This window comes from Apteryx mantelli, chromosome Z (assembly GCF_036417845.1).
Source record: "Apteryx mantelli isolate bAptMan1 chromosome Z, bAptMan1.hap1, whole genome shotgun sequence".
Classification (NCBI taxonomy): Eukaryota; Metazoa; Chordata; class Aves; order Apterygiformes; family Apterygidae; genus Apteryx; species Apteryx mantelli.
Genome location: NC_090020.1, coordinates 10566998 through 10709292, shown reverse-complemented (window position 1 = coordinate 10709292; position 142295 = coordinate 10566998). Strand labels below are relative to the sequence as shown.

The 142295-nt window shown below is 47.7% G+C and overlaps 2 protein-coding genes and 1 long non-coding RNA gene across 5 annotated transcripts; all 3 read right to left on the bottom strand.

Moving 5' to 3' along the window:
- Window positions 1–16928: 16928 nt before the first annotated feature.
- LOC136995407 (uncharacterized) lies at window positions 16929–21313 on the bottom strand. 3 transcript variants are annotated; one of them, XR_010886995.1, is made up of 2 exons: window positions 19714–21313; window positions 16929–18058 (listed from the first exon to the last, which is right to left on the bottom strand). XR_010886995.1 is itself a non-coding variant. In XM_067316295.1 (2 exons), exons 1-2 carry the CDS (start codon window positions 19058–19060, stop codon window positions 17964–17966), a joined length of 966 nt encoding a protein of 321 aa, XP_067172396.1. In that variant the 5' UTR covers window positions 19061–19119; the 3' UTR covers window positions 16929–17963. The 3 variants fall into 3 exon arrangements, 2 of the variants coding, with proteins under 2 accessions (XP_067172396.1, XP_067172397.1); XM_067316295.1 differs by lacking the exon at window positions 19714–21313 and adding an exon at window positions 18190–19119; XM_067316296.1 differs by lacking the exon at window positions 19714–21313 and adding an exon at window positions 18190–19119 and having other exon boundaries at window positions 16929–17282.
- A 5384-nt stretch (window positions 21314–26697) lies between these two features.
- Window positions 26698–28944, bottom strand: LOC136995376 (uncharacterized). Its single transcript, XR_010886949.1, has 2 exons — window positions 28615–28944; window positions 26698–26959 (listed from the first exon to the last, which is right to left on the bottom strand). It is a non-coding gene; the product is annotated as an uncharacterized lncRNA (long non-coding RNA).
- A 38534-nt stretch (window positions 28945–67478) lies between these two features.
- On the bottom strand, window positions 67479–119927 carry LOC136995367 (neuronal acetylcholine receptor subunit alpha-7-like). The gene is made up of 12 exons (XM_067315994.1): window positions 119849–119927; window positions 117385–117469; window positions 115751–115787; window positions 114865–114996; window positions 99070–99114; window positions 97963–98072; window positions 95255–95334; window positions 92995–93162; window positions 90461–90655; window positions 89064–89150; window positions 74371–74480; window positions 67479–68000 (listed from the first exon to the last, which is right to left on the bottom strand). Exons 1-12 carry the CDS (start codon window positions 119925–119927, stop codon window positions 67479–67481), a joined length of 1650 nt encoding a protein of 549 aa, XP_067172095.1.
- Window positions 119928–142295: the final 22368 nt, after the last annotated feature.

The following is a 142295-nucleotide window of genomic DNA, read 5'->3' as shown; positions in this document are numbered from 1 at the left end:
GGAGGTGGCATGTGCCCTGCAGGGCATGCGTGGCACAGTGCGCTTCTCCAACAGCGCTGTACTTCTGGAGAGGCCAGCCTGGGCCCGCTGGCTGGCCAGAAGATGCCCAAGTTGCCTTGCTGCACACCAAAGATGATGTCGATGAGCAGGGTGCTCCTGGAGGCGTTTGCCAGCTGGAGCTTGCAGGTGCAGGAGGAGGGCAGCACCACGAGCTGGCAGTGGTGGGATGGAGGCAAAAGGCGCCAGGCTTTTTGCACGACTTGCTGGAACCAGCGTGCGGTTTTCTGCACGTTGAGGTAGGAGAGGGTGCAGAGGGTGCGTAGGAGGCAGGGGCCCTGCTTTGTGGCCAGCTGTGCCTGGGGCTGGTGCAGGAAGCACAGCACGTCGCCCAGCACCCGCTGCCTGGGGCACATGCACTGCAGCTCCACGCGGACGCGGCCGTGCTGCGGGGCGCCGGCCATCTCCAGGTGGAAGGCATGCCCGGGTGGTGGCCTCAGGGGCACCAGCAGGCTGTAGCTGTTGTTGTGCTGGCAAGGGCTCCAGCCTGCACAGGCCCTGCCCACGTGGATGCCTGGTGCCAGGCGTGGGAAGAAAGACTGGCGGGTGAGCACTTGGCAGGCCACGAACAGCTCGCCCACCAGCTCCTCCACCACCTTCCGGGTGTTGGCCGAGTCCTGCGCCGGCCACTGGAGGTGCTGCTGCAGAAACCTGCCCGGATGCCCGCATTGCTCTGCGCGGTCCTCCTTCTCCTCCTCTTGCTTGCTGCGGGAGGTGCTCGGCTGGCTCCTGCTCTCCGACTGCCCGTGGCGCTTCCTGGCCAGCCAGCGGTGCCCCAAGAGCAGCACAAGGGCTCCCGCAGGCTGCCACAGCTGCCACCAGGCGCAGGCAGCAAAGACGCGCTCCTCCTTGCTGACGTTGCTCTGCTGCTGCGCGAGGTGCTCACCCTCTTCCTGCAGCCGAGAGCCATCTCGTGCCTCAGGTGCTGCACGCGCCGCTGCACCCGCTCCTGCGTGCCCAGATCCACCTGGTCACTGACCTGGAGCGGGCGCTGGACGATGCCCAGCACAGCCAGGACGAGGACAAGACACACAGCCATGGCCTGTAGGAGATGGGAGATGGGAGAGTGAGCGGGGCTGGCTGCGAGAGAGCAGGCAGCTTGGCAGCAGGAGCCGGCAGCACTTGCGCGAGCAGCTGCCAAGGCGGCCCCGTGGCCGGCCCAAGGCGCTCCTGTGCACAGCTCGGCCCTTGCGGCCGGGCGGGCGGGCGTGCGAGGAAGCCGCGGGGCTGGCGCTGGTGGCCCGGCCCTCGTGCAGCCCAGCCTCGCCCCCCGCGCCACTCACCTTGCCGAGGCTGCTGCAGCCGGCGCTGTCCCAGGCTGCACTGCCGTGGGGGCGGCCGCGCTGCGGGACCAGCGCCTGCGGGCGCCGCGGTGACAGCCCCCTGCCTTTGTGACTCGTGCTCTGTGCTGTGGCGGGGGCGCTGGCAGCCCCTGTGCAGGGCCAGCGGCCAGCCCTGGCCGTCGTCGCCAGCCCTGTGGCGCTGCCGCACACCTGCCCTGGGCAGCCGCAGCCGCAGCCCCGGCCCCGGCCCCACATGGCACCACAGGACCCCACAAGGCACCCCAAGCCCGCGCAGCAGCAGCGCACAGTGCCCCGGGCTGCCCTTGCCAGGGTGGCAGAAGCAGCCCGGAGCCCTCAGCCCTGGCAAGAGAAAAACAGGAGCTGCCCAAGCATGTCCTCGCCTGAGCAAGGGAAGGTCAATCGTTGCCGAGCCAGGCGGCTGGGCTCCAAAATGTCTTCCAAGCACCAAGGAGGAGCCTTTGGCCAGGGGCAACGTAAAGACAGGCCCGCTTACCCTTGCTAGCACGGAGGGGTTCCTTTGGAGCCTTTTGCTAGGAGCACCTAAGCCAAGAGCAAGAGGCTGACGGAGTCAGCGCTTCTTGCGTGTTTGCAAAAGAGCAGGAGCTGTGCTTTGGCGTTTCTGTTGCCCTCCCAGCAGTTTTCTTTTCCTTTCTCTTGCCAAGCAGCTTCTCTGCCCATGACATGAGGGCTAGGGAGAACTCAGAGGACGGCGCTGATGCCAGGCTGGCACCTAACTCCACTCTTGGTACTGCATTTTCAGCCACAGCCCCTATTGCCAGCTGTGGGTGTCCTTTCACAAGCTGACAGTTCAGGGAGAGAAATCCCTCTGAGGATCCAAAGGCTTTCTTTCTGATTTTGGAGGTGTCCGTTGCTGAGAGGGTAGCTGAACACGACAGCTCCTGGCAAAGGAGCCAAGTGGTGTGGCAGACTGTGGTGCTTTTGGAGCCTCTGGAGAACACTTTGCGGCTTTGATCCCTGCAGTGTGTGGGGAAGAAGTCTCTGCTCTGCAAGCACAAGCCTCTCCTCCCTCCCTCGCCCAGCTCTGTGCAGACAGCGAGTGCAAGGTGAGCATTAGGGGCCTCTTCTACTACAGCTTCACTCATCCCGCCTTGAAGGGCTTCCTGCCTCTTCCAGTGTGCCGGGCCTGACATCTTCAGCACAGAGACACTCCATTCTGCTAGAAGCCAGAGCTGATTGATGTGCTCCTGATGCCACCTCCTGGGCAGGTGGTGGAAGAGCATGAGTTCCGCTCCGGGCTGTCCTAAGCACCAGGTGCCTAAGGGGAGCGTCATGCACTTGCTCTCGCCTCCTTCTTGCATGCCTTCTTTCCTGACCTGTGACTTTCTTTGGCTTTCATCATCCTGGCTGCTGTCGTTTCTCTCTGTCAGCCTCTTTCTCCTCCTGAGAAGGCTTCCGCAGGCTTTGCCAACTGCTCTGCTCCCTCTAGTCTCATCCCGGGCCATTGTGCTCAGCAGCAAAACATCCAGCAAGCCTGCTATGCTGTCTTCCAGTGCATCTTCTTCGTCCACCCCGCTTCCCGTGCCTCTGCATCCAAACCTGAGGCTCTGGCATTTTATCCTGCTTGCCTCGTTGTTTCTTTGGTAAAGCAGTGGTCTTCTCTTTTGTTTCCCAAGCTCTGCCTGCTCCTGCCTTTGCTGCTTCATGTGCTGAGACTGCCAGTGCCTCAGGCCCTTACTGTGTATTCTGTCTTCAGTGTCGGACCTTCTTGAGATCGCTACTTCCTAAGGTCTCCCGAGGTCTCTACAGAATCGTTATCCTCAACGTGCCTCAAAGAAAGCATTTTCTTTCTCTCCCCTTTCCAGACGGATTGAGAGTCTGCCCCCTCGCAGCACATGAGGGAATCACTGACTTTCGCAGGGTGCTTCCACTGTGGATGGAACGTGGTGCTGGAAAGTGCCTCAGAGCCTGTCCGAATGGTTATGCTTTTTGGCTTGTTTGGATTGCTCAGCGTGGGCAAAGAGAGCGAGCGTGCTGCTGCCTTTTGGCTTTCCTGAGCTTAGGCCTGTGCAAGAAGGGCCTTCTGCAGCGGGAAGAACTAAATGGAAAGACTGTTCAGAAAGTCGCCTTTTGTCAGACGGAGCTTTATTTTCTCCACGAGGTAAAGCTAGGTCTTGCCTTGGGAAGGACAGGGGAGTCACAAGCAAGTTCAGTGGGGCTTGGGGCAACCTGGGGAAGGCAAGCTAAACTTGTGGCTTCCCCACACCACAGCATTGCTGCGGCTGGCAGGCCCCCGTGGCACTCATCTAGTCCAAGTCCCTGCCGAAAGGAGGGCCAGCTGCAGCAGGTTGCTCGGGGCCATGTGCAGTCGGGTTTTGAATCTCTCCAAGGAAGGAGACTCCACAGCCACCCTGAGCAAGCTGCTCAGGTGTTCCACCACCCTCGCAGCAAAGCATGTTGTCTCTTCTTTGTTATGCTTCAACGGAACTGGCTCCATTTCAGTGGGTGCCTGGCGCCACTTGTCCTTCTGCTGGGCACCACTGCGAAGAGTCTAGCTCCCTCTTCCTTCCTGCCCCCCCATCAGGTATTTAGATGCAGGCATACAGTCCCTTCCTGAACCCAGGAACACTTCTTCTGCCGGTTGAGCAGGGAAAGCTCTCTGAGCCTCTGCTGCTATGAGAGACACGGCAGGCCCTTGAAGATGTGGGCCCTGCGCTGCCCTTCCTGCAGTCAGTGCATGTCTCTGTTGCGCTGGGGAGCCCAGCACCGCACACGGCAGCGCAGATGGGGCCTGGCCAGTGCTGAGCAGAGGGCAAGGATGCCCTTGCTCGACCTGCTGACTACGCTGCTCTTCATGCATGAGGAGCTCCTGTTGGCCTTGCTAGCTGCAAGGGCACCTTGCTGGCTCCCAGTCAACCTGTGCAGCAGGAGCAGAGAAGGCCCTCCTTGTTGCGGGGCAAGAGCATAAACACACCAGGCACCAGCAAGGGAAATGGGCAAAGAAAGACGACAAGCAATGGAGGCATGTGTCCAGCAGGCAGCGATGCAGGCATGCGGGGATCTCAGAGAGATGCTGCCGCAGATGCAGGAGCATCCAGAGGTGTATCTCCAGCTGTTTCAAGTGGAAGGGGGAAAGCAGCGATGCGTGGAGGAGAGAGGCGAGGCGGTGCAGACGCTGGAGGTGGCATGTGCCCTGCAGGGCATGCGTGGCACAGTGCGCTTCTCCAACAGCGCTGTACTTCTGGAGAGGCCAGCCTGGGCCCGCTGGCTGGCCAGAAGATGCCCAAGTTGCCTTGCTGCACACCAAAGATGATGTCGATGAGCAGGGTGCTCCTGGAGGCGTTTGCCAGCTGGAGCTTGCAGGTGCAGGAGGAGGGCAGCACCACGAGCTGGCAGTGGTGGGATGGAGGCAAAAGGCGCCAGGCTTTTTGCACGACTTGCTGGAACCAGCGTGCGGTTTTCTGCACGTTGAGGTAGGAGAGGGTGCAGAGGGTGCGTAGGAGGCAGGGGCCCTGCTTTGTGGCCAGCTGTGCCTGGGGCTGGTGCAGGAAGCACAGCACGTCGCCCAGCACCCGCTGCCTGGGGCACATGCACTGCAGCTCCACGCGGACGCGGCCGTGCTGCGGGGCGCCGGCCATCTCCAGGTGGAAGGCATGCCCGGGTGGTGGCCTCAGGGGCACCAGCAGGCTGTAGCTGTTGTTGTGCTGGCAAGGGCTCCAGCCTGCACAGGCCCTGCCCACGTGGATGCCTGGTGCCAGGCGTGGGAAGAAAGACTGGCGGGTGAGCACTTGGCAGGCCACGAACAGCTCGCCCACCAGCTCCTCCACCACCTTCCGGGTGTTGGCCGAGTCCTGCGCCGGCCACTGGAGGTGCTGCTGCAGAAACCTGCCCGGATGCCCGCATTGCTCTGCGCGGTCCTCCTTCTCCTCCTCTTGCTTGCTGCGGGAGGTGCTCGGCTGGCTCCTGCTCTCCGACTGCCCGTGGCGCTTCCTGGCCAGCCAGCGGTGCCCCAAGAGCAGCACAAGGGCTCCCGCAGGCTGCCAGAGCTGCCACCAGGCGCAGGCAGCAAAGACGCGCTCCTCCTTGCTGACGTTGCTCTGCTGCTGCGCGAGGTGCTCACCCTCTTCCTGCAGCCGAGAGCCATCTCGTGCCTCAGGTGCTGCACGCGCCGCTGCACCCGCTCCTGCGTGCCCAGATCCACCTGGTCACTGACCTGGAGCGGGCGCTGGACGATGCCCAGCACAGCCAGGACGAGGACAAGACACACAGCCATGGCCTGTAGGAGATGGGAGATGGGAGAGTGAGCGGGGCTGGCTGCGAGAGAGCAGGCAGCTTGGCAGCAGGAGCCGGCAGCACTTGCGCGAGCAGCTGCCAAGGCGGCCCCGTGGCCGGCCCAAGGCGCTGCTGTGCACAGCTCGGCCCTTGCGGCCGGGCGGGCGGGCGGGCGTGCGAGGAAGCCGCGGGGCTGGCGCTGGTGGCCCGGCCCTCGTGCAGCCCAGCCTCGCCCCCCGCGCCACTCACCTTGCCGAGGCTGCTGCAGCCGGCGCTGGCCCAGGCTGCACTGCCGTGGGGGCGGCCGCGCTGCGGGACCAGCGCCTGCGGGCGCCGCGGTGACAGCCCTCTGCCTTTGTGACTCGTGCTCTGTGCTGTGGCGGGGGCGCTGGCAGCCCCTGTGCAGGGCCAGCGGCCAGCCCTGGCCGTCGTCGCCAGCCCTGTGGCGCTGCCGCACACCTGCCCTGGGCAGCCGCAGCCGCAGCCCCGGCCCCGGCCCCACACGGCACCACAGGGCCCCACAAGGCACCCCAAGCCCGCGCAGCAGCAGCGCACAGTGCCCCGGGCTGCCCTTGCCAGGGTGGCAGAAGCAGCCCAGAGCCCTCAGCCCTGGCAAGAGAAAAACAGGAGCTGCCCAAGCATGTCCTCGCCTGAGCAAGGGAAGGTCAATCGTTGCCGAGCCAGGCGGCTGGGCTCCAAAATGTCTTCCAAGCACCAAGGAGGAGCCTTTGGCCAGGGGCAACGTAAAGACAGGCCCGCTTACCCTTGCTAGCACGGAGGGGTTCCTTTGGAGCCTTTTGCTAGGAGCACCTAAGCCAAGAGCAAGAGGCTGACGGAGTCAGCGCTTCTTGCGTGTTTGCAAAAGAGCAGGAGCTGTGCTTTGGCGTTTCTGTTGCCCTCCCAGCAGTTTTCTTTTCCTTTCTCTTGCCAAGCAGCTTCTCTGCCCATGACATGAGGGCTAGGGAGAACTCAGAGGACGGCGCTGATGCCAGGCTGGCACCTAACTCCACTCTTGGTACTGCATTTTCAGCCACAGCCCCTATTGCCAGCTGTGGGTGTCCTTTCACAAGCTGACAGTTCAGGGAGAGAAATCCCTCTGAGGATCCAAAGGCTTTCTTTCTGATTTTGGAGGTGTCCGTTGCTGAGAGGGTAGCTGAACACGACAGCTCCTGGCAAAGGAGCCAAGTGGTGTGGCAGACTGTGGTGCTTTTGGAGCCTCTGGAGAACACTTTGCGGCTTTGATCCCTGCAGTGTGTGGGGAAGAAGTCTCTGCTCTGCAAGCACAAGCCTCTCCTCCCTCCCTCGCCCAGCTCTGTGCAGACAGCGAGTGCAAGGTGAGCATTAGGGGCCTCTTCTACTACAGCTTCACTCATCCCGCCTTGAAGGGCTTCCTGCCTCTTCCAGTGTGCCGGGCCTGACATCTTCAGCACAGAGACACTCCATTCTGCTAGAAGCCAGAGCTGATTGATGTGCTCCTGATGCCACCTCCTGGGCAGGTGGTGGAAGAGCATGAGTTCCGCTCCGGGCTGTCCTAAGCACCAGGTGCCTAAGGGGAGCGTCATGCACTTGCTCTCGCCTCCTTCTTGCATGCCTTCTTTCCTGACCTGTGACTTTCTTTGGCTTTCATCATCCTGGCTGCTGTCGTTTCTCTCTGTCAGCCTCTTTCTCCTCCTGAGAAGGCTTCCGCAGGCTTTGCCAACTGCTCTGCTCCCTCTAGTCTCATCCCGGGCCATTGTGCTCAGCAGCAAAACATCCAGCAAGCCTGCTATGCTGTCTTCCAGTGCATCTTCTTCGTCCACCCCGCTTCCCGTGCCTCTGCATCCAAACCTGAGGCTCTGGCATTTTATCCTGCTTGCCTCGTTGTTTCTTTGGTAAAGCAGTGGTCTTCTCTTTTGTTTCCCAAGCTCTGCCTGCTCCTGCCTTTGCTGCTTCATGTGCTGAGACTGCCAGTGCCTCAGGCCCTTACTGTGTATTCTGTCTTCAGTGTCGGACCTTCTTGAGATCGCTACTTCCTAAGGTCTCCCGAGGTCTCTACAGAATCGTTATCCTCAACGTGCCTCAAAGAAAGCATTTTCTTTCTCTCCCCTTTCCAGACGGATTGAGAGTCTGCCCCCTCGCAGCACATGAGGGAATCACTGACTTTCGCAGGGTGCTTCCACTGTGGATGGAACGTGGTGCTGGAAAGTGCCTCAGAGCCTGTCCGAATGGTTATGCTTTTTGGCTTGTTTGGATTGCTCAGCGTGGGCAAAGAGAGCGAGCGTGCTGCTGCCTTTTGGCTTTCCTGAGCTTAGGCCTGTGCAAGAAGGGCCTTCTGCAGCGGGAAGAACTAAATGGAAAGACTGTTCAGAAAGTCGCCTTTTGTCAGACGGAGCTTTATTTTCTCCACGAGGTAAAGCTAGGTCTTGCCTTGGGAAGGACAGGGGAGTCACAAGCAAGTTCAGTGGGGCTTGGGGCAACCTGGGGAAGGCAAGCTAAACTTGTGGCTTCCCCACACCACAGCATTGCTGCGGCTGGCAGGCCCCCGTGGCACTCATCTAGTCCAAGTCCCTGCCGAAAGGAGGGCCAGCTGCAGCAGGTTGCTCGGGGCCATGTGCAGTCGGGTTTTGAATCTCTCCAAGGAAGGAGACTCCACAGCCACCCTGAGCAAGCTGCTCAGGTGTTCCACCACCCTCGCAGCAAAGCATGTTGTCTCTTCTTTGTTATGCTTCAACGGAACTGGCTCCATTTCAGTGGGTGCCTGGCGCCACTTGTCCTTCTGCTGGGCACCACTGCGAAGAGTCTAGCTCCCTCTTCCTTCCTGCCCCCCCATCAGGTATTTAGATGCAGGCATACAGTCCCTTCCTGAACCCAGGAACACTTCTTCTGCCGGTTGAGCAGGGAAAGCTCTCTGAGCCTCTGCTGCTATGAGAGACACGGCAGGCCCTTGAAGATGTGGGCCCTGCGCTGCCCTTCCTGCAGTCAGTGCATGTCTCTGTTGCGCTGGGGAGCCCAGCACCGCACACGGCAGCGCAGATGGGGCCTGGCCAGTGCTGAGCAGAGGGCAAGGATGCCCTTGCTCGACCTGCTGACTACGCTGCTCTTCATGCATGAGGAGCTCCTGTTGGCCTTGCTAGCTGCAAGGGCACCTTGCTGGCTCCCAGTCAACCTGTGCAGCAGGAGCAGAGAAGGCCCTCCTTGTTGCGGGGCAAGAGCATAAACACACCAGGCACCAGCAAGGGAAATGGGCAAAGAAAGACGACAAGCAATGGAGGCATGTGTCCAGCAGGCAGCGATGCAGGCATGCGGGGATCTCAGAGAGATGCTGCCGCAGATGCAGGAGCATCCAGAGGTGTATCTCCAGCTGTTTCAAGTGGAAGGGGGAAAGCAGCGATGCGTGGAGGAGAGAGGCGAGGCGGTGCAGACGCTGGAGGTGGCATGTGCCCTGCAGGGCATGCGTGGCACAGTGCGCTTCTCCAACAGCGCTGTACTTCTGGAGAGGCCAGCCTGGGCCCGCTGGCTGGCCAGAAGATGCCCAAGTTGCCTTGCTGCACGCCAAAGATGATGTCGATGAGCAGGGTGCTCCCGGAGGCGTTTGCCAGCTGGAGCTTGCAGGTGCAGGAGGAGGGCAGCACCACGAGCTGGCAGTGGTGGGATGGAGGCAAAAGGCGCCAGGCTTTTTGCACGACTTGCTGGAACCAGCGTGCGGTTTTCTGCACGTTGAGGTAGGAGAGGGTGCAGAGGGTGCGTAGGAGGCAGGGGCCCTGCTTTGTGGCCAGCTGTGCCTGGGGCTGGTGCAGGGAGCACAGCACGTCGCCCAGCACCCGCTGCCTGGGGCACATGCACTGCAGCTCCACGCGGACTCGGCCGTGCTGCGGGGCGCCGGCCACCTCCAGGTGGAAGGCATGCCCGGGTGGTGGCCTCAGGGGCACCAGCAGGCTGTAGCTGTTGTTGTGCTGGCAAGGGCTCCAGCCTGCACAGGCCCTGCCCACGTGGATGCCTGGTGCCAGGCGTGGGAAGAAAGACTGGCGGGTGAGCACTTGGCAGGCCACGAACAGCTCGCCCACCAGCTCCTCCACCACCTTCCGGGTGTTGGCCGAGTCCTGCGCCGGCCACTGGAGGTGCTGCTGCAGAAACCTGCCCGGATGCCCGCATTGCTCTGTGCGGTCCTCCTTCTCCTCCTCTTGCTTGCTGCGGGAGGTGCTCGGCTGGCTCCTGCTCTCCGACTGCCCGTGGCGCTTCCTGGCCAGCCAGCGGTGCCCCAAGAGCAGCACAAGGGCTCCCGCAGGCTGCCACAGCTGCCACCAGGCGCAGGCAGCAAAGACGCGCTCCTCCTTGCTGACGTTGCTCTGCTGCTGCGCGAGGTGCTCACCCTCTTCCTGCAGCCGAGAGCCATCTCGTGCCTCAGGTGCTGCACGCGCCGCTGCACCCGCTCCTGCGTGCCCAGATCCACCTGGTCACTGACCTGGAGCGGGCGCTGGACGATGCCCAGCACAGCCAGGACGAGGACAAGACACACAGCCATGGCCTGTAGGAGATGGGAGATGGGAGAGTGAGCGGGGCTGGCTGCGAGAGAGCAGGCAGCTTGGCAGCAGGAGCCGGCAGCACTTGCGCGAGCAGCTGCCAAGGCGGCCCCGTGGCCGGCCCAAGGCGCTGCTGTGCACAGCTCGGCCCTTGCGGCCGGGCGGGCGGGCGGGCGTGCGAGGAAGCCGCGGGGCTGGCGCTGGTGGCCCGGCCCTCGTGCAGCCCAGCCTCGCCCCCCGCGCCACTCACCTGGCCGAGGCTGCTGCAGCCGGCGCTGTCCCAGGCTGCACTGCCGTGGGGGCGGCCGCGCTGTGGGACCAGCGCCTGCGGGCGCCGCGGTGACAGCCCTCTGCCTTTGTGACTCGTGCTCTGTGCTGTGGCGGGGGCGCTGGCAGCCCCTGTGCAGGGCCAGCGGCCAGCCCTGGCCGTCGTCGCCAGCCCTGTGGCGCTGCCGCACACCTGCCCTGGGCAGCCGCAGCCGCAGCCCCGGCCCCGGCCCCACACGGCACCACAGGGCCCCACAAGGCACCCCAAGCCCGCGCAGCAGCAGCGCACAGTGCCCCGGGCTGCCCTTGCCAGGGTGGCAGAAGCAGCCCGGAGCCCTCAGCCCTGGCAAGAGAAAAACAGGAGCTGCCCAAGCATGTCCTCGCCTGAGCAAGGGAAGGTCAATCGTTGCCGAGCCAGGCGGCTGGGCTCCAAAATGTCTTCCAAGCACCAAGGAGGAGCCTTTGGCCAGGGGCAACGTAAAGACAGGCCCGCTTACCCTTGCTAGCACGGAGGGGTTCCTTTGGAGCCTTTTGCTAGGAGCACCTAAGCCAAGAGCAAGAGGCTGACGGAGTCAGCGCTTCTTGCGTGTTTGCAAAAGAGCAGGAGCTGTGCTTTGGCGTTTCTGTTGCCCTCCCAGCAGTTTTCTTTTCCTTTCTCTTGCCAAGCAGCTTCTCTGCCCATGACATGAGGGCTAGGGAGAACTCAGAGGACGGCGCTGATGCCAGGCTGGCACCTAACTCCACTCTTGGTACTGCATTTTCAGCCACAGCCCCTATTGCCAGCTGTGGGTGTCCTTTCACAAGCTGACAGTTCAGGGAGAGAAATCCCTCTGAGGATCCAAAGGCTTTCTTTCTGATTTTGGAGGTGTCCGTTGCTGAGAGGGTAGCTGAACACGACAGCTCCTGGCAAAGGAGCCAAGTGGTGTGGCAGACTGTGGTGCTTTTGGAGCCTCTGGAGAACACTTTGCGGCTTTGATCCCTGCAGTGTGTGGGGAAGAAGTCTCTGCTCTGCAAGCACAAGCCTCTCCTCCCTCCCTCGCCCAGCTCTGTGCAGACAGCGAGTGCAAGGTGAGCATTAGGGGCCTCTTCTACTACAGCTTCACTCATCCCGCCTTGAAGGGCTTCCTGCCTCTTCCAGTGTGCCGGGCCTGACATCTTCAGCACAGAGACACTCCATTCTGCTAGAAGCCAGAGCTGATTGATGTGCTCCTGATGCCACCTCCTGGGCAGGTGGTGGAAGAGCATGAGTTCCGCTCCGGGCTGTCCTAAGCACCAGGTGCCTAAGGGGAGCGTCATGCACTTGCTCTCGCCTCCTTCTTGCATGCCTTCTTTCCTGACCTGTGACTTTCTTTGGCTTTCATCATCCTGGCTGCTGTCGTTTCTCTCTGTCAGCCTCTTTCTCCTCCTGAGAAGGCTTCCGCAGGCTTTGCCAACTGCTCTGCTCCCTCTAGTCTCATCCCGGGCCATTGTGCTCAGCAGCAAAACATCCAGCAAGCCTGCTATGCTGTCTTCCAGTGCATCTTCTTCGTCCACCCCGCTTCCCGTGCCTCTGCATCCAAACCTGAGGCTCTGGCATTTTATCCTGCTTGCCTCGTTGTTTCTTTGGTAAAGCAGTGGTCTTCTCTTTTGTTTCCCAAGCTCTGCCTGCTCCTGCCTTTGCTGCTTCATGTGCTGAGACTGCCAGTGCCTCAGGCCCTTACTGTGTATTCTGTCTTCAGTGTCGGACCTTCTTGAGATCGCTACTTCCTAAGGTCTCCCGAGGTCTCTACAGAATCGTTATCCTCAACGTGCCTCAAAGAAAGCATTTTCTTTCTCTCCCCTTTCCAGACGGATTGAGAGTCTGCCCCCTCGCAGCACATGAGGGAATCACTGACTTTCGCAGGGTGCTTCCACTGTGGATGGAACGTGGTGCTGGAAAGTGCCTCAGAGCCTGTCCGAATGGTTATGCTTTTTGGCTTGTTTGGATTGCTCAGCGTGGGCAAAGAGAGCGAGCGTGCTGCTGCCTTTTGGCTTTCCTGAGCTTAGGCCTGTGCAAGAAGGGCCTTCTGCAGCGGGAAGAACTAAATGGAAAGACTGTTCAGAAAGTCGCCTTTTGTCAGACGGAGCTTTATTTTCTCCACGAGGTAAAGCTAGGTCTTGCCTTGGGAAGGACAGGGGAGTCACAAGCAAGTTCAGTGGGGCTTGGGGCAACCTGGGGAAGGCAAGCTAAACTTGTGGCTTCCCCACACCACAGCATTGCTGCGGCTGGCAGGCCCCCGTGGCACTCATCTAGTCCAAGTCCCTGCCGAAAGGAGGGCCAGCTGCAGCAGGTTGCTCGGGGCCATGTGCAGTCGGGTTTTGAATCTCTCCAAGGAAGGAGACTCCACAGCCACCCTGAGCAAGCTGCTCAGGTGTTCCACCACCCTCGCAGCAAAGCATGTTGTCTCTTCTTTGTTATGCTTCAACGGAACTGGCTCCATTTCAGTGGGTGCCTGGCGCCACTTGTCCTTCTGCTGGGCACCACTGCGAAGAGTCTAGCTCCCTCTTCCTTCCTGCCCCCCCATCAGGTATTTAGATGCAGGCATACAGTCCCTTCCTGAACCCAGGAACACTTCTTCTGCCGGTTGAGCAGGGAAAGCTCTCTGAGCCTCTGCTGCTATGAGAGACACGGCAGGCCCTTGAAGATGTGGGCCCTGCGCTGCCCTTCCTGCAGTCAGTGCATGTCTCTGTTGCGCTGGGGAGCCCAGCACCGCACACGGCAGCGCAGATGGGGCCTGGCCAGTGCTGAGCAGAGGGCAAGGATGCCCTTGCTCGACCTGCTGACTACGCTGCTCTTCATGCATGAGGAGCTCCTGTTGGCCTTGCTAGCTGCAAGGGCACCTTGCTGGCTCCCAGTCAACCTGTGCAGCAGGAGCAGAGAAGGCCCTCCTTGTTGCGGGGCAAGAGCATAAACACACCAGGCACCAGCAAGGGAAATGGGCAAAGAAAGACGACAAGCAATGGAGGCATGTGTCCAGCAGGCAGCGATGCAGGCATGCGGGGATCTCAGAGAGATGCTGCCGCAGATGCAGGAGCATCCAGAGGTGTATCTCCAGCTGTTTCAAGTGGAAGGGGGAAAGCAGCGATGCGTGGAGGAGAGAGGCGAGGCGGTGCAGACGCTGGAGGTGGCATGTGCCCTGCAGGGCATGCGTGGCACAGTGCGCTTCTCCAACAGCGCTGTACTTCTGGAGAGGCCAGCCTGGGCCCGCTGGCTGGCCAGAAGATGCCCAAGTTGCCTTGCTGCACGCCAAAGATGATGTCGATGAGCAGGGTGCTCCCGGAGGCGTTTGCCAGCTGGAGCTTGCAGGTGCAGGAGGAGGGCAGCACCACGAGCTGGCAGTGGTGGGATGGAGGCAAATGGCGCCAGGCTTTTTGCACGACTTGCTGGAACCAGCGTGCGGTTTTCTGCACGTTGAGGTAGGAGAGGGTGCAGAGGGTGCGTAGGAGGCAGGGGCCCTGCTTTGTGGCCAGCTGTGCCTGGGGCTGGTGCAGGAAGCACAGCACGTCGCCCAGCACCCGCTGCCTGGGGCACATGCACTGCAGCTCCACGCGGACTCGGCCGTGCTGCGGGGCGCCGGCCACCTCCAGGTGGAAGGCATGCCCGGGTGGTGGCCTCAGGGGCACCAGCAGGCTGTAGCTGTTGTTGTGCTGGCAAGGGCTCCAGCCTGCACAGGCCCTGCCCACGTGGATGCCTGGTGCCAGGCGTGGGAAGAAAGACTGGCGGGTGAGCACTTGGCAGGCCACGAACAGCTCGCCCACCAGCTCCTCCACCACCTTCCGGGTGTTGGCCGAGTCCTGCGCCGGCCACTGGAGGTGCTGCTGCAGAAACCTGCCCGGATGCCCGCATTGCTCTGCGCGGTCCTCCTTCTCCTCCTCTTGCTTGCTGCGGGAGGTGCTCGGCTGGCTCCTGCTCTCCGACTGCCCGTGGCGCTTCCTGGCCAGCCAGCGGTGCCCCAAGAGCAGCACAAGGGCTCCCGCAGGCTGCCACAGCTGCCACCAGGCGCAGGCAGCAAAGACGCGCTCCTCCTTGCTGACGTTGCTCTGCTGCTGCGCGAGGTGCTCACCCTCTTCCTGCAGCCGAGAGCCATCTCGTGCCTCAGGTGCTGCACGCGCCGCTGCACCCGCTCCTGCGTGCCCAGATCCACCTGGTCACTGACCTGGAGCGGGCGCTGGACGATGCCCAGCACAGCCAGGACGAGGACAAGACACACAGCCATGGCCTGTAGGAGATGGGAGATGGGAGAGTGAGCGGGGCTGGCTGCGAGAGAGCAGGCAGCTTGGCAGCAGGAGCCGGCAGCACTTGCGCGAGCAGCTGCCAAGGCGGCCCCGTGGCCGGCCCAAGGCGCTGCTGTGCACAGCTCGGCCCTTGCGGCCGGGCGGGCGGGCGGGCGTGCGAGGAAGCCGCGGGGCTGGCGCTGGTGGCCCGGCCCTCGTGCAGCCCAGCCTCGCCCCCCGCGCCACTCACCTGGCCGAGGCTGCTGCAGCCGGCGCTGGCCCAGGCTGCACTGCCGTGGGGGCGGCCGCGCTGCGGGACCAGCGCCTGCGGGCGCCGCGGTGACAGCCCTCTGCCTTTGTGACTCGTGCTCTGTGCTGTGTCGGGGGCGCTGGCAGCCCCTGTGCAGGGCCAGCGGCCAGCCCTGGCCGTCGTCGCCAGCCCTGTGGCGCTGCCGCACACCTGCCCTGGGCAGCCGCAGCCGCAGCCCCGGCCCCGGCCCCACACGGCACCACAGGGCCCCACAAGGCGCCCCAAGCCCGCGCAGCAGCAGCGCACAGTGCCCCGGGCTGCCCTTGCCAGGGTGGCAGAAGCAGCCCGGAGCCCTCAGCCCTGGCAAGAGAAAAACAGGAGCTGCCCAAGCATGTCCTCGCCTGAGCAAGGGAAGGTCAATCGTTGCCGAGCCAGGCGGCTGGGCTCCAAAATGTCTTCCAAGCACCAAGGAGGAGCCTTTGGCCAGGGGCAACGTAAAGACAGGCCCGCTTACCCTTGCTAGCACGGAGGGGTTCCTTTGGAGCCTTTTGCTAGGAGCACCTAAGCCAAGAGCAAGAGGCTGACGGAGTCAGCGCTTCTTGCGTGTTTGCAAAAGAGCAGGAGCTGTGCTTTGGCGTTTCTGTTGCCCTCCCAGCAGTTTTCTTTTCCTTTCTCTTGCCAAGCAGCTTCTCTGCCCATGACATGAGGGCTAGGGAGAACTCAGAGGACGGCGCTGATGCCAGGCTGGCACCTAACTCCACTCTTGGTACTGCATTTTCAGCCACAGCCCCTATTGCCAGCTGTGGGTGTCCTTTCACAAGCTGACAGTTCAGGGAGAGAAATCCCTCTGAGGATCCAAAGGCTTTCTTTCTGATTTTGGAGGTGTCCGTTGCTGAGAGGGTAGCTGAACACGACAGCTCCTGGCAAAGGAGCCAAGTGGTGTGGCAGACTGTGGTGCTTTTGGAGCCTCTGGAGAACACTTTGCGGCTTTGATCCCTGCAGTGTGTGGGGAAGAAGTCTCTGCTCTGCAAGCACAAGCCTCTCCTCCCTCCCTCGCCCAGCTCTGTGCAGACAGCGAGTGCAAGGTGAGCATTAGGGGCCTCTTCTACTACAGCTTCACTCATCCCGCCTTGAAGGGCTTCCTTTTCCTGCCTCTTCCAGTGTGCCGGGCCTGACATCTTCAGCACAGAGACACTCCATTCTGCTAGAAGCCAGAGCTGATTGATGTGCTCCTGATGCCACCTCCTGGGCAGGTGGTGGAAGAGCATGAGTTCCGCTCCGGGCTGTCCTAAGCACCAGGTGCCTAAGGGGAGCATCATGCACTTGCTCTCGCCTCCTTCTTGCATGCCTTCTTCCCAACCTGTGTCTTTCTTTGGCCAGAGGCTGCTTTGCTGCTTCATGTGGTCAGACTGCCAATGCCTCAGGCCCATAGTGTGTATTTTCTCTTCATCTTCAGACTTTCTTTAAATCCCTGCCTCATAAGGGTCAGCGTTAAAATTGCACTTTGGAATTATGCAACTGGGAAAATAATCCTACTCCAGCAAAGACCTAAATATATACAGAATTTTTAGCACCTACCTATTCTATTAACTTCAGTATGAATATTTCTCTGCATAGTAGGTGTTTGAATTACTTTTGGTCTAAGTCCCCAAGGGATGAATACCTTGCTTTATCTTTCAGTGTCAAGTTAGTAAAGAATTCTTTCTCCTCTCTGTGGATAGTGTTTCCTACTTACACAACACAATGTGTTTAATCCAAGGATAATTTCTTTTGTTAACATGTAGAACATTCTATGAAAAATGCAGAAGGGCTAAAGTAGAGTTAAAATACAGAAAAGAATAGGGGAACATGAAGATATTATTTTTACTGTGTAGAGAACTGTGTTAAATTAGTTTTGTTTTAACAGCAACTTTTCTTTTCTTGCATTTCCATTTTGACTTGCTTTCTATTTCTAAAGTTTAACAAAGTTTAAACTTTAACCAAGTTCTATTTCTAAAGTTTAACCTGCCTGTTACCGTTCTCGTTCTTACCGAGGAGGCACGGGGCCTTCTCCCCAGGCCCCGGACCATCACCACACAGACACCAATATGAGGAGTGGCAAAATGGCGTTTAATGAAGCGTGTCCTGCTCTTTTATAATGCTGTAAAGCCCCGCCTTCTTCTCCGGCAGCAGTGCTCCGCCCGTTACAACCTTCCCATGTTCCGCCCCGCAGTGCCTCCCTGCTCATCCTTTTTCCTCCACATCTCCCCCTCTCCCATCAACGTTGTTTCGTTATATCGAGCGGGACGCAACAAAACACGTGGAAGTGCAGCGTGTCTCGACGGGACCGCCATCGGGTGGTTCCTTGCATTAGTAGCTTCGTGAGCGGAGCTGTGTGCTGCCTCCCCTTCTTCTGCTTCTTAACGCAGGCGGTGTCCTTGTCTTCGTCGGTTCAGGGAAAACCTTAAAGGCATAGGCGGGATTGCTCATTTCCAACAGACTATATTCCCCCCCCCCAAAGCCCAGCCATTCCTCCAGAATTTCTCCTTCTTGTTGTCGAGCAATCCAGACGCGGCCCGCTACTTTCAGCAAGGCTGTCTTAACACAGCTCAGTACTATACACAGGCATAAGGCTATAACTATGAGGATTAACAAAATGTGCAAGCCTTCAGCGAGCAGTCCTGTTAGCCACTGTGGTAGATTGCCAAACAGGTTAGTTAGCCATTCGTCTAATGGCGTTTAATGTGGGCTGCGTGCAAGCTTACATACAGGTGCACTTCGTTTCCACCCCTAGGCTGCGCGTCACACCGCGTGATCTTCCGCTACGCCTAGTCTACCGCTTCTCATGCAAATATCCTGTCTAGAACCTCTTTTTTCTGTACTATTAATTGATATACTCTATGCTCATGTCTATCAAGCAGTTAAGCCGTACATGCCGTAAGCAATAATTCAGAATTAGCAAGCCGCAGCATATCGCTATTACTACTGTGAGTGCTATCAAGCCTAGTGTTATAAGCCATTTCTAATCAAACCATGACAAGATCCACGCCCCTGTGTTGACTTGTTCCCCGTCAGGAAAGTCTCTGTCGGCCCCGCCTCGGGGTTGAACGGGATGCAGTAGTGAGCTGCTCTGTGCGCCTGTGCTCATCTCCTCCAGTATGACTCTGCGGTCCCCGGAATCATGAAGCCGGCGATAAACATCAATGCAGCCATGCAGCAGCATCCCGTCTGGCGTCGCCCTGTTCAGGATGGAATCTCACCAAGAATGATTAGTTACACCCCAGACCCTCCCGTACGTGCATTTAGGTCAGGTTTTATGCATTTCATTGGAACCCATCTTATCTGCTCCTCCCGTTTTACCGCAGCATACCCTCTTCCCTGTGATATCCACAAGAGAAGCAACGCTGTGGTCCCTTTCTCATCTGGTCCACCGCCGTGACAAGAGCCTGCGCTGCTGCTGTTCCCTGATTCTGTTTTTGCAGTACCGTGCGGATGACAACCGAAAGTGGTGTTCCTTTAGGGATCGTTTTCAGGATGTCCTGAGTCATGGCGTCACTCTGCTGCCAGAGGCACTCCATCATGACCGGACCCTGGGCCTCAGGGGGCAAGTCTGACTCTGCAATGGCCCGCTGGAGCCTGTCACAGAATTCAGTGAAGCTCTCTGCGTGTGTCTGTTTTATCTTTGTCCAGGGTGGCTCTACCTTTACTAGCTTCCCGAGTTCTTCATACACGGCCTTTGGGTCGATGGGCGTCCATTCTATGAGACCTCCGGGCGCCAGGCGTACCGGCAGCGCCGATGGCGTTTCAGGGGGTGCCGTGAGTTTAAGACCCCGTAATGTCACCGCCCCCGCTGATAGTTGCCAATCTGGCAGGTATAACTCGGCTCGGGGCTTTTCGCCACTGGAACCGTCCTGGGATCGTGTGTCGGCCAGTCGCTGCAGCATCCGCTGTTGTTTTTGTACTTCTCTCTCCAGCCTCCGCATGAGCCGCAGCGCCTGCTCTAGTCCTATCTCCACATCCTCCTCCACCTCCTCCGCTCTCACGCCTCCCTCACACTCCCCCCCCCGATAGACTTCTTGAAACCGCCTTGTAAGGCTGTCCATCTCATCCTCGCTCACCCGTTCCCTCCCACTGGCTCGTCTCGTACTATCGAAGGTGACTCTCCTCCGCCCTCTTTCTCTGTCCCCGGCGCCATCTTTGGCCGCTGACTCGCCCTGATTCCAGCTCTTATCAGGTACCATGAGTGCCCCGGGGAGCCACTCATTCGGTGTTCGTATTCTCCCTCGCTCATTCTCTCGCTCATTCTCTCATTCTCTCGCTCATTCTCTCGCTCATTCCCTCGCTCATTCTCTCGCTCATTCTCCCCCCTTTCTCCTTCCCCCTCGGGCTCACTGGGCGCGACGGGGCAAGGTTGTCCTGCTCTGTCTGCCTGTCGCAACTCGTCCCAGGGGTAGTGTGGTGGAGGGGCACGCGAAGCCTCTTCTCCCAACCCGGCTGGCATCACCAAACCTCCGTCCCGTTGTTCCTCCCCTTGCTCTTCGACCCGCTCCTCTCCCCCCTCTGGCGCCGTCTCCTCCGCCGCTCCCTCTATCTCCGTCGACCCCACGCGTATCCCACTCCCTCTAAGTGCCTCTCTAGCCGCCTTCCACGTCTCCCGTTCCTCCCTCGCTCTCCGCAGGAGCATTCTTATCAGCCCCCACGCCTTTAACTCCCTCGCGGATCCCCCGTTCATCGGGAACTCCGCCAGCGCTGCTGTGCATTGCAGCCACAGTTCCTCCCGCAGAATCTCCATAGGAGAAGTAATCACTCCCTCCTTCACGAGCCTCTCTACACACGCTCGTATCGCGCTCGCCTTCAGCGGCGCCCGCCATTCCTTGGCGCAGGCCATCACTACCTTACATATGGCCTCCATGGTTCCGGATCCGGATCCCTTCCTCACGCTCCCGGCGCCTACGCCGGCCGAGCCGCCTCCTCGGAATCACGTCGGGGTCACCACTTGTTACCGTTCTCGTTCTTACCGAGGAGGCACGGGGCCTTCTCCCCAGGCCCCGGACCATCACCACACAGACACCAATATGAGGAGTGGCAAAATGGCGTTTAATGAAGCGTGTCCTGCTCTTTTATAATGCTGTAAAGCCCCGCCTTCTTCTCCGGCAGCAGTGCTCCGCCCGTTACAACCTTCCCATGTTCCGCCCCGCAGTGCCTCCCTGCTCATCCTTTTTCCTCCACATCTCCCCCTCTCCCATCAACGTTGTTTCGTTATATCGAGCGGGACGCAACAAAACACGTGGAAGTGCAGCGTGTCTCGACGGGACCGCCATCGGGTGGTTCCTTGCATTAGTAGCTTCGTGAGCGGAGCTGTGTGCTGCCTCCCCTTCTTCCGCTTCTTAACGCAGGCGGTGTCCTTGTCTTCGTCGGTTCAGGGAAAACCTTAAAGGCATAGGCGGGATTGCTCATTTCCAACAGACTATATTCCCCCCCCCCAAAGCCCAGCCATTCCTCCAGAATTTCTCCTTCTTGTTGTCGAGCAATCCAGACGCGGCCCGCTACTTTCAGCAAGGCTGTCTTAACACAGCTCAGTACTATACACAGGCATAAGGCTATAACTATGAGGATTAACAAAATGTGCAAGCCTTCAGCGAGCAGTCCTGTTAGCCACTGTGGTAGATTGCCAAACAGGTTAGTTAGCCATTCGTCTAATGGCGTTTATTGTGGGCTGCGTGCAAGCTTACATACAGGTGCACTTCGTTTCCACCCCTAGGCTGCGCGTCACACCGCGTGATCTTCCGCTACGCCTAGTCTACCGCTTCTCATGCAAATATCCTGTCTAGAACCTCTTTTTTCTGTACTATTAATTGATATACTCTATGCTCATGTCTATCAAGCAGTTAAGCCGTACATGCCGTAAGCAATAATTCAGAATTAGCAAGCCGCAGCATATCGCTATTACTACTGTGAGTGCTATCAAGCCTAGTGTTATAAGCCATTTCTAATCAAACCATGACAAGATCCACGCCCCTGTGTTGACTTGTTCCCCGTCAGGAAAGTCTCTGTCGGCCCCGCCTCGGGGTTGAACGGGATGCAGTAGTGAGCTGCTCTGTGCGCCTGTGCTCATCTCCTCCAGTATGACTCTGCGGTCCCCGGAATCATGAAGCCGGCGATAAGCATCAATGCAGCCATGCAGCAGCATCCCGTCTGGCGTCGCCCTGTTCAGGATGGAATCTCACCAAGAATGATTAGTTACACCCCAGACCCTCCCGTACGTGCATTTAGGTCAGGTTTTATGCATTTCATTGGAACCCATCTTATCTGCTCCTCCCGTTTTACCGCAGCATACCCTCTTCCCTGTGATATCCACAAGAGAAGCAACGCTGTGGTCCCTTTCTCATCTGGTCCACCGCCGTGACAAGAGCCTGCGCTGCTGCTGTTCCCTGATTCTGTTTTTGCAGTACCGTGCGGATGACAACCGAAAGTGGTGTTCCTTTAGGGATCGTTTTCAGGATGTCCTGAGTCATGGCGTCACTCTGCTGCCAGAGGCACTCCATCATGACTGGACCCTGGGCCTCAGGGGGCAAGTCTGACTCTGCAATGGCCCGCTGGAGCCTGTCACAGAATTCAGTGAAGCTCTCTGCGTGTGTCTGTTTTATCTTTGTCCAGGGTGGCTCTACCTTTACTAGCTTCCCGAGTTCTTCATACACGGCCTTTGGGTCGATGGGCGTCCATTCTATGAGACCTCCGGGCGCCAGGCGTACCGGCAGCGCCGATGGCGTTTCAGGGGGTGCCGTGAGTTTAAGACCCCGTAATGTCACCGCCCCCACTGATAGTTGCCAATCTGGCAGGTATAACTCGGCTCGGGGCTTTTCGCCACTGGAACCGTCCTGGGATCGTGTGTCGGCCAGTCGCTGCAGCATCCGCTGTTGTTTTTGTACTTCTCTCTCCAGCCTCCGCATGAGCCGCAGCGCCTGCTCTAGTCCTATCTCCACATCCTCCTCCACCTCCTCCGCTCTCACGCCTCCCTCACACTCCCCCCCCCGATAGACTTCTTGAAACCGCCTTGTAAGGCTGTCCATCTCATCCTCGCTCACCCGTTCCCTCCCACTGGCTCGTCTCGTACTATCGAAGGTGACTCTCCTCCGCCCTCTTTCTCTGTCCCCGGCGCCATCTTTGGCCGCTGACTCGCCCTGATTCCAGCTCTTATCAGGTACCATGAGTGCCCCGGGGAGCCACTCATTCGGTGTTCGTATTCTCCCTCGCTCATTCTCTCGCTCATTCTCTCATTCTCTCGCTCATTCTCTCGCTCATTCCCTCGCTCATTCTCTCGCTCATTCTCCCCCCTTTCTCCTTCCCCCTCGGGCTCACTGGGCGCGACGGGGCAAGGTTGTCCTGCTCTGTCTGCCTGTCGCAACTCGTCCCAGGGGTAGTGTGGTGGAGGGGCACGCGAAGCCTCTTCTCCCAACCCGGCTGGCATCACCAAACCTCCGTCCCGTTGTTCCTCCCCTTGCTCTTCGACCCGCTCCTCTCCCCCCTCTGGCGCCGTCTCCTCCGCCGCTCCCTCTATCTCCGTCGACCCCACGCGTATCCCACTCCCTCTAAGTGCCTCTCTAGCCGCCTTCCACGTCTCCCGTTCCTCCCTCGCTCTCCGCAGGAGCATTCTTATCAGCCCCCACGCCTTTAACTCCCTCGCGGATCCCCCGTTCATCGGGAACTCCGCCAGCGCTGCTGTGCATTGCAGCCACAGTTCCTCCCGCAGAATCTCCATAGGAGAAGTAATCACTCCCTCCTTCACGAGCCTCTCTACACACGCTCGTATCGCGCTCGCCTTCAGCGGCGCCCGCCATTCCTTGGCGCAGGCCATCACTACCTTACATATGGCCTCCATGGTTCCGGATCCGGATCCCTTCCTCACGCTCCCGGCGCCTACGCCGGCCGAGCCGCCTCCTCGGAATCACGTCGGGGTCACCACTTGTTACCGTTCTCGTTCTTACCGAGGAGGCACGGGGCCTTCTCCCCAGGCCCCGGACCATCACCACACAGACACCAATATGAGGAGTGGCAAAATGGCGTTTAATGAAGCGTGTCCTGCTCTTTTATAATGCTGTAAAGCCCCGCCTTCTTCTCCGGCAGCAGTGCTCCGCCCGTTACAACCTTCCCATGTTCCGCCCCGCAGTGCCTCCCTGCTCATCCTTTTTCCTCCACATCTCCCCCTCTCCCATCAACGTTGTTTCGTTATATCGAGCGGGACGCAACAAAACACGTGGAAGTGCAGCGTGTCTCGACGGGACCGCCATCGGGTGGTTCCTTGCATTAGTAGCTTCGTGAGCGGAGCTGTGTGCTGCCTCCCCTTCTTCCGCTTCTTAACGCAGGCGGTGTCCTTGTCTTCGTCGGTTCAGGGAAAACCTTAAAGGCATAGGCGGGATTGCTCATTTCCAACAGACTATATTCCCCCCCCCCAAAGCCCAGCCATTCCTCCAGAATTTCTCCTTCTTGTTGTCGAGCAATCCAGACGCGGCCCGCTACTTTCAGCCAGGCTGTCTTAACACAGCTCAGTACTATACACAGGCATAAGGCTATAACTATGAGGATTAACAAAATGTGCAAGCCTTCAGCGAGCAGTCCTGTTAGCCACTGTGGTAGATTGCCAAACAGGTTAGTTAGCCATTCGTCTAATGGCGTTTATTGTGGGCTGCGTGCAAGCTTACATACAGGTGCACTTCGTTTCCACCCCTAGGCTGCGCGTCACACCGCATGATCTTCCGCTACGCCTAGTCTACCGCTTCTCATGCAAATATCCTGTCTAGAACCTCTTTTTTCTGTACTATTAATTGATATACTCTATGCTCATGTCTATCAAGCAGTTAAGCCGTACATGCCGTAAGCAATAATTCAGAATTAGCAAGCCGCAGCATATCGCTATTACTACTGTGAGTGCTATCAAGCCTAGTGTTATAAGCCATTTCTAATCAAACCATGACAAGATCCACGCCCCTGTGTTGACTTGTTCCCCGTCAGGAAAGTCTCTGTCGGCCCCGCCTCGGGGTTGAACGGGATGCAGTAGTGAGCTGCTCTGTGCGCCTGTGCTCATCTCCTCCAGTATGACTCTGCGGTCCCCGGAATCATGAAGCCGGCGATAAGCATCAATGCAGCCATGCAGCAGCATCCCGTCTGGCGTCGCCCTGTTCAGGATGGAATCTCACCAAGAATGATTAGTTACACCCCAGACCCTCCCGTACGTGCATTTAGGTCAGGTTTTATGCATTTCATTGGAACCCATCTTATCTGCTCCTCCCGTTTTACCGCAGCATACCCTCTTCCCTGTGATATCCACAAGAGAAGCAACGCTGTGGTCCCTTTCTCATCTGGTCCACCGCCGTGACAAGAGCCTGCGCTGCTGCTGTTCCCTGATTCTGTTTTTGCAGTACCGTGCGGATGACAACCGAAAGTGGTGTTCCTTTAGGGATCGTTTTCAGGATGTCCTGAGTCATGGCGTCACTCTGCTGCCAGAGGCACTCCATCATGACTGGACCCTGGGCCTCAGGGGGCAAGTCTGACTCTGCAATGGCCCGCTGGAGCCTGTCACAGAATTCAGTGAAGCTCTCTGCGTGTGTCTGTTTTATCTTTGTCCAGGGTGGCTCTACCTTTACTAGCTTCCCGAGTTCTTCATACACGGCCTTTGGGTCGATGGGCGTCCATTCTATGAGACCTCCGGGCGCCAGGCGTACCGGCAGCGCCGATGGCGTTTCAGGGGGTGCCGTGAGTTTAAGACCCCGTAATGTCACCGCCCCCACTGATAGTTGCCAATCTGGCAGGTATAACTCGGCTCGGGGCTTTTCGCCACTGGAACCGTCCTGGGATCGTGTGTCGGCCAGTCGCTGCAGCATCCGCTGTTGTTTTTGTACTTCTCTCTCCAGCCTCCGCATGAGCCGCAGCGCCTGCTCTAGTCCTATCTCCACATCCTCCTCCACCTCCTCCGCTCTCACGCCTCCCTCACACTCCCCCCCCCGATAGACTTCTTGAAACCGCCTTGTAAGGCTGTCCATCTCATCCTCGCTCACCCGTTCCCTCCCACTGGCTCGTCTCGTACTATCGAAGGTGACTCTCCTCCGCCCTCTTTCTCTGTCCCCGGCGCCATCTTTGGCCGCTGACTCGCCCTGATTCCAGCTCTTATCAGGTACCATGAGTGCCCCGGGGAGCCACTCATTCGGTGTTCGTATTCTCCCTCGCTCATTCTCTCGCTCATTCTCTCATTCTCTCGCTCATTCTCTCGCTCATTCCCTCGCTCATTCTCTCGCTCATTCTCCCCCCTTTCTCCTTCCCCCTCGGGCTCACTGGGCGCGACGGGGCAAGGTTGTCCTGCTCTGTCTGCCTGTCGCAACTCGTCCCAGGGGTAGTGTGGTGGAGGGGCACGCGAAGCCTCTTCTCCCAACCCGGCTGGCATCACCAAACCTCCGTCCCGTTGTTCCTCCCCTTGCTCTTCGACCCGCTCCTCTCCCCCCTCTGGCGCCGTCTCCTCCGCCGCTCCCTCTATCTCCGTCGACCCCACGCGTATCCCACTCCGTCTAAGTGCCTCTCTAGCCGCCTTCCACGTCTCCCGTTCCTCCCTCGCTCTCCGCAGGAGCATTCTTATCAGCCCCCACGCCTTTAACTCCCTCGCGGATCCCCCGTTCATCGGGAACTCCGCCAGCGCTGCTGTGCATTGCAGCCACAGTTCCTCCCGCAGAATCTCCATAGGAGAAGTAATCACTCCCTCCTTCACGAGCCTCTCTACACACGCTCGTATCGCGCTCGCCTTCAGCGGCGCCCGCCATTCCTTGGCGCAGGCCATCACTACCTTACATATGGCCTCCATGGTTCCGGATCCGGATCCCTTCCTCACGCTCCCGGCGCCTACGCCGGCCGAGCCGCCTCCTCGGAATCACGTCGGGGTCACCACTTGTTACCGTTCTCGTTCTTACCGAGGAGGCACGGGGCCTTCTCCCCAGGCCCCGGACCATCACCACACAGACACCAATATGAGGAGTGGCAAAATGGCGTTTAATGAAGCGTGTCCTGCTCTTTTATAATGCTGTAAAGCCCCGCCTTCTTCTCCGGCAGCAGTGCTCCGCCCGTTACAACCTTCCCATGTTCCGCCCCGCAGTGCCTCCCTGCTCATCCTTTTTCCTCCACATCTCCCCCTCTCCCATCAACGTTGTTTCGTTATATCGAGCGGGACGCAACAAAACACGTGGAAGTGCAGCGTGTCTCGACGGGACCGCCATCGGGTGGTTCCTTGCATTAGTAGCTTCGTGAGCGGAGCTGTGTGCTGCCTCCCCTTCTTCCGCTTCTTAACGCAGGCGGTGTCCTTGTCTTCGTCGGTTCAGGGAAAACCTTAAAGGCATAGGCGGGATTGCTCATTTCCAACAGACTATATTCCCCCCCCCCAAAGCCCAGCCATTCCTCCAGAATTTCTCCTTCTTGTTGTCGAGCAATCCAGACGCGGCCCGCTACTTTCAGCCAGGCTGTCTTAACACAGCTCAGTACTATACACAGGCATAAGGCTATAACTATGAGGATTAACAAAATGTGCAAGCCTTCAGCGAGCAGTCCTGTTAGCCACTGTGGTAGATTGCCAAACAGGTTAGTTAGCCATTCGTCTAATGGCGTTTAATGTGGGCTGCGTGCAAGCTTACATACAGGTGCACTTCGTTTCCACCCCTAGGCTGCGCGTCACACCGCGTGATCTTCCGCTACGCCTAGTCTACCGCTTCTCATGCAAATATCCTGTCTAGAACCTCTTTTTTCTGTACTATTAATTGATATACTCTATGCTCATGTCTATCAAGCAGTTAAGCCGTACATGCCGTAAGCAATAATTCAGAATTAGCAAGCCGCAGCATATCGCTATTACTACTGTGAGTGCTATCAAGCCTAGTGTTATAAGCCATTTCTAATCAAACCATGACAAGATCCACGCCCCTGTGTTGACTTGTTCCCCGTCAGGAAAGTCTCTGTCGGCCCCGCCTCGGGGTTGAACGGGATGCAGTAGTGAGCTGCTCTGTGCGCCTGTGCTCATCTCCTCCAGTATGACTCTGCGGTCCCCGGAATCATGAAGCCGGCGATAAACATCAATGCAGCCATGCAGCAGCATCCCGTCTGGCGTCGCCCTGTTCAGGATGGAATCTCACCAAGAATGATTAGTTACACCCCAGACCCTCCCGTACGTGCATTTAGGTCAGGTTTTATGCATTTCATTGGAACCCATCTTATCTGCTCCTCCCGTTTTACCGCAGCATACCCTCTTCCCTGTGATATCCACAAGAGAAGCAACGCTGTGGTCCCTTTCTCATCTGGTCCACCGCCGTGACAAGAGCCTGCGCTGCTGCTGTTCCCTGATTCTGTTTTTGCAGTACCGTGCGGATGACAACCGAAAGTGGTGTTCCTTTAGGGATCGTTTTCAGGATGTCCTGAGTCATGGCGTCACTCTGCTGCCAGAGGCACTCCATCATGACTGGACCCTGGGCCTCAGGGGGCAAGTCTGACTCTGCAATGGCCCGCTGGAGCCTGTCACAGAATTCAGTGAAGCTCTCTGCGTGTGTCTGTTTTATCTTTGTCCAGGGTGGCTCTACCTTTACTAGCTTCCCGAGTTCTTCATACACGGCCTTTGGGTCGATGGGCGTCCATTCTATGAGACCTCCGGGCGCCAGGCGTACCGGCAGCGCCGATGGCGTTTCAGGGGGTGCCGTGAGTTTAAGACCCCGTAATGTCACCGCCCCCACTGATAGTTGCCAATCTGGCAGGTATAACTCGGCTCGGGGCTTTTCGCCACTGGAACCGTCCTGGGATCGTGTGTCGGCCAGTCGCTGCAGCATCCGCTGTTGTTTTTGTACTTCTCTCTCCAGCCTCCGCATGAGCCGCAGCGCCTGCTCTAGTCCTATCTCCACATCCTCCTCCACCTCCTCCGCTCTCACGCCTCCCTCACACTCCCCCCCCCGATAGACTTCTTGAAACCGCCTTGTAAGGCTGTCCATCTCATCCTCGCTCACCCGTTCCCTCCCACTGGCTCGTCTCGTACTATCGAAGGTGACTCTCCTCCGCCCTCTTTCTCTGTCCCCGGCGCCATCTTTGGCCGCTGACTCGCCCTGATTCCAGCTCTTATCAGGTACCATGAGTGCCCCGGGGAGCCACTCATTCGGTGTTCGTATTCTCCCTCGCTCATTCTCTCGCTCATTCTCTCATTCTCTCGCTCATTCTCTCGCTCATTCCCTCGCTCATTCTCTCGCTCATTCTCCCCCCTTTCTCCTTCCCCCTCGGGCTCACTGGGCGCGACGGGGCAAGGTTGTCCTGCTCTGTCTGCCTGTCGCAACTCGTCCCAGGGGTAGTGTGGTGGAGGGGCACGCGAAGCCTCTTCTCCCAACCCGGCTGGCATCACCAAACCTCCGTCCCGTTGTTCCTCCCCTTGCTCTTCGACCCGCTCCTCTCCCCCCTCTGGTGCCGTCTCCTCCGCCGCTCCCTCTATCTCCGTCGACCCCACGCGTATCCCACTCCGTCTAAGTGCCTCTCTAGCCGCCTTCCACGTCTCCCGTTCCTCCCTCGCTCTCCGCAGGAGCATTCTTATCAGCCCCCACGCCTTTAACTCCCTCGCGGATCCCCCGTTCATCGGGAACTCCGCCAGCGCTGCTGTGCATTGCAGCCACAGTTCCTCCCGCAGAATCTCCATAGGAGAAGTAATCACTCCCTCCTTCACGAGCCTCTCTACACACGCTCGTATCGCGCTCGCCTTCAGCGGCGCCTGCCATTCCTTGGCGCAGGCCATCACTACCTTACATATGGCCTCCATGGTTCCGGATCCGGATCCCTTCCTCACGCTCCCGGCGCCTACGCCGGCCGAGCCGCCTCCTCGGAATCACGTCGGGGTCACCACTTGTTACCGTTCTCGTTCTTACCGAGGAGGCACGGGGCCTTCTCCCCAGGCCCCGGACCATCACCACACAGACACCAATATGAGGAGTGGCAAAATGGCGTTTAATGAAGCGTGTCCTGCTCTTTTATAATGCTGTAAAGCCCCGCCTTCTTCTCCGGCAGCAGTGCTCCGCCCGTTACAACCTTCCCATGTTCCGCCCCGCAGTGCCTCCCTGCTCATCCTTTTTCCTCCACACCTGCCTTTAAACCTCTTTTTATAATACTGACTTTTATTTCACATTGAAAAAGTTTTGCAGATTTGTAATTGCTTTGGCGATTGGAATCGCTTTGGAGATTCTGATGCTGATTATGATTAAAACTTCAGTTTCTACATCACATCTGACTTACCAAATCCACACTACTTTCCTGAGGTATCATGTGGTATTGTTCCTTGAATGTGTCCTGGTCTCATCATTTTCATCTGTCTTTATTAAAAGGACATGGAGGTCTTTCTGATTCTGCTGATCCATGTTACTGCGAACCTTTTTTATATATTTTAAATTACAAACAGAGGAAACATAAAGAATGAGGAAAGAGAAAGAATTCTTAGTTCTTTAAATAAATGAAAAATAAAAGTATCTGTTACAGGAAATGTTATACTGACAATTAGAGAAAGAATTCAGCAAGAATGCTTAGAAAGTATGGTTAGCAGTGCAAGAATCCAGGAGTTAAACAGGTTTATTTCTAAGCAATTCCCTTTATCCTCTTTCTGTGAGTTTACTTAGAGATGCATTTGACTTATTTTAAACATAGATTTGCTTTTCTGACTTTGTGTTACTTCAAAGGTTTCTTTGAACTTCGCCAGTTTATTTTTGGAAAGAAATAAGCACATGAAATTTCAAACTAAATGAAAAATTGTGAATATGTTATGAAATTTTCTACTTTTAGTTAAGATGGAAAATCCCTTCTCAACTAAAACTCTTACTGCATGTAGCACTCATTTATAGTTACCATAATTAATCACTGTTTGCTTGCATTACTCAGCAGGGAGGAAATTTCGAAATTATCTCAGGTGATACAAGGGTGCATTCAAGTTACTATAATCAGTTTCACTGTAACCAGATCTGGCCTAGAAGACTGAGTGATGAGATCTGTGGCTTTCAAACCGTTCCAGTAGTTCTTTTTGAATTTAATTCGACACAGTATAAAAAAAGACATGAACTGCCAGCTCACGAGAAATATTAACAACCTCAAGAACCTTTATTTCTTCCTCTTAAAGTGTTTTTCTACAACTCTGAACGTGTAGATATTTTCCACCACTGTGTTTAATGATGATGATGAACTGCTGACAGTTCATCTTCAGGAGAGCTGGACTTAGTTTGAAGAGTGTGGAACAAACAGGACCCGCTGTGCTGAGGACCTGCAAGGGTCATCTCGTCCAGGCCCCTACTCACAGCAGGGGCCTCTCCAACTGGTTGCTCCAAACACCATCTGGTTTCTCCAGACCTTGTGCAGTCAATATTGTTACACATATATAATAAAGGATATGTCCTAAATATGTGTTCATCGCAGAAGAAGATGGAAGGAGATTGTCCTCAGTCAGTGTTATAATAGCGCAAGACTCTCACCTCATAATATAAGGCCTATATTAGGTGATTTGAAGAGTATTTCATCACTTTAAATTCATACTACTTATTTTTAAAATGTGTCACTTACATCTTACTTTTTAATATCACAATATCAAATACATTTGTAACAATAACATGGGATTAACAGAAAGTGTTAGTCTTTCATACATAATCTCTAAAGCCCTCAGTTCATGAGGTAAAAATTTTCTTAACTTTATGCATACTTGTTAACATACTTGTTAAACTCCTGGAAAAAAATGGGAGTAGTCCTGTAGTTGTTTTTAAATATATATTGAATGTCCTTTCTGGATCTGTGCTCTAGTTTGTGTTCCCTGTGCACCTGCAAAGGTTGCCCTGTTCCTAGCCATAAACAGGGGAAACATTGTAATTACCTCATAATTTATATCAGCTAGGTGTAACAATTAGCCAAATGTGATATTTTAGTATCTGCTTTTGTGGACTCCCTCCAAGAAGCTAAAGAAGACTTTGCTGTCTGAATCCTTGGCTATTTTAAGGTTTCAGAACCCGTGTAGTTTCTTGAAGATGCAGAACTTCATCTCCCCAGCTCATCTGTGTTTATCATGTGGGCTGAAAGGGGAAGCAGAGACTCGGTCAAGACAGGAGCCCTTACAAGCCCCGATATTATGTAGATCAGCCAAAGAAGGGTCAGCACCTCTGACCAGATTTCCCCTACCCCAAGAACCAAGCCTCTAATTTGGACACTGAGGACATGGTCCCTCACCTTGCCTGTCGGGTACTCATCCCTCTGCCCCTTGAAGAGTCCACCTTTACTTATTGGAGCAGCGCCTTCATGCCACTGAAGATGCGCAAAACGGGGGAGAGGCGAACCAGAATCTGGCTTAGTTCTTATGGGAATGAGCAGGAACTGCTGGAGCGCTGAACAAAGTGAGGGAAGAGCAATGGGCACAAGTGACAGAGCAGCCAACCGGAAATTCAAATCTTTGCCGGTGACGTTGTGTGCCTGGAGAAACCAAAGCATGAAGATCAAAGACTTCACCTCACTGTGTGCATCAGTGCTGATTAAAAACGCAGATGATGGCCATTGGAAACAAAAGTCTCAGAGCGTTACTTGCTTCTCAGGAAAATGTCTTGGAGAGTGAAGAACTCATCAACACACTGCAGGAAGCAAAGGCGGGAAACATGCTTGCAGTTCCCTGCAAGACACCAGAAGAAATGACTGGCATAAATCTGTGCAGGATGTTGTAGAAAGATTTTTGGTTTTATGCTTCACCTGGATAGAATTACTTCTACAGATTAATTTAAGTAGCATCCAGCTTTTGAAAATCTGGATTAATACTGAAATAGCCTAAACTAGAATAAAACTGTTTTAAAAAAATGAAACGAATTACTCACGAGTCTTCCCATGGTGTATTTTATTAGTGTTTTCAAGCCATTTTAATATTCAAGGTTTAAAAAACTTTGTTCCAGTGGTTGTTATTGAAATCAGTATTTGTCAGTACCTGCAGAAGCTTGTAATAGGCAGCAGGACAACTTCACCTTGGACCAGAGAAAAGAATAATTGTCTAGAGCCTGTTAGAAAATGAAAACTTTCTGTATTGTCATTCTATCATCTAACTTGCAATTTTACATTATTTATTTATCTCTATTAATGGCAATGTTTACTCTGTGGCCCCATTTGGCTTAGTAAGTATTATGCTTGCCATGCTTGTTCGCAATCAGCTGCATTTTATTGGTCAAACAGGGCTTTTGTCAAAATAAGGGTAAATGTGAAACTATTGTGATACTCATCATATACAGCTGTATTCTTTTTGTTGTAAAATTCTTACAATGACCTACATCTTAACAGACCAAGGTCTGCATTGTAAAATACATCATCCCAACTATGAAAGAAAGACATCTTGTATGTGGTCTCCACGTAACTAAGGGAGCCCTAAAGAATTAAGTACCTTTCTCTCTCTCAGAAAATCACTTATACAGTTATTTGCATACAGCTGTGAGCAGACTTCTCCATGGAAAGCATTTCTCAGCTGGTATAACCTGGCATAATTCAACTGACATTTGCATTCCTAAAATCCTTGAGAACTTAGGCTGCCCCTCTGCTGTGACAAAAACCTTGAGATCTCCGCACCACTCAGAAAACAAAGATTACAAGTTGTTTTGCTTGAATAACAGTCATCAATTAACTATTTTCCAAACATTCCGAACATACTGTACGCTTTCCTTTTTTCTAGTCAGAATTCTTAATCCAAGAGTCAGACTCAGTTTTCATGATCTTCTGGGATAGTGTCTGTGTAATGTACTCCCTTTTCTTGGGAGTAAAGTCACAAAATGCTGCACAGTTCTTCTAGGGTTTAGGTTTATATTTTTATTCTGTGTTAAAGCACACAGTATGTTAGACCAGAAGTATCTCTCAATGTTGAGCTTCCTGTCTGTGGCAAACAGAACTGCTATATAGCTCTTGAAATGGAGTAATGTCCCCTTCAGGATGAGATAGCATCTACATATCACCAAAGAGTTAAGCCCCAGAGCAGCTGTCCTTGCAACCACTGGCGCCTTGACTGAAAGAAGTTTTCTTCATTGTTGCCAGTATTGAGTTCCCGGTTGCAGAAATGCTGATCAAAAATGCTATTAAAAATGTTTTTCTTTTAGGCGCCATTACAACAAGGCTGCAAGAAGCAGAAGCAAGTGAAGAGAAAATAAAAACTGCTCATGAAAAGTACCAACCTGTTGCTACTCAAGGATCTGTCATGTACTTTGTAATTGCAAGTCTGTCAGAGAGAAGTCCCATGAATCAGTTTTCTTTGAAGTATTTTAAGTAGGCTAGTTGAATATATCTTTTAAGAAAATACCATTTTGTATTATTCATATATGTCTAATGTGCACTATATAATATTATATAGTATAATATTTATAAATTTATAATATTTATAAACTATACACTTACAGTTTAACACTCACAAACTAGAATATTGGTAGGAAAAATGTTAAAAGTATTTCTCAAAAGACGGGATTGTTATGCACCTTTTGAATTTCCACTGAAATGTAGACCAAAATTACTTTCTTTTATACCTAATGAGAGCATTCATTCTATTTGTAAATGCATTGCAAGGATTTCATAGCAATCTGTAAAGTCATAAAAACATTTATGCATTATTCCAAGTGCACATTTGATACTGAGTCTCACATTTAGGTGGCAGAGAAAGATTGCCTCATTTCCAAAGCATATGTAGATGTCGATGTCCTTTTAGGGTGAATGTACTTAAATAAATCTTAGAAAACAGGTCTGGAAGTTGAGTGCACCTCCCTGTTCCACAGCAGGGTCAGCAATGCCTAGGTGTCTCCTAACAGGCGTTTGCTTAAGCTGTTATATAAAATCTCCAGTGACAGAAATTCTGCAAGTTACTTACACCACCTATTGCAATCCCTGATTAATATTCATCACCTAATAAAATCAGGTCATTTATACTGTGAGGTGGCTGAATTTAAGCAACCAAGGATCAAGCAATATTTAACTAAACCAACTTTCTCCAAGGTCAAACAAAAACTGTGGCAGAGACAAGGTCCTTCTGCTCTGATTTTCCTGTGTTGAACCTGAGACCCAGACAGGACACAACTCTTGCTCATGTGTGGCTCTACCATAGAGGTTCATGGATCCCTGCTCTTCCACAGAGCGTTTCACAGCGTTTCACAGCGTTTCTCTCTGGTGTGGTAGCAAGTCATCCCCATCAAAACAAAAACAGACATACACAACCTTGCAGCTGTCCCCATCGTAGTAAAACAAGTTAATTTCCTTGTCATGTTGTCTTCTTAATGCTTTTCTTGCAAGAGTTTGGCATCTAATGCACTACTGCTTCTGCAGAGAGTAAGGGAGTCACTAGAGGGAATTTGTGAGGACATACACGATCTTTAGTTTAAGCTGTAATCCATCATATGAAATCAAGTGAGAACAGTGATTCTAGTCAATCTATTGACTAGACCCCAAAATGAGCCCTGAATTTTGCTATTATTAAGTTAATGAACTCATCTAAAACTCATCTCTTCTTCTTGCAGCTATTTAATAAAACTTTTGAGACTTCTGAAAAGAATGATAATTTGGAGCAGCATTTGGCAATACTGCTTAGTCAGACTCTCTATGCAACATACACCAATGTTTCTCGAGGCCTTTTTGAGTGACACAGCTCATGGATAGCTTCATGCTGTGCACTGAAATCCTGTGACAGAGAGGAGCCCTTACAGATGCAGAATGAAATTTCTTCCTCCAGGGATCTGCTGGCTTCGATCAGGCACCTTTATGGGAATAGATTCTTGTCAAAGAAAACATAAGAGATTAATATTTGAGGTTTACAGTAGTACTTGTATATAGGGGAAAGAGGGTTGTTTTCTAGATTTTAGCCTTTAAAATATTGATAGACGTGACCACAATTAATATATTTCAAGATGTGGTATCCTCTAAGGCATGAGTGATTTTAAGCTATTTGCTGTGTATTGGCCTGAGTCCAGGAAAAGTATATTCAGATTAGCACTTCAACATGTCAGTGGAGTTTAAGAAAATGTTTATAGATATGCTTAAATGGTCTCTTGAGCAGAGGTTAATTTAAGAATATGCTTAAATGCCTTTCTGAAATAGGATGCTATTCATCCTATTCCATGCTATTAATCCTATGCTATGAATAGCACAATGTTGTTTGTTTTATAGCTCTTGTATCTTGCCTACTCAAAGTCATAAGTTTCCTGAGTTTTTCTTACCTTCTTCTCATAATTTTATTTTCCTCTACTCACTAGCAACATCCTGTTAAGGCTAATGTTCCATGCCTTCAAGACACCATGTGGTTTATGTGCTATGATTTAGGAGAAGCACTCCCAGCTCTCAATGGAATTCAAAAGGACATAATTTCCACATCTGTGACCTACCAGTCAGCTGGAAGTAGCCTCACGATCCTGGGCCTTGGTTCTCATGGGGGTCTTCAGCCACCCTGATATCTGCTGGAGAGACAACACAGCCAGGCACAAACAGTCCCGGAGGTTCCTGCAGAGCATTGGTGACAACTTCTTGACACAGGTGGTGGAGGAGCCAACAAGGAGAGGTGTGCTGCTGGACCTCGTACTAACAAACAAAGAAGGACTGGTGGAAGATGTGAAGGTTGGGGGCTGCCTTGGCTGCAGTGACCATGAGATGGTGGAGTTCAGGATCCTGCGAGGAGGCAGCAGGGCACCAAGTAGGATCGCAGCCCTGGACTTCAGGAGAGCAAACTTTGGCCTCTTCAGGGACCTACTTGGAGGAATCCCATGGGTGAGGGCCCTAGAAGGAAGGAGTGTTCAAGAGAGCCGGTTAATATTCAAACATCACTTCCTCCAGGCTCAAGAGCAGTGCGTCCCTATGAGTAGGAAGTCAAGCAAAGGAGGCAGGAGACCTGCACGAATGAGCAAGGAGCTCCTGGCAAAACTCAGCCAGAAGAAGGAAGTATACAGAAAGTGGAAAGGGGGACAGGCCACTTGGGAGGAATACAGGAACGTTGTCAGATTACACAGGGATGCGACGAGGAAGGCTAAGGCCCGTTTGGAATTAAATCTGGCAAGAGATGTCAAGGACAACAAGAAGGGCTTCTTCAAACACATCAGTAGCAAGAGGAAGACTAGGGAAAATGTGGGCCCGCTGCTGAATGGGGTGGGTGCCCTGATGACGAAGGATGCAGAGAAGGCCGAGATACTGAATGCCTTCTTTGCTTCAGTCTTTACTGCTCAGGCCAGCCCTCAGGAGGCAAGAGAGAAAGTCTGGAGAAAGGAAGACTTTCCCTTGGTCAAGGAGGATCGGGTTAGAGATCATTTAAGCAAACTTGACACCCACAAATCCATGGTCCCCGATGGGATGCACCCACGAGTGCTGAGGGAGCTGGCGGACATTATTGCTAGGCCACTCTCCATCATCTTTGAAAGGTCATGGAGACCAGGAGAGGTGCCTGAGGACTGGAAGAAAGCCAATGTCACCCCAGTCTTCAAAAAGGGCAAGAAGGAGCACCCAGGGAACTAAGGCCAGTCAGCCTCACTTCCATCCCTGGAAAGGTGATGGAACAGCTCATCCCGGAGGCCATCTCTAAGCATGTGGAGGAAAAGAAGGTGATCAGGAGTAGTCAGCATGGCTTCACCAAGGGGAAATCATGCTTAACCAATCTGATAGCCTTCTATGATGGAATGACTGGCTGGGTAGATGAGGGGAGAGCAGTGGATGTTGTCTACCTTGACTTCAGCAAGGCTTTTGACACTGTCTCCCATAACATCCTCATAGGGAAGATCAGGAAGTGTGGGTTAGATGAGTGGACAGTGAGGTGGATTGAGAACTGGCTGAATGGCAGAGCTCAGAGAGTTGTGATCAGTGGTGCAGAGTCTAGCTGGAGGCCTGTAGCTAGCGGTGTCCCCCAGGGTTCAGTACTGGGTCCAGTACTGTTCAACTTCTTCATCAATGACCTGGAGGAAGGGACAGAGTGCACCCTCAGCAAGTTTGCTGATGATCCAAGACTGGGAGGAGTGGCTGCTACACCAGAGGGCTGTGCTGCCATTCAGAGGGACCTGGACAGGCTGGAGAGATGGGCAGAGAGGAACCTCATGAAGTTCAACCAAGGGAAGTGCAGGGTCCTGCACCTAGGGAGGAATAACCCCATGCACCAGTACAGGTTGGGGGTTGACCTGCTGGAAAGCAGCTCTGTGGAGAAGGACCTGGGAGTGCTGGTGGACACCAAGTTAAGCATGAGGCAGCAATGTGCCCTTGTGGCCAAGAAGGCCAATGGTGTCCTGGGGTGCATTAGGAAGAGTGTTGCCAGCAGGTCGAGGGAAGTGATCCTCCCCCTCTACTCAGCCCTGGTGAGGCCACATCTGGAGTGCTGTGTGCAGTTCTGGGCTCCCCAGTACAAGAGGGATGTGGCACTACTGGAGCAAGTGCAGCAAAGGGCTACAAAGATGATTAGGGGACTAGAACATCTCTCTTATGAGGAAAGGCTGAGAGAGCTTGGCCTGTTTAGCTTGGAGAAGAGAAGGCTGAGAGGAGATCTTATCAACATGTACAAGTATCTGAAGGGAGGGTGTCAAGATGATGGGACCAGACTCTTTTCAGTGGTGCCCAGTGACAGGACACGAGGCAACAGGCACAAACTGAAATGCAGACAGTTCCATGTGAACATGAGGAAAAACTTCTTCTCTGTGAGGGTGACAGAGCACTGGACCAGGTTGCCCAGAGAGGTGGTGGAGTCTCCTTCTCTGGAGGTATTCAGGACCTGCCTGGATGCGATCCTGTGCAATGTGCTCTAGGTGACTCTGCTTGAGCAGGGGGGTTGGACTAGATGATCTCCAGAGGTCCCTTCCAACCTCAGCGATTCTGTGATTCTGTGATTCATTAAATTAGGTAACAAGCAAAGTTAGACGTTACACTGGAAAGACTCTTTCATGACCACCAATCCACTGTTTCAAAGTGGATTTTTTTTGTGCCGATACTGCTTCATTTCATTGAATCTATTCTTGCCGCTTCAAAAGCAGCAGCTCAGCTCTGTCTGCAGGTGGTGTAGTAACAAGTATTTCTCTTTATTTTCTCCACCTGGGTGTAAGGCTCTTGCTGTACACTTTGCTGGGACAGTCTGAGCCTCCTCCTCTGCCTCAAGAGGATCAATAGGAAAAGCAAGGCGAGGGCTTCTCGCCTCCTCCCCCTTCCCGTACTTTCCTGTTCCTTCTGTTCAGCTCAGTCCCATAACAGTGTTTGTGGCCTGGACCCATGAAGCCTGTTGGAGCACGCTGTCCCCCACACAAGATTTCCGGTAGCAGAAAGCAGGAAAGGGCCTTGAATCAGATGACAATCTGGTTCATATCTCCTTTAGATGAGCAGGGAGCAAAATGAGTAAGAAAAAAACTGAAAACGTAACAAAAGCTCCCAGGGACACAAGACTGACCATGCTTCAGAAATTGTGGTGAAGAGCTATATGGAAGAAAAGGTTTGTGTCCCAGGTGCTCTAAAATGGCAAGAATTCTCTGTGAGAGGAGTCATTTCCGGGTGCTGACGTAGGCAGTGCAAACACCAGCTCCCCACCAGGCAGCTCAAGTTGGGTGGAGGGGAGGGCTGGACTAGGCTGAGGCTTCATGGCTGGTACGAAGCAGTGTGCGTCTGTAGCCTGCTTCCTGCCTGTACTTTCTGTGCAGGGACGTGATTGGGCTTTTTGCAGGTTCAAATGCTGCTAGTGCCATTTACAGTCTTTTGCTGTGAATGAGGTGGGAATTTTGAGAATACTTGGAAAGACTGGTCTGTTGCCATTTGATCATGTGTTAAGGAAATGTTCTGACTTCTAGAAGCTGACTCCAGTTTTTGCAAGTGGTCCTAGCGTAATATTAAGCTTCTTAGATTTAGTAGCTTGCAGAGAGCTCTTACTTCTGCTTGTGGTTACAGGGAGGCAGTTGCTTCTAAATATCAAAAATTTTCAGATGAGTCCCCTAGGAGACTGATATTTCTTTCATTAGTGAATTTTTATTATTTGTATCCCTATGGAAGAATAGGAGGGGTCTGATTGTGTCAGATATTGTACGAGCAGCAGTGGCCTGGAGTTGCTGCTGATGTATAGCGCACGCTTCTCTGTGCTTTTGCATATACATGCATTGCTACGTCTTTATATCTTCAGGTGGTATCTGCACTTAACAAGTTAGTAATAGAGTGTCTTGGAAAATGATTCGTAGGGAAGCCCCCAGTTGACTTTGGAACCCTGTTTCAAGACATATCTGCCTCAGCGCTGCTACTGTTTCTCTTAAACACAGGCTCTGAGCCAACAGGAGCTTTTCGGCAGTTTGCAAAAGAGCAAGGATATTCAGGACAGTATGGATTACACTGTCTCATTGCACATGCCATTTGGCTGTGCATATCTGCATAGCTGGGTAATAAATTCCTTAGGCTTATTTGAGAAAGAATTACTGTAGGCCCTTTTGAAATACCAGTCTCTTGTAGACCTATCTTTATGCTGTTAAATTATATAATACAACAAGTTGCCTGTACACAAAATCGTAGCCCCATAACAACTGACGAGATTTTACTGTTGACTTAGATGAAGCTGAGATTCAGTCTGTCTGCATAATATAACTGTAGATATTTACTTCCTACTCCAGCTCATGTGTGCTTTGTACTTCTTTATATTTGTATTAATAGTGAAAGTTTTCCAACTGTACTCCTAAGCAAACATATGACAATTAAATGCCTAACAATGCAGTGGTTTCTGGCATTTATACCAATACAGGTAAGAAGATGAGCTTATAGATTCAGTGACAATTAGCTCTTCAGAAAATTAAGTCATTTTCATTTTGGGACTAAATATGAGACTAAGAAACCTGATTTCAACACTTAAACTCAAAAATTTTGGTCAATGTTTTTTTTTAAACTAGCAAATCCCAAAGCTTCTACCATTTAAAAAGTGCCTGAATATTAAATTATACTTCAAAAGAATACTTACAAAATTTACTCTGTATTTCAGAGTGGAATCAGTTTCACCAGGGCAAGGCCAAGGATCTATTGCAGAAAAGATGATAAAGGATGCAGTAAAACTGGGAAATTGGGTATTTCTGCAAAACTGTCACCTAGCTGTTTCATGGATGTTAGCTGTGGAAGAGCTTGTAAAAAGTTTTACAGAGCCAAGTATATAATTTTCATTCTGCAGTACAATATGTTTTCAAGAAGTTGGTGCCAGATCAGAGTTGTGCTTTTGCAGGTGTTATTTATAGTATGCAATGTAGAAAAAGATGCTTTAGAATTAAGAATTTGCTATTGTTTGCTATATTGTTATGCAAACTATCACCCACACTGTAGAGGCCTTTGGCTCATTGCCGTTTTTACCTTTTTTAAGGATTTACCACTTCACGTACCTGTGGTTCTTTTATTAAAGAATGAATGGTAAGGCACTGAAAAGCTAGGAAATTTTATCCCATTTTGAAGATGAGGAACTGAAATATAGGAAGGCTTACTTCACAAATACCAAATTGTCATTTTTGCAAAATCCATTCTTCTGCCAGTACTCATTTGTCACTACTGTAGCAAGTGCTGTTTTGCCTGCTCTCACAAGCTCATCTTGCTTATACATCCAAATCTCTTTTGTTATTATGTGCATATTTTTGCACTCTCTTCAGTTTTTTTTTAACCTTCAGTGACATCTAAAAGGGATGTCAGTATTCAAGCTGTGGTGATATAGTCACGTACAAAAGGAAGATTGTTTATGCTACTTATACATACAGCCCCTATTTACCGTCTTTGTTATTCTGACTAACTGTTTCCTGATTTTAGATTTAATTCCTGTCTTCTCCCCCAGGTTTTCTCCGTTTCTTTGTATCCTTTGTTATTTCCCCTGGAGCTTGAATCAATCCAAAGTGTCATTTCAAAGTGCAATTACAATACTGCTCTTTCTCTCTTCCAGATCTCAAGCAGAGAAATTACTATATCTTACTGAAGTACTATAATCATTTAATAAAGTAAATTTCATAACAGCATGTTGCTTAAAATTTGGTTAGTTACTAAACTGAACTTAACAAGAGAGCAATAAATATCCACACTATTTGTTTTTCAGATATTTTTGTTCATGAGAACTTTTGACTCTATTTAAGTTCTATGACTTGTGAAAAATTGTCTGTCACTGTGCTTCAAAACCCTGCCAAGGTAATACATTTGGCAAATACACAACAAAAATACAAAACAAATTCATCATAGAATCTTCCAATTCAAATATTTGCAGTGTCTTATCTAATTAATATACTTTTGGATATTGATTGCATTGGATTCACACTGGATGTGTGTAATGATTTCACACTGGAATGTTTGTGTCTTTGGTTCTTTTTCCTTTTTTTGTAACGCACTATTCTAATAAAAAAAAGCTATTCTAGAGCCTATTCACCAAATACATGAACAGAATTAACTGACTGATAGCATTGCTGGCAGTGAAGACTTGAGGAATCCGAAGTCTCAACAAGTCACTACATTTCCCAGATTCTTTGTCTCCTTTATATGCTGGTACCAGTAAATACAACTATTTAGCAGCCACCAGCATCCAATCTATGGAGTGGAAGTGCATATTCCGAGGAAATGCAGAATAAACAAAGAGAATGACCTCTATCAGCCTTTGCTTTTCACAGACCAGGTACCACAGAATAAGTTGCAAAGGCGCAAAAATTACTAATAAATCCTTTTACAAATGCATCAGGCGCCAGAAACTGACGACTTAGTCCAACAGATATAAAAGGATAAAAGAAGAGATAAAGCCATGACAGGAAAAAGAAAATGGATTTTGCATTTCTGTTTATGGTGGATAAATGCTGAGCAGTTAGCACCGCAAAACCTCTTCTGCAGTTGCATGAGGTGATCTGTCTCGAACAGTAATATTGGCAGAAGTGATGTGGATAGATCACGCTGGTATACTTGACAGTCACGAGTAGCAAGGATAGATAGTGTTCACCCAAATATTGTAGAGGAAGTCAAGGATGAAATAGCTGAACCACTCACTCTTGTGTTAATGGCTCACTTTGAACTGCCTTGGTATCAGCAATTTGGTGTGTGGCAAGCGTGATTCCAATTTCTAAAAGGATTCAAGGGGAGTTTGGGAGAAATACGGGTCAATTTTTGATGCTCATACGGAGAGAATTTGAAGAAATTATTCTGAGGAATAAAATTAGTGGAAAAATGGGTAAATAGAGTCTGGTGTGGAAGAGTCATGGTGGCTTTTGTGAAGAGAAGTCAGAGGAGATCTTTGAAAGAGTCAGCAGGTGAACAAGAGCAGTTGGACTGTAATTTGAAATATTTGGCAAAGTCTTCCACTCAAGAGCTGTAAAGAAAGAAATTTTCCAGTGAGCAAGAGAGTAAGAATGTCTGCACTTGGTTGAAGGCTGGACACCAAGGGCAGAAGTAAATGGTGAGTATTCGTAGTGATGAGAGATCACTCGTAAAATCCCGTGGATCTCTTTGCTGCATTCTGTGCTGTTTAATACACCTGTAAATGTTCTGTAAAAGGGATCATCAATGAGGTAACATTACTGAAGGTATTCAGAGAACTAAAACCAAAAGCGAACTGAACCGCTGAAGAATCTCATGCAGCCCAGCGGGTAATAGAATGGCAGGCGCAAATCTGTATAGATAAATATAAAGTAATGCACATGGGAAAAAATCGTAACTTTAACTATAAAGCAGTCTGATCTTAACTGCTATTCATGAAGGAGATGTCAGTGTTGTGGCTTACATTTCTGTGAAATGTAACATTTCTTACATCTTTTATGTGGGATAATTAAATAGACTAAGAAGCTTCATCATGGAAGAGATGGCTGAGAAGGGAATAACAGGGGTTATCATGAGAAAATCAGGAGAATCATGAGAATCATAATAGAAATAGTGGAGTGCATGAAGTGAGGAATACTCTTCCCCCCAAAACGGCGTATGGACCTCACATTAAGCTAGCAGCTGGCAAATTCCAAACAAAAGGCAATGGAGGTTCTTATCTCGTAACATTATAAAGGCTAAAAGTATACATGGCTTCAAAAAGCAATTGCACAAATTCCTGCCTAAAAATGTCCATTTACAAAACCACCTCTGGTTTAAGAAATCATAAGCCACAAATCATGGGAACCTGGAAGAATATTCTGAGGAGCAAACGTGATCTCCATGGTACTGTACTCTTTCTTCACACTTATTGTGCATGCTTATCTTTGTAACCCTTATTATTTTAATCAAGATACTGGCCTCTCCTGACTGGTCACAAGTATCAGAAACTGCTGCTTAACCAGCACTCAAAAATGGGATTTTTTAATATCTAAATAAAGCAGTTAAACTGCAATACGGTGTACTCAGTCACCTTCCAGCTAATCTATTGCACATTTATAATCATTTTTGCAAGTCCATTTTTTATAATTTTTGTTGTTCTTCATTTTCATATTCATATTTCACTATTTTTTTTCATTTCCCCAAATTTCTTTGGTTATATAATCAGTGTGTTCATCTGACAAAAACTAAAGCTTCTTGTAGATTAATTTCTTCCATGTGGAAAATACAGTTTACATGCCGGTAGACTCTATCTGTTAATTTCACAGCACTGCAGCAAAAAACAGAAAGCAGATCTAAGTATATAACTAGCAGTGTGGGCTTTTTTTTTTTTTTAATTCAGGTAATTAATGAATCTCTAAAAGAACTTTGTGCAAACAGCAAGCAAGCATTCGCAGAGATGACCGCTACATTTTTTGGAGAAAATATCCTGGACAAAACATGGAGAAAAATCATTTTTGGATTTGCTTCTTTCATGCTGTCATCCAGGTATATCTGGTGGTACTGGGGTGCATAGAAGAGAAACTGAAAAGCAATTACACAAAATAGTTGTTGTGTCTGCATTACATTTTGAGGATATTTCTTTAATAAGTGTTTCAGAGCATTTTCTGCAAAGCTTATTTAGCCATTAATTTAAAAGAATCAGAACTGTATTTATTTTGTTACTACAAAGCTTCTCATCAGTTGGATTAATTATGATTTGTCAGAAAGGTCCATGCAAAACTTACCACTTGCTTGTTCCAACTTAAAGCTAACTTTTAGCATCTGTTTCATATAAATTAGAGGAATGTAAGCTTATCTCCTGCAACTTTTGTCAGTACAAACATTTCATGCATGGAAAATGTCATTCCTGTGTTTGCAAGCAGTTCAATGAGTAACTTCATATTTCAGGTTTGAGCTGACGGATTGTGAGTGAACACACGGTCACATAAGCTTCTCTAATTATTCTGTTTTCATCTTGGTTGTTGAAAGTATTGTATAAATAAGAATTTAACAAATGTGCCTTTACTGACTTTGCGGTAAGTCATCACTTATAAAAATTTCCATTAAAGCCAGCAGGATTTTTCTTGTGAAAGAATCAAATGTACTTTTACTAAGGTTCATCCTCTACTGGCATCGTATATAATCATTCTCATAGTTACAAAATTATATTTCTTCAGTGATGTAATGAAATCTCACTAAACTAAAATGCCAGTTTTAAGACAGAAAATAAATACTAAAAAACCTTGTCTTCAGCCTAAATTTTGTTCTTTCTTTCAAAACATTTCCCATTGCTTAACTCACTGTACTGAAGCCTTTAAAAGCCCAAAGCAAAAATATGTTTCCTTTCTGAATTTTTGTATGTTTTCTTAGGAAGGTTACTGCTGTCAGATTATTTATGAATGATTACTCATGAATTAAAGAATGTATTTTGAAAAAAAATGTATGATATAGATTTACAGAAATTTTTTCAACAACGATGCAAAATTATGCGAAAAATCAATTATTAAGAATCCTCAAAGATTGTCTCAGAATCCAGTCCCAGTGACCAAAATTCATAAGTTAGCTATTGATGTACAAGAGCAGGTAAAGATTTGAGGGCTCCAGAGTTCAGTTGCTGCATTTAAGCAGGTGTTGCAGTTTTCCTGGTGGTGAACTGTCAGCTTTAGCTTTATCAAGACTGAATGGGGATGTGTAATTCAGAGGAAATTTTCTGAGCACCAGTGTCTTCAGCTTCTGCACGTGAAGAGGTCATCAGATATACCACTTTCTGGCTTAGGGGACAAGGCATAATCTGTCTTCTTGTCACTATATGCTTTTAGAATTATTGCATGGAAACAAATCCACAGAACAACTTACTACATTTTACAGTAAATATTCAAGGCGAGGAAGAAGTTTGGACCTCTTGGTTGGAACATCTCCTTTGAACTTAATGACAGTGATGGTGAATTTAGACCTTTATTGTCAAGAAGGAGGGATACCTTGCGATGACCTCATGTACATAACAGGTACAGTACTGGCATGCTGGTGTCCATGATTATCTGCTTTAAAGTTAAAGGTCTAGTCTGAGCTAATCCTCTCGGATCATCAACCTCAGAACCTCAGACCTGTGCTGAACCCACTGCAGCCAGAGCAACCCACAGCCACCTCGCTTCCTTCCCCCGCTGCATTTGCTGGCAGTGAAGTGCTAGCCACATATTTGTGTGCCTCAACACTTCCTTGTCTGTAGTGGAGAAAATACTAATTTTTTTTTCCCCCATGGATGACCAAGCAGCTGTTCCATGTTCTAAGACAGAGCCAAAGTACAGATTTGCACAACGTGTTTCATCATCTTTTCACTCCAGAAAAAAATCTGTAACCACTCAGTCAAATCTGGTGCTGCAAGTCACTGAAGAAGGTTCTAATAATGCAGCAGTCACTTCTGCAAAGTTATTACATTTCCTAGCTCTTCTAAACACCTTTCCTATATTCTGCTTTAGGATTGGTAGGGTGTTACTTCCCCCAGCTATCATAGTCTTCATAACTGCCAACATTCACACCAACTTCACCCTGCTCAAAATTGCATTGCTCATCTATGAAATTCCTCTGTAACACTCACAGCTTCCACCTGTAATAGCAATGACAAGGGAAACTCGTACCTCCGGGTAACGGTAATCCCTCTCACAACATTCATGAAAACTACAGAAGGAGTCATTGCTGACTTCAAGAATATATCTTCATTTACTGTACAGTTTCTGGTGTAGCCCCATGTACTTCTGACATGGACACTGCTTTTTGTCTTACGTACCAGGGCAAAGATGGATCTATTCTTCCATTACATTAGTCCAGCTTTCTAAGTTCATATTTGTGTGCCTTTGTCAGGTGTGCCGTAGCATTAACCAGCTGCAGCCTTCTGTCTGGGAATTTTCCCAGCAGGAGTGTACAGTGCGTTTAAGGTGCTCATGGCCCAGGATGAAACCCTTCATCCCTTTTGAATTTCAGCATTTCCACTGAGAACATTTTTAACAATTTCTGAATAGTCTGAGATCGTACCTTCCCTGAATGATAATTAATGTTCATTATGATACCTCCTACGTGTTCAGAAACAGACATCTCAAAGCCTTCACCCCATTCACCCCCAATTTTTCCCACTCGAAAAGCATTGTAGAATTGATGAAATGCTTGACACTGTTTCTTCACCAACCTTCAGCGCATCTCCTGACATCTTACCTGGCCAAAGGCTGTTTTGCCTTCTTATTTTAATAAGCGTTCCTGCAAACTCTTCCATTTGCAGGAATCACCTATACCTCTTTTCAGCGTTCTTGTTCCTAATTTCTCTCTCAGCTTTCATTATTCATAATTCGTTCAAAATTATCCCTCCAGTTGTTATTAATCAATTCACCATTGGTTTGCAGAATGTTTTTTTTCTAATACAAACCTACTTTTTACACTTTCATTTTTATTCACTATGGAGCTTTGGTGAGTGTGTAAAAGGATTTTTTTCTCCCTTGTCAGTTGTACAATTCACTGCAGGCCACATTTTTAGCCACTGTTATACTTCCTTTGACATTATTTTATAAGCTTTTGTATATCACCCAGTGAGATAAAAGTTTTCAAGCTCTTCCTTAACAATGGAGAAAACAGTCAATCTTTTCACATTGCTGTTATTTATTAACTTATAAAATAGCGAATGTGCTATCAAATCCTCTCTTTGGTGCCCCCTTATGTTTCACTTGTTTATACCATCCTGATTAGCTGTAATTAATAGATTTGGGGTTGTATTATTATCTATACAGGAAACAAAAGTGGTGGTATGTGATAAGAGGAGAGTAGTGTGTGGTATAAAGGGAATAAAATATTTTATAAAGGGCATTTCTTCAAAATGGAGTTTATTATAACAGACAGAAACACAGTTGTAAAGATTACGGGCAATGCACATTTGTCTGGTGAGCCAGATCTTTTACTCTAACACGTCTCCTGGATTTCTGTTGAAGTATGAAAAGACGGTGTGCAAATCTTCTTTGCCATGTTTTATAGCTTTCTATACAATCTTGTACTTATCAGAAGCCCTGTAATTTATCTCCGGTATTCCATTGTACTGAAATTGCTTTTATCATAACAAAAATACTTTACAAGGTAGATACAGAAATATGACACTTAAGGTTCTCTGTCTGCCCAGTCTTAAATATTTTTTATTAGCTCCTTTCTGTGTACAAATGAAAAATAGGCATGTTATTCTGAACTGTTTTGCCAAGCTGAAGTTGAAAACTCCTATAAATTTGCTGAAATAAAAACAAGAGCTTTCAAGCATCTCTCCTAAGTGAAATCTTTTTTGTTCTGAAGACTGTACCTCAAAATACTCTGTCCATGAGAGTTGTAAAGAAATGTTCATCCATCAACATCTAGTAAATGGTTGTTTGCAGATGACTGATTTTAGTTTAACATCAACAATGCAAAGGTTACTTAAAAGCTGCATGGGACCAAATTCATACAATATTCCCCCAAGCTCCGGCTGCCTTTGACATTCTTTCTTATTATATTAGACATTCTTTCTTGCTGTATTAGAGAGGGTGAATGCAAGAATATTTGATTTTTCTAATGATTTTCTCTGTGCAGAATGAATTGTTGCCTCAGTTCAAATTTTAAATGCTAGCACTCTTTCTTCTTTTTCTCTCCTTTTCCTTTCAGTCTATAGCTTTCCCTTCTGAAATATAACTTAGCATTAAATAGCCAGTCACGTTACCTTGGTGTTCTGTAATCCCATCTCCTAAGATATCTTAGAGAAAAAGGACAGCGTTTGTTCTTAGGCATTGCCCAAGGATTTCAAAGATATGCTCAATCCATAAGAACATAAACTCTGTCAATCTGCTTTTACGGTAAGTGCCAGGCTCCAAAAGCAACAGCAGCCAGTCACGCCACCGGGACCAGTGGCTGGGTGGGACGGCAAGCCCAGGAGGCAGCGCGGAGCCAACTCCGACGCAGCAGACACATCCGCCCCCGAAGACAAACTCTGCAAAGCGCCTGCTTCTTCATTCACTGCAAGCCACACGAGGATTTCCTTGGCTTGGTTTTCATTCTGCTTCTAGCACTGGTCTTAAAAATAGATTAATTCTGTCAAGTTTAGGAGATGTAACGCGCTTTTAGCCTCCTGCTATTCACTTCTTCATTAGCCGTTCCTTTTTGCTTACTGCTGTGTCGCAGACGGACATTTGCACTTTGACGTAAAAGTCAGAGCACAGAAAAATACCTGTTTCAGTTTTTCTCTTTTCCCTGAAAAGTTCTCTGCTTTTAATTTGGCAAGATAAATGGAAATCCTTTTCGGCCTCTTTGACAGAGTCCTTTCAGGTACGCATACATAATTAAACTGCCATGAATGTAGTATTCGTTTTATAAGCTTTATACATCTGCCATCTATAAATCTTATATATCTACTAGTAAAAAACTAGTATTGCTGCATTGCCTTTGAAATGCTTTTCTCTATGCTCATTACCTGAGATTAGGACAAAAACGGTTAAAGAATTTTGATGATCGCACTAAGGACCAGAGGTTGAAATTACAAGTGTAAAGTGTGAGGACAATTGTTTGGTTTACATGTGCTGTTACTCTGTTTACACAGCAATTATAGCACTTGTGCATAGAGGTGGGTGAGATTAGTTGTTCGTGCAGATGGCTAATTAGGCAAAGGATATGCAGTACATTATGCATATTTACACCTGCAGCAATGACCATAGTCAAATCAGGTATGTAATTGCTTACGTATGATGTTGAAAATTCAGTATTTTCATGATTTTTACTGCTTGACATAGATACATGCTAGTACTACTTTTTACTATTTCTTACTTAACAACTAAAAGGAACAGATTATGATACATAAACACTCCCATTTCAATGTACACAACAACAAAAATCATTCTGTTCTAGGCTCTAGAGACTAGAGATTTGGAAATAATAAAATATTACTTCTTTGTGATTTCTAATGTTCAGTATTAATATGTCAATATTGTAGATGAAATTACCTGTGAAGCATGATTTACTGATAGCTGGGGTCAGAGATGTCTGCATAGTCTTAAAGAGATTTCTTTTTGCCCCATCACATTGAAAGAGGACTATAAATATTCAGAATCATGTAAATATATTTCCAAGTAAGGATGAATTTCTTTTACTTGGATGAAAATCTGAGCAGAAGAATGTATTCAGTCTCTGGTAGTATATTTGTCTACCACAAATATGAATGATTGTATATTTTCATGTGTATTTTGTGCAATGCACAGAAACGGTAAACTTCCGTTAGGGTCCACCTCATTCCATGCATGTAAGAAATATGCTAAAATTCAGTGCGAGTCTTTATATGTATTTATGGCGAAAACTCTTATTTCCCTCTCGGTGAACAGTAGTGGCAGCGTCTCTCCATTCCCACGCACAAAGCTTTCTGATCAATAGGCAGAGCTGTAAGGAGGCACTCTTGAGTTAAACTCTGCAATATTTAGTAATCTTGTATTGCAAATCTTGCATGTAGATTCTTTTAATGTCATTTTCTAAAGTATTTTCTGCATGTAGCTAAACAGATCTGACTGTTTTACCTAACTCTTTCTTCGTGTCAGGGAGTGGAGGAGGAATAAGTGAGCCCTTTCCTTTTCAGTGATAGCAAATGGTGAATTTGGCTCACCTGCACTGTGGGATTGCATTCTTCAGCTGTGGAGTCGAGAATGGGAACAAAAACCTTCATTTCAGAACACGGTGAGAATGTCTCTTCTAGCAAGCTCTCAAGGATATGGGAGTGGTATGAGACTTCACTGATAATTTTACAGAGTAACTTTCCAGATCAGAGAGGTCCTAGCTGAGCTGGTTTGCTGAAGCAAGTTAACACATCTTTAGGCTTTATGAATAGGGTACTAAAGAGATGACTGTATACTATTATGCATTCTGTTCACATCGTAGAGATCCTGCTACATTTAGCACAACTATAACAATTTACATATTCCTAAAAGGTTCGAGAATTCCCTGAATTCTCCTGCCAGTTCAATACATTCTTTAGGCTTGGCCAACTTTGGAGAGCAATGATAGCTCCAGAGTGTCAGGGCCCCACAAAACACCAGCATGATATAAACCACCCTGTTCAACAGGCAGCTGAGGTGGATCCCACTGCCTAGGGCTGAGCTGCAGTCACTGCACGTTATTGACTTTCCCTGCCTGAAAAACATGGCCAGAACATGAAAACAGGACTTCTGGATCATGAAGGTTATGGAGGGTTTGGGGAGAGCTGTGCTGCTTCCTGCCAGCAGCTCTCTGCCCGGCCCATGGCGATATCTGCTAACAGGAATGCCGGCTGCAGGGATGGCCCAGATGCTTGTGTAGCCGTCGCTGAAACACTGCTGCTTACTGCCTGGAGAGCTGGTGCCTTTTTTTTTTTTTTTTTTAGGAGTCCATGCTTTAATTGTAGCGCAGCTGTACTGGCACAACAGATAAAGCAGCAAACTGCAGTATGGGAAGACTCAAGAAGAGGGAGAGAATGAGCAGTCAGAGATGGTCGAGGTGGGAACTCTGTTGTCTGGCTTGGCTGCTGAAACCACGTCTCCTGCGCACCATTATATTATAGTCACGGTATGTAATATGTATAGCCCAATTCTTCATTTTCATCCATTTAAGTCACAAGAACACATTTTACTATGTTCAGCATATATATATTTGTGTAACAGGTATATATTTTGTTTCTATGTCTGACAGTTTGCAAGATTTTAAAGGATATATGGAAAACTTTCCTCTGACTGATGATCCGGAAATCTTTGGAATGCATGGAAAAGCCAATTTAGTATTTCAGGTTTGTGGGTTTTTTTCTTAAACACATCTCTGCTTTTTTTGTGTTAAATGAATTATACCTTGTAGCTTAGAGGGCAAATTTGATTTAGCAATCACAGTTTGTTAAGCAGAAATAACAAGGAGGAAAGGCTATGCTATTCATTATATTTAGCTTTTCCCACATGGCTGTAGCGCAGAGGATTCCAGGATGTTTTCTTTAACACATTTCCTATTAAATAGTATTTTAATTAATTGCTTACTCTTACTTATAAAGTATATGTTATATACTAACATATAAAATACACATGGTTTTGCACAAATCAATCATTTTTTGTGGGCTAATGGTCTTCTACTTTCTGACTACACAGAGGAGTACTTTAAAGGAATACTAAGAAGCTGTTCATGTCCAAGTTCTCGGTATTGTATTAGTTAAATCACATTCATTTTTCCTAGAGGGACCCCAGTAATCCTCTGAAATCTTCTTAAGCAGGTCGTTTATAGCAGCTGAACCAAAATAATAATATTATGTGCTTACCAACACGGTAAATAAGTTTGAGACTTTCAAAACAGACTTACCTATGTGCATACAGGAAGGAAAATGCTTGAGATTTTGGAGGAGAGCTGCAGTGACTTTGTTCAGTTCTTGACTGAGCCACAGATCCCCTGGGTAGGCAGGGGCAAGTCATTTGATCTCTCTTTATCTTTGCTTCCTGTTTGCAGAATGCGAATGAAATGCTTCTTTCTTCTCTTCCTATGTCTATTCAATCTGAAAGCCCTTCAGGTTGCTAGCACAATGCCAAACACATAGGAAAATGGTTCTGGGTGGTTTCTCAGGCCGCTTCTGCATGTTCAGTAATGACCACCCAGAAGTTTAAAAGTACGTGTATGCCCATATTCCCTGTCTCATTTTGGAAAACCTGACCTACACATCACACTTTTACTGCTTAGCTGCCAGTTTCTACAATATTTCTAATTCTCTGTTTCTATTCTCAAACGATTAAGCATCAAAACGTGTATCAATACCTTTTTGAAGATGGTATCAACTTCAGCTTTTAGAAGCACTTTTTGAACCTCATCAATTTACTTACATCATAGCTTTCGGTTAAGGAAAAAAGTTTCCACTTGTGTCTGTAGTATAATATTAATTATAAAAAATAGACTACTAGAGCAGTAAACTCAAGTCCTAATACAATAAAGGAGGATGTCGCACCTCCTAGAAAATAGCAAAGATAAACTACGCAATTTTTAATAAGCTTTGTTCCTCAGGGATTGAAACAAGGATTTCATAACATCCAGTACTAAGATAATTAAGTAAAAGCATTAAAATTGTAGCTCATTTCCTTATGTTTAAAGTTTTATTCAGTAATATATGTAAGGAATTTAATGGCAAATTTAGAAACATATTGAGAAGAATAAGCTTCTTTATGTAGGAAACAGTGAAAATTGTCTTTAGAATGATCTTCATAAACTATTAATATACACTCTAATCCAACTTTAAACATTTATCTTGAATTTAAATAATATTCCTGGTCTAGAATTCTATTCAGACTAATAGGTGCTGTGCAGAATTAAAAATATGTGTATATAAATTCCTCAGAACAAAATTTATGACATGTATTTATTTCTTGGAAGTTATTTTTGTACTAAATGCAGTACTTAAAATACACATTCCATGGTCACTGAAACCTCTTCCATAGTACAATAACTGTGAGCAAGTAGAAAGTTAAAGCTGAACCAAATTTTGAAGCGAGCCATTTAAATAAGACCATCATCCCTAGTACTGGAAAGTACTTTCTGTCAACAAAGAAGAAAGAAGAAAAGAAGAGACTTGCAGTGGAAAGTGTTTTAAAGAAGCCCTGTTTTTCTATTCACTCCCCGCTCTTTTCAGCATAAAGAGACAAATACTTCAATTACGACAATGCTTCAGGGGCAGCCATGATCAATAGCACAAGGATCAGGAAAAAGCAGTGATGAAATTTTTCAAGGGTTTGCTAGCACCATCTTGTCCAAAGTCCCTGATATGACATTGTTACTTATGTCGTTCTTAGTGCTATTTTTCTATATGATAGTGTTTGGTGGTTAAAAAGAGTAAAAATTGGTTCAGTCTTCAATGAACCCACTTCTAGGAAAAGTGTATTTGTGGTTATGCCAGATTTTCACAATGAAACAGTAGATATACATGTAATTATATGTTAGCAGAAGCTTTTAATGCTCATTATCTTTTTCTGTACTTCAAATGATAAAAAGGGAGAAAACCGACCATAATTGACAGCCAGCCCATGGAAGCTGTTGCATAAAGAATCTTTGGGAAGCAAATTCTCATTTGTGTTTCTGAAAATCTTCCCAAAGGTATTTTGGCCGGTGACTGTAAATCAGGCAAGAGTAATGAAAACAGCCAGATGTTTTCATTTAAACAAAATATTTTTCTACTAAACATCAGCAGCTACCACATAGCATGAACATTTGGGAGTAACAGTCCTGACCTCTAAGTAGCCATCAGTGTTTGGGACGATGATTGAAGCTATGTTATTGGAACAAATTATAGCTCTGAAAGCCCCTTTCAAAGCACCCCACTCCCACCAATGTTGTAATCAGGATATCTGGCTAGGCAGGGTGGTGGGATAACCCAGCGTGGCGGTTCCTGTTGTCCTGCTGTGCTTGGAGGCACGATGGGGAGGATGTAATCAGCAGCAGAGCACAGCTCAGCGGAGCATCAGCAGGGCGTTCAAATGTGAGTTACATTCAGTTCATTAAGCACCTGCTTTGGGGATTTCCTCAGTTTGCTTAGTCAGGGAAGTGTCCTTGTATTCAAGAATGCGGTTCTTTGGAAAAGAAAGTCAGTGAAAAATATGGTTAGCTCGGGGCTGAACCCCTTCTCTGGGGTCCAGCTGAGATCTTCCAATCTCTTCTGAGCTCCAGAAGCCATTTTTGGGTGGGCCCGCTAATTGTATGGGAAGAGAGAAGTGGGAGCTGACTCCTGGGGCCAGAGAGAAAAAAGCACATTTTATGGTACGCTGGTAAAAGCCTCAGTTCTGCATTCAAGCCAGGCGGGGAACAACAGTGCTTGCAAAACTTCTCACTGAACTCAGTGGGAGTGGATGCTGGCAAAATCGAGGAACATTTTACCCAAGTAATCCTGATTGCTGGGTGAGCACGTAAACTGCTGTGAGGTTTATGCATCTTAGATAAACTGAAGGTTAAAATTTTCTTCCAGAAAATAAATGAAAATAAGAGATAAAGGAATATGTAATTAAATCTGTTCACCGGAAAGGAATGAAATTTCCCTTAGTGCGACAAAGGATGTGTATTATTGCTACAGTACCTTGTCATGAAAATTTATTTGGTCAAGATAGATTTTTCTAATCACTTCAGATCCATCTAAAATGCTGCTCTCTTTCCCCAGGCAGGAACTTCTGTGCAGTCAATACAGAAACAAGTCAGGTACAGTCACTCTCATGTCACATATTTCTCATAAACACCTTGCCACTCTTGCCTATGGCAATACAATTATTGGCTTCACCACCATTTTGAAGGTGTTTAATTTGTTCCTGTTTTGTAATATGTTTGAAAGAGTGTAATCTTAATAGTTCAGTGCTTTCTACTTAGACTGTGATGAAGCTTTTAAGACTCCTTTAGGTACCCTTGCTCTCTCATAGATGTCTTGTATTTTTAAAGGAAATTATTTATGCCAGTTCTCTAGTTAGTAAACTATTTTCATGCTTACAGTATAACACGTAAAGCGTTAAATGCAGACTAAGAATGGCCAGGTCATCCACTGATGCAAATTGGTATAATTCCATGAGCTGGCTGACACAGGCTGAGAGGTCTGGTTTGGGGCCTTTTTGTCTAATTGTACATGATATGAGAGAGACCTCTACCTCTCAAGGGAGATTTTTCCTCCTTACAACAATATAGTTTTGGGTAGCCTCATGGGAACCAAGTCCCTACTGTATGCAGGTAGTCTGCCTGGAAAAGAACATCAAATTTTTCCTGCAAGTCCATGAGGGATATCCCAGCCCATGTTAACCTGGGCATTAATCAAATCGGGAAGCTTACAGTTTGCTAGTGAGTGGACCCTTCCTTTCTTCTTTTCAAGGCCAATAGTGACACCAGTGTCCTGAGAGCACAGATAAATGCTTTTTTATAGTAAATTAGTCATAAATCTTTCCGAAAAGTAAATAGGAAAACTGGATGTGGAACTTGCTTCAGAAAGTCTTTTCATCAAGGATGACAAAGGACAACTAGACACTAACTACTGTGCTTGGGCAGCAACAGGTTCAATAGTCTGCTTAAACTACTAAAAGTATGGCACTAAACTAGCTCATTCTGCATTGGGTGGCAGAGTTGGTGGAGGCGTCATACTCCGAAGATAATATTTGGCAAATCCTGGTTTTGAATTGCAAATAATGACCTGTGAAATTTGCTTATGCCTATTTGCCCTTCATCAAAAAGTTAATCATTTTCCCTAAAACATTATTTTAGAAATTCATACTACACCAAAATGAAAATCTGAACTGTGAGCCAGTCATTTTAACTCCTCTCTTGAAGAGAAGTCCTTTGAGTATTTGAGTATTTGTTGCTTTTAATATGACTTTCAAATATATGAAAAGTAAAACTGAATGAGGAAGATACTTTTATATTATTTTGCCATTATACACAGCTTTCTGCTACTGGCAGTCATTTGAACTCATTCTCTTGGCAGCTTCTGTGCCTGATTGCTGTGCCCAAGAGGTCCTTCACCCCGTCTCCATGAGTGCAGCAAGCTTTCAGCCTGCTGCTTGCAAACCACGCAGCTATCGCTTCATTTGTGCTTTGCAGTGACTCACTGGATGGACCAGGTTAATTTTATTAGTGTGAGCTTGCACTGGGTCCATAAGTTGCTGTTGCAAAAGCAAGATGAATGTATCTGTGCAGACCTGTAAATTGGATCCTAGCACATGTTTTGGAGGCCCAACTACTTGCAGCATTAGTTTAGATCTGTGGAAAGCAAGGGTTCTGCGGACAGTTCATAACAAGCACATCTGCATTTAGGTGCTGAAGTGTGAATGTAGACATCTGACCTGAGGGTCCCCATTTGAAATCACACTTTTGACACCCGTGAGGAAGAAAAGCAAGGACTCACCTTTCACTCAGGGTACGTTTATGCTTTGGGAGCTAGTCCTTGATCTCAAGGCTGCTTTAGCTATGCTGCTTATAAACACTAAAACCATCAAGTTTTCACTACATCTGCACAATCAGTAGTAATCACAGAGAAGATGTGCCATTAAGATTTCTTATAACTGAAAAGTACAGGTATAAACTAGCTGATATTACGAGCTTAAGAGTTTTTCACTGTGCAAGTCACTCACTTTTTTGTCCTTACTTCAGTCAGTAAGCAAAAGTAACACTTGTAGTATATTGTTTTTGCTGAGATAAGGTCTGATTCTGCCTTGAGCATAGACAGCACTGTCTCTCTTTACCTTGTATTTACCCTCTCCACTGTTGTACTATGCAGGAGCAGCCAAAAGCATCAAATCCGTGGATGTAGCACCCATCTTCCATGCAAAATCTTCAGATGCAGCAGAGAGGAGTCAGCAGCTATCGACTGCCCTTCCCTTTTCTGGAGGCCAGCAACAGCAGCCCTGAAAAGCTGGCATCTGCAGGTGGTGGGGGAATCAGAGGGGAAGGACAGTTCCTGTTTAGCCTGGCAGTCAGAGAAGACCCTGTTGGGAAGGCCAAGGAGCTTGAAATTACTTTGCTTGCTCCTCTGGGATTTCTGCTTTTGTGCTTACCTGGAACATCAGCCAGCAGCAAGAAAGATTGTTGTTAGCCTTGAAGACGCCCTGGTGACACATGCTAGACTTGCAAAGCTTTAGATCTGCCTTCAAGATCTGCAGGGACCACTTACAGTCTGGAGCCTGAGCTTTGTCTATGTCCTCCTTCTCTGAGACAGTACAGCTCAAGAGAGCCTACTCATGATTTTCATTACTTCAGCACCAGTTACTTCAGCTGGGAAAAGGACAGTCTGGACCTACAGTTTCTTGGCCATCTGACTGTTTTTTGACCATCCAGTATATGCCAATTTTTTGCAGATTTCTTAGCTGCAGTTTTCTTGTATTGTCTATCACTGAATAGAAGGCTTATTGATATTAATCAGTCTGTATCAGGTGGCTCTGGGGGCAGATGGGTCTGTCCACATCAGTACTTTACCAAGGGTCACCTTGCTAGAGTCTTTCTGAGTTACTTTCTTCATGCTAAGTACGGACATAGCAGCATACATGCCAGCCCCAAATCCTGTGCTGCAATCACAGAAGAAATATGCCCTACTTGTGCACTACCTTTCTTTGTGCATGATGTGGGAAGGGGAATCCCACACCCAGCTAAAAAAAAATTAGAGCCACCCCTGGTCTTCATTAGACTTCTGAGAATATTTCATAAACTCAGTGAAGGGGTAAGCAGGACGGCTGAATGGGAAAGCAGATTTAATCACAGCTCACCCTTTCTAGAGACATGTAGCTTCTTAATGGATTTTCCTGTCAGGAAGATTTCGCCTTTCCTCCTCAAAAAATTTGCAGACACTTGGTGATACTGGTGTCAAGCTTGGTTATGGACAAACTCTGATGTCAGCCAAGAGAGCTTATCACTGCCTCAATGGGTGCAGAGTTTTGTGAGCAAAGTGAACGACTCAGTCCAACGTTTGCTCCTAAATATTCAGTAGATGTGCCCCTGTCCTTATGATGTTCACTGCGCAGCAGATCAGGGCTCCCCTGCCAGGCACCTGCCAGCACCTTAGCTCTGCACTCAGGATAATGCGGAGCTGTGAGTGAGGTTTCCTCCAGATGCAGAGGAGAACGTCAGGAACACAACGGGGAGTTATTTGCAAGGGAGTTAACATGCTGAACCCCTGAAAAGATGTAATAAGCTATTTGCTCTCTATCCTTTGAAACTGGTGAATAGCATCACAGGATGCTGCACATAATGAACCCTGAACCCCAAGCAGGTGGTTGTGCAACTGGCCAACCCCCTACTTTTATTTTTTTATGTTTATCTGTTTGGGAATTCCATTAGATAGACTTCAGCTGTGACATCTGGAAAAATATTTCAGCTAAGAGGGACTATACAGGCTGTCTGACAGCAAACCCCCTTGTCATTCTGCCAAGAACATTTTACTAATATATGGTAGAAAATGCACAGTCACTGAACGCAAAAAGCTAGAATTGGTTTTTGATAGTCAGTCAGCGAGATAAAAGCCAGGTTCTCTTGACATGTCTGTGGGAAGGAAGCACGTGTCCAAAATTAATATCAAAAGTAATGACAAAAGTCACTATATGGTATTTTTGCATTAAAAACTGTAAAAAAATAACAAATACAGCTGTTACTGTCTGAAACTGACCATCTGCAATGCCTACTGCTTTTCTCTTCCAGCAGCCACAGAAGAAAAAAGGTGGGCGGATGTACTGCTGATTTTCTGTCTCATCCAGTTTTGGAAGCTCGGTGACTCTTTCCTCACAACCTGCATCCCCAGGAACTTTGTGGCAGACACATCTCCTGCCAAACAGGCCTCCTACTCTCTGCCCTGTGGACTCTGCAAGGTTCACAGGGGTCTTCAGTGCTATGCAGAGGCTCCTTTTCAGCCATTTCGCTCCCTAAAAACCCAGGTTTTAACTTGGCGGTCTTTGTTGCCCATGATGAAGTGAATCTGGCTGTTTCTTGCCATGACAACTCATCCTCCAGCAAATACCCCGATACCTGAAGTCAAAACTCTTTTTTACATGAAAAGCATGTTATTCTTATCCACTAGAAGCAACCTTTACAAAAAGAAGCTATGAATAAGGTGTGTGTGGTTCACTTTGATTCTGTGACTTTTTTTTTAATTTTTGAGTTTAGAGACTCTGGAAACACTCAAAAAAGCTATTGCTGTTTTTTTGGTGATGTCAGAGGAGATGGAGAAAATCTACAGTAGTTTTCTAAACCATCAAGGTCCTGCTCTGTGGGCCAATGCAACATATCCTTCTCCGAAGCTTTTAGGAAGCAGGGTAAAAGATCTTGTCCTTAGGATAGTCTTTGTAGATGTAAATATCCTGCTTTTTTTAGTTAAGGATAAGGGAATTTCATGCTGAACTTGGTCCTTCTCAGTTGTAGCTGTGGGAGTTACTTAGAGATGTGAAGGAAGCATTTGGCCCGAATTTACTGCGTAATCCCTTCTCCAAAGGTCATTGGGAATTAAAATGTAAATTTCACACAGCACAGCTGCTGAAAAGTCTGCTATTAGTTATTACCGTTATGTTGGTCAAGTTCGTTTCTGGACACTTGGTTTCAATCTGCTGGTATTCTTCAAGGGAAAGGTACTTCATAGCAAGGGCACCGTACTTCTGGGCAACGGTAAGGTGGTGCTGAAGAATGAGTCTTGTGGCACATTTGAAATGGTGCAGCCACTGCCTCCACGGCTGGAGCCCCCCAGGACTTTTCACTGCACAGATTTCTGAAATCAGGTCGTTGTCCTGATCCGTCTGGGACTCCTGGTCGTGTCCAGCACAACGTCTCAGTAGGGTGTACTGATACTTAATGGTACTTTCCTAGGCACGTTGTCTAGCCTGTTTCTGGCAGCAGCACTCTGTTTTTAACTGAAGTCACTTTAGGACAGTTAGGGAGCCCTAAGCCTCATTACAGCCCTCTTCGCTCCCGCACGCAGCACTTGCCTTTCAGCCCCTACTGAGAACCTGAAACTCTGGTAGTCGTTCTGCAGATGTTAAATCTGTTTGCACTAGAGTATGCTGGGTCATTTAATCCCAAAGCACATTCAGGTTAAGATCAGTAGCAGCAGGCATTTAGCAGAAAGTTTGGTAGGGCAGCAGTGTCTAGTGACAGTATCTTCAAAGATAGCCAAGGGACTTTGAGAGACAGGGAATTTCAAAGGTTTGGTTTGGAGCTGAGCGAGTATTTGAGATTTTGGATGCTACATAGTCCTAAGATCTTGACTTCTTCTCAGGATGCTCTCCTCCCTGCCACTGATGTAGGAACTTCTCTTTGGCCTCTTCCACTTTATTCTGCTTATTGTTATGTGCCTGTGCTACTTAAGAGTGGGCTCGCTTTTCAGCAATGAAAATTTAGCTGTTTTTTGCACATAATTATAAAGCTGGAGGCTTCCAGAACTAGCAAAAAACTTCATACCTTTTCTCTAATTTCCTAGTGAAGTCAAGGTGTTTAGGATTTAGACTGCTAAGAAAACCAAATACAGAAACGCTCTGGTCACATGCAAAGCTGATCACATTACCCATAAACATGTTTTGTATCCACAGTACTTCTCAATACATTTTGTGAGGCCTGTTAATTCATTAAGGACTATTAGTTGCAAAGCTGTGGATACAAATTTCAGCTAAGGAAACCCCTAAAATGCAGTTTAAGGTCATATTCAGATCATTACTGATCCTCTCAGAGACTTGATACCCAGCTGGAGGTCACCCAGTGCACTATGGCCATTTAGGAAGTTCTTCAGCTGGGCTGAATTTAGTCATTGACTTCTAAGTTAGGAGAATAAGATTTGGCTAGACTCTGTTAAACTTCATAAATAACATTCACAAAAATATTCTGGTTTTAGTCTTGGATCAAAAGAGGTTAGCCAAGGTCTTTCAGGATATCAAATTTCCTTTTCCCACTTGGATTTCTGACGGGTGAAAAGGAAAAAAAACAAAAAAAGACTCTATGTGGAAGCGTATTTGTTTGCCACAGAGTTACCAGGTCGTGGTGCTATGTGTCTGCATTGTTCTTTTGATGGGATACTTCTTTTTCACTGCCCCTACCTAAGGAAAATAATACTAGAAAACCAACAGCTGGGGTTTTGGATCCTCCTTCTGGTGTAGCAGACTCTTCAGAGATGTGAAGACTATTTTGTACCACTATTCTATTGAACAAAAATATTAAGAAAGAAGCCTTGGTTTTTTGCACAGAAATTAAGAGGAGCATTTTCACAGGAAAAATATGCATCTGCAGTTTTTCCTATCCCTTTCTTTTGGTTCTTCTTTCACCTTCCTTAGCTGAGACATGCAGACAGCAGTAGTCTTTGCATGCCTCACCCTTCAGAAAGAAGAGCCACCCACAACAGCCAAGTCTCCCCTCGCTGGCATGCAGCCAAGGTTGCAAGAGAGCCTTGCCTCATCTGTTTTCCTCTCCAGCAGAATCCCAGTAGTATTTGAATAAAGTATCAGCAAGCAGAGAAAGTCTGTGTAAATAACTATAATTGGTTGCATTAGACTAAGTAGCCAAAGAGAGCCTGCAAGGAGCATGATGATCATCCTAGTCAGTAAACGTTGTTGAAAGCACAACAACTGTTGTCTTTGTTTATTGCAGAGTAGCATTGGTTATAGTCATGTTTGAGAATTCTCTATCTCCATTTCTGTCGCTAAAGCTGCAGGGTTTGTTGTAATTGTGTGCAAAATGGTATGCTGCCAGAATTTCAGTACGTTTCATGCACTAATCCGAGCTAATCGTGATGCCACAGTATAATCTTTGGCTTGTTCCAGTACTATCTATTAAATACGGAGATCTAAGTGCAGGTACACTTTATATCAATTATTGTTTTAGGCTAGGAGGATGTACAAGGAGAGGGATCATTCCAGGCATGCCTGTTTACCAGACTCCTTCTTGAACAATTATGTGTGATCTCTGTCAAAGATAAGATGAAGTGCCAGATGGATTTTTGATCTGACCTGATGCACCAGTTTGGGGGTTTTAGTGATACATGAAACCAGGTTTTCCTTCCCATGGCAATATCAAGTGCTGTAACACTTGTGCAAGATACAAGGTTGGCGTAACAGAACACTGCACTGATCATAAAGTTCTGAAAAATGTCACCTGGCAAAATCGAAGTTTAGCATTTAATTCCGTCTTCCAGTGTGGGGCCATAGGTTGCCTCCAGGGAGTTGCTGTTCGATTTCCCATTCTGTTATCACAATTTTCCTACATAGGTTCTGAAAGACTAAGTTCCTATGATGAATCAGTGGTCTTGATTCTTGTCATGCGCCCTGCAGTTCGGTTGGACGCACGTGCGCATTGCACAGCATGAGGGGTACTAGCTGCCAAAGCAACGATCGCACTCTCACACCACAGCTCTCTTGGGGATCCCCTTGAAAGCACATTTTAATGTTAAACTCAAAAAATTTGTCAGTCAGTTTAGCAAACCAGTCCAGTTCAGTCAGAGTTAGATTGAGCTGCAATTATATTTGTGCTATTTTGTTTTGATTTCCCTGTGGAAATTTGAAAAGTTTACATGAAATCGGAATAACTCTAATAAAGATTATATTTTTAGAAATTTTCTTTTTCACAAAATAACCATTTAGATGGAAAATTGTAAATCAACTTTAATTATAAAACCTGTAAAATCCAGCTAAATTCTCTTTTAATTTGTGTTTAAAATGTTTTTTTTTTTTTAATTATTTTTAACCATGGACTCTAAATCCTCAAAATCATCCTCAAAAGTTACAACCTGCCAATTCATGAGCTTCATTTTAGCTGCAAAGTCATCCCAGTATATCAAGACCAAGCACACATTACCGAAGCATTAAAAATATGCCAGTTTGGACAAGAATGGTGTCTGGGTTTGGAGGTACTTTTGGCATTTATTACTGACAGAAGAAAGAGTCTTTATATCAAAAAGTAATTTATTCTAAATAAAATAAAGCTTACAATACTAATCAATAAAAAATATATTCTTAACTTCAGGATGTGTGTCTTCTTTAGACCTGGTTAAAAAACATGGAAGGCTTTTCATCAGAAATTTTAACACAAATGAAATTTAGAAAAATTCTAAACAGTCTACTTTTAGGGTTTCCTCGGCCTTTGGCTTGTTCTCTGCCTTGATGAACCTAAGTATTTCATGGTGAGCAGAAGTTTTTCTGATCTGTGACATTTTAGCCACTGTTTTCACTTTCTGATGTTCTTGTCAGCTGCCACCTCCTGCCGACAGGGTAGTGGTTCACGGGATGTTTACGGATGCAAGTCATTAGGCTTTCCAGAAGCACAGAGAAGGGTGCAGACAATTTCCAATTTTAGGATCTGTTTTCCCTGAAATGATTTGTTCTAAGCAAATAATTCGGGGACAAAACTTAATTACCACATGACGAACGCACTGAGGCTTTACGCTTTTCCTTTAACCCTGGGTTTGATGAAACTCTGCTGTGTGAAACTGAGGAAAATCTGCAGACCTTTTCCACATGAACTGTACTGGGAGGTGCACAGGGGTCTGGTCAGCAGCAAGGTGGAAAAAAAGTGGAACCCCCGAATTTATTGGATGATAAAAGAAAGTTTGTGTTAGACAGAAGTGTGTTTTTAAGTACAAATGAGTGTAAACGTGGTTTAATTTTACTGTAGTATTCAATGTAGTCCTTAGCATGGACCTATGGGCCAAGCAGAACACTTGTTTAAAAGGATGGAAACGGTATTATAGTTGCTTTGAGGACTTACTGAAAGAGGGCAGAGTTATGGTTCCATCTATGTGTATTGTAACTCTGTACTTCATAGATCTCAGAAATCTCGGCCTGAAATACCTTAGATCCTGATTTCCTGTTTTCAGAAGTTACACAAAATATTACAAGGTAACATTATTTTGGCTGGGGGTGGGGGGGAGGTTCTGAGAAAGGGTGTTATTTGTTGGCTTTTAACTGAAAAATAACTGATTCTTGCAGAAATAGCTGAATATGCATCTTTACTTTATTTTAAATTTATTTTATGCCTTGATGTATTGTGGGCAGTTAGAGGATACTGTGATTCCCAAGTGCTCCTTCCTTTCATTACGCATGTTCTATCATTGAATAAAAGTCATGGTTGTACCTTGAAATGTTCGGAGTGCAATGTTAGTAAAAGGAGAGAATGCCACAAATATGGCCTTAAATTTTACTTTGATTAGAATTCTGTGGACATGTCTTCACTGTATTATACTGTGTATACATTCATTCTTTGTCTATTGCACAACCATGCAAATTATTTTGACAAAACTGATTTTCTATATAAACAGATACTACCAAAACCATACTGCTGTATTCCTGTCCTTGGTCTGAAATTTAGATCCTGCTTTCCCTGATAAATGAATTTTTTAAAAAAGATATAATGATTGTATGAAATAACTGTGCATCCTGCAGATGCTAATCTTTGAAAGTCCTCTTTTGTGCAAAAACAGCTCTTTTTAGAGTTTACCGTGGGAATGACTGCTTGGTTTTTTTTTCTAGTATTATGTCCTCCTTGTACATTATCATTGTATTTGCATTTACCTTCATTTAAACATTGGTCTTCCCAAAGTATTTTCTTTTTGTCAGACAAGCCTATGAGATCAGTTTTGTAACTGTATTTTATTTAGGAAGTTCTTCACCAATTTTCTACATTCAACAAAAATCTGCAGGGGCAGGGTGCTGACAGCCCACGCTGAATACCTCCACACCAGAGATCTGACGTGCCTCCCGGGAAATACGGCGCTCCTCAGCAAGAGAGAGAGTACCGGGATTTTTACTAGGATGTTCACATTGCCTGCGGAGGATAAGATGGCCATGACTCTTAACGGAACGTCTGCTTAAGTGCACGGATTTTGTAAAAGACGGATGTTGTGGGTTAGTTCATTGTTGCCATTTGGCCGTTCTGATTGTTTTTGGAAACTTTCTGTCTTTTGGAATTACGCAATACCTTGACAGACGTTGTGTGACACTAACTAGTGGTGCGACAAAAGGCTGCGATTTGGTATATATGTGGGATGACGCATCAGCCTTTCCAATTGCGCTGCGGTTCTCGGGAAAGCCCTGAATGCATCGGGGCTTTATTCTGCACTGTTCTGTCTGTACAGTGGCCGTTTTTCCTCTTTCACTCCAAACTAGGTCATTCCAGAATTTTTGTGGTAACAGTGTTATTACCTTCCAAAAGGCCAAGTGACTACCAGATGTCAAAAGGATCTGCCTCGCTTTGCCAGTTGAACAAGTAACCAGAACGCAATTTCAGTCCAGTACAAGGTTTTGTGAACTGCATAGCATTAACACAATTTGAGTCTTAGGATAGCTCTATAAGAGAAGACCCATCCCTTGCTGGCATAGAAGTAAAAAATGGTAATCTGTAAATGGAATTTTTTAGTTTTACTGGACTTCATAAACTAAATATTTGATTGAGGTTATTTTTCCATTGTTGTTTTTGGACAGTTTCTGTCATCCTTCTGGTCCTAAGATTTATGCATCCCTGCTCCAGTTAAAAATACTCTCATATAATAACTGTGTTTCATGTAAAGAAACATGCTTTGCATTAGGATGTTAAGTTACTGTGACTGTATGGTTTAACATTAGCTTTTATCCTTTTATCCTGTCACTGGAGACTACTTTCAAAAATGGAGACTTTCAAGCAAAAATATTAGTGGTCCTTGAGCAAGCGTTCTAAAGGTCATATAGCATCCTGCATCACAAACTGCAGAAATAAATGGATATTTAGACATTTTCTACATCTGTTGTCCCCATAACCAAAGCAATAATTTAGAGTGAGCACTTCTGCTGCGTCCCAGGAGCGGAGCCTGCTGATCACTGACCTGAGCCCCCAGAGCAGTCCTGCAGCTCAGTTGAGAGTTTGTGTAGGGCAAACCGCTCTTGAATTGCATCCTGCACCTCAGCAAGGCCAGCTCCATGAGCAGAAGCAGCAAAATGGGCAAGGGACAGAAGCAGAGCTCCTGGCAGTTTTCTGCTGCTGGTGCAGCAAAAGCTACCTAGAGCACTAGCACACTGAGATGGGCAGCAAGGTCTCTCAGAAAAAAATACAATGAATATTCGTTATGGTGGTCTTTTACTGTTGCCACTTTGAGCTGAACTGAAGAAATAACAAGTAGCGCAGAGCACAAAAGCTATGATAAATACAAAACAGGTCACTATAGTCAGGACTACCAAGAGCTTTCGGGTGCTTTCTGGACATAGCTTCAAGTAGGAAACACTAGTGTGATGATCTGATCTCAAAGCTGTAGAGGTAAGGTTCATTATAGTGAAGTCTCTCTCTAAAGGGACCCACCACCTCCTAACGAAGAGCAATAGCGAAAAAGCTCCCACAGCTTCTCCTAAAAGAAACAGCTGCTTGGTTCTTCAGGCTGTGGAGCTACCAGCTTCACCATCACTTTTTAAATGAAAATGCTTTCCCGTAAATAATAGCTCCATGATCTGCTTCTTCCTCTCCAGGAGTGATGATGGGAGGGATCCATCAAGCAGATACGGGAAACATTAATTTTGGTACATTAGCACTGACTGGAAGAAAATCAAGCTGGAAGACAGTCAGAGAAGATAAGGTGGTGGTGTTTTCTTTTAGAAGACATTCAGAAATGTGCTGTGATACCCAGAGAGGAAAGATGCCTACCTCACATCACAGCCTTTTGTAGGTCTGTTGTGATCAGCTGGCAAAATAAAATCACACTGAGAAAGGTGTGGTTTCCACTCGCATAGTTAATGGAAAGGAGGTGCTTTTGAGAAGGGGGCTTTTCTGACATTCTCTTCCAGGGAAGTGGCATAATAGGATTATTGTTTATTAATATATAGACATTACATTACTGTATTTGTGGACAACAAAATGGTACAAATGGAGATTAAATATTGCTACGTTAAAATTTACCAAAACAAAAATATTCTTTTACACAACTCTTTTAACCAAGCCACATTGTCCAAGTTTGAAAGTGGACTATGCTAACAGAATTTAGCACAAAAAAAAACCCTACTTCAGTGCTGTTGTGTAAGCTGTGGACTCTAAATGTGAAATCTGGCCCCAGTGAAACCAGTGACAAAAATTCTACAGGCTGTGTGGAACCAAGATTTTTGCCCTAGTTACACAGAATGCATCATTATTAGTTTGGCAGCTGTGATCCAAGAGATCAGAGATGTTTCATATTAAGCAGAGCTAGAACATGACAGCAACGGTGATGCAGCAGGAGAGCTAAGGAGGCGCCATTAACAGTACGTGTGATTGCCATTTTGGAGGATGAATTTTCTTTCATTCCTCAACAGCCAATATTTCCTACATGAAAACTAAAAAGTTACATTCTGGCAAAAATACATTCTGCTAACATATTCACTGAGAAAACATTCCAGTCACTGCACTAGTAAGAGCTAACACGATGACAGTTTAGTTTGTTAAATGCAATACAGCGTCATAAGACTGCGAAGAGATATGTGTCGAACCTGAGAAGTGAGTATCAGAGCCACAAAAAATCCCCAAAACATAAAGATACTGAAAACAGTAAAGTACTGAAGAGCTTATAGCAAGCCACATAAAAATAGCTAAAGGTTCACAGATGCTTTGTAATGTATTGATACTAGTGTTAGCTTGTAACAAATATATTGTAGATTGGAATTCTTGTCTGTCTTGTCTATCTGATGGTCACAAGATCATGACATAATTACATGTAGAAGTAGTCTAAGAAATAAATAACAACACGTATACTCAACATGTGTGCTATTCAGTAATTACAGTCACAAACATCAGGAATAAATTAGCTCTTGAAACTAATTTCGGTTCCTTCTGCGTATGTTAGCACAGAAAAGTACACTTCTCTCTTTTGAGTTAAAATACCTAGCAAAATTACTGGAAACCTTGACTTTTAAATTACCTTTCTCCTTACTGTTTTCATCTTTGAAAGCCTCATGCAAAATCCTTTGAAACAGCTTCTATGAAATTTGGAGCAGACATGAGTATTGTAAATGTGCAGATGATGGCAAAAAGGGTAAATGCAACCAGGCACAATCTGTCTATAACAGCAGCTGCAAACTTCCACTCGCTGCAGATTTCCTCACCCTCATCTTGTTTTCTGAAGCGCGTTGCGATGAACTGAACCTCCTCCAGGATCTTCACGATCACTGGGAGGTGATCCACGAAAGCTTTCTTCTGAGCGAGCTCGATATCCTCTGGCGAGGGGCAAGTAACCTTTCCGCTCTTGCTACCCAGATCGTTGCTCTGGCGGCAGCGTGGGCTCTCCATGGCGTGGTAGCTGTAGACCACGTTGCCGTTGCTGGACTGGTGCCCGGGCAGGACGTTCAACTCAGCGCTGTTGACGCTCGGAGGGTGCTTGGGATAGCTGTATTTGCAAGAGAGGGGCCTCATGTTTTCCCCAGGTTTCTTCATTCGCAGAAACCAAGCGCACCAGTTCAGCAGGATGACACGGACCTGAAAGAGAGTGATCAGAATATGAATAAAGGGAGCCTTTGAGCATTTTAATGTACTGTTTCTGAAGCATTTGGTGGCTACTGTCATCAGTCCTTATGTTCAATTAGAAAGCCTGGCTGTTTGCTATGTTCTCCAACTATCTGATTTTAAGTGGAGTTTTTCAGGATCTGGGCCCTTCCCAAAAATGACATTTTTCAGACATGTTTTGAACATACAGGTGTTCCATGTCCACCCAGCTTAGAGAGCAAAGGAGATTTAAGATCTTCACTTTACAGAACAATTCTCGAACTCCCCTATTTTGCAAACAATCCTGGATCTCTGTGGTTGAGCGGAAGGCACAAAGTTGGCTGCATTCTTTTACAACCATTTCTCAGTTAATATGGAGAGAGATACTCTTAAAGATTTGGGGGGCAAATGTTTAGATTGTGCTGAATTAGACTATAGGACAGACTAACTGAAGTTTTTAGCATATACCCTCCCCGCAACCCCTGCTGTTTAAGTCTATATAAACAGCCTTGTGTTGTTTTACTTGAAAGCTGTTGCAATCCTGTTTTAATCCTTGGTGAAGAGTTCAGCCACATAACACAGCAGGCCTTCTCTCAAAACAACAGCAGCTGATCAGTTAAATTGGGCAGTTCGAAATCTGAATGTTGCTATTATCAGCTGTCGTTTCCTCATGCTCTGGTATAAAACTGCTCCGACAGTTCGCGAGAGCTTTCTAACCTGCCTATGGACGTTTGTGGGGCAAATATTTCCTATTAAGGCTGTCAGGTGAGCTAACTCAGGAGGGTACATCCAGCATTTTTTTCCCTGTGAACTGATCTTCAGATCCCTTGTCTGAACTCTGAGCCTGCCAGATTTCCCATTTTTAGTACTGATTGCTGTGGAAGGCAGACAGCAGCAAACTCAGTCAGTAAAATCTTGTAACCGTAGAGTCCTTCAAGTAGTATGTATAGAGGAACGGACATTCGCAAGGAGCTGGTGAGAGTCACTCTTGGAAGACAGGTGGCCTCTTCAATTACTGGTTCGCTCTGCTTGCAGAAAAAGCAGAACTGACCTCTGGTTTCACCCCTGTGCCCAGGACCGCCTGAAGGATGCTGCTCCTGTCGGTTTGGCCCTGTATGCCTCAGGGCCACCCCTCGTCCGTAGGGTGGTTTCAGATACAGGTGGAGTCATCTCCTGCGTTTGCACAGGGCAGATGCGCAGGTGGGCGAATTACAGCTCGCGCTTTGCGTGGCTGCTGTAATGACAAGCGTAATTTCAGAAAGGAGGAGACGCTAATTACCACAGCAGGGAGTAATAATAGTAAAACCCAAAAGCCAAGACGAGTGGAAGATGGTAATACAATTTTTAAGTTTTACAGTGAGAGTTCTTCTGGCTCGCAGCCCTGTGGGCCATTCTGCTTCACTCCCTCTAACGAATCTTTTATTCCTCACCCTGAAAAGCTATTTTCCTGAGTTTCAAATTATTCTGCTTTCATTGGTGGCTTTAAATGTTTCACTATTTCCTCCCTGGTCACCACAGACAAACACAAAACTATAATGTAGCAGGTTAAAAAATCCATCCTGGATTTAATTGAACTTCCTTAATTAAAATGTCCTCTGACTGCTTATGGACACAATGATTTCATATTATCATGGAACAATATAAAGGCTTTAATTGCTGACAATATTTCAGCAGTGTCAGTGGCAAGGGTAGAGAGAAATTCATTCTCACATAATGTGAAATTCCAAAATACTAGGCCAGGCAAACTTTATTAGAAAATGTTGATATGTCTGCCCTGGGTCTTCAAGGAGATGTAAGGGGAAAAGCTCTGTTCTGCAGAAATGTTACTTTTTCTTTCAAGATGGTGTGCTTATTCTTTGGAGAATTTACATTTATAATTTCAGATACAGACAAGCCCATTTCCTACAGACAATTAAATACATGCAAGACAACACCGCAGCTTTTCATGTGTTTGGATTAATGCCATATTTCCTAGAAAGCACAGACGTTCAGGCATCAGTCTCTTCCTGGCATGCCAATTGGTTGAGGTTGTCTAGAAACAGCCCGGGTGTGAACCCCTGCCCACCGCTTAGCCCACGGACAAGGTTGTAGCTACAGCGCTCTGTGAGGAGCACCAGCTCCCCGGCAAACCTGCACGCCCCAGCCCGACGGCATCAGCCAGCCCAGGATTATATCCAAAGGGAAGCCTGAAACTAAACAACCTGATGTAGGCACAGCAGAGAGCCGGAGGGCTTCTGCCTCTACCTTGGAGGTGCTCCCAAGGAAAGCCCACGCCTTCCCCTGGAACTCGCTCCAGCAGCCAATTCCATCAAAGGTGGAAAAACATCCCCTAACAATTAATTAGGGGTAGAGCTTTGCAATGCCTGGATGTCTGGCTCTGCCAGGGGGAGGGGTGTGTGGGGAGTGAGTAGTTCTAGGAGGATCTGCTGAGACTGGGATTGCAGAGAACAAATTTCAGGTAAGCAATTTCCTCCTCTCTGCAGATAGCCATCTTAATAGGTTCCTGTTTTTATTCAGCAAAAAGCTGTATGGATGTCTCTGAAAAAAAAGGTAAACGGGCCCGGAAAGATGCTGGCAGGAAAAAATCAATGGGGATTGTGCCATAAATCCTAATGACTGAGCAATGGCTATGACTTGCAGAGAACTTGTGTACTGACCGCTCTTGGGCTGCCAGCCTCTTCCCACACAACTGGCATTTGCCCCTTTTGTCTTGAGATCGCTCAGCCCTGCCTGCTTGCCTGTGCTACAGCTGTCACAGTATATCATCTGCACTCTCCAGTAATGCCTTCTACAGTCTTTGCTTCCTGATAGTAATTTTTTTTAAGTGTATGGCAGTTCAGCTGGCAGGCCATTGAACCTTGTTGTTCAAGGATGACGACCCCCTGCACACAACGTTTTCAGCCAAAAAATAGTGGACCTCAGCAGGTCTGTGGCAAGAACCCAGAGTACTCAGATAGGTCTTTCTTATCTGTAGTTTCTACCTTGTCATTCTTTGTCCAGATGTTGTCAAATACAGACCGTATGGGGGTTTTATTCATCAATATATTCATCATTATTCATCAATGACTTGGATGAAAGGACAGAGTGCACCCTCAGCAAGTTTGCTGACGATACAAAACCGGGAGGAGTGGCTGATACGCCAGAGGGCTGTGCTGCCATTGAGAGAGACCTGGACAGGCTGGAGAGCTGGGCAGAGAGGAACCTCATGAAGTTCAACCAAGGGAAGCGCAGGGTCCTGCACCTAGGGAGGAATAACCTCATGCACCAGTACAGGTTGGGGGTTGACCTGCTGGAAAGCAGCTCTGTGGAGAAGGACCTGGGAGTGCTGGTGGACACCAAGTTAAGCATGAGGCAGCAATGTGCCCTTGTGGCCAAGAAGGCCAATGGTATCCTGGGGTGCATCAGGAAGAGTGTTGCCAGCAGGTCAAGGGAAGTGATCCTCCCCCTCTACTCAGCCCTGGTGAGGCCACATCTGGAGTGCTGTGTCCAGTTCTGGGCTTCCCAATGTGAGAGACATGGCACTACTGGAGCAAGTCCAGCAAAGGGCTACTAAGATGAGTAAGGGACTGGAGCATCTCTCATATGAGGAAAGGCTGAGAGAGCTGGGCCTGTTCAGCCTGGAGGAGAGAAGACTGAGGGGGGATCTTATCAATGTGTACAAGTATCTGAAGGGAGGGTGTCAAGAGGATGGAGCCAGACTCTTTTCAGTGGTGCCCAGTGACAGGACAAGAGGCAATGGGCACAAACTAAAACACAGGAAGGTCTGTCTGAACATAAGGAAGAACTCTCCTGTGAGGGTGGCAGAGCGCTGGACCAGGTTGCCCAGAGAGGTTGTGGAGCCCCCTTCCGTGGAGATATTCAAAAGCCATCTGGATATGCTCATGGGCAACATGCTCTAGGTGACCCTGCTTGAGCAGGGGGGTTGAATTAGATGATCTCCAGAGGTCCATTCCAACCTCAACCATTCTGTGATTCTGTGGTTCTGAGTGAAACAGCAGCAGGTCTGTGCTGGGGGAACAAGTTCCCAGCAGCATGCTTCAATACACAGGTCTAGATACTTCCATTCATTTCTTCCCACAACCAATCCCTATTTTGCTCTACATCTAGCCAGGAATCTCTTGCCAAGTATGTTCCTACAAATTTTCTTGCCAATGGCAAAAGAAAATCCACTCTTTCTACAACTGCTCCAGAAGTGGACCGAAGTGTGTACCTCTCCCAAACATATTACGGGGAAATGGATGTTCTCCAGATCCCGTGATTGCTCAACCCTTGTTTAATTTGTTACTGCATTTTTCGCTATGGGTCCCTTGGATTCACTCATCGGGAGGGAAGTCCTCTCAGCTCTCCAGGATGTGAATGGGAGTGTGTCGGGTTGCTCCAAGTCTTGCAGGAGCTCCGGGGAGCTCCAGATGACCGATATGAAAGAAGAAAATCCTTTGTCCAATAGTTTTCAGATATGCCATTTCTGTGTTCTGAGGTTTGAGAGAGTGAGCAACAAGCCAGGTCTGATAGCTTGTTACAGAAGAGCACAGTTCTTCAGGGCTTGCTTTGTCTTGCAGAATGGATGATTCGTGTGGTAATGGGCTGGTTTCATGTGTCTGGTTAGGCCTAATGCTAAATCTGGACGTACTGTAGAAGCAGCTATAGAAGTCCTGTCTTAACATGTAACATTCAGTTGTTACAGGGCTTTGCAGAACTGTTCTCTTAGGCTTGTCCTCTTTCCCAGGAAACTTCAAAAAGAATCACGAATGATAATTTCCTCTAATGTCTCATCATCATAGTGAAGTTTCCTTAGCAAAAATATTTGACGTGGCCTCAGAGAGTATCTTGATGGGCTGGCAAGGAACAAGAATTGACTGGCAGGGTCTGTGAGCGTATTTAACAGGACACCTCAGCCCATGCCCAGACTCCTCAGAAGGCAGAAGACACAGTACAATTGCCCAAGGGGCTGTTGTGCTGCTGCATACTCTATCCATTTGGACATCTGAAGCATGTTTATCCAGACTGGTGTCCTCAAGTCTTGCTGACATAGAGGTTCGTCTAGAATTCACCTGCTGTGCTGTCTTGAAACTAAGCTGATCTTAATTTATACAGCTTTTTAAGAAGTGATTGTTAGGTATGCTTAATATCTACTGATCTATTTTTTTTAATCTGCATTGACTCTGCAACTTATTTTTAGAGAAGATAAACTAGAAATCAGTTCTGTTTCTCAAGCTGACATTGGTAGCCATGTGAAATTTCACATCACATCACGATAATTGGCCAGCATGACAAATAAAGTGAATGAGATAATAGAGGACGCTGCAAAAGCAGACTTCTTAGAAACCAGGGTGAGCAGATGACTGCGACTATTGGTATCTGCTTTAGCTTTCATTACTTTTCCTTTTGTAGCATCAATGTGTTCCCTGCTTATTCTAAAACCCATTCTTGGGAAGGTGAGAGAGAAAAAAGTATGCTTTTGTTTTTAACATGAAAATCTAAAATAAACACATTCCTCCTGAAAGCTAACTGGGGCTGGTACTGGACCTCACTGGCGTAACAGACTCTTCTGTTGTAGAGAAAAGAGGGTCCACAGACTATGGCACTGAGAAGTCATCAGATGCCAGCAGACAAAATTGTTTCTCCAGGCAGACAAGTGGATATGGTTTCAGCAGAGGGCAGATTTCCCAGCAAAGTCCAGGGGTCCCTCAGCACAGCCAGACTGAGCCCAGACTGAGCCTGACTCCATCTGCTGATGATGCAGAAAAGCAGTCAGCCACCCTGCAAGCTGCAAGAAGCACAGCTGAGTTTATATCCAGGACCCTTGGTGCCCTGCGGTGGTGGGTACTGTCTTCCAGCAACTCAGAGAGCCATTCACAGCTGGGACAGTTGCAAGAGTGGAAATGCAGACTGCCTCCAGTGTTGAATTCTGGACCTCCCGTCCTTGTTTTGGGAGATTACAGCTCTGCCAGTGACTGCAGTATGAACCTCTACAAGGCAACATGCCGGACAAACTGCCCAGCAGAGACTAGTAGGTGTTTGCTTAGTGCTTTGAAACGCCAAGTTTTATCAGCACCAGCGACTGCTGGATAAGAAATCAAGGCTGTTGCCTTTGGGGTCAGCACTTGCAAAGTGGGTGCAGAGTAAGCTGTCTCCTGGTTTAAGTTTAAAGAGAAAACCCAAATAATATATGCTGGTTTTAATGGAAACCCAAATTTAGTATATTCGTTCTTTTACGCTGGCAGCAAACACAGCAGTGTCACACATACTGTCTGTAGCTGGCACTTGGGATTAACTGAGAACAACTTCTGCCCCTCATTAGTTCACTATAAATTGTAATTTTTTTTTAGCAGGTTGTTGAATATTTACCGCCAAAGCTGCTTACCCATTTGGGCATCTTTCCTGCTTGAGGGTCATGATGGTGAAACTGTAAAACCAGCACCGTTACCACCACAGACAGACCAACGATGACCATGATGCTTGCGAAATATTGAGCTGCAATTGAAAGGAGGATTTGGTTAGGAGAGGAAAAAAAGAAAAGGCAAATAACATTCCTCAGCCAGGCCCTGAGAGCAGTCCTGTGTCACATCCAAACATCCTCTCCTCTGGCCATCCACACTATACACTGCTTGAGGCCTTTGCGGTTTTCAGTACATCTGCTCAGCCCTTTCGCCTCCACCTAGGGGAGGGCTAGAACCAGTGAAAGGCGTATTTGCTTTGCTTTTATTCCCGCTGCAGGGACGGCATGGTGCCTGTGGAGCTGACGAGGATGCTGGTCACGAGGCCCCGGTCCTGGGAGCCTCCTGGTGGTACCGGCAGCAGTGCCAAAGGCACATGCTTTGTTCGTTGGGTCACTGGACCCCTCAGCAAAGTGTGACCACGGCACCATTTCTCGCCTGTTCTCCCCATCACTGCCCACAGGGGTTAGGCATCTTCTTCAGCACCCTCCTCAGCCCTCAAGCCCACCTCCTCTGGCTCCTAGCTGTGCTTCCGCCTTACTGCTAAATCTAAGCCTGCCACGCAGGACAGAAATCGAGATCCTTGAAGCCAGAGCAGGGACCTGAAACCAGTCTAAGGCCCAGCACAGCCTCCTCATGCCGGGAGTTAGGTTGAGGCACTGGAGTGTGAAAAAGAAATGCCCACAGAGCTAGTGACGTTTGCTATGGCAAAATACTAGGGAGTGTGACAGTCAGATAACAGGGAGCAACATGGGGCAACGCGTGACACTGCCAGAGCTTATAACCTCTTCCTCTGCCCACCCCTCCCTGCCGAAGCTTGCAGGAAAAGTCAAGGATTTTAATAAGGACTCCAAGGCAAGTTCTGTGCCAGGCTCAGTTTCCTAACACCTCTTTTCGTTGCCTTAGCGGCAAAGAGCATATTCATAATAATGAGGTTCTGATGCCTTCCTGAAACCAACGCTAGAATTGCTTCAAGAGGCAGGCATAGCTTTCCACGGCCAAATGAATTATGCAGCTGGACTAGAAGAATACTCCTGAGGGCAAGGTGAATTGAAAGATCTCTGTTACACTTACTCATGAAAGAATAAAGCCAACGGTGGTGCAAAAACAGAACAAACCATGAACTCAGGTTTCAGAGAAGGTGGCTGATCTGACTCCAAAATGAGTCATATAATAGGAATACAGGCATGTTGACACCACTAGAATAATTAGTGCCATAAGTCACTAAACCCTGCAGCAAATTCTATGCATTTAGATGCCACCAATAAGACTTCCAGGCCTGAAGTGATCAATTAAAAATGGCTTTGGTTAGGATTTTTCATAGACCCTTGGAAAATTAACCTCTCAGTTGAATTTGAAAGGAACTTGGTATTACCTGACTCTTGAAAATCCCAGCCAAGGATTAGCTGAGGAATTCACATTCTTAGTTTCTTGTGCTGTAATCCCAAGAACAGAGGGCAGGAAATTGCTATGGAGGTCTGGAGTAAACAGGGAAAACAGTTCTCTCAAGCCGAGACTGGCAACTGTAGGGGACCTGTGGTGCCATAAAGAAAAATGCTATCTGTTCTTGCCTGATGGTGGGCAAGGAAGAAATGGCTGGGTGTGCATCACTTGCATTTCTATTTGGGTCCTTCTGGCCAAGGTACTGTTAAGTTTTAAGTCGGAGAGTAAGGATGGAGAACAGAGGGCATGGTGCTTCAGCTGTGTTATCAGTTTCAGGCGATAAAAAGTCACAAGTGTATCTGTGAAATGAAAACTGGCAGGTAGTCCAGCTAGGAGGAGATATGATGAGGCTGCTGCCCACTCTCCTGTGGCAAGATAGGGTGGACCTGAGAGCCACTGTTGATAAAGTAATTACTAGAGCTTCTGCCCATGGGTCTCTTGGTTCCAAAACACGGCTCTGTGCTCGCATTACGGATCCTGCGTGAGGGCAGAGCCACGGGCAGGGGTGGCTGAGACCGAGCCAGGCCTGGGATCAGTGACAGTTCACCTGTAAGGGACGGAAAACCTCCAGTCCTGAGCAGGTTCAGGAGTGAGGCAAACTGATGCTGACTCTGAAACAGTAGCTTTACCCCCTCAAATATTTCCTGGTCTTCCCTTCCATGGCTTAATCCTACATCTCCTCTTTCCCTGCAGCAGAAGAATATTCTCCTCCTGCAGCTCTCAAGAGAGCTCTGGTGGGAAAGACTCTCGTGCTGTCTCTCACACACCTCCCCAAGAGCGTGGCTTAATCCTCCTCCAGTCTGCTGGCCTGGCACCTCTGTCCCTGGCAGTCTTTAGCCCTCACCCCAGCCAGATCAAACCCATCATTTGACGAAAGCTTCAAGGGCCGCGGTCCCTTGTCACCTCCACCACCCCCTCTGCCATGACCACTGCTCTCTTATCCTCCTCCAGCAACCCTGTGAGCAGAGCTGCTGAGAGGACCAACCTGCAAGGCACGTAGGTACCACTTTCCTTGGAGCCATGGCACTGCCATCTCCACTCACCCTACTTTGGCCCCACATGATCAACCAACTCCACTCCTGGGCTTCTCTTGATATTGCCAAGCACAGCCACAGGAACAGAGATGCTGATCCATCAGATGTGGTACAGGGAACAAGCAACAGAGTAAGAACTGAGCTTCAACAGCTGCAATCCAGCCACAGGATTGTCCTCTTCCCTCCCCCCTGCCCCAGTATTTCAGAGTCCATCCTAAAGCCCACAGCACAGGTGCAATTAGGGCTTTGAGATTCCCACAAAGTCTCTCCCTTCCAAGTGTATCTGTCAGCAGCGGGCAAATGTGAACCTGATTTTACAAAGAAGCTCAGCCCATTTCATTTAAACACCTCGAGGAGAATACTCAATATCTGTCACTGAGAATGTTATTGTCTTATCTTACCCTGGAGCTCCTGGTTACCAAGATCTTTTCTAGGCTAAATGGGTCTGCGTGGAGGCTTTAATAAATGTCCCAGCCACAGGCAGTGTCAGCCCCCAGTGAAGGAGCAGCCAGCCCAGTCCAGAGTGCACCGGGAAGAGCGTGGGCCTGGGTGCTGGCTGTGAGTTGCTCTGAGGCAGAGCTGGGATGCGATTACCATGCTCTGGAAGAGAACTGCTCCCATTTTCTTCTTCTGTCCTGGACAGCTGCCACAGGGCAGGAAAAGGGACTGGGACACCAGCGTTTGGAGCCCCCGTATGCTCCTGCCTTGCATAGCGATGCTCCCCAGGGATGCGGAGGTCTGCACTGGTCGCTATTAGCTGTTCTTCATGTGACTTCAAAGCTGCATGCTGCTTTCTTCAGCAGTCATGTGTCAATGAAACAGCTGCTGCTCGTGCACAGGAGCTGATCTCTTTCAGGCATGAGGTGTCTGCTCTTTCATTGTTGATTTTCTTCCCTCTCTTTGCCAGAGGGGGCATGATGTAACACGCTACCTGGACAGCTGCTTTAACATCGGGAGCTGTCAGGCTCAGTCTCAGCACCATTAGAAGATGACCAGGTGCTGTAATCACAACAAATACTGATCTGACACAGCCACAGAGACCCAGTAAGTCTTTTTAAATGATCAGCGATGACAATAGCTATTTGTTCTTGCAGACATCCTCTGACATTAAAGAGTAAAACCTGTATCAAAAGGATGGCCTTGACTTGCAATCCAAAACTTCAGGAGTTTCCAGCACCATTTTAGGACATTCTGTGACATCACCCAGCATCAGGGAAGCACCTTAAGATTATTTTAGAAATGTTTTGGAGTGGAACTGGATTAACTTTAACTTTAAGACTAATTAATAGAACAAAGAAAATAAAACAGAAACCCTAAGAAAGGCAAGAAGATCCCAGAGTGATGCGTTGCTTTGTTAAAATTATTACTGAATACTGACAGGAAAATCAGTGTATTATCCAGATTTATTAACCCAGTTAATCATGGAAAGACAGAGCTTCCCCACTGCGGCAAGTTACAGTCCTGGTTTTATTATGAAATGGAGGAGGAGGAAGGGGAATGTCATACTCAGGTATTCACAGTGGTTGAACTGGATGCATCCCACTGGAGTCTGTGTTCCTTCTCCGCAGAAAGCGTCAGTAACTGCACCTGAAATGCTGGAGTGGTTTACAGCTGCTACTAGTCAGGTCATGTCAACCATTTGGTGTTGAATGCCTCCACTGAACTCTCAGGAAATGGGAGAAATGTCTCAAAACATGCACCAAATGAGCTGTGCACCACTGCACCTCTGGAAATGCTTCCAGTTCATAAGTTGCAGCCTGTGGAGGACTCAGGAGACCTCAGAGACCATCCCAGGGGCTTCCAGCCGTCCTGTTTCTCTCCTCCTATGGCAGAGACTGGGGCCAGTGCCAGGCAGACAGGGTCCCAGTACACAACAGCTGATGGCCCACCATTTGTGCAGAGTTTCTCAGAGACCAGGGCACCGAAAGGTGAAGGAGGGATTCCCTTCCTAGCTGATTTACCCTTGTACACAGAGAGCAAAGAAACAAGGAAAAGGATGTGGGCAGGAAAATTATGTCCATTACTGATGAGATCTGCTCTAGCTGGGCCACCATGTGTCATCCATTACCTCTCACTGATGTTAGAGAGCAAAGAGCATCGTCATGTTCCTGAACTGTGAGCTGATGCCTCATAAACAGAAAATGTCTTCAGAGAGTGAGAAATCTAAGGATTAGACTCTGTGTTTACCTTTTGGTTATGATACTTGTAGAGGGCATAGGGTCAGTGTTTTCAAGCTCTTCTCCCACACGCTTTTGAGGAGTAGAACAAGGTATTTGAGAAGAAGAACAGCTGTATTTTTTTCATAAAGAAAGTTGCAAAGCTTGAGACTTTGGGAACAGCACCATTGACCACGGAGCCCAAAACTGCAAAGAGCTGCTGAGACTGAGAATTTCCATTGCATGGAAGAAGCTGAGCAGAGGCCTGGAGTCAGCAAGCTGCCAGGCAGGAGCATCGAAGGGCGGGGGGGAAAGCACTCAGCAAAATCAAAAAGAGACAGAGAAAAATGAAAGGGCAGATGCTAGAGTGGCAGCAGCTGAAGAGATACAGGCACATGACAGAAAATGTCATAGGAGATTAATCTCGTTTTCTCCATCTAGTCAGAACCACTAATGGCTTCTGCTCTTAACTTAGAACAATCTGTAATTCTTGGAGCTGTTAAAGCACTGTGCTGCTTCCTTGTCTCAGCAATTTGCAGCCTTGTTTGCTGTATGACTGAACTGCAAGAAATCACCCCGAGCATCTGGTGCAAACATATTTATTCGCAGCTTACACCCTTCTTCTTTACTGAAATAAAATAAGCATGGTAAAGAAGAGCAAGAAGGAGACAAGGCTGTAAATATGTTAGGCTAGTAGAGCCCTGAGTAGCAAGTACTTATTGTGCATTAAGAACAGGCAAGCAGGTGAGCACAGTGAAAGAAGGGGACAGAGGGAAATGCAGTTTATATTACCTAGAGGCAACAATAACTCAGTTTTATCGCATGGCATTTGATATGTCCAGCCAAGGCATCAAGCATCGTGTGGATGTTAATATGGACTGAGGAAGTGACAGTTCCTTGTACTTATGAGTCCCAAGTTTTGTTTTTCATACACTCTGTGAACATACCATTTTTCAAGTGGTCCACACTTTCTGCAATAAAACACCTTTTAGAGCAAAATACAGGTTCTAGACCCAAAAGTGATGGTACTATTCTGAAGAGAGCTGGCAGGAAATAATGATTTGCACTGCCTTGGCGTTTACTTGGGTATGTGGGAGGAAAAAAAAAAAATCATTTGTCTTCCCCACAGGCATTCTGCACTGAGATATAGCGCATGGTAAATCCAAAATGGTCGAGCACTTCCCATGTTCAGCAGGACGCCTTGAAGTTCCGGGCCAGAAGAGTGTTTGTGGGAGAAACAAATCATCTGACTGGTTTGAGAGGTCTGAACATTTCAATTTAGGATTTGGCTTATGGGCAGAAGCATGCCTTATCTGATCTGACAAAGTACTTTGAAAGCAATACTTCCTGTGAGCACCGGCTGGGGCGGAGGGAGAGCAGCCAGCTCTCAGCTTGCTGTAGCCTTGGCCGCAAGCTGGAATCTGCCTGCTGCGGGTGCTCCTGGCTGTTTCGCTGTGTGGCTGTACTTTCTCTGCCACCTGGGGCCTGATCTGAAGGACTCGTGGTCTGCAGTGAGCTTTGGATCAAGACGAGAGGAAGAAACAGCCAGGCGAGGTTCGCTAAGTAAACATTTTAGGGTCACTTCTGCACTCTATCGCCCTTTTCTTGCAGTCATGGGACTGCTAAAGTGGAGATGCAGTCAAGGTGGATGCAGGAGGGTGGACGGGGATCCCAGAGCCCGTGTCACGCTGCGCTGGGAGGAGAGGCAAACCTGCCCTGACTAGGGCCAGGCAGGGATTTGGTGGTGTTTCTTTAAGAATAAAACATCTGAAATAGGCTGAATCATCTGAGGCTGGAAGCAACCAGGATCACAGAGCAGGAAGGAAGAGCGGAGCCCTCTGAACCTTTTCCATGCCATGCCGTGTGGCCCAAAGTGTTTTTGCCCCCGAGATGATATCGCAGGCAGCGGAATATGAGGGTGGGGAAGCAGCGCCAGCTATGCCCATAACTGCATTGCCTTGAATTTTCCAGGGCCGTTGCTTTTGGCCATACCTGACTACAACGGGCTGTGGATTGATCTGTCTTTCTGAAAAACGGGTTGATTTTTGCTAGGTAACTAAACATTACATTAGGAGCTGAATTTTTTAAGGTATTTAGTCCGTGAGTCCAACCCAGCAGCCCATCCTGAGACATTGATTCTTGAAAACATGCCTATAGCAATGCAAGATTAATGAGATCCTGGTGATTGCTTTATCAGGTACTGTTGGAAGTGCGTAAGCATGCCCACCAGCTGTATAATCTTAAGGAGGCTCTACTTAAAGGATAATTGTGAAGGGGCAGAGTTACAGTCAGGAATCTGTCTTGATCTGGGGAAGCTTCCTTCCTAGTTACTTCTTAATGCATGATTTGCTACCCTTAATTGCAAGGTTGCTTTCAAATGAATGATAGAGTTTAATGAAAGAGGTCAGGGATATGGAGTCTGCAAATAGGGAGGCACGATGCTCTTTAGAAAAGAGAATTCAGGCGTATGCCCATTGCCTAAGGAATGGATTGATCCTTTCTTCAGAGATGGTCACAAAACCATTAGCCAAAATGGACTTGATTATCCAGTACTGTTTATATGTTTCATGCTGTCTTTATCAAAATAAAAAAGCCCTTGCAGTTTATGACTGGATGTCTCAGATGTAGTTCTCAGATGAATTACATGACCCTCTAGTTTGAATGGACAGATCCAGAACTTCTACAGAAACTCTATTTCATTATGTTATTGTGTAATTTCAGTTTGGTCACTGAACTGGGATTGTTACACATCCACATGGATCTCCCTCCTCATATAATGCTCTCAGCTGGTGCACAAGTGTACTATGTATTAGGAGCAGGCTATCTCCATGGAATTGCTGGCTTTTCAAGTGAGAGACAAATCTGTCTGTAAGTTAATAGGCTTATAGAAACGTAAAGGGCAGTTGTTACCATACACCTGAGCTGTATGACACAGGCTTTAGGATTTCACCCAGTGATAGTGCAGCCAGCCCAGTAATTTCAGGTGTGTAACACGTCTGGAGTTCTGTGCATTTCTCTGTGTTTTTTCCTCATGAGATGATCTCCAGCTGTCTAGCTACACAGGCTCTTTATAAAAACTTTTTTAAAGAGAGAAATTAAAAGTAGGTCCAATCATGAGTGCAGCCAGACACACTGCCAGTGAGGCAGGATGAAGCCGTTCCCGGGGTGCGTAAGTTTAGGACACAGTTGCTGCCGTGTAATCATGGTCTGAAAGTCTGTTCAGGAGCCACAGTCCAGAGCTTTCAGTGCCAGGAGGGACCTCCAGGGCCCAGCAGTGAAGCAAGCCTTGCTCGTATAGTCAACTTGTGTTGAATTCTGGCCGAACCGTTGTGTTTGTGAATGCCATGGGACGTAAATACTCTTGATCCAAATGACTGAGCTGGTTTCTGTTGCTATGGGTGTTTAATTTTTTAAACATAAACAGAGGCATCCTTGCTCTGGTTCCTGGACTTTTCCTTTCTTCAGCATCACAGATGAGTTTGCAGAAGAGCAGCCCTTTAATTTTTGAAAGATCTCAATGCCTTGTGTGGCACATTTGCAATGCTGCTGAAAAGTGGGCTCTGGAAATATCTTGTTCCCCCAAACAGGGGGAAATTTCTGGAGAACAGGAGCAGGGGGACAAATGCAGTCACCCAGACTCCTAGCTGGAACATTTCTTGGCACAGAAAGGGCCTGGCTCACTGGGGAGGAAAAAGCTTCAGTACACATCACCCCGCAGTGTGTTGAAGCAGAAGAGTCCCAGTGTTAAAAGGCATTGAGCAACCTGCCTCTGATTTCTAGGCCAAGCTTTGCCACTTGCTCTTTACAGATGAAAAAAGTCTGCTTGTTGTTATTGTGTATTAACACAGCATCTATTGGGCTGCTTAGAAAACCGGAGTCCATCATGTGAGAAGTTGCACGTGGTGGGGGAAGAGAAAGTCCACTCCGGGCAGCTTTATGAACAGAGTACAAAGGATGTGCCAAGGAAGGGAGGGAGATATTTTGCAGACAGGTTACAACAGGAAAAAGCAGGCATCCTGCCCCACCTGCTTCCCTGTGCTTACTTAGGCTGGAAAGTGCCTCATTTATTGTAAATATTAGTCGAGGTCAAGAGAGACTAGCCTCAGTTAAGAAGAATCAAGATACCATTTCCTCATTTCTTTGCAAACAGATCAGACATGAGAAGCCGGTTCTTTTCCTCATGTTATATCAGAGCAGCTTTCCTGTGCCCCCTTAACAGAGTGACTGCAAGCAGCAGCTCTGAGAATTTCTCACGTTCTCATGGTTAAATAGTTAAAACTGAGGCCAAAAGGCAGAGAAAAGTAAGATATACAGCATGTTAGGGACCAGTGTTGTTGGACTGGCAAAAGGTGGGACTATTCATATGGGTCCAGGTGGCTGTGGATGCACGTTTAATTTTAAAAAACCCAAATCCTAACAATACAAAGCAGATTTTTCAGAGTGTATGGGTCAGAGCATCTCTGCTCCCACAGACATGAAGACGAGCAACAGTGACTTCTCCTGCAGTCCAGCAGTTGGTCTTTCTATTTCAGGATCGAATTGCTTGCATCCTTTTTAAACCGCATGCTTTAGAAGATTCATTTATTCCTGTAACCTGGTGCTAATCATGGCGATTCTCCAAGAACTGAACAAGCTGTCCAAGGGTCCACCACTTCCTCCCTAGGGATTTTCAGCTGGAATTGGATCATGCTGAAGAACTGCAATTATTACCTGCTATACCCCTTCTGGGATCGCCTGCAATATCATTGTGGGAAGATTATTCTGCGCTTCCCCATTGGAGTAGGGAAAAGGCTTTCAGAGCTCAAGGTCTGTCTATACCATACAGCCCAACAGTGAGTACTTGCTGAACAAGGGCTATTTAGATCCAGCAGCCAAATGGGCAAGCGGTCTTGCCCTGTTTGTCTGGGCTGGTGTCTGGAGTAGAGCTAGGAGTTAGGAGTAGGGATTTAAACTAAGCACGCTCTGGGACAGAGATGACAACCCACATCTAAGTGGGGCAATAGTGGAGAGGGGTGGAAGGAAAATGGTGCACGGAGGGCTGAACAAGAAAGGCCTCAGCAATGGTAGCATAGAGCGGAGGGGGCCCACCTCCAGAGTGTGTGCACAAATTCGCCCAGCCTGGGAAACAGGCAGGAGCAACTGGAGTCCTGTGTACAGTCACAAAAATTCAGCATAACTGGGATAACTGAGACGTGGAGATCACCAGACGCTCACACTGCTGGAGTCCTCTGATGGAGAGGTACAAGCCCTTCAGGGAAGACGATGTGCATTGCCCTCTACATGCAGGAGCAGCTCCTATGGTGGGTATCTATGGGACAGGTGACAGCTGGTGGAAAGCTTGTGGGCTGGGGTCAGATGAGAAGCCAGTGAGGGTGGCACTGTGGTGGGAGCCTGTTACAGACCACCTGATCACTGTGGGGAAGTGGATGGGGTCCTTTTTAGGCAATGCAGGGATACCTCTGTGTTGCAGACCCTGGTTCTCACAGGTGACCTGGACTTCCCTGTCATCTGCTGAGAGAGCAGCTGAGTGGAATGCAAGCTGTCAAGCGGATTTCTGGAGAGTGCCAGGAGTAGCTTCTGGATGGAGGAACAAGATGGGTCAACCAGAACTAGTGCACAGCTGGATCTGCTAATACTACCGAGGACGAACTGGCTGGGGACATGATAACTGGTGGCAGCCTGGGCTGTAGTGACAGTGAAATAATAGAGTTCAAGATCCTGATAGGATTGAGGGAGAAAAGCAGCAAAGTAAATACCCTGGACTTCAGGTGAGAAGATTTCACTTTTTTCAGGGATTTGCTAAGTGGGATCCCATAGGAGGCAGCTCTGAAGGCTAAAGCAGCTCAGGAAAGCTGCCAGGGCTTTAAGGACAGCAGTCTCCAGGTGCAAGAAAGATCTTTCTCGCTACTCATAGAAACAAGCAGACACATCAGGAGACCAGCATGGCTAAACAGGGAACTCATGGCAGAGCTCCAATGCGAAAAGGCAGCATATGGGGGATGGGGGTGAAAGTAGGGATAGACTGCAAAGGAGGAATTTAGGAACATTGTCTGGGCGTGCAGGACTGGTGTTAGGAAAGTTAAAGCTCAGCAGCTGAGATTGCCGAGGGACATCAAGGGCAACAAGAAGAGCTTCTACTGCTACAATAACATCAAAAAGCTCAAAAAGGAAAACATGGGCCCACTGGTGAATGGGGTGGATGATTTAGTGAGAGCAGACAGAAATAAGGCCAAGGTGCTCAGTGCTGTCTTCGTCTCATTCTTCACTGTCAAGGTCTCCCAGGTCTCTGTGCTTACAGAGTTCAAGGAGAAAGAGAACTACCAGCGGTGGATTAGGATCAAGTCAGGGATTACTTGTCAGGTCTCAACCCATACAACCCCTACAAGTCCGTGGGACCAGACAGGCTGCACCACAGGTGCTGAGAGGGCTGGCTGGTATCCTTGCAAGGCCACAGAGACTGGGGAAGATCCCTGAGAACTGGAGAAAGGCAGTTGTTGCACCCGCCTTTGGGAAAAGCCAAAGGAACAATCTGGGGACCTACAAGCAGGTCGGCCTCCCTTCGATCCCTGGGAAAATCAGGGAGCGAGTCCCTGGAGAACATTTCTGGGCACTTAAGGCAGAAGATGGGTAACTGGGAACAGTCAGCCAGGAATTATCAAGGATAAATCAGGCCTGACCAACTTGATTGTCTTCTATAATAAAATGAAAGGGGACAATGTCTTGACTGGAAATAACCCTGAGCAACCTGGTCTGACCCCATGGCTGACCCTGCCCTGAGCAGGGTTTGGGCTAGACACCTCCCCTGATCCCTTCCAACATGAGTTATCTTGTGATCCTGTGAAGCAGGAGCTCCCATTAAAGGAGGATTGCCAAGTTTCAGAGCACGCCAGCCCAGACTGCCTGGTTGCACAGTGGACCCCAGTCAAGGCTCAGTGTGCTTTTGGGCTGTAACAGGAGAGCGTCAGGTGAGAGTAGCCAGGGGTTTGCTTTAGACATCCCTTTTCTGGATAGCTCAAGTCAGTCTCCAGGGTCTAATAGACCATCCATGTATTATAATTTTTCTTTTACAGTGTTTTACAGTGTGAAGTTTGTTTAATGAACAGATGAAAGGAACAAACTGTCTTTGACCTACATGACAACTTTGATAGGTGCATTTCTAATACATTTGATATGCTCCAATTATTTCTGAATCATGAAAAAACTTGCAATAATACAGGCTGCCAAGAAGGCATATTTAATACACTAGTGGTGAGAAGAGAGTCCCTTATCTTATTCTTGGCTTTGTGATCCAAAAATGATGAAAAGGTGTGAGAGGTCCTAATACTTGAGCAGCCAACAGTCACCTGGAGAAGGGGACTTGACCCAATAGACCTCCCCACCACCCTGCTGATATTTGATGTCCACACATCTGCAATAGATTAGGTAGTAATTTGCTGAAACTTGTTATTCCAGCATGAAAATCTGTAATAATACATAACTCTTCATAGCTTTTTTTGGTCCAAATCTTTTTATCGTCTCTAGTATGTATTAGGAGGAATTGGTCTAATTAAAGCTACTGCACTGGACATAGGCAAGTGTATCCGTTTAGTAATTCCAGCTGGCTTTTGTTACATATTATGTGAAGCAAAATTATGTAAAGATCTGTCAGATGCCTTGTCTCTCCTCCCCACACAGCAAGTTTCTCTGAAACTGTAGCTGCCCCTGTAGAGTCCTAGATACATGTATGGCAGGGGCCTTGTTAGCTTTTTGGAAGCCCATCTTACTTGGGAAAAGAGTCATGCTGACTTTCAGCAAGGTGCCCAATTTATTTGGAGGCTTTCAGAAACTCTTGCTTAGGGGCATGCTGCATAGCCCTGTGAGTCACCATCCTTCCCGACTGTTAGGTCTATCTAACTCCCTGAAGTTAGATAATGAGGTTGTGCGACTAAATGTCATTTTGCTCTTTTTATGGTATGCCTCATGCTAGGCCTTAGTTACACAATGATGAAGCACACCCTCCATCGGCACCTAGATATATTGTTGAATATATATATTTTTTATTTCTACTGTCCTCTGTGTGTATCTTAGTCATGATTTGAACAAAAATATTGGCATTAGCTCAGGAGATAATATAATTTTTCAGGTCCTAGTTTTTCCTATGGTGTTCATTCTTGCTTACTCTTTAAACCAGAACAGGTTTACTTTCCTTACCCTGCTATGAGGCCAGGGAATGATGCTTTCCCCAGTTCAAGCGCAGGCCCCCTTAGTCCTGATGAAAGAGACCGTCATCCTTGGCTTTGCTCCCGCCAACATGACATGCTTATCTGTGGCTTCTCCTTAAAGAATATGCCAATGCTAATTCAGGCTCTGCACTCAGCCCCACTTGCAAGCAACACGAAGGCAGCGTACAGGCCTGTGCCTTTACTGATCACATCTTGCCGCTTGGCCTTCCCCTTCTCCCCTGTTTAGCTGTCCCAACTCTGAAGGGTTTCTGCATCCTCAGGCCAGAAGAGGTGGGGAGTCACCTGCAGCTGCTGGCAGTCCGACCTGCCTTGGTCCTTTCACTTCTCCCTATCCTTCTCAGACAGCAGTTTCAGGAATTTCATGTGGCAGAGGCTGGAGTCATTGACGTGCATCGCCAATGGGACCGCAGCCTGAGATCTCTCCTTGCTCCTGTTGTGCTGCTGTGGACTTGCAGAGCTGTGTATGTATTGCACACAGAAGTGACCTTCCCCTTCTGCAGTTTGTATCACACTGAACCTCAAAAACAACATGAAAGCAAGACCTGCATTTTCACTGTGCCTGGCAGTGTTCATAATACCCAGCCAGCATCTTTGTGGGCCAGCTTATTGGTATGACAGCCCCATAACAAGCAATCAGTCTCTCCTAATGCCTCAGTTTATCTTGTGGAACAAGAGTGAATCCCTCATCTGCCTCGTTATCTGACCCTCCAGAAAGAACAAACTAATGAAGCACATGATTAGAGCACTCTGTCTTTCCCGTATGACTTTGGGAAAATCATTTAATCCTTCACAGCTTCATTCCTTGCCTAGAAAAAGGGAAGAATGATATTTCTTCCAGCTCCTTCTCTACCCTTCCCATCCATGTCTGCTTTATCTGCTCAATCTGCAAGCTTTCTGGGGCAAACACAGTTCTTTACTGTGTGGGCATGTGTGTGTTCAGCACTTGGTATTATGGGCCTTCACCTGGAGCCTTCTGATACCACCACGGTAAAAATAAAAGTAATAATCCACCATTCTGAGTCCAGGTAAGGTCTTTTAGATGTTTCCATGACTACCTCTTAGGCTATAATAAAAAGGCTTATATGGCATAAGCTTGGATTTCTTATATTGTCTTCCAGGGTAGTTACAGTGGAAGTCACCAAGAAGATAATCTGGTCAATAGCTTTCATCAAATGTTAGAAATCACCACCACACCAGTGATGTATTTGAATTTCGACTGCAATCTCTTGAATTGCTCTTGGGGTAGACAGAAGAGAGGAGGAGGAGAACTGGCAGGGAGAGATGCATAAAAGGAGGGAAGGCAGGTCATGTGGGCAAGGAAAGAATTTTTTCCAGCCAGCAACACTGAGATTTTCAAAAGCTCTGTGTGGGACCCGCTTCATTCAAAAAGCTGCTGAAGCAACTTTACAGCCAGGCGCAACGAATCCAGAGCCAGGGCTGAGTATTATTCCAGTATTCACTCCGTGCCTGTGCCCTGAAGGTGCTGGGTCTTCAGCTTTGCCCACCTAAACCTCCAGGTTTTGTGTTAGTCCTATGTCCTCTGCACCTTGCAGTTACCAGCTTATCTGATGTTTTCAAAGCCCCTTTGCAACCCTCATGTAGGCTCTCTTCATATGCACAAACAGTGAAGGCCCAGACAAAGATTTTCTCCTGACACTGCTGAAATGCAAAACTCTATTAAAAAAAAGATTCAGTCCTCAAACCGGCTTTGCACAGCTCTTAGGAAGTATCATAGGGTGTGCACAGAGCGACAAAAGCAACCTACCTATCAGTGGGACTGAGTCAGAAGTTGCAGGCATGATCTCAGCCACGAGCAGCATGAATACAGTCAGGGACAGCAGGACAGTGATACCTGCAGGGAATGAAAATAGAGAGGAAGGATGAGGAACGTGATCTCTGCAGCTCCTCTTACGATGTCTGTGCTGATAAATATAACCTTGTCCTGATCTACAGCTAAGCCAAATGCATGGCTTTGTGCTTGTCAAGACAAATGAGAGCTTCTGTCAAGTGAGAGTATCTTTGGATGCATCTTTGGCCACTCTCTTTCCCCTTGTCTCAATTACTCCCAAAACCTTGTTCCTCTTAAAGTGATGGAGAAGTCTTTGCTGCTGAATGAAATGAAGCTTGCAGAACTTGTAAACTGTGCTGTTTTTGCAAAACTGGGCTCAAGCAAAGCCCAGCCAGTTTTTAAGAGCTTCCAGAGACTTCACAGTCACAAGTAATCTTTGGCTGTTGCTCATTGTATAATGCCCTCCGTACAGCTGCAACCTGATTTAAACGTAGCTCTTTGTTTATTTGCTCCCTCTGGAAAGGCTGTTGCAAAAACTCGCCGTTCTGGTGCTGAGAAATCACCTTCTGTTTCACAGCCTGCACGAACATTATGCCCTATTTTTTGTGTCAGCATCGCCTTTTAGCTCAAATAATTCTTTTTCTTGACTTCCCCCTCTTCTTTATAGACAGCAGTCCTATTCCGCTTAGTTCTTGTTTTGCTTCATGGAAGCCAGGCCACTCAGTTTTCCAACTGCTCTACGGACCCTCAGTGCACTTGTTCCTTTCTGAATGTCTTTGCCCTGACCAGTTTTGTGCACAATATAAAAATTAAGATCTCACCTGGGCCAGTTTTGTGTGTTTCCTGCTTTCCCCTGTCTTCTACTCTTGGAAGCACATATAATAGTAAATCACATTTAACTCTTCTTTGACTGTCACTTCTTTGCATTTACGGGGAACTCATAGCTTGGTGGTTTGGGGACTTGAGGACCTGGAAGATGAGAATCCAATGCCCAGTCACTGCTGCTCGTGACCCTTCAGAGAGCCACTCCACCTCTCCGTAACTTAGTACATCCTAGCTGGAAAATGGAGCTAATCAGCTGTGAAATGCATTGAGATGCACTAAGGAAAAGAGCGACAGGGGAGAGAGTGTTATCATTGCTGCCTGTGCCAGTGAAAAGTTTTGCCTCATCCCAGGATAAAATCAAAAGGATGATGTCAGTAGAAGTACGTAGCACAGTATGTGTGAATGTCTTACAGAAAGCTGTTACCCTGGTTTCTCCAACCAAACAAGTGCTTCAGTTGCTCCTCCAGGGAAATCTTTTTTATCAAGCACCATTTATTTCCCATTTTATGGAGAAGACTTCGAAAGGAAATGAATTTTTTAGCACTTACCTAAAGAAATCTTCTCTCCTGAATCAGCTGGCAAGAGGAAAACAAGCAATGCCAAGGCAGATATCAGAACGCATGGAATCAGCAGGTTCAAGCCATAGTAGAGTGTGCGTCGGCGCATGGTGACGGTATATGTCACATCTGGATATGGTTCTTTACAGCATTCATAATACATCTCGTTCCTCTTTCCTGGGACACCTGTAGAGAGGGGAGATCAGAGCAGTGGGGAGAGGTATCCCTGGAAAGGGGCCAAGCACATGATGGTTTATGGCACCTCTAATCACATGGTCTCTCACTGGAGCTGAAGGACCTCCAGGGACCACGTGGTCTATCCTGACCACAAACAGATCCAGCCCTACGGAGGATGTTCCTGGCACAGGCAGTAACAGCCACCTTGGTGCTTCAGTATTTTTCGCTTTAAGTCTTAAGCCAGCAATGGGGTGAGAAAAAGGAGACAAACTGAGCCCTGTCTTGACCACTGAAGCAGTTGTTCCCTCACAGAGGATCTAGTGTAGGGGTGTGAGCACGCTACAACTACCTCCAGACAGTCTAGGTTCAGACCTGAGCGGGCATCTCGTCTGACTCCTGAGGTTCAGTCTGAGGGAAATGGAAGGGATTTCTCGCCACCCCAACCTCCGTGGGGTCTCTTACTGCTCAATACTTCCAAATATCAGACCCAGGAGTGCTTTGAAGTGTCTTGTGGCAACTGAGAAGGGAGAAGAGAAACCCCTAAGGCTGTCACCAGGCAAAAGTCATTTTCTAACGCTATGGCCACAAGGATGAAAACATGGTGAACAGATTAAGGGGCAGAAGGGACAAAGTATGTCTTTTTTCCTCAGCTCGAAGTTGTTTGAAAGCTGAAATACATCACTACAGGGTTAAACCAGCTGTTGTAACTCTTAGTATGTCAGTGTCTTCAGCAACCTCTGAGGCAGCTGTGCAAGATTCCTGCTGTTCCTAATCCTGCTTCTGCATTTTCTGAGGGTTTTTTTCATGCCTTTTGAGTACTCAGAACCTGGCTTAGCCACAGAGACTCATCTGGGCCAAATAAACACGGTTCTGACCATCCCAATCCCAACAAGGAAAGATTTGCAAACAGTGGCCAAAGGATAATGCAGCAAAACATACCTTCTGCCTCCCTGCAGAAAGCAAATGGTGACAAAGGGAGGATGTCATATTCACTAGCCCATGCAGCAGATTTTCTGCAGGACAGGTGCCGCTAGTGGTTATTTTTCTGTCATTCTCTTATATAGTACTTGCTTTGTTTCATCAGGAAAAACAAATATGATATGACTTCCGTTTTCAAAAGGGGTGTCAAGTTAAGCTTAAAGTCTGTCACCTCTGAGGGTTAAGAAACATAGCTGTCCAGCACAGCTGTACTGTGGATTGGCCAAAGTGACCAGGTTGCAGAAGACCCTGCTTGGCAGGGACATCTAAGACTCTGCTTGGCAGGGACAGCAGCAGCACAGGAAATGTCAGGGGAAGTTGGAAGAGCTCAGCATCTTGTACCTTTCCTGCCACCATTGCTTACCTCCTTTTTGTTTCTGCCCACATGACAGAAGATGCTATGGCGTGTTTGTTCTGGCAGGAGCGTGGCAAAAGCTCCATAAAGGATATGGCCGTGGCTGGCTTATGGTGTTAACTATTACTATAGTTGTATGGGCTAGTTAAGGGTCAGCTCTGTCCGTGCCTTATCTGGGAGGAAGACAGATAAATCCAAAGCCAGTCTCTTCATCAGATACACAAAGCTACCGGACAGAAATAGCCACTATAAAGGAGTATGTGAAAGCCAGGACTGCTCTGAAATGGACTGATTTTAGGAGGTCTCCTTGACTACGCGTTTGGACTAGCAGATGAAAGATCCTGTCTCTGAGTTCTCTGTAGGGTGGTCTAAACTCTGTTGATTTCCATAGCATTGCTTCTGATTTAGACTTACATCAGTGAGTTCATAATAAGGCACTAGGAGCTAGCTCTGAATAACTAATTCTGGGCATAGGATCCTCTTTTTAAAAACACAGGTGTCTTCTGAAGCACAGAAGAGAACAGAGATATCTTGAGCTGCAGTTATTTGCAGGAACTGATAGACACTTTGATCATTTTCTGGGCGAGAGGAATTCATTTCTGTAAAAGCTCATTCCAATTTCGCTGAAATAGTGTTTTTAAACCCAATCAGTTTTTGGCTGATGTGCTAGAATAGATGTGACATTATGCTCAGTGTGTCTGTATGAGACACAGATCCAAATTTAGTACTGACAAACTGCTCAAACACATCAGGACCAACAGATTCCATTTACGTACAGGTTCCCCTGAGCTTCATGCTGCTGCTGCAGAACACAGTGTTTTCAGACACATTTGAATGAATGTGTTTGAAAAATTCTCTCTGATCAGTGTTTTTTTTTTTTTTTTTTTTTGCTGACTTTTACATAAGAGCGTTTAACACCTGTATTTCAAACTTCCCAATTGGATTGCTCATTTCTCTGTACTTGGGTTTTGCCTTTGAAAATTAGACTATGGAAGATTTTAGCCCGTCAATTTACCCGCTAAATCCCATTCTCCATTTGAAATGTAGTTAGAAATATCAGCCTCAAGCATCTGCAGATCAAGTAACCAGCCACTGTGGGTCCAGGAGCCAAACTTCAAATCACACTTCTGCACATCAAAAGGGAACCAGCGGACATCAATGTAACACGTGCTCTTCAAAATGCCTGTAGATAGAAATATGTGGAATCAAATGTGTGCAGGGTGCAGCCCATCAAATGGGGAGGACAGGGTAGGGGTACAGAGTACATGGGTGTCCAAGTGGTGCTGCTGGGTGTACCTGGACAGGCTTTCTAAAGGGGTTCCTCCTTAAGGCTTGCTCAATTTCTGACACGCACAAAAGCCCTGAATTAGACCTACAATCCCTTTGAACATATGTTTTTATGCTAAACCTTGCTCACTGGCGGCCTTTATCTTCTACACGCTAATCTGGGCCTTTGTTTTAACTCTGGATGTGTCTGGTTCACTCGTGGGCCTGCTGCTCTGCAGCCTTCACCTCACCTCACATGCTCACCATGCCTTGCCAAGCTCAGAGAAGAGGCAGTTCTGCTTCATCAGAAAATTATCTCAAATGCCGAGCTGACCCTACCTGTTTGGAATAACTGTTTCTGCCTGCTCCCTAAAACACCAACTAATGTGAATCCCACTTTTAAGTCATATAACTGAACAGAGTTTCGTGCTCCTCAGTAAGTGCTCAAGCTGTGCCTTTTGAAAATTAAATCTCCAAAGCAGAGAGTCCTTTGTTATTGTCTCCGTCTACTGTTGCAAAGGCTGAGGATGCCGTTCATGATCGCTTCCCTGCACAAACAGTGCTGTTCTGGGGTGGCTGGATTCCTTTGGTTTGTTCCTTTATGCTCAGGTGGGTTTCCCTCCTGCTGTCATGGCCCTTTTTGGACTGGCTACAGGGAGTCTTTTCTCCCATTTTCTCATGAATCTCGGCTCCGCTCCCTTCCTTAACAACAGACTGCTGTCCCATTCTTGTCCGTCATCTCTGCTTCTCCGCCTAGCCATATGTACTGGAGCTTGTTTCTCTAATGGACAGCAACAGTGAGTACAGCCTCCTCTTGGAGTCAAGGGAAATAAAACTTTCATGAAGCTTTGGGAACACTCTTTTCCCTTCTGCAGTATTTTCCCATGTCTCAATTATTCTAGCTGCTTCTGCGAGCTCTTGGTGCTGTTAAGTAGGCTGATTATGAACATTTTCCTTCAAAAATGGATTGGACAAATTATTTTACCAGCAGTTAAATTCTTGTAAGTAAAGATTTCCTGTGCTTTGCATAACAGATTTCCTTTACTGCTTATTCCTTAGCTTCTCTTTCCTTGGGGTCTTAAGTAAGCAGTTCTCCACCATGGAGTTTGCAGCTCACTCTGGATGCAGTCTGCATACGTGGTACCGCTTCTCCTACTCCATCGACAGAAAAGAGACTAGCAGGGCACCAGATCTGCCTAATACAGGCACCACCTGCATGATCTACCTAAACAGACCCTGGGGGCATGGAAAAGGCTCTGCCCTGGTGAATGCCAACTTTTTCATGTTGTCTTTTGCTCCCTGGAGAACAGCCTTACCCGCAGATCTGTCCCAGAGAAACCACATGAGTGCTTTAAGTCATCTCAGGGATAGGGATCACCAATGAACCTGTGGATATGCTTGGAGTCGGTCTGCCAACAGCTACCTCAAAAAGCTTGGGTGTTTCTTGTCCACCACAGCAAGCAACTGTGGGAATAGCCTGGGTGTTTGCTGGTAGGTCACACCTGCCAGGACCCTGCGAGCACTGGAGTCAGCAATATGCCTGGAAAGCAGGCGAGGACCAGAGTCTGGCCAGCTCTGGACTGGGCTCAGCCTAAGACTGCAGTACACAGAGGGCTTTGGTGGGAGAGCAGTGCTGCTCCTGTGACTCATCCTGTAGTCACAGCTCTCTTCACTCGCAAGAAAGAGCTAACCGGGTTGCACGTAAAACCTCCCCCTGTGATAATGTGCCGTGAGGGTGCACACCACCTTGCTTTAGATGGTACCTCTGCTGGGCTCTGAATGTTGGAAGCAAACTGCTCAGGAAATACATTTATTCGTTTATGAAGTGGAAATCTGCCACTAATAACGGACCTAAATCACTTCAGCAGGTCTGTCCCATAATAGATGGCTTGCAAAATTTCTACCCACAGACTGCTTCCAAATGCTTGGATTTCATTCATAAAGGAAAACTGTTTGTAATTATTCAAAGATACACATTGATTTAAAGCAAACAAACGTGTTCTGCATACCTGGAGGAATATATTGACAGGATCCAGAGTAATTCACCAGCACATTTGTGTGAAATGTTGCATCAAATCTTTCATCAGCGCTGCAACACAATGAGAACAAAACAAAACCAAGAGAGAGCCAACAGACGTATGACTTTGGATGTAGTAGCTCTCAACAGAACAATACTCTTTTGTCAGAATTTAATGTACAGGATGTCTGAATTAAGGGCTGTCTTACGCCTAGGCAAAGGGCCCACCCCCATCAGTAGCTCACCTTCTCATAGACGTTGTTGGCCTGTGCCTGGGTACACTGGATGCTTGCCCTAACGTCCTTGAGGAAGGGAGAGGCAGAGCTGGTGATGTCTCAGGGCAAAGGCAGAAGGGAAGGGAGCGGGGGTAGTGTCCCGCCAGGAGTCTCCAAAGACCAGACAGTCGGGAGGACGAATCTTTTCTGGGACTTCTGTCAGAATCGGGCAGCTCACAGTGTAAATTAAGCTATTTGTTACCCAGGTCTGCGGGAACAGTCCTGCAGTCTTTCAGGATGCGTGGGGCCAGCACTTTGCTTCACGCAATGGATGAAAGCACTGGCAAGAAGCTGTTTTGGATCTGGGGCTTATATGGGGAGACTGACTGAGACTGTAAGAGCAGAAACCAGGTGAAAGGGACCAAGAAAAAACATTTCTTTAGATTCCAGCAATTCTGAGGTAAAGAAGCCATCTTCAAGGGAGCAAGCGTGGGGGCTCGCTCCAGAGGGTCTCTTGGGAAGAGGTTAAATGCAGAGCATTCCTATAGCCTGTAAAAAGGCTTTACACAGTAGCCCCTTGCTTATCACGGCTATATGCAGGTCGGTCATGTTTGAGCATGACTCCAACGTTTTACTGGGCACGTCCTGTGTCACAGCCAGACATGAGTCCATCACGTGGCTGGGCATAGATGTAGCCCACTCCTGGGGCTCCCAGGAGATGTCACACAGCAGCGTGGAAAATTTGGACCCTTTGTTCCCCCTGTGACCTGCTCTTTATTCATGTCCAAGGAGTCCTTGCACATGACAGTAATGGGGGCAGGCTGAAAGTGAGGCAAACTGTGCTGGTGAGCGGAAAATGGCCTGCTGGTGTAGACGCTCCTGGCCTAAAGAGAAAAAGAAGTGTAGGAGAAGGAAACTATACTCAGGGCACAGTGCTAAGCTACTCTAATGTAAAAGAGTGAAGCACAATGACAGTTCTGTCAGGAGCTTTCTGTGGGCTTGAAAAACAAAATCGAATCACAAAAATTTGGGGAGAAGAGCACATGACTCAAGATGAGCATAAAAGAAACAGCACAAACAAATGGGCATAAAATTGAAAAAGCTGAGGTGATAACTAGCTGGAGACATAAAAGGCGGCAAGACACAATGGCATGAGTGCAAGTCAGAACAGGGGATGAACAGGTTAAAGAAGTGTGCATACAACAGACTCCCATTGCCACAGCTGATGAAATTTACTCTGGAGTAGTGAAGGAACTGGCCAAAATACTCCCTGAAGCATTAACAATTATCTGTGAGAGCTCATGGAAAATAAGAAAGGGCGTAGTGAACTTGAGATGATCAAAGAATATTCAGATGATCTTTTTTAAAGGGTGAAGTTATAGACACATCAGCCTAACTTCAAAGATAACAAGGTGATAACAGCTGGCATGGATTTGTCAAGGGCCAGTTGCATCAAATCAGACTAATTTTCTTCTTTGTCAGGACTGACTTACTGATTAAGAGGAGGCAGGAGATATGTCTGGACTTCAGAAAGCCTTTGCCACATAATGTTCTTATAAACAAACTAAAGAAATAGGGAACAGATTAAATGCCTGCTGGTTAGAGACTGAATCTCGCTGAGTTGTTATCATGGGCTCATAGTTGAACGGTGAGCAGTAAAGCTGACGTAAAGAATAACCGTTATACAATTTCCAGGTGACTGCAAGTTTCCTTCAGACACCTTGGAGTGAGGGCTTGGAACAGAAAATGGACCTTGGCAAACTGGAGAGACCAACAGAATGAAATTCAATCCGGATGACTGTGAAGTATTCCCCTTAAAACTGTCAGAGACAGACAGACATAGGAAAACCTGGTAAGGCAGCAAGTCTGAAGGACAAGGTCTGGAGTTTATGATGGATCAAAAAATAAGCCCAGAAATTAGATGTTAGTGAGCATACAAGCAGAAAACCCTCCTTCAGGAACATGTTAAAGGAAACGTGTGGGCAGGTGTGGAGATTAGTATATCACTCCATTGCACACTGCAGAAGTCTCGGCTAGAGTGCTGAATCCAATCTTGGCGAAAAAACAAATTGGACTGTTTAGAGGAGAACAGCGGTAATGGAAAGAGATTTAGAAAATGTGGATGACGAGGGAAGCACAAAGAAACTGGCCTTGTTTAGTCCAGGCAGGAAGACTAAGGCAGAAACATGATAATAATTTTCCAGGAGAGACACAGTAATTACAGGAAGAATATGGGTTCGTTGTTCTCTGTATCCACTGTGAAAATGGAAGGAAGACATCCACAAAACTATAGCAAAGGAGATTTAGTTTGGGTATTAGAAAAAAACTATTATCTGGCGCTTGTTTTCTTTTATTTTAATTGCTTCAAGAGAAGGAGGCAAAATCCCCAGGTAGGAAAAGCCCGAGTATTAGTGGAGCGTGGCTGATTTCCAGCATCTAGTGCTGTAGTTCCATGTCTCTGTAGGCTGTCACATATCCTGCTTACCTGTTATACAGAAGAATATCTGGCACCCAAATCTGATCAGCTGGAAATCGCAAGTTCTGCACCCCTGGGTATTCATACTGATCCCAAGACAGGTAAACATCAACCCAGTACTGTTGGAAAATACATATATGAGATATATGAGCTGGGAAAAATCTTCTAACCTATTTTTTAATATTAGGGGAACAGAATGGCTGTTACCAATAGTAATGCAGTAATGTGATAATAGTTACATAGCTTATAGTGATAGGCTTTAACAATTAAAGAAGGCTGGCCTGTATCCTGAAGAATTTACAAAGTGATGACTGGATGTTGTGTGCCATTATATTGTAATTTACTGTCTAACCCCACCACCGTAAGACCTGAATACAGATATTTCAAACCTTTTCTTGATGGATTGACAGAAACTCTGGTAGTAGGCTGGTGAACCAACCTGGTCTGAAATAACTTGGGTATCATTAGTGGTATGTGGACCACTGTCTGGCAATCTCTGATGGAAATAATTCAATTTGTTACAAAGATTTGGGAACGGGGGGTTAATAACCACCTCGCTATGACAGGCAAGCAAGTGGACTTTGTATCTCAAGGGCTTGCTTCTGATCCCCCTTCCCCCCTAAACCAACACACACACTTAGTTCAGGAAAGGTACAGGTACAAGTTTTGTGCTGAACCTTGTGACTTGCAGCAAACCTCTGTGGCAGGGCTACCAGGGAAACAGTCACTGGTGCTATAACCATAGCCGGCCTCTCCTAGGGATAGGACACCCAGAGTCCTGTAGTCCTGCAGGATTGTCTGAATTCTGGATTTTTGCAGTAGGAAAGCTCATTTCTGTTGCAAATCCCAGCAGATCGCTGAGGAAGAAGCAGCCCATTCTGCTGTGCCCATTAACATGATGCAATGTTTGGCTGCTAATGTCATAGCAGAATTAGCTCAGTCATTCAAGTCTCCCACAAGCTTTTTGCTCCTGAGTTACGTCTTTACAGAGCATAAGTCGCTCAGGAGATCAGTTCATGCCCCCACAAGAGTAGACCATACTTGTAACCACACAGGGCCAGCGGCAGACTTACTGTTAAGGAGGTTTTTTGCTCTTTATTGACACGGGTTACTCACCATCTGCAGCCAAGCATTTGTGATCAACACCTGATTCTTCTCATCCTTTAAACAAAAGGGAGAAGGGGAGAGAAGAGAAAAAGAGATGAGCCTCAAAATACAGTTTAATCACAGGTGGATGCATCACAGCTCTGTTCCCTTCAAAACCCTGATTCTTGGAGAAAATGCATGCAAACTCTATTGAGTAGACTGTGAGGTCAGCGCAAAATCACTGAATTGTGCCACATGACCCAGACAATTATTGCTCTCTTTGATCCTTAAATCTTACAAACCTCCTGCATTTGTTGTAACTGAGCAACATCAGAAGTGAAAATAATAGATAATGGCTGTTATTTTGCTGGAGACTCCTTACCAAATGCACAAGATTTTCTTTTTCATTAGATGGGCAAAACAAGATGATTTCCAGTACTATGCAGCATACAGTAATAGGAGAGCGTTTCCACTGTCTTGGCTACCGCTGCAAAACAATAGTGAAAGGATGCTGAAGGTGCTGTTCCTTTAGAGTCTCGGCATTATGTAACTTAGCTCATGCTGAAAAGGAAAGGCTGGTCTTGGGCAAAAGCTAGTATATGGCAGCAGACTGCAAACACTGTCTGATGGGAGCTCATGTAGACGCCTTGGCTCTGTACAGAGCAGGAGCTTTGAAGGTTCAGACACCAGCATGTGGAGGCTGCAGTGAAGTGGCTCTGACTGGTGCCAGAAATGAAGAAGCCCTCACCTCGTCGGTCTCAGAGCAGTTTGGGGGAAGATGCGGGGATGGCTGTGGGGCCTGGCTGTGTTGCCGTCAGCCTGCAGGTGGAGAGTGACCACAGCAGCAGAGACGGAAACAGCAGCCTTGCCCAGCTACTGTGGTGGGACAATGTGATTAATGTGGTGAGATCCACTTCCCTCTCCAGAGAGAAATGCAGTCTGGGCAGAAGTGGATCCTCATGCTTGGGCCTGATGCCGCAGCTAGGGGCAGGCCTGGTCAATGCAGCCACACTCTGGGAAAACCGGATTCTTGGCTAAAAGGCCCAAAAAGAGGCAGTTTCCACCTCTACCTCAGCTCAGCTCTCTTGGGCACTTGCTGGAAGGCACCGCTAAGGCAGGAAATCACTTGTCCACAGCAAAGGCATATACCTTCTACCTGCGGTCCTCAGACCACTACCCCATTGCACGCTGGCTTGACTCCCCTTCCTACCGATACGTTGGAATAAACTACCTTCTTGCCCCCTGAAACCTACTATTTTTTAATTAGAGACAATCTTTATGTTCCATTGTTTTCTTCCCATTCTCCTGCAGCCAAAGAGAAGCATCAAACACAGAGCTCATGCAGAGAGCAGAGGGGTTAGTTTCATTACAGGCAAGATGCAGAGATCACTGAAGCAGAGAGTTATGTTTTAGCACCAGACAAAGCTGCTGTGAAACTCTGTGGCAAACACTGTGAGCTGCAGCAATCAAACCTCAGGCTCCAACGCAAAAATATATCAGTGCACGCAAGTGGAGTCACCAATCGGATGCAGTAGCTAGCACTCATAACAGGAGTACAGGAAGAACTGTCAGGCAGAGAGCTTCACCGAGTCATGAATGGCCTATAGAATTTCTTAGGAAGATCTCTTCTGACTTCCTTGGGTCCAGGCTTTCACCTGATGAAGTTACTTTCCAGAGGTATATGGTGATCGTCCTGTCATGCTGGTTCCTAGCTGCCCTAGTCCTCTGAGTCTGTATGTGTTTGCTCTTAGGAACATCTGGTCCTCTGCAGTGTCTGAGGTGGCAGACACTGCATTGAAGACTGGCAGGTATTTAAACTCTACAGAGCACCCTGGGCATGTAAGCGCTCTGCGGTCATATTCAGAGGCATCTGTCAAGTCCTGCAGGTAGGTAGGGCTATCAAAGTCTCAGTCAACTGCCAGACTAGCTCTTGATCAGTTGTATCTCCAGCAAGCTCTGTTTGCTGCTACTGGGTGCTTAGAGCACCCACTTGAGCTTGGACACCAGCCTGCCTGTTGTATCTGTGGGCTCCATTCCTGTTGGCCCCAGCTCAAGGCATGCCTCCATTTTTGACGGGGTCTTCCTAGAGCTGGCTGACATTTCCTTGACCCAGTAGGTGACTGGATCTGAGAGTCTAGAGACAGTCAAAGAGCTCCAGAGGCTCTTTTTGATACTCTGGAGCTTGCAGAGGCTGACTGAGCTTACTGGAGACATGTAAAAAATAAGTGTACATGTGGTTGCCAGAGTCCTGTATGCAAAGCTGTATGTTACACCACCATCTGTCCTGCTCCCCTAGAGTCCATGCCGCCTGTACTCTTCATTAGTGCTCAACATCCAAAAAGCCTAGCCTCCACAAGCACAAGATAAACTACATCCCTGAAGTAGTCTGGGCTTTTGGATTGGTCTGACCTTTAATTATATTACTTTTTGCAGTATTTGCTGGTTAACAGAAGGAGTGAAGCCAGAACTGCTTTATTCATTTTGGAAAAATTGTCGGTCTAGCCACCTCAAGCTGCATTCATGGTCTCCCCTCTCTCTCCCCCTCCAGCGCTACCCCCACAGCAGATAGGCAAAGCAGCTACCCATTAATCACCAGGGAAGATGTGAGCTGCTCAGAAGCAGACTGCCTTATTTCTCACTCAGCTCCGTCACTGGATGAGTGTTTTCTTTTGTGAGGCCTGTGGGTTTACTTCTTGTGCATGCCATACAGAAACCACTGCATGACTGCAGACTCCAAGGCTAATGGATGAAGCAGAGCTGTCTGGGGAAGCCTCTTAATTACCAGTTCCCTGACAAGGAGGACGCTGGATCATTGGTACTGCTGAACGAGCATGAAGCTTGTCTGTGGCATGCTCCCTCCCAGGTAGCTCCCTGGCTTGCTGGAGCCGCAGGTGACCCAAAAGAGGAGCTGTGACACTTAGGTCTTTCCTCTCTCTGAGGTCTGCAAAAGGAAGGGTTCTCCCCAGCTTCACTGCACCTCATGGGGAAGGGGAGGAGGGGACCTTTCCCTTTTCTTTGGCTACCTGAGAGTCTCTGGGGGATCCATTAAAGTGCAATGTACACCTGGAAGGCTCATGGCTTTCCTGCATGTGGAGAGGCCTCTGGTCAGCAGCCTTTTACTCATGGCTCTGTTTTCCAAGGAAAACCCCTTTTTTACCCCACATAAGCATTTTATACTTGACAGATTCCATGCCTGCAAATAAAAACACCTAAGACTGTCTTCTGTAGTTCACAAAACAGTCTATTGCCCTAAACTGCTCACCCATTATACTTCTAGGAGCTCCTTGCTCAAACTCAGAAACTAATGACCCTGATAATCAGCTTTCACTGCAAACAATTCATCAGTCACTGCAGAGCATATGGATATTTCAGGTAGCTTAAACACATTGTCTTTGGTACTATTTGGCTCCTTGTCACAGCACTATTGTGCTCAGTCCCACCATGTTTGTCCTGCTTCTTAGGTACGTTTTGCAGTCGAAGGTGAACTTTTCTATTAGGGTTGCCACAGGTTTATCTGCAGTGTAGCCATGCCCTACGTGGTCTTTCTGCCTTCCTTTTAATAACAGCAGTCAGCAAGAACACGAAGTCTAAGCAGGGCTTTGGGCTTCTTACATCTTCTCAGCCTTGCGGGGAAAGAAATGTCACTTCAGGCTGCTTTCATGGCTATCCAGAGTCTATTCTCATTCCTGCCTGCAGGCTGCTGAGCTTTCAAAGGGAGTTGGCTTTACGGACAGCAAGGCCCAGAAAATGTTATTTCTATATTCAGCACCAATCAACACACAGATGACAGCACAGATGCAGCCTGCTGGGTCCTTCCTATTGGTGGTTAAGGTGAAACAGAAAGTTTTCCCGTGAAGGATTTGAGTTTGCCCGGAGTGCCTGATTTGCAGGAAGAGCAAAGCACACTTTATACTGTACTCTCCCAAGTCTGTGGTCTGCGCTAAAGACCTTTAGCATAGCTAAAGATAGTAAATATGAGATTCACAGAGAAGGAAATCCGTTGCCTTCTAGTGCAAGGGCCTTCTAAGGGCTCATGTGCTTATGGAGCTTCTCATTTCTGGAGGTTTGGTGATTTACTGAGCCATATAGCTTTGCATCCTGTAAAGAAATGGTTTGGTCTGGAAGGAAGGGGCTGGTTGCCTGTCCTTTTCAGAGCTGCAGAGGAATCACAGTTCTTGCTCTCTTTATCAGGAGCTGTGGGCCATCAGCATCTCTGAGACACCTGGGCATGATGTGGGCAGCTTAGTGGGCTGTATTTGTCTCTTACAGAAGTACTTCCAGACAACCCTGAGAGCAGATCTGCCTCACCCAGTCCCAAGAAGTCACTGGTTGCCTAGATAAAAGTACTGCTTTGCCTAGATAAAAGCTAATTTTCCAGCTTGGGAAGCACTGGAGGAGGTTCCCTCGTTGTGTGTCCTGGGTTCATATGGAGGGATTTAAGGTCAGTCATCAGGATACCTTTCTTCCCAGGAGAAAGCTTGAATAATCGCAGCACTGTGTGTTTTGTTACCAGTTCTCTGTCGCACTTTGCTTCCCTCGGCGTCGGGCAGGCCCTCTCCAACCCCTCCCCTCACTGCAGCATGCAGCCGTCCCCGCCAGGATCCCAGCTGAGGCTGGAGACTGGAGACAACAAGCTCCCCGGAGCCGCTTTCCCAGCACTCCCCTGGCAGTTCCCTCGGGCTGTAAATGTTCAGCCCAAACGAATCAGTTTGCTGCTGGTATTTACAAAAGCTGGAAAAGCTAGTGCTGTTGTCAGTAGCGAGTGCAACGGTTGTCCTCTAAATCCTTCCTTTCCTTATCTTGGTCACCTTCTCCCCTTTCTGTCTCCATCCTCACCCCAGTTAATCCTCTGCCCTGGACATCTGCCTATTCCTACAGCCACCCTTGACCCATGGAGAGCAAGAAAATTACTCCGGCTTGTTCCAGCTGAGAAGCCAGTGCACATGCTGGAACATGTGAATATTTTTGTTTTGTTCTATTTTCCCTACTGTCAGTCCAAAGCTTACAGTGTGCGCAGGTCCACCTTCCTTTTGCACCAGGCTCTGCCAGTGGACTCTCCCCTTGCTTGCACCACCATCCAGATAAAATACGACTGCCCTTGGCCACATAAATATCTGGGTCCATAATACACGGACAAAAAGAAACAAAGCCCTTGCTGGTTCAGTAGTCACATCATATGGTAACGTGTCATCGCGGTAACAAGGGACCTGTGAACAGGTGACTGACCGACATCATTAATCCTTGCCCTCTTGCAGAGCTATAGCCTTGGAAGCTGACTTAGTCACCGACTTATTGGAAGATATTCAGCTGAAAAGTCCCAGACTGGACAGATGACTATCATAGGTCACCAAAGGCCATCTGTGGTTACTCCGTTTTGCTTTTCTGTTTATTTGTTTTTTTACCCTACCAATGTGCCTGAACATATAGAAGGGATATCTCAAGGTTTCTGCTGTACAAGAGAGAGGTTGCATTGACCTGGAGGTTTTCTCTCGGGAAGATTTGCTGGCAGAGACACTAGTCTCTGCACTGGATTTTGCTCAAGGAAATCAAAAGCAATGGGTGAGGCTTTGAAATACTTGCAGAATCAGTCTGTGTCTGCATCATGCAGTCCTTTCCTTTGCTGAAGCACCCATCTGGCCACAGCCTGGAGCTGAGCAACTAAAACATTCCCCTGACCCAAAGGACTTAAATATTTAGGGACGACTCAGCTTTAATGCATCGTATGGTTGAAGTTCCACAAAACCAGAGATCTTCAGAAAAACCTGGGTTGCCCTGGTAACAGTTAGTCAGCATGGCTGGACAGCCTTTATATTTCAGGGGTCTCATTAAATATGAATACTCTTATGTTTACGGCTTTGCTGCCTGAAAGAGTCTAAAAAGTTGGAATGCATGCTTCCATAGCAACATCAACTTTGAAGAGATACCTGATGTTAAAGCATTCCATCTCACTACCGTTAACAAAGCACCTTCAGGAGGAAAAAGGGAATCAGAGGGGATAGCCTAGAGAGCAGGCAAAGGGACTGGTAAAGATACAGACATAAAAAAGGATAAGCAAACATCCACTGATATCTGTGGAGTATTTCTGTACCCATCAGGACAGAGATGTGGAGGGGCTGGTTTGGTCAAGTTAAGGGGTCTAGTTAAGAGCTCATGGCTGAACACCAACTCCTTCCCACTTTTCGCATTTTGTTGCTTTGGGCTTTTTCTGCTATGAAGGGCTGTAGGCAATTTCTCATAAGTGCTTTTCACCTAAGGGTGATCCACATTCACACAGCACAACCTGCCTTTGGCCTCTGCACTGGGTCACAGCGCAGAGCCTGCCAAGCCTGCAGATTTTTGCCTCGTCTCCCTTATCTCCTGCTCTTCCCAGTCTTCACTGGTACTGTTGTGAAAAAGGCCACGTCACGCAGACTTGCTTCCTCCCTGCACACGTGACATGACCGTCAGCTACAGCACAGGGCTGCGGGTGCCCGTCTCAGGATCCTCAGGCTTTTTCCGGGGTGCAGCTGCTCAGCAGTGCCTGCAGATCAAGACTGATATGAAGTACATCACATTACAGTCTCCAGCATTGGCTGTGAGTCTGTTGGGCCTCCAGCCCTTCATGAGAGACCCACAAATTCAGTGGATCCCTCCTCCCCAAACCAGTACAGGGTCCTGGGGAGAGCTGTGAAGCCACCAGATTGTTCAGCTGCTTCACGTAAGTTTCTTTAGGAAACCTCACAAGCTGGGGCAGAGGGCTCGCAAGGCTTTCCAGCCCAGTGCTGCTCTCTAATCGACTGCCTGGGTGAATTGGCGTGCACCCTTGGGGAAGGGGTGTTATGTCACAGTCCAAAATCACTCAGTCCTCTATTAAAGTCACAAGTCATCTGCACATAGCATGTAGGTGGTTTGCATATTCTCCAGGGTGAAGGTCTCATCCTGAAATAGCCATCCATGTGTTTTGAGCACAATTGGCAGGTGTTTCAACAAAGAAGACTAGACTCAAATCGTTATTCCAAGTTATTCATTATTCATTGCTTTGCTCAGCATTCAAAATCACAGGCAAAGCACCGGGAGGAAGGCAAAGAAAGGTCCTGAATAGGTCAGCCCTGAGTTCTTATCAAAGACAAACTCCTGGTCTACTTGCAATTGGTTTGCTTTTTTTTCTTGCATTTATGTACTGTTATGACAGCACAGCAAAGTAGTGTGATATAGGCCTGTCCCAAAACTCCAGTGAGCTTTTAAAGCCTGTGATCAGCCTGAACAGAGTTATTCATAGGCCTTTCATTCTAAAAGAGCCAGTAGAAGTGACTTTTCCTTGTTCTCCTCAGCTTTCCAAGGTTCTTTAACACCGCGTTTGTTAGTCCTCCTCTCTTCACCGACACTGAGTCAGATTGGTATGTGCATATCACTTGCATTATTAACACCTCTCAAATTCCTTCAGGCATCCTGAGAACATCAGACAGCCAGGGATCACGGGATTAGGCTCACTTCTCATCAGCTTGGCTTTGCCAGGGCAAGGACCCTCAGCCACCCTAGAAGGTTTTTGGGGTGCTGGGGACAGAGAGCTTCACCAGAAGCAGCTTAAGGACATGTGCCTTGCTGCCCCGTGTGCATGCATGGCTGGGCACCTCCTTTCTTTGCCAAGGCAATGCTCTTGCTTGCCCCAATGCCGAGAGAAAACCCGTTGTGGAAGGAGGGAGGGAAGGCACGGCCACCTCCTGAATCCCTGCGCAATGCTCTGTTGGTACCACCGAGAAGATGTGGATCTATATACCACCACCAGGGCTGGTGCCACTGTGTGCTGTCAGGACCCCGTGACATTTCCCACTGTGAGGATGTCCTTCCCAATTTTTTGTGACTTTGCTAGACTCCAGTGCTTTGAGTCAGGATATTCTAGGCGACACAAACCATTCAGTGAATTCAGCAATGGAAAAATATATTTTCATACAAATTTAAAAATTCCAGTGACCTTTTCTTTGAGACATTGTAGCTATTAGGGGGTCTGAAATTTGATAACACTGACACTTGGAAGGCAGCCAAAATAATAATTCATGACTCAGTCAGCGCCAGCATTCCCATTTTTCAAGCTGCTTCCATGCTAATGAAGGGACCAATTGGTTTAAATTTTTTTTCCCAGAGTTCCAAATCAGTCACAGTAAGCGAACTTTATGAGAGGGAGAGAGAGTTTGGGATTTAGCTTTGATGAATCTACTGGTCTGTCAACCTTTCTGTAATTTTTCTGCTTGAAATTTTAATAACTATTTCTAGTGATCACTAATTACTGATTTTCAGAATATGTAATGATATTCAGCCTGATTCCCATCTCAGTTCCCATCTCGGTTTGCATCAGTTTCATTGCTCTGGTCTCAGCGAATTTGCTCTTGCTTTATAGCAGGATAAGACCGCAATGCCTGGTGGAGAAGAGCTTTCTGGAAAGAGAAACGTGTTTTGGTAGAGGCGGTTCCATACCAGGAGGAACAGAGCAAACATACCTTCCAAGGCTATTCAGTAAACCCACAAATAAATGCAGGGGCATCCACGGAGGGTGGGGGTGGGATGAAAGATCCTTTTAATCCAGAGGGGCTGAAAGAGTCGTTTTATCTCCCTGTCACTCATCAATACTTTAAAAATACATAAAATATAGAATAACTATAAGAATAATCCTCGCATTATTATGTCTCTTTCACATGCTTTGTGTATTTCAATCTTAAGCAGTCAAGCTTACGTTTTGGAAGTTATCAATCCAGAAAAGATTTGTACAGGATGTACTATAAGGATTATGGTTTAATCTAGTGAATAGTGATGCTATATTGGGAATAATACGTGAACGGCTGCATGTGTGTACTGGCATATTTATATTTGTTTCTCCGAATCACTTGTGTGTTGACATGGGCTTGCTGCATGATGTCCAGTGCAGAGATCTGGACACGTGAGGACACAGGGGCGAGGGGGCGGCGGGGAGGATGACCTAGCTGCTGTAAAGCCAGTTTAGGAACGGAACGGAGAATTAGAGCCAAAAATTTAACCCTTGAAATTTTTGGTCATTCAATTCACATGCCATACCATCCCTAAAACACCCGTGTGCTAGGGAACAGGATCGTTTTGAGGGTGAATGTTGTACGTAAACATACCCAGCAGCGGTACAGTAGCTCTCACCTGCAGCCACACTTTGAAAAGAGATCCCAGTGCCTGCTCTGTATTAATGTTTTCCGTAACGAATAAACCCATTTTCCGATGAACAGGCCGGGTTTCTTTCCAAAGTCAGCTGAATTTAACAGGACCCTTCTCCATCTCGCTCTCCCTCTACCTCTCTCTTTTCTCAGCGATGGTCTGGGTGGTCTGGGGCTACCGGGGCTGTGTGCACCACGCGTGTGGCCTGCGCTTCCCCCTGCTTTTTCACCTCTCTCTTAAGCTCGCCTTCGAGGAGAGGGCAGGCCCATAGCCCACAGCACAGAGCCTGCCGACCGGCAGCCCTCGGCGTTGGCAAATTTCGTTCAAATCGTGCAAGCTCCAGCCAAGAGGCTGCTGCTCGCCAGCTCTCCCGGGCTGGGGTCGAGGGTCCTGCTAACCGAGCAGCACATCGCCTGGGAAGCCCAGCGGGCAAAGTGAGGCGCCTCTGACGAAGAGAGCTGCCTGCTGTGAAAAATGGTCCCCCCAATAATCGCTTCCTTAGAAAAAGAAAAGAAAGAAAAAAAACCCTGCAAGGCTGAGCTGTAGCTTCCGATTTAGGGAGAAACAGTGTGAGCTAAAGCTTGAACCCAGCAGTTTGGTAAGTTCTTGGTAGAGAAGATAAAGGCTGCTGCACTGGGTCAGACCAGCTAACCTTGTAGTCTGCTTAAAACAGTAATGACCGCACCTGCGTGCTTAGGGCAAGTACGCGCAGATCTTTTTTGCTGGATTCCCCGTACGGCAATGCAAAGACTTGGTTTTCAGGAGATAGATCGAATCTTTGCTCTGCATTGTCCCAGTCAACTCTTCCGTGAGTTTGTCTTGCCGCTTTCCAAACCTTTCAAGAGCTTTGACGCACCACAGAGACAAATTCTGCAGTTTAAATGGGATTGTTTGCAAGCATGTGATCACATCTGGGATAATCCCAGTGTCAGTAGGATGTGCAATCATGTTACCCACTGTGTAATCAAAGCAAAACAGTGCACGCTGAATTTTCCAGATATAGCATTTGCCTTGGGGTTGTTGCTACAGTAAAATAATGGGGGGGTTTGGGGCTTCTAGAAGTGCAAAATGACCTACTGTGGGTGGCTGGTTTTTGTTTTTTTTTTCCCCCTGGTATTCTTGTGGCTTCCCACTGGGGACTTGCAGTCCCTTTTTGTAGTTGCGATTCCCTCTGAAACAGGAGGAAATTCCCACAAAAGCGCCTGAACGACTATGGTGTGTTAGGTACCTGGGCAGCCCGGCACCCGCTGGGGTACAGCGGGGTGGGAGGTGAGCAGGAAGGAGAAGAGCGCTACGGGACTGAGCCGTGCAAGGGGAGATGCACAACCTGACCTCTGGGGTGGCTCTGCCCACGCCTCCTCCGTCTCATGAGCAAAATAGACCAAAAGGACTTTCAAGCTCAAAGAAGCAGGTCTCAATAGAATATAAACTGGAATAAATCTTTCCAAAGAGAACTCAAAGAGACCAGCTGAGAGAGGACAGAAATAGAAAGGGTTTATGAATGAATCTCCTCTCACCCGCGGTGTCTCTGCAGGCGGGTTCCTGTTTCCTGGATCAGTTTCAGGTTGCTCAGGGGCTTTCTGGGTTGCAATAAGCTCTGTGCAGTCCCCTCTTCACCTGCAGAATCCTTTTCTTTGCATCCGCTTGGACGCCTGCTGATGCCTGTCGCCTCTCTCAGCCCCCTTTTTGCTATGATTTTGTCAGGCCAATACTTCTCTCTTCCTCTCCCAGTTGTGCCCTCAGCTCTCCCTTCTGCCCACCCCACTTTTCAGCCTTGGAGATTTCCCACCCCTGAGCAGGTCCAGCTCCCGCACCAGAGGTGCTCCTGCCGCTGGTGGCACCAAGGTACCCTGTGCCCGAATTCGCTGCCTGGCTGAGCGGTTCTTGACACCGGCAGCCACAGCTTGTGCCGAGGTGCCGTGGGTGAAGGGCCGGCTGCCAGAGGTGCGGGGGATGTCACCTGTGCTTGGGCTCACAGCAAGCCCTGGAGCCACCACCTCTGCTGGGCAGAGATGGCGTTGCCCTCGTCCCTGAACTCTGCAAGCACTGAGGGCACCAGGCTGACGAGCATGCTTGTCAGAGTATGGTCTCTGCAACACTGACAGTGCAGCAATTACTGGAAACCTCAGCCACGTGTTTGCTTTTGGAAAGGGCTTTTCAGGAATTTATTATCTCTGCAGCATGGTGCAGCCATCTTCTTAAAATTAGGCTCTTTATTTAGAGGGGTCTTTAAAAACATGTGGTACACTCACAGTCAGGCTGGGGTTTTATTCTTGATACTCTTCTGTAGGTTGGCTGGTTGGCTTTTTTTTTTTCTCTTTGTAGATTTAAGCTTGCAGTTTGGGGAGACTTGTGGCCTTGAAAACTAGTCAAACTTTCTCCTGCGGAGAATCAAGGGCAGTAAGACTGTTGTTGCGGTGTCTATTGAGGCACTGACCCAAAGGTAACAGTGAATAATATCCCTAAAAGAAAGAAAGCTGGAAAATGAAAACTGTATTTTTTTTTTAATTCCTCATTAGTGATTCTACATAAGGGATATAAACCAATTCGGATAAGCTCCCCTACAAATGTCAGGAGGAGCAAACAAGCCATCATTCATGATGACGAATGGTTGCTACCTAGCAGGCTGCTATCACACTGAGCCAAGGAAAAATGGCCTGCTGTCATGCCTCGTTTCTTGACTACTGCAGCCTGATGGCCTGGCTCGGCTCTCAAAGCAAGAACAGGAGTCCCATTCCTGGTGCTCTTGGAGGTGCTGCACACTTGCTGGGGCCATCAGGGCTCAATGGGGCTCTCTGGGAGGGACCACCAGGCAAATCCCTGCTCAGGCAAGGAAGGGGCAGGGCACAAACCTTAGGCAAAAACGGCCCCCAGCAACAGTGTACGCGTGAGACAGCTCCAGACAAAGCTGACCTATGCTTAGAGGACAAGGCAAACTGCGCTGAGCCCTGCTGTGGGGTGACTGCCACAAGCCATTTCTGCTCTCTGTGTGTCTGCTCCCATATGCCGCTGGGGTTTAAAAGGAGGATCGTTGTCTAGATACTTTCTTAAGGCATGGGGGGGAAAAAGCACACCTCTGCACTTCTGTGACCTGGCAGGAGTTCTTGTAGCAATGAAGGCTATTCAATGGGATGCAAGTGTCTCACACTGTCACACGCTTTGGCTAAAACATACCTCTCCAGCAAGAGCTGGAGCATGGTATCTAGCAGGAATTGGAAACGGGAGTTCTGGCAGAGCTGGTCATACTGGCCCCCCTTCTGCTCATTTGTTCCCTGAGCTTACTGGAAGTGAGAGCTCTGTCTTGGCTCTAGTTGTGAATTAAGACAATTTTGGAAACAATTCTACCTCTAATGACACCTACCATTCATCTACCCTTTTTGCCTAGGGTCTATCTGACAAGCAGAGAACTTGTTCCTCAAAGTTTTGAGTGTGATGGCTGGCTTTGAGCACTAAAAAGCAAAAAAGGATCCCATGCAGGCCAATACAGGCAGGTGCCAGCAGGAAACGTAACCTAAGGAAGCCATGCTTGGAAATTTGCTTTGAATGGAGGGGAGAAGAGGAGGTGGAATTTTAGGTAATGTCACTAGATATTGCTATTCAGCAAACTACAGGGACCTCAGAGGTACCTTCCCTCTCTGTGCAGCAAAAGGAATCTGGATTGTCATAAATGCTGTTTTCAGCTGGTTGGCTGAAGAAGATGAATTCAGAGTTGATTAGGTTATGAGACAGTATGGTTAGGAAACAGACTTCATGGAGCCACTTCATGGAGCCTGTCCTAGATTTGTGTACGGTAGATGTGATTTCAGACTTTGGCAAGAGTAAAGAGTGACTGTTTGTGTGAAGAGAAAAGAGTGAGTCCCTCTGTGCAAGCAGGGACTGCTTTTTTTCTTTACGTTTTTCTTCTTTATATTGGTTCCTCTCACAGGGAAATAGTCCAGGCCTCACTTTTTCGCACCTGTCATGGTGAGTACTTGTAAAACATTCCCGTGAGTCCAGCAGTAACGTTGTACAATATCATGTCTTCTTTAGACCTTAATATCCATATTCCCCTCGGTGTGGCATTCTTTTTTCCTTCCCCAGGGGGCATGGTGCGTGAAGTCCCATAAGGTTGGGACCTTGCCCAGCACCCTGTGCTGTTGTGGTGCTGCAAGGTGACGCTCTCCTTGGCACCACCAGGAAATATTCCCCAGTTGCATAACTTCCTGCAGTGCTGGGGAACACAGGTAGGATCTGGAGAAGGTGCCTCCTTAGACAGGCAATAGCAGTTTGTTTCCACATTGAACCATTACCCTCATCATAACTCTGTTTGTTCCTGCTTCTGATAAAGTTAAATTCAGAAAAGTTCTGCCCAACCTACACTTAGCCCGCAGGCTGCTGCTCCTGCCTCAGATCTGTGTCTGTCTGAAAATTTGTCCGTCTGGTTTCCCTCCCCGTCTGTCAGCTAATAGAGATTACTGACTGCCAGCAGCGCTGGCTCGAATGTCCTGAACAACATTTCCACTGCTGGAGGTGGTGCATGGTGCACCTGCTGGGATGGCAACAAGGAGAAAGAGCCCGTGCAACACCCTGTGCAGAGAGAGGAACGCGTCCTTCAGTTAGCCTCAAACTAAAATATGTCCCACACCAGACCAGATAGCTGTCCAGGACACTACACTTCCCCTGTAAATGTGCCCATATAGCTCAGGTGATGCTGAACAACCTGTGCTGGACTGGAAGTGTCCCTGGTATGGGCTCCTTATTAAACTACTATTGTATGGCATGAAGGAGGAAGCTGTAGTTTAGCCCATATACAAAGGATTTTCTGTCACTGCCCTGAGGAGAGAAGCACCTTTTTTTACGTAGTGTAAGATATACACCCCAGGTTACTCCAGCTGGCTTTTAAAGACACCATGACCGCAGTATGCAAGACCATGAGTATGGAACGAGTCATTACCGCTTTGAGCTGATGAACTTCTAGCATCCGTGGTGTGTGCAGAGGTGGAGGGGAGCAAAGCATTGTTGCAGGTGCATATGTCCATTTAGATGACCTGTTTCCTACTCTGAATCACCAAAAGGGAGAAGATAAATCTAATTCTTTGGAACGGACAACCGTGACGTAAAGGAGGTAAAGAGCTTAAAAAATGCTGTCTGTTGAAAGGAAATATTTCATGCGGGAACATGAAAACCCAGCTGTAGATCCAGCATAGCATCCCCCCAAAGTGGGTTTTATGTAGCTCTTTCCTCCTCCTAACTGACTTTGAAAATGCATAGTCCCGTTTCTAATGGTAAAAAGCCCTCCACACTACTCCAGCCCTCAAATTATTGCATGAAGATAACAGCAAAAAAGGAAAATGCCACAGTGAGTTTGGAGGAAGACCTTTTGAGCTGAGATTTAAGATTAGCCTCTGCTAACCCTGGAATGACCCAGTGAAATTTACCTAAAATTGGCTGGGGGGTTTCTTTGCTCTTTCATTCAAGTCGAGGACTGTGAGCTCCTGCCATGAATGTGAGGGACTTCGGTTGGGACTACTGCACTCTTCTCTCTTCCAGCTCCATGCGATATCTAATATTTCAAAGCAGAAAGCTTCTTGTCCTGCCTGAGTGGCTGTTGCCTGCTGCCAGGAGAACCACAACTAGCTGGTCCTGCCACTCGTGCTCACGTGGCATCTCTACCCAGTGCTAGGGAGCTTCATTTTTAGGGGCCAGCTTTCCCCTCTGGGGAGAGCATCTGGTCTCCTACAGACTTTCAGAAAGATTGTAGGAAATTTAAAACTTTGGGTCCTCTGTCAAATGGGGTTGAAGCTGTCCAAAAGTTTGAAAGTTATTCTCTCTCTTCCTTCTTCCCTCCTGGGCAGTGAGACTGCATGGGAAAAGAGCCTACGCCACTGATTGCAGGAATGGTAAGATGGAGAAAGAGATGTTCAGCAGTTTGTTGTATTGACAGCTAAAGGTGGCCAAACCTGTTCTTCTGGATTGGTTTTTGCATGTATATGAATGAAATGCCATTAAAGATAATGAGTTGTCATATAAAATCCTCTTTGTGATGAAAAGGGGATCCTGGCTCGGATCACTGTGTTAAAATTTTCCCTGGGTCAGATCATCAGTTCTGCAAAAGCATGTTGCAGAGGCATCAGTCAAGACAATCGTCGGGGTGTGCCTCCAGATTTTGCTCTGTGCACGCTCTTGTGATTCCTAACCTCATCTCAGGGCAGGCTCCTTCAACCGCAGTGCATGGTAAAGGTGTGATGGATGAAGAGGACAGCACTATTGTAATGTCTAATGAAAAGGTGCAAATGCAGTGCTGGTAGCTCTGAAGACTGCCCGCAGTCTCCAGTTATTGCATCCTGGACGGTTCTAGGAATAACATGCCATTAATAATTTGTGGTAACACATAGCTTCTAATTTATTGAAATGGTTTGGAGGTTTTCTTCTGTTTAAAATGAATGGAAAAACTACATAATTAATCTGCTTGCAGCTCATGTTGTATCAGAGATGGCTTTGAGTTTAGAAGGATATTCACTCCTCCAAAGTGTCAAAGCACGTACTCTAGCGCTTAGGGAGGATGCTTGGCTAAATCCAGTCTGCTTTTCTCTCTGATAGTCTGGCCAAGAGGAAACGCGTGGTCTTTACACCAGAGATGAGATTTGTTACGCCGAATGGGTGCAATAGAGAGCAGAACTGCCAGGGACTTACCACATCAATTATCTGCAGCAAAGAAAGCTGAAGCTCAACTACCAGAGGTTGGGAGTCGTTCACCACAGGTCGTTCAAGACGACTGTAGTTTCTCAGCAGATCTCTGTACAAGCGTCTCTGGCCTTCACCCTGCTGAGAGACTAAGGGAAAAGAAAGATGGTTAACATCTGTCATTCAGATGGTCACACAGTCCATGTTGTTTGTTTGCTTGAAAAAATGTCTCTGAATGTCTTTTTAACTTGAAACCGGTTTCCTGAAAAGTAAGGATCTCTAATTCTGCCCATAGGGGTGCTGACAGAGCTTTTCTGTCGTGCGTCAGTCACACAGAAAAACTGGACTCAACCGGGAGCCCTCCTGCTGATGGTGCAGGGAGACCAGGCTCTGAAGCCAAAGGGCACCTTCTTGGAAAGCGGCCAGAGGGCTCTTATTTGCTGCTTCCAGAAACCAGCTGCCACGGAGCCGGAGCTGGTGTCATTACCTGAACATACCCTGTGTTTACCTAGCATCACTGACAGGTCCTGTTAGTACCTGGAGCCCTTCTCCGTGCATGTTCAGGAAGCAAGGGTTTGTCCCCAAAATGGGTGCAGGTGCAGATGCTCTGGGCTGTGACTACCCGGGCTCTACCTAAGAGCTGCACCAAACGGGGTGAGGCTCAGAGGCTGCATGTTCGCTGAGGCCAAATTCATCCTGCCAGCACGAGTGTGTACTCCCTGAGTTGTCCCTGCCAAGGAATCTGCACTTTGTATTATTATTACTTTGGAACAAAGCTTTTTTTTCTTTCTTTTTTTTTTTTTTCCTTATGCGCTGCAGCTCCTAGAGTCTTGTGTGTGACTTTTTTGTAACACGTGAGCAGAGCTTTTCACAGTGACCCTGGGACTCTTCTAACAGTGGTGAGATGAATAACTTTTGACAATCCACACAAACTGTAACAACCAGTTCCTCCTTCCCCGGTCCCCTGATGCGCTCAGCGAACCCTGCAAGCCTGGGGCAGGCTGCTCTCCACCACAGCAGCGACGCCTTTTAAAATTAATAATATCATTCAGTTTATAAATGTCTTTAATTAGTGTTCCCTTCAGTGTTCCTGATGCTGGAGGGATCTTTGTGGCTTTCGAGTATGACGGTGCCTAGTTAGCAAGGAGGGAGGGTATTTTTATTTATTTTGGTGAGTTATACCAACATGTCATCTTCATGGGCCTTTTATGCCTTTGAATAATATATTATATGGTCATGGAGAACCAGAGAAGCAGATGTAACAGAGCTGCTCCAACATTTTCACTCTCTTTGAAGACAAGCCCTGGCCACAGTTTCTCTACTCCACCAGCTCTGGCAAACTTCCCTGCTAGGAAATTATTTAGATCCTCTGTTATAATTTTAGTATGTAACCCCCTGCCTCCCTTGCAAGGTCCTTGTGTGGGAAGGAGACCGGTGAAGATCACATCACATTTTCCTTTGGAAAGAGGGCCCGTGCTCCGAGCCAACGCGCTGCCCTCTCTCTCCCTGCAGCATGTCACGTTGCTGTGCTTCAGGGAAAGGATGACCACCTGCACCATGCCTCATCCTTAGCACTCCTGTCGTGTTCACCTTTAACCTCCCTTTGAAACAGTCTACCTCAGCTTTTACTATCAAAACGTGCCCTTTGCCAGGCTCTTCAGGTCGCCGCTGCAGCTGGTACCATCGCTGACGATGTGCAGTAAACCATCCACCCCAGGGGGCTGACGGGGGAGATTTGGGCACAACCCTTTGCTGTGTACCCCGGGCAGCTGACTTTGCGCTGTGTGCTCCAGCCGTGCTGTAACCGGGCCCCTTGCCCCGATAAACCTTGCGAGCTGAAGTAACCCAGCACGAGATGTTTGCACCCGGTCCTCCACCCCTTCTTCACTTCTCCCTTCTGCAGCGTGGTCCTGTTACTTGGTGACCTCTTGTATCTGCAACTGTTAACATAGCCCAGCTGATCTGTTCTGAGCCTGCTGAGCTGGTGCTCGTTGCCATATGTTTGTGTGCTCTTTGGTTTTGTTTACAAAATTGCGTAGGTTCAGAAGCGGTGGAGCCTTTGTGGTCTCCTGGCAAATTGCCGGGGCGGCTGTTGGTGTTGCAAAGGCTTCGCTTGTCTAATCAGGCTGCTATATCCCCATTGCAGTGGCTCTGGAGCAGGAATGGAGAAGGGCAACAGGTCAAAACTGTGTTTTTATAAACTTCTTTCAATCTTAAAATGCTTAGTGTTTCATACTCCGGAGAGATTCCTGCTTTTTATCCCTCTAATGCCTGTGCTAGTGCTTTGTGACATTACATCTCTGAGTGCTAAGTGGAGTGTTTGCTGGTGATGGGGAAGCCGAGGCCTCTCGGGAGCAGCGACAGGATAAGCATTACTGCTGCCAACCCCCCAGCCACAGAAATCTCTACCTCAGTCCCTGGCACTGTGAGCTCCCTGGTGCCTGATATGAAATTTTAAACGAGGCTGGAAGTTGGAAGCCAATTTTTAAGGTTGCCAAGTCAGTCTCCCAAAAGCAATGCCAGACTTACCTGCCTAGGTCTGTTGTGAGAGAGTCTTTACCTGCAAATAACTGCTGGTGGGCATTAGCAAGCAATGCTTGCTTGATGCAGGCCCCTGAGGAGCAGAGAGCCTCTTATGACCCACAGCTTCAGCCAGTGCCCCCCTTATTGCTGAATTAGCTTTGAATCAGCAGGAAAAAAAAAAAACTATATCTCATTAAAAATTCAGGGAAGAGGAGTGGATGCTGTTTCTCTTAACGTTAGTAAGGCTTTTGACAGCGTCTGCCGTAACATCCTCATTGACAAAGAGATGAAGTATGGACAGTGGTGAGGTGGAATGAAAACTGGCTAACTCCCAAGCTCAGAGGGTTGTGAGCAGCAGCACAAAGCCCAGCTGGAGGCCAGTCACTAGTGGTGTCCCCCAGGGGCTGATACTAGAGGCAATACTGTTTAACGTCTTAATCAGTGATCTGGATGATGGGACGGAGGGCACCCTCAGCATATTTGCAGATGGCACAAAACCCAGAGGAGTGGCTGGTACGCCAGAGGGCTGTGCTGCCGTTCAGAGGGACCTCAACTGGCTGGAGAGATGGGCAGAGAGGAACCTCATGCGGTTCAGCAAAGGGAAGTGCAGAGTCCTGCACCTGGGGAGAAATCACCCCATGCACCAGTACTTGCTGGGGGCCCCCCTGGGAGTCCCGGTGGGAAAACAAGTTGAATATGCACCAGCAATGTGCAGTCATGGCAAAGGTCTATGGCATCCTGGGCTGCATTAGGCAGAGCATTGCCGGCGGGTCAAGGGAGGTGATCCTTCTCCTCTACTCAGCACTGGTGAGGCCGTATCTGGAGTACTGTGTCCAGTGCTGGTCTCCTCAGCGCAGGAGAGATACGGACATAGCAGAGCAAGCACAGTGACAGGCCATGAAAATGGTGAAGAGGCTGGAGCATCTGTCATATGAGGAGAGGCTGAAAGAGCTGGGACTGTTCAGCCTGGCGAAGAGAAGGCTAGGGGGGAACTTATTCATGTGTATAAATACCTGATGGGGAATATAAAGAAGATGGAACAAGGCTCTTCTCAGTGATGCTTGTGACAAGAGACAATGGGCATGAATCAAAACACAAGAAATTCCATTTAAACGTAGGGAAAAGAAAGCTTTTTTATCGTAGGTGTGATCAAACACTGAAACAGGTTGTCCAGAGAGGTTCTGTGGTCTCCATCCCTGGAGATATTCAAAATCCAACTGGACACAGCCCTGGGCAACCTGCTCGTGCTGCCTCTGCTTGGAGCATGGCGTTTGGACTAGGCAATCTCTGGAAGAGCCTTGGATTGCCTTCCAACCTCAGCCAATCTGTGGTTATGTAAAAATTTTCTTTTGATGGTGTCTCCTAGCCTTATGCCACGGGAGTCGCCTCAGTTCTGGTGCTTCTGCACATTGGAGTTCCTGGCCTTGCAGTGGAGGGATTCATCAGCGTTGGCTTACTGAAGTCTGACAAGTTGCACGTAAAGAGAAATTGAAAGAGAAAAGATGAAGAACTAGAGTGACCCCTGGCAAAACATCATCGGGGTGGAAACCCAATCCTGTAACCTTCTACCTAAAATAAAGAAATAACTGACTGTTAATACAGATCTTTTTCTTGGATAATGCTTGTGAACATCACAGCAGCGAAGGCCATTCAGTAGGAACAAATCTAGTCTGATCAAGGCTTCTACCTACTGTTATCTTTCTCTGGGCAAAGGTGGTGATTGTTGCTGTACTCCTTTTGGACACCTGGTAGCATAAGGTGCATGAGCCTGCTGATGGCAGAGAGAGCCTGGGGAAGGAGCTGTGCTCGGAATAACACATGGCCGGCGTGGCTGCAGTGGTGTCAAGGCAGAGGGCATCCTCAGAGAGTTTGCTTATAGTAAGTCTAAGAGGTAATGAGCATGTGCAAAAGTGGCCTCCTGTCACAGAGTGAGGTGAGCTCTGTTTCTAGTGGGAAGAATAGCAAGTATTGACAGACTCTGCAGTAATGTGCTTTGGATGCTAAAGGGCTCTCTACTTTTGTGGAAAGGGCATCAAAGCCATCTGTGGCTCGGAGCTGAAATCAAAAAAAAAAGAAAAAAAAGAAGCTGGACATGAAGCACAGATTTCATTTCTAGCAGAAAATGTAGCAAACATCTAGAAAAAGGGCTGCTCCGTCTTGGTGTCCTCACATCAGGGCTGCTGGATGTCTTTCTTGAGAATTTGCTTAAGCCAAAAAGCTGCTGGACTAGATATGGGGTGATTAGGTGACATGCAATGGCCTGAGATAGGCAGCGCATCAGGTCCCTCCAGCTTTACTCTCTGATTAACCTGAGTGGTGGATCCCCTAAACTGCTCCTACAGTTTGCAGACAACTGGAAGGCACAAGGCCAATTAATTAATCCATGGCAGGAATGGGGTCCCCAGACAGCTGTGTGAAGAGCTTTATGAACAGTAGAGGTAGTCATGGAGCAGACTGATTTCTTAGGTACCTCTTCGAATCTCTTCTCTCTCTCCTGCAAAGAAGTCTGCAAGAAGCCCACACTGTGATGCCCACTGTTTGAGCGACATGATCGATAAACTGCTCTCAAAATCTCTTGGGCACACGTGCTATTATTGAATTGTGTCTTTCTTTCTAGCACGGAGTTGATGTGAGTAGCACAGCAAGGTAACCTCCTAGGAACTGTTTCTCTATTGCAGTATGCTACCTTCTCCTCTCTACCAGGTAAATTTTGGCCCCTCCAAATGTATTACTGTGAGACCAGGGAACTTCGCAGGGAGGATGCTGCTGTGGCCTCTGCTGGATCAGGGAGTCCTGTGATAGGGAAGATGAACTTGTAACAAGGAAGCAGGAGGTGGCAGCTTCCCTGTGGGCTTATTTCTGAGGTGCAGATCTCCTGCTTTACACGCCTGTGAATAGCTGTCCTTCTCCTCCTTCATTCCCCTGCATCATGCCTGTCTTGAATTATTTGGGCAGAAAAGAAAGCAAGCCACCTTGCTGTTAGCTTACAGTCTGGGCTGTCTCTCCTTCCACATGCCTGGTCTGCACAGGGGATTTCATCATCTTCGTCAAATGCGGACATGCTGCAATGTCCAGCCAGGGTTAGGCAAAGAGAGGAAGAGTTAAACATGGGATCTTTGTGTCTTAAAAAAAATCAGCAGAGCTTTGGTAGCTGAGCTGCAGAGAGCTCCTTAGAGCAAACCTGGAAGCAGGTTAATACTTGCATCCAGCTATTTGGGTAAAGTGTGGATCAGTAACTAGAAGGAGAGAGGTGTCTCTGATGGGGCTTGCACAGGTAGTTTTTCACAGTGACTTTGAGCCTTTGTGCTATCTATGAAGGGTTTTGAATTCTCTGAGACAGTGCAGTTTAATTAGGTCAAGCTGGAGCTGGCTGATGTCAGCTCCAAGTCAGCAGCTGGGCGTGCCCAAGCTCAAGTCTGGACCAAACTCCCCATGCCCTGACACCAGTGATGGTGAGGAGAACTGTCTCAATTGGCCTGCATGCTTTGTGGCTTGCTTAGGCATGATGATCTTGATGCGACTCAGATATTTGTTTTTTTTTAATAAAAACCTCCCTGGGCCCTGGGGCAAAAGTCCAGTTCTTGCCAGCTTCCCAGTTTCGTTCCAGAAGTGGTCTGCTCCTTGACTGAGTGTCACTGGTGTGGCTCACAAAATGGCTTGCTGCACACAAGTATTTATTAAATAAGGAAACGTCACCAGGGGGTTGGGTGGAAGGGCATGGATTCCCAAGATGTTCTGAGCAACATTAACTGTACTTATTGATCATTCCTTCTCTTGTTCATGGTGTTCCTCAGTTCCTGTGATATCATTGTTGTGGTACTTATTCACTCCCCTTGCACTTTGTGCAGATACTCCACCACATCTGCATACTTTGTTTCTCTCTCTGTACTGTTCTTTTGCCACATTCCTGCTGCTCTTTTCTTTTTTATTACTGTTTCCTAAAAGAAATTGAGGGGAATTCTGGCCTTTTCTGAAAACCAGTGTCCTTATACTCATAGATCTTATTATGTTTCGTTGTATAATGAATGCCTGCAATCTCAGTATGACTGGAACATTCACACAGCAAAAAAGCATGAGGAAAACCTTTGGGTATCAGAGCTGTCTAACTCCTAGAACCTCATATATTTTCCTAAAAACCTGCAGACTTTTATGAGGTGACTAACCCTCTATTATTTACCTCTGCTTAGCTTATCACTGAACTCTTACAGGGATTTTAGTTATTTCTTCGGGAATGCATGTGGAATGGTCACAGAGAGATAAACAGCATATGCAATAATCAATTATGGGGGGAAGTAACAGGGGTAATATCACTGAAAATGCAGGTTATTTCACAGGCAACTTCATCAGCATAAATAATTGAAATTGCAGTATCTCTTACCAAAACGTGGCGTGCTTTACTGCTTTGGTAGCTATAAGAAAGCATTCACCTTAGTTTGTGTATTTTGCAGATTTCGGAGAACGTAAAGCATCTCACTGCCATATGTCACTTAATCCCCAAAGACACAGATGTGTCCCATCTGCTTTTGTTCTTACGTGCAGGGTTGTTGCTTTTGTCTGGGGCTGCAAATGCATTATTTCTTTCAGCGTCCTTGGCTTTAAAACGTATGCCATCACACTAGGTGAAGAGTACTCGCACGGGAACCAAGGGCACGGCAACAGCTGCCTCAAGCCTCCGTGTGTGTGGTGCATGTTTGTGTGTTTGGGTATTTGAATACTTCTCCCATTTAAAACCTCTTTTTAATCTACTTCCCTTCTGCATAATCTTCGATTCTAATCTTTGGTTCTCACTGTGCAGATTGTTTCTGCGTCTTACGCTCAAAACTCATTAGGTACCCAGAGAAATCTAAGAAATGCCATATTTTCCTAGGCAAATTGTATCTAATCTTCCTGATATTGGCCATTTCTGTTTGATTATACCAGTTAAAGGACTCCTAGTAGAAATGGGTATTAAAGGGTATGTGACAAAAGGTTTCAACTCAGAGACTTGAGGCACATGACAACGTGCTAAGAAGAGAATATAGGCCATTACATAGTGAAAGAACGGATTATTTTTCCAGTGGTTCCTGCTGGCTTGGTGCAGGTGTTTTAAAGACAAGGATATATGTGTGTGAGGTGAAGAGACGTGTGTTAGGCTATTACCAACATTGGCATACCTCTCCAATGTAGAGTAGTTATCTAAACTGCTTCATTGCTCTGGAACAGAATCGGAAAGGGAAAAAACCTGTATTGTTAGTGTACTGCTTTTTTTCATTAGCTCCGTACAATACGAGTGTAAGTGCTACAGTACTAGACGTAGAGCAGCATGGGAGCAGCAGATGGAGGAGCAGAGGAGCGGAGGGGGACTCACCTAGCTGAGACACGTCACAGCAACCCTTGCCAGCTATGCTGGGATTTTGCGGGGAGGAGCAGTAAATGAAATGGCACAGACCATAAAATCAAACGCAGTTCTCCTAGGTAATATACTTTCGTCACAGACTTGCCTTTACTAGGCAGAAAAAACCATTCCTTTTTTCACAAGTCGCAGGTGAGGGACCTTGCCTCAAAACCCTTGCCTCAACGTGATGTTCCTGAGGCAGATGTGATAGCGTTGAACAGCTCGGGGCGATGCAGATGTCAGGTCAGAGTGAAAATGCTCCAAACGGCCGTGTCGCAGAAACCAACCAGCCAGTGTGTCCAAAGGTGTTGCAGTGATCTTTCCCCCTCCTCTTCATGACAGTCAGCTGCAGCGGTGGTTGTCCTGGAGTTGGCTGCTTCCTGAAGGATGCATTTTTGTCTCTGGAAGGGCAGCCTTGTCCACCTGCAAGCTGTTCTGCACAGCCATCCTCAGCAGCAACAGTACTCAGAATGAAATGTTCTTCATTCGTCGGTGGCACCTTCCGCCCTCTTCGGCGTCACCTGAGCCCCAGCTGTTGCCCGTGGGCAAGGTGAGAGGGCTGGGAGATGTGAATAGACGCCTTCCCAAGACCTGAAATGGTTTCCTGCTCAGGGCGCAAAACTTACCTAAAACTCCCCTGGACCACATTCAGCCCTGTTTTAAGGAGCGCTGCTGAGCTTCTCCCGAGCCCGGCTTAACGCGCTGTTGGCCTGCGTGGCAGGTGCTGTGCTGCTGGCTGGCTGGTGCCAATCCGGAGGTTTTGGGCAGCACAAGTGACTGCAATCAAGGGACTTCTCTAAGAAGTCTGCGGCTGTAGTAGTCTAGGTCTTCAATGACAAGGGGAAGTCTAAATACAGGCATGAAAATTCCCAGCAGGGAGTCTGAATTTATTTCACTCTGAAAATGGAAGCTGCTTTTCAGATGGTCTTGATGAGTGAAATCGCTGGCTCGGAGCAAATTAGACTTGTGGCCAGTCAAACAAGTGTCTGCAGATACCTGACGCAGGGCACTCACAATTGTGAGAAGTGCTTTGTTTTGGCTGATTCAGCGCAGATTAGCTTATGTGCATATCTAGTGGCTGAATATTAGCTGTATCATGAAGTAAGGGCTGTTTTTTCCCCAGTTTCTGAATGTCACGGGGTCTTAATAACGCCTGAGTGTTTGTTAGTTTTGATCTGCCCCTGTTTTCAGGATGCCAGAAGCAACTACCTCTTCTTCAGGTACAAGCCTGGAGTCCTGGTTTTGCTGGAATCTGCGGGGGTATGAAACATATGGCTTTCCTTGCTGTACTCTGCCAGGCAAACCGGTATTGACTGACTGACTCTGATCCTCACCAAGAGGAGCAATGAAGCACAGTGAAAATAAGGCACTTTCAGGCAATGGGAGAACTTGATTTGGACTTGACTTTAGCCTCTTGGGATCAAACCTTTGGTAACTCCAGTATAACGGTCTGAAATTATGCCAGTGCAAACAAAACAAAATTGGTGTCCCAAGTGTCCAGGTGGAGTAAAACTGTCATCTTGTGATTCAGGAGCAGATGTCTGCACGTGTGAGACATTTGCTGCTGTAAGAGATCCGAATGAGCCTGAAAAGTGAAAAATGGCCCCATGCTGTCTGGCCTGCTCTCTTGCATGCCCTCCTGTCCCCGAAAGGCTGGTGTCATTACTGGCTGGCAGTCAGCTTGGCCCTTGAACAAAACGCTGCTGCAGAGGGTATGCTGCAGGGTAGCTGCTTGGCTTCCTTAGAAAGGCATGTCTTTTGCCTTGAAGCGACCGGCTGAAGGCAGAGTTGAAGGATAGAAAGGGAGAAAACCTCATTTGGTGCAGAAATATAAATCCTGAGCTTTGAAAGCCTGCTGGAAGAACCTAGCTGTAATTCCCATCGACACAGATATTCCGGGTACCTTGCATACGTTGACCAAGTTCTTTAGACTGGAGTTGCCATTAATTAGCATGTGTGAGATACTTTAACTTTGTGTTGTGGTATCAGCTGGAAGGTCCCACTGGGGGTGAGAGCCCCCTTGGGCTAAACCTCGTACAGCTGCTTGGTGGGAAGGTGTTGCCAACCGAAACAGGGAAGAGCGACTGCATGGCAACTTAACCCATAGGGATGAGCCCAAGCACCAATATCAAGCCCATGGGAAAGCTCGGAAGGAGCCTGGACTGGGGAGGAGGGGAAGGGTCTGCTTTGCAGTTGTTTGTGAGGACCTTGAAGCTTTCAATAAGTAATCATGAAAGCACCATGAATAATGCTTTCTAGTCCTAGCCTTAGCTAGGGTGGACTACTGAAAATTTCCTGGATATGCTGTGGCTCCTTCAACCCCAAATCTGCTGCAGTGGAGTGAATCTGCAGCAGTGAGAGACGGCTTTAGCTGTGTGATTTGGCAAGCCCCTTCCTTTGTTTACAAGATGTGCTTTCCGGGATCCAAGGGCAAACCAGGCTTTTGTTTCTCTGAGAATTCATAGATACATTTTGACCTTGGAGAGGGTTTTTTTAACTAGCTTTCTATCTGGCTACAGTGGAACTGAGCCCTAGGAATACATGGATAGCCGTGACAGCTGTGCAGTGATTTGGCTCCTAGCACGTGTGTCTGGGCTGTGCACGTGCATGTGGACTCCTTCTGTCCCGCCTGGAGGAGCACCTTCAGGGTTGCCTAGGAGTCTCTGACTTCCTGAAATTCCTAGGCCCTTTTGTCGATGGTATGTGATGCCTGTACAAGAACGGGTCTAATTCAAAGTTGCTGCCTGTTTGCCAGCTCTGAAGCTCTCAACTTGAAACTCGGACAGCTGCAAACCACCTAACAACTATTTCTTTCATTCTTTATTTCCTCTTCCTATTGTTCCAGCCGCTCCTCCTCAGGCTAGATTTGAGTGTGCTGATGACTTTTCTAAAGTGGCACGATATTCAGGGAGAAATAATCCGTCATCTGACATGCCATGTTTCACCACCCTGCAGGCTCAAGATGAGGAATTTCTTTTCCGAAAAGGGCACAAGATGGCTAAGAATTATGGAATGAATTTTCTGAAACTCAATATGAACCCCTACATTAGGCTGCTTCCCGCCTCACCCCAAACCTCCTGTCTCAGAGGAGAAGAAAACACTAAGCAGCAACCTCCTTTACGGACAACCTATATTCAGCCCCACTGAGCCCCCCCACTTCTGGAGTCATGTGTCCCACTGGGGCTCCTCAGGGCAGCACAAGGCAGACACTGTCTCGTGGAGTGAGTCTAGCTGAGGCCATGGAGACGAGGAGGGGCCTGGAGCACGGCATGTCCAAGGAGAGGCAGACAGAAACGCTTTTGGTTTTAGCCTGGGAACGAGAAGGTGAAGGGGAGCTCCCCTAGCTCTCTCCAGCTCCCGTGTGAGAGGGCACTGAGATGATGGAGCCAGACTCCTCCAGGAGGTGCACAGGCACAGCACCAAACAGACACAAGTCACAACACGGGGCATTGCCAGGGGACCAATGGAGAATTTTTTTCTCAGGAGGGTGCTCACCTCCCGAGAGAAGGGTTCAGCAAGGCTGTAGCATCTCCATCCTTGGAGATCTTCTCATCTCACTGCACAAGGAGCAACCGAACTGAGTTGTCCCTGCTGTGAGCAGGGGGTTTGGACCAGGTGACCTCTGGAGATCCCTTCCAGCTGAATTATTCTGCAAGTCTAGGTTTCTACATAGATGTGATCCTCTCTCACCCCAGCTGTGCTTTGCAATCTACCGCTTTATTTTCTCTCTTGATATGGTGGGGATCAAAGCGACCAGTGACTCTTTCCCACATAGTCTCAGCTGAACTTTAGGGAAGATGGTGTGCAGTCTTGTCAATCCCACCTGCAAACTGTGGCTTTAGGCTGTTATTTGAACAGCAGCAGACTTTCCAGCTGTCGCTGTGTTAGCCTCCGGCTATTAATAATTCCCATAATTCCCATGGCGAATTCAGCCAAAGGGAGTGGGCAGAGGTCCCTCTTGTCCTGGACAGTGGCATGGAAAGGAAGGCTTGACACCTCTCTCAGGGAACGAGGTGGGAAGGGTGAGCTCCTCACCATCCTCAAAGGGAAACGAGCTCTCCTTAAAATCTGTCCTTTCCTCTAAATCCTTTGTCCAAATCCAGCCTGCATTAAGGAGAGAAATGAGGACTGGTAACTGACCTGTCCTCACTCAACTTTCTGGAAGGTGAAAAGGACTGCAGACATCCATTTCAGTGCTCTGTGCACCACAACTCATAGCAAGTCATCCAGCTGACTACAGGTTATCTTTCCATTGCAAACTACTGGCTTAGTCATGAGCCCTGAGCGGGAAGACAATGTTATTTCCAGACACATCATCTGATTCTCACCTCTGACTTGTCATTTGCTGCTTTCCTCAATGCAGAAATTACTTGGTAAGCAGCACTTTTTCTGCAAGCCAGATTTGCTCAGGAGTGTACTCCAAACCAGCAACAACCTCCGTTCTACCTATTTTATTCCCATGGATATTACTCTTTCCTCTCTTCCTTAACTGGATTATACAGGGTCTCTGTGTAGTGAGCATCCTCTGGCAACCATGTTAGGAGCTGTGCAAATTGTTTAGAACTACTTTAAATGCATACTAGAGTTGGGGAGACATTATCTCTCTCTCTCTCTCTCTCTCTCCATGCTCATGACAAACAAGTAAAACTCTGTGCTAATCCTTGGTTCAGGATGTGCAGTGAAATTGAATGGATTTGGGGTACTTATGTCCCCTTGAAAACTACAGCCATCAGGCTTAGATGAAGATATTCCCTGCTGTGTGACTGAAGTAGCCACGCTCTCAGACTCTGGGAAGAGTCATTTCATCACGCAGGCACAAGAAGCAAACATGCTGTTCACCGTTCCCTCTGCACCATGGAGATATTAAATGGAGATTATCTTTCTGTGCTTGGAGAAGTTTTCAGCTGCTGACAAAATCATGCAATATGCTACTGCCATCACTAACTCATCCTCTTCCCTCAAGTCTTCGGAGAGCAGACCAGAGGGAGAAAAAAAGGTCTGGAGCTGTCTTTAAAAACTGAATCTTGTACCTGAAATGGGAACTTCTGCTTTGAGACGGTCAGATGGCCCCCGTGCTGAGCCTGGGCTGAAGGCTCCTCAGACACTACCTGGCATTGTCCCAAACTCCATGCAAATGCTACTTTCTTGTGCACTGTTACCTTTGTGGACTCTCAAACTCAGAGCACTATTCCAATAGGCAACTATACCAATAGGTCCTGGTGAGGCTGGGGCCCAGGCGCTTTTCCTGGATCCTCTCACTCTTCCTAGTGAGATTTGGGAACAGTTAGCACAGAAAGATGTAGCCCAGATCACTGCCAGCTACTGCGCATGAAAAGAGCTCCAACTTTCTTGGAGCCTGGCGACTTCTCACGAACAGGACCTGGGCCAGTGCCAGAGTTACAGCTGTGCCTACTGCAATGCAAAGCAGTAAATGTACATATAAGATTAGTGAGTTAACATGAAGTCTTCTTCACTGAAATGAAAAGTCGATCTCAAGGGGCATGCATGTGCAGCAAGTTGCTGTAGCAGACAGTAACACACAGCAGATCGTCTCAGGAGACTTGCCTAGGACTTTGCCTGCATGTCTTAAATGTGTTGACGTGTCCCTGCCCATGGGACCCTGTGTGTCTGTATGCCTGAGCAGGCAGCTAGCATTGCTTGCTGGAGTGACCAGACTCTGGTGTGCATGCCCTTAGAGGTTATAGCAATGGCTATAATGGGCATGGACAGTAATTTCCCCTCTCTGCAAGGTGCATGTGTGGCATCTTTTCAACCAGTACAGAAGAAAAGACCTACTTGTTCAGGCACAAACCTTTCTCATCTCTTTCTATTTTCGACTTTTTCCAGATCCTTTGCAATCTTTTAAACTCTGTGTCATCCCAGGAACGCAGAGGATCCGGGGAACTGGGGTGAGTGTGGCCTTCAGCCTTCACTTAAGGGTGTGAAAGACTCTCAGTGATCTGACTTTTACACCAGGTGCTTGCCTGGTAACCTGTATGAGGTTCAAAGGTAGAGCTCTTCCGCTGACCACCTAAATTCACATGACTTTACATGGCACTCCATTAAGGCACAGGACTTCTAGCATGTGTCGGACTGGGTTTTTCCGAAGTAAACCAGTTTGCTCTACACAGTTCAGTGCAATTACATCAGTTCTACCGAGTTAAGGTCCAAAGTTTAAACTCCATATATTTAAATACCAGCCTTGATTCTTCCCTCTACAGAGACCTCTAAACCCAGGTCACCTCAGTCTAACTAGCTCACATTAAACAAATTGCAGCTTGGCAGCAGAATTGGGCTTTTTGAGACTGTCTTGCCAATGGTATTGCTGCTGCAAGAACAGCACCTGCTTGCATGGAAGTGAACCAAGGACAGTAGCGAAGATTTGCTCCTAGAGATGACCAGCTGTGCTCTAAGGTGATCACCAGGACTGGGCTAAGACCACAGAGATACAGGAAGCATGAAATGAGCGTGGAGTTCAACCCTGCGCTGTGAGTGAGCCAAAGACGAGCTGTTTTGCACAGGCTGAAGAAAACCAAGCCAGGTTGAGCGACTTCATCGCTTACGTCTGTAAGCTGGTTAGCTCGCTTGCAGCCTCGCCTGCTGTGGATGTGCCCCGTGCTGCTCAGCTCTTCCCTTCCCAGAGGGGTGGCAGCGGGGAAGCTCTGTCCTTCCCTTGGCTGTGCCTTGGCTGGGCTTTTGAAAGCCTCATGGCCAGAGGGTGGCTCTGCTGTTAGGCTGCACAGAGCAAGGAAACCAAGAGGTCTGAAGACCACACTGATGCTGCCTCTTGCGCTTGCACAGAAACCTGCCTGAACGAGCAGATGTGGGGGCAAAGGGGTGGTTGTTTTCACCATTCAAGGGTGCCGCAAATATAATTCTCAGATTTGCTGTCCAGTGCAGAGGGTGTTAGCCCATTGGGTAAATCGCTGGGCCTAAATACACTTGATTTGTGGCTCAACTTAATTCTTATTTCCCTGTGGCAAAGTGAAGGCTTGACTTTTTTTTTCTTTTTTTTTCTTTAAAACTAAAAGATGATGACAACAGGCCAGCCTACATTTCATGTCAGCTTTGGTCCTGTAGGTTAAGTTGGTGAGGAGTCTCGGTGCCAGGAAACCATGAGGAGGGGTCGTTTGCCACGACCGGCAGCCCAAGTTGGTGCTTGGCTGGAGCTGGTGTTAGGACGCATTTGGGAAGGAGGGCTGCAGCGCCCTAGCAAGAAGGGCATGTCTGCCAGGGCTCCCAGCGGTGGTGCAGGCGAAGCTGGGATGAGGCTGTCAAAGCAAAAAGTTGCGATAGGACTGAAAAAAGTGATGCAGGGATTTTTTTTTTTTCTCTTCTGGCTTATTTCCTGTCCTTCCCCCCTGCTCTCCCCCCCCCACCCCCAACTTTCCTGTCAAAAGGCCTTGGAGGAGGTTTTAGTAAGTAAGAAATTGTTATGAATTCTGTTGGAACAAGGCAGCAGCGTGCGAGAGTGATGTTAGTTACGACGGACTCGCTGTGACTTCCCCACGTGGGTGCAGTGGGTGATCCTGGGGGAGTTCATTCGCAGTGCCCTGTCAGAACGGCTCTGCTACGGATAACTTGCTAATAACATCTTTATTTTTTTCTCTTCTCATCCCTTGACCAGTTCTTGGGGCTTTTCTTAAAAAAAAAAAAAAAGAAAGAAAGAAAGAAAGAAAGAAAGAAAGAAAGAAAGAACCCTCTATCCCTATAGAAGGGGGCATGTACAGACCATCCTGATCAGAGATTCATTTTGCTCCGTGTTAGCAGCTGTCTGTAAAAGTGCATACTTTTACATATAAAGAGCTGGTAAAAGCACCTAATAACAAACTGTCTGAATTATTTATAAAAGCAGTTTGTGTCTTCACAAGCTGCTCAGAAGAACTGAGCGTTGGCCTTGATGAATTAGTGATTACGCTGTATTTAAAAGGCAGTATTTTAACCACTCAAAGTGGCACTGCACACGAACTGAGTTACATCATAACTAGCTGCTATCAATCACCGGGCTGTTAGTTCAGCTCCTGGAGAAGCACAGAAATATCTTACAAAGAAAGAGAGCAAAGCTCTCGGTTAAGGGAAGTGGGGGAACACATCTCTGCAATACCTCTGCCACTTTAGGTAGCTGAAAAGTGGGGGTACAGCGGTGAAAGGTGCAGATGTTTTGCAGATTCGTATAAGCTGATGAGGAATTATATGGGTGCAAGGGACACGTGTGGTCCAGTGCAACATCGTGTAGACGTCAGCTTCCTGTGCCCCTGGGCTTCTGGAATATGTGGACCATGTTATACTCTCTGCTTTAAAGAGACAATCCTCATTTCCCTGTGCAGAAATCGTGCATGACAGGACATAGTCCTGCACATCTGGAATACTCAGTGTTAGAACTCAGAGTTGCTGAAGGCAAACGCGTTTCACATAAAAAGCTGACCTTTTTAGGGAGTAATAAAAGCACACTTTGTGTAGGATCCTGAATATCATTCAGGATTGTTGCAATTTCAGCTTCTCATTTAAAAATCCTTTATTAGCTTTACAAGCCTCCATGTTTCGGAAGGATAACACAGTCCCTGCTTTTGTTTGTAACACACTGGAACTTCGGGATGTACAGTTGGTCACACTGACAACTTAGACTACAAGACTACAATAATTTACATCATTTTGCATGTTTAAGTCTTACAGAATGATGCACAGAAAATAAACAGTAAAGAATTTTTCTTCTGGTCATATTTTCTTAGCAGAAAAACACCATTTCAGCCTCACACCTATAAGGCTCTAATAGCCAGCCTGTCCAGCCAGCAGTTACAGTTTCTTATTCCCAAAAAAGCACTAATAAGGTAAATCTCTAAAGGAGATCAAGAACATTTTCCTCTTGAAAATCATTCAATGCGTTTCAACCATTTCAATACATTTCTGAAAGTGAAAATAGCTGTTTTCATTTAAAAAAAATACAGCTCTTCCCTTCTTACGATGAGAAGGTGCTCAGTAGCATAAAATCCAAAGGCTTAGTCAAACTGGTTACAAAACTCCCCTTAACTTCAGTGGGACCAGGACTGGATTCAGACAAGGTTTAGACTGCACGCAGAGGTAAGTCCTAAAAAGAGAGCAGGGAGCTCTCAAGGCGCAGCAAGCTGAAGCGCCAGGAGGAGGAGTCACCAAGCCCTGTAGCCATGCGTGCCGGCGGGAGGGCATCAGCTGCCTGCTATTGCGTCCTGGCAGCGCAGCTAGGGTGCGCGTCTTAAAGCCAGCGGGTTTTGCATACGGCCTCATGATGAGCGCCAACGTGGAAGAGGCAAGCATCAGCAAGAAGCATGCTGTTACTGAGCAGCTTCAGTAAGGTTTTGCTGGCAAGTGCAGCCCTGGCAATGGGTTGCGGGCTGCCCTCCTAAGCAGGAGCTCTGCCCCGTCGGCAGCTGAGGGCTGCCAGCAGAGCAGCTGCAGAAAGACTCTGGGCACAGGGCGTTTGTTGCAGAAAGCTCCTTTATTGGGCTAGTGGCAGCAGTGCTGCTGCCCTGGGCAAGGGAGTTTCTGGCTGCAGGGCTCTGGATGCTCGGTGGCTGGCGGCGTGAAGCCTGCCACTGCATCTCTGGGCAGGAAGACCTCTTTCAGCATGCTTAGTGCAAGAGGCTGCTGAGGGGTCCCTGCAGGTGCCCGGCGTCGCAGAGCCAGCACCTCGGCGACCGCCACAGGCACCCTCCTGTTGCCTGAGTGGAAGCCATGGAGGCATGTGTCCAGCAGGCAGCGATGCAGGCATGCGGGGATCTCAGAGAGGTGCTGCCGCAGAGGCAGGAGCCTGCAGAGGTGTATCTCCAGCTGTTTCAAGCGGAAGGGGGAAAGCAGCGATGCGTGGAGGAGAGAGGTGAGGCGGCGCAGACGCTGGAGGTGGCGTGTGCCCTGCAGGGCATGCGTGGCACAGTGCACTTCTGCAGCAGCGCTGTACTTCTGGAGAGGCCAGCCCGGGCTCGCTGGCTGGCCAGAAAATGCCCAGGTTGCCTTGCTGCATGCCAAAGAGGATGTTGATGAGCAGGGTGCTCTCGGAGGCGTTTACCAGCTGGAGCTTGCAGGTGCGGGAGGAGGGCAGCACCATGAGCTGGCAGCAAAGACCAGCTCCTCCTGGCTGACGTTGCTCTGCTGCTGCTGCTGCTGCATGAGGTGCTCAACCTCTTGCTGCAGCCGAGCCATCTCATGCCTCAGGTGCTGCACGTGCCGCTGCACCCGCTCCTGCGTGCCCAGATCCACCTGGTCACTGACCTTGAGCGGGTGCTGGACGATGCCCAGCACAGCCAGGACGAGAACAAGACACACAGCCATGGCCTGTAGGAGATGGGAGAGCAGCGAGTGAGCGGGGCTGGCTGCAAGAGAGCAGGCAGCTTGGCAGCAGGAGCCGGCAGCACTTGTGCGAGCAGCTGCCAAGGCGGCCCCGTGGCCGGCCAAAATTTGATGATGGGGGCAGGATGGAGGGTGAAACGGAGGGTCCCAAGACTACACATCAGCAGGAGAAAGAGAGAGAAGAGCTCTAATCATTTATGGCCATGAACACTGATCAGACTTCAATAACTACAGGGGATACTGCATTTGTTCTGTAGGCGCCCACGTCAGTGGATCAACTGACTGCATCCCAGTTGAGTGGATCAGCTGGTGTACGTGTTTCTGCCTGAGTTCATCAAAAGAGTGTGACTGTCTCCCAGAGTTAGACCAACATGGGGGGAAGCGTATACGTGGCTCAGCCCAACGTAGAGTATAAAACGTGAACAACTCGCAGAGGAATTTTGACGAGAGCAACGGGCTTGAGCTGGCTTCAACCCACGTCGTCCTTCCCAGGGACTGGGGACACGCAGCGTCATGACGGTGAACATATTATAGAGACTGGTAATGGGAATCCCATTAGCATATTGCAATTGCTGTATTTTGCTAAGTGTAGCTTACACTTGTATGGTGATTTCAGTAGCTTGCTTTATCACTCTGCTAAATCAAAAATCCCAGGTGGCATCAAATTTCTTCAACAAAATAAATTTTGATATTAAACATTACACTCTGCATGTGTGGAATATCTAGAAGAACTTGGCCAGAGGGTATCGGACTCTGACACTTGGATTGCTTTGCATGACTCCCGCTGTGCATAAGCCGTCAATTCAATAGGATACGTTCAACCTGAAATACGTTATTTTTTAAGTCGCATGTTCTCTTTCTACATCTTAGTTTGTGTGTTGCAGTTCTTAATCTCAAGCACTGCTGTCCACCCTGGAGCTGACTGCCTTGCTAAAAATGACATAAAACTTGGTGTGTGGTTTATTGCTCGGTTACTCTCCTCATATCTTATTTTAGCTCTATGAGCTAGCTAGGATTATGGAAATACTGTGTATTGGAAAAGATTTTGGACATAGCCGTAGTAGAAGAGGAAGAAAAAGCCAGAACTACAGTCTTCAGAGAGAACCCAAGGCTTGTTATTGCTTAAAGAAATTTGTAGCTCTTGCAGGACTTCAGAAGCACAAGGCCCAATGAAATCGTTTTTTTAATGAAACCTGGCCACAGATTGCTTTATATATTGGTCCAAACCTGCCCAAGCGTATGGACAGAAAGATTAAAGGAAACCTGGAAAACAAAGGAAACAGATAAAAGCATAGAGGAGAAAATCGGGCCAGTTTATACTGTCCTAGTGGCAGTATGTACTTTCTAGGCCTTTTGTTCTCTGGCTCCTTAAGCTGCAGCGCTACAGATTTCAGCCATGGCCTTGTTTGTGTGGTAGAGAGGCTTTCTGCCTACGGAAAATTGCAGTTGTGGTCTAATGTTTTGGGGAAAGACTGTTAGCCAGGTTTCTTCCAGCTGTTGGTGGGATCTCTGTGACGTTGTGCCTTCGGAGCTTTTTCTTCTGCTTTAAAGAAAATTAAGGGAAATGCTATATTCTTCCTAGACCTTTCTGTCAGAAGTCAGAGGAAAAATGCTTCCTCCCTTTCGTCCACTGTATATGACCGCTAAAACAAAATGAACCAAGCGGTCTCTCTTCAGGTTTGTCAGCTGGCAGAAGAGCCCTGTAGTCAGCAGATGTACTTCTGGCGTAAGCCTGCAATCTCGGCACAAACTGCGATTCTAGAGAATAGAGTCATTGCCCATACTAACAGGAAAGGACAGAAACTCAACGTTGTAGAGTGTTACAAACGTGTGAAAATAGTACTACTATTGCCTCACCCAAGTTGCCTCATCTGACAAATCCAGGCTTATTCCAAATTAGTGATATCCGCAGACACTGTGTCCTAACCTGCCTCTCTTATGCTGTCTCTTGAAGAGTTACAGTGGTGACCTACCGGAGTGGAAAGCCTGCTTGAAACCTGAGGGCTGAAAAGATGATTAAATCTAAAATCTTGCTGTTAGGGAGAGAGGGCAGGGCACAAACATATGTTACGTACACTTATATTTCACCTTTTTCGTAAGTACAGTATGTATATAACTTTTATATGTAGCTTATAGAACATCTACTGCATGTTTAATGAATGGCATGTGTCCTGTTAGGAAAACTTCATGTTTGTTTTGGAGTCACTGGCTATGACTGCATCAAAAAGACAAAAAACTACTGTGCTATTAGTTTGAAAGGACTTATCCACACATTCAGTGGCAAAGTTAAATTGCTCCCTTTAACTCACTGGACACAAGAGTATTGGTATCATAAAAGAATTACCAAGATTTCTGTGTTTGCCATCTTTGGGAAATGGAAGCCATATGTTAACGGAGGACAAATGTCCGTATCAAGAAAATTAGTGGCTGTGTAAAGCTTTGCAGGAGACCCTTTTCATCCTTAACGCGCTATTTGGTGCTTCTTCAAAAGATGGTATTTCAGAAGAAGTAGAACCTATTAATCTGGTCATGTAGGTTTTGTAAAAACAGATGCGGATATGTTTGTTTCCTAAAAGCTAATCTAACCTTTTTTCTAAAAAAACAACAAAAAAAGGGGGGGCATATTTCTAAATGTGTACCTTTATCTTGAAAGATTACATTTATTGCTTGGCAGTCCTTGTGACCAGCACTGCTTAACATTCAAAATATGTGTTACCAAATCAGTGACATGCAGCTTTGTCATGTTGAAAAAGGTTACACATACATCCTGAAAGAATGCAGATTCCCAGCTGACACAACTGTAGGAGATAACGAGTAGTCATTGCTTCAAAGCTCTGGAGTTTCCTATGTATTCTGTTAGTGTTTTGCTGTCGTACTTGCACAGTGCATTCTTGTTTTTGAGTTGGACGATCTGTCTATTGGAATTCAGGGATCTTGCAAAAGCTGTTGTAAGAGGTGCTTGTGAGACTGCTCTGGCTGAATCTGGATTCATTCCTGATGACTGCATGTGTGGAAAAGACGTTGCAGGTACAGGAGGAGGCTAAAGAGGCTGCAAGTGACTGTTCTTTAGATAAAGCTTTAGAGTACACTTCTTCTTGATCCAGCGTTGCTCAAAATTCTCTTGAAACGCTCTAATATTTTTCAGCTCCGTCTTCCTTCCTGTGCCCCCATCAGGTATTTAGACGCAGGCATCCGGTGACTTGCTGCACCATCTCTTCTCCCGGCTGAGCTGAGCAGGGAAAGCTCTCCGAGCCTCTGCTGCTATGAGAGACACTGCAGGCCCTTGAAGATGTGGGCCCCGCGCTGCCCTTCCTGCAGTCAGTGCATGTCTCTGTTGCGCTGGGGAGTCCAGCACTGCACACGGCAGCGCAGATGGGGCCAGGCCAGTGCTGAGCAGAGGGTAAGGATGCCCTTGCTTGACCTGCTGACTACGCTGCTCCTCATGCATGAGGAGCTGCTGTTGGCCTTGCTAGGTGCAAGGGCACCTTGCTGGCTCCTGGTCAACCTGTGCAGCAGGAGCAGAGAAGGCCCTCCTTGTTGCGGGGCATGCAGGGCAAGAGCATGAAGTCACCAGGCACCAGCAAGGGAAATGGGCAAAGAAAGACGACAAGCAATGGAGGCATGTGTCCAGCAGGCAGCGATGCAGGCATGCGGGGATCTCAGAGAGGTGCTGCCGCAGAGGCAGGAGCCTGCAGAGGTGTATCTCCAGCTCCTTCAAGCGGAAGGGGGAAAGCAGCGATGCGTGGAGAAGAGAGGAGAGGCGGTGCAGACGCTGGAGGTGGCGTGTGCCCTGCAGGGCATGCGTGGCACAGTGCGCTTCTGCAACAGCACTGTACTTCTGGAGAGGCCAGCCTGGGCCCGCTGGCTGGCCAGAAGATGCTCAAGTTGCCTTGCTGCACGCCAAAGATGATGTCGACGAGCAGGGTGCTCCCGGAGGCGTTTGCCAGCTGGAGCTTGCAGGTGCAGGAGGAGGGCAGCACCACGAGCCGGCAGTGGTGGGATGGAGGCAAAAGGCGCCAGGCTTTTTGCACGACTTGCTGGAACCAGCGTGCGGTTTTCTGCACGTTGAGGTAGGAGTGGGTGCAGAGGGTGCGTAGGAGGCAGGGGCCCTGCTTTGTGGCCAGCTGTGCCTGGGGCTGGTGCAGGAAGCACAGCACGTCGCCCAGCACCCGCTGCCTGGGGCACATGCACTGCAGCTCCACGCGGACGCGGCCGTGCTGCGGGGCGCCGGCCATCTCCAGGTGGAAGGCATGCCCGGGTGGTGGCCTCAGGGGCACCAGCAGCCTGTAGCTGCTGTTGTCCTGGCAAGGGCTCCAGCCTGCACAGGCCCTGCCCACGCGGATGCCTGGTGCCAGCCGTGGGAAGAAAGACTGGCAGGTGAGCACTTGGCAGGCCGCGAGCAGGTCGCCCACCAGCTCCTCCACCACCTTCCAGGTGTTGGCCGAGTCCTGCGCCGGCCACTGGAGGTGCTGCTGCAGAAACCTGCCCGGATGCCCGCATTGCTCTGCGCGGTCCTCCTTCTCCTCCTCTTGCTTGCTGCGGGAGGTGCTCGGCTGGCTCCTGCTCTCCGACTGCCCGTGGCGCTTCCTGGCCAGCCAGCGGTGCCCCAAGAGCAGCACAAGGGCTCCCGCAGGCTGCCAGAGCCGCCACCAGGCGCAGGCAGCAAAGACCAGCTCCTCCTTGCTGACGTTGCTCTGCTGCTGCATGAGGTGCTCAACCTCTTGCTGCAGCCGAGCCATCTCGTGCCTCAGGTGCTGCACGCGCCGCTGCACCCGCTCCTGCGTGCCCAGATCCACCTGGTCACTGACCTGGAGCGGGTGCTGGACGATGCCCAGCACAGCCAGGACGAGAACAAGACACACAGCCATGGCCTGTAGGAGATGGGAGAGCAGCGAGTGAGCGGGGCTGGCTGCGAGAGAGCAGGCAGCTTGGCAGCAGGAGCCGGCAGCACTTGTGCGAGCAGCTGCCAAGGCGGCCCCGTGGCCGGCCCAAGGCGCTGCTGTGCACAGCTCGGCCCTTGCGGGCGGGCGGGCGGGCGTGCGAGGAAGCCGCGGGGCTGGCGCTGGTGGCCCGGCCCTCGTGCAGCCCAGCCTCGCCCCCCGCGCCACTCACCTTGCCGAGGCTGCTGCAGCCGGCGCTGTCCCAGGCTGCACTGCCGTGGGGGCGGCCGCGCTGCGGGACCAGCGCCTGCGGGCGCCGCGGTGACAGCCCCCTGCCTTTGTGACTCGTGCTCTGTGCTGTGGCGGGGGCGCTGGCAGCCCCTGTGCAGGGCCAGCGGCCAGCCCTGGCCGTCGTACCCAGCCCTGTGGCGCTGCCGCACACCTGCCCTGGGCAGCCGCAGCCGCAGCCCCGGCCCCGGCCCCACACGGCACCACAGGGCCCCACAAGGCACCCCAAGCCCGCGCAGCAGCAGCGCACAGTGCCCTGGGCTGCCCTTGCCAAGGCGGCAGAAGCAGCCCGGAGCCCTCAGCCCTGGCAAGAGAAAAACAGGAGCTGCCCAAGTGTCACCAGAATCGGGAATAAAACTCCCTAACACCAGCGTAGCATTAAGAAGCAGGCGTTCTCTTTATTACGGCGCCGGATGCACGGGGAATCGCTCCGCCCAGTGTGCATGCCGCATGTCGCATCATCCAAAGTTCATATTGCTCTGTCACATACATATGCATTAGATTTCCTGGAATGAGTATACATATTCATTCTATTTCCTGGAACCAATTATCATATTTTCATAGCCATTACGCATGCGGTCTGAGTCTCCGGGGGGCTTCTGTGGGGGGCTCTGGTGGTCCCTGGGGGTCTCTGGTGGTCCCTAGTGGTTGCTGAAGAGGTGCCTTTTCCATGAATTCAATTCAATTTCCAAGAATTCAATTTGTTGGCTGCGGAGACGAGGGGAGAGGGTCTACAGATGAGCACAAGCCTGTTGAATTTCCTAGGACAAAGAGGACATCGTGTATGCAAAAGGAAGGCTCAGGTAGGGAAAGGGACTGTGATTTATTTAGGTCTCGAGATTCCACAAGGACCGCGGAGACTGGGAGCCGACAGAAAAGAAGCCATCTGCCAAACTGCAGAAGCAAGAACTGCACGAGAGCTGAGGGCATTCTTGGGTATGGCCGGGTGGTGCAGACTGTGGATTCCCAACAACGGGCTATTAGTAAAATTCCTTTATGAAATTTTGACGGGGTCAGACGAGAACTTCCTCCTATGGACCCCCAAATGCCAAGCAGCTTTTAGGGATTTTAAAAAGGCTCTGATGTCAGCACCTGCATCGGGACTGCCCCATTTGTCTAAACCCTTTGAGCTATTTGTCCACGAACGACAACATCTCGCCCTGGGTGTGCTGACTCAGAAACTGGGAATGTGGAGAAGAGCTGTGGGATATTTCTCCAAACTATTGGACAGTGTGCGTAAAGGATGGCCAGGGTGTTTGCATGCTGCAGCCGCAACTGTTCTTTTAATCCAAGAAGCTAGAAAATTAACAATAGCACAAAGAATCATAGCGTATGTTCCGCATATGGTGATTTCTGCCTTAGAACAAAAGGGGGCACATTGGCTGTCTCCAAGCCGTATGCTCAAATATCAAGTTATCTTGTTGGAACAGGATGATGTGGAACCCAAAACCACCACAGCAATCAACCCGGTGATGTTTCTGAACTCAGAAGTAGGGGACCCCGAACCCTTGCACCATGATTGTCTGCAAACCATCGAACACGTATGTTCAAGCAGACAAGATCCAAGAGATGAACCGTTAACTAATCTTGAGCTGGAACTGTTTACAGATGGTAGCAGCTTTGTACGAGATGGGAAACAGAGGGCAGGATATGCAGTGGTTGCAACTACATGGGCAAGAGAGGCTGGGGCCCTACCCACTAACACGTCAGCCCAGAAGGCGGAATTGATAGCATTGGGACAAGCCCTGAAGATAGCTGAAGGGAAAAAGGTAAATATATGGACTGACTCAAAGTATGCATTTGGGATAGTCCATGCACATGGGGCTATCTGGAAGGAGAGAGGATTGCTGATGGCTCGAGCATCACCTATTAAATACAAGGAAGAAATTCTCCAGCTTCTACAGAATGTTCAAAAACCTGAGGAAGTGGCAATAATGCATTGCAAGGCACACCAATCTGGAGAAACCACAGTAAATGTGGGTAATCAATTAGCTGATAAAACTGCCAAAGAGGCAGCTGGACAAGGCATCCTTGCATTGGTCCTAATTACAGTGAGGCAGATCAACAATCAGCATTACTGTTAAAGGCAACCCCAAACGGAGAGGGTTGGTTAATAACTCCTACAAAACAGGTCATTGTTCCACCGCAGATAATGACCGAAATTGTGCAGAAGAAACACGAAGAAACACGCTGGGGTAGTGAGGCTATGATTTCTAGTCTTCAGAATTCGATTATATGTGTAGGAATGACTGGAACAGTAAAGTCTGTAATGGCAAAGTGCCCTGTGTTTGTTTAAACATTAATCCTACGAACAGGAAAAGACCGCCCCCGGGGACCACTAAGCAAGGAAGCTCCCCCGGAGATTACTGGCAAATGGATTTTTCTGAATTACCAAGGCAAAACGCTTATAGATATCTCCTGGTATTGGCTGACACCTTCTCGGGATGGCCGGAAGCTTCTCCCTGTCGCACCAACAAAGCTAGGCAAGTGACTAAACTATTGCTCAAAGAAATAATACCAAGATTCGGGGTACCGATAGGAATGTCCTCTGATCGGGGCCCGCATTTTGTGGCAGATATAGTCCAACAGCTAAGTAAAATTCTTGGTATCCAGTGGGATTTACATACCCCATGGAGGCCTCAGTCGAGTGGGAAGGTAGAAAGAATGAATCAAACTTTAAAGCAGCAGACTAGTAAAACATGTCAAGAAACTTCTGTAAGATGGCCACAGGCCCTTCCACTGGCTCTTTTGAGAATCAGAAGACAGCCAAGCTCTAGGAGTAAGATTAGTCCTTATGAGGTATTATATGGGAAACCATACCAAGCGCCACTGATTCCAGGGGAGATCCGTGTAAAAGGAGAAACAGATTTAAAGGTATATCTGATTTCTTTAGGGAAAGCCCTTGCGGCTCTCCGACGGCCTATTGTTTTGACAGGACCACTCACGCTGGACACTCCTGTCCATCAGTGTCAGCCCGGAGATTTCGTGTACATAAAAACGTGGAACTCCGAACCTTTACAGGAGAGGTGGAAGGGACCCTTTCAGGTACTCCTGACAACTTACACCGCACTCAAGGCGGAAGGAATCGAACCTTGGGTTCATTACACTCGAGTTAAGCCAGCATCACTGCCAAAAGAACCTCAGTGGAAAGTCATTCCATCGGATAAAAATCCTCTTCAAATAAGAATGCAGAAAACAATCGGAAACCCGGAACCCGGCGGTGTTGCTGAGTTATTTGTCGAGTTTTTTTGCTTTTTTTAAAATCAGAAAATAAGTACATCTTATGAAATGGCTCAAGACAGGGTGGTGACTCTACAAAATCGTATGGCCCTAGATTATCTGTTAGCTAGTCAGGGAGGAACATGTGCTCTCCTAGGACGAGAATGCCGTACATACATAAATGATGGATTTGAGCCCCAACAGAAAGGGATAAACTCAGCTGAAAGAAAAGCAGTAGAGCAGTGGGAAAAACAAAAGGAGTCCTCTTCCTCCTGGCGGAATTGGTTAACTTCATGGCTACCAAACCTAACCCGGTTAAAAGAATTGTTTGTAATAATCATAGCCAGAGTTGTGGTATGCATATTGGGCTGTATTATGATCCAATGTTTACCTTTAATGACATTCTGTTGTACCCCATTGCGTGTACCTGAAAGTCAAAAGTATTATCAGAATTATGCAGTCTAGGTGAGACTCCCAAAGAGCTCGCTCCCACTCTGGAAGTCTCAAAGGGGGGAACTGTTACCAGGGGCCTCAGACAAGAAGGAGTCTCAAAGGGGCGGAACAGGGGAACTGTTACCAGGAGCCTCGGAAAGAACACACCCAAGGATACAATTCTCGCAACTGTAACTCATACATCCCAAAGGAGTACAGAAAAACCAGCAGAAACCCCTTGAAACCAAGAGTAGCAACGGGGCAGCTTTCTCAAACAAAGAAAGGAGCCAAGCTGAGACCATATATGGAAAAGGAGCTTGGAATTCATGGAAAAGGCACCTCTTCAGCAACCACTAGGGACCACCAGAGACCCCCAGGGACCACCAGAGCCCCCCACAGAAGCC

Excerpts from the sequence above, each read along its gene's own strand:
- LOC136995407 (XM_067316295.1), bottom strand. The coding sequence starts at position 19,060 with ATGGTACCTGATAAGAGCTGGAATCAGGGCGAGTCAGCGGCCAAAGAT. Across the intron at positions 18,059-18,189 it reads TGGATATCACAGGGAAGAGG|GGCGACGCCAGACGGGATGC; the intron begins GTATGCTGCGGT and ends CATCCTGAACAG.
- LOC136995367 (XM_067315994.1), bottom strand. The coding sequence starts at position 119,927 with ATGTCGCTCAAACAGTGGGCATCACAGTGTGGGCTTCTTGCAGACTTC. Across the intron at positions 99,115-114,864 it reads TGCTGCAGATAATTGATGTG|GATGAGAAGAATCAGGTGTT; the intron begins GTAAGTCCCTGG and ends TTTTGTTTAAAG. Across the intron at positions 95,335-97,962 it reads GATATTCTTCTGTATAACAG|CGCTGATGAAAGATTTGATG; the intron begins GTAAGCAGGATA and ends ATTGTGTTGCAG.